Source organism: Rhineura floridana, chromosome 18 (genome assembly GCF_030035675.1).
Source record: "Rhineura floridana isolate rRhiFlo1 chromosome 18, rRhiFlo1.hap2, whole genome shotgun sequence".
Lineage (NCBI taxonomy): Eukaryota > Metazoa > Chordata > Lepidosauria > Squamata > Rhineuridae > Rhineura > Rhineura floridana.
The window spans coordinates 2,916,572-3,041,448 of record NC_084497.1 but is presented as its reverse complement, the minus strand read 5'-3'; the positions used below and the strand labels follow the sequence as shown (position 1 = coordinate 3,041,448).

Genomic DNA, 124,877 nt, shown 5'->3' with positions numbered 1-124,877 from the left:
GATGCCTTGATAACTGAGAAAGGCAGAGGCGAGGCAGAAGGGAGATCTGTGCGGGTACCGCAGTGGAGCCAATCCGGCATTCCCACCTCTGTGCCTACACGGCAGCGACCTCCACAATGGGAAGTTGACTGCTACTGTGTATCATAGAATCAGAATCATAGAATAGTAGAGTTGGAAGGGGCCTACAAGGCCATCGAGTCCAACCCCCTGCTCAGTCCCGGAATCCAAATCAAAGCATTCCCGACAGATGGCTGTCCAGCTGCCTTTTGAAGGCCTCCAGTGTCGGAGAGCTCACTACCTCTCTAGGTCATTGGTTCCATTGTCGTATGGCTCTAACAGGAAGTTTTTCCTGATGTCAAGTCGAAATCTGGCTTCCTGCAACTTGAGCCCATTATTCCGTGTCCTGCAGTCTGGGACGATCGAGAAGAGATCCCGGCCCTCCTCTATGTGACAAACTTTCAAGGACTTGAAGAGTGCTGTCATATCTCCCCTCAGTCTTCTCCAGGCTAAACATGCCCAGTTCTTTCAGTCTCTCATAGGGCTTGATTTCCAGTCCTGTTTCCAATCCTTCCAGTGCACCTTCCTCCATCCAGGGAAGAAACTCATTATTGCACCTTAAGGGCGCTGTCCAAGCAGGCACAATCCTTTGAAGAAGGGGGAGGTGGCAGGTCCAGTGGGGGGGGGTTCTGAGGGCCAGGTAGTGAGATGTGGAGGACCACATTTGGCCACCCGGCCGAGGTGCAAAAGGCTGAGCCAATCGACCTAAGGGTGAAGGCGAGGCAAAGCCTCTCAGCCCGTTCACTTTGCACACACATGGCTATTCTTCCATACGAAATAAAAACAAGAATATAATGTACACGGCTCATGCTATGCTGCACTACATTTGCCCTACCTTGGCAGGGGCTCAACAAAAGGGTGGAGAAAGAATGTTATTTTGGCATGACGGCCTCCAGCCTAAGAAGCAGCCGTTTGGCAAAAAACAAGCCTGTGCAGGACTCTCTGTGTGCTACGATGATGCCCTTGACTCAAATGATGAACCTTCGTTCAATCCGGCACGCCCTAAACAGGAGACGGGAGAATGAATATTCTCTTAAGCACCATGCTCTTTCTCTGGTATTTAACTTTGCCTTTTTGGAACGTAGCTCTTTCCCGTACTGGCTCAGGTAGGATTTTACATTTTTTTCTTCTTCTGTGACTTGATCTTTTGATTCCGTACCAGAAATCTGGAATTCAGCTCTTGATGGATAAAGCTAAGATCTTTCACGTTACTTCTGTAGACACCTCCCCCCCCAAAAAACATCCATTATGTTTACATAGCAACCACTATAGAGGTTTAGACAAATATTTCAGTGATTGCTGTTGGCTTGCTTGTTTTTAAAGGTATTTAAAAACGTCTGGAAGCTGTTAACAGGAGATGAGTTAGCAGGTAGAATATGAAAGTTTCTATCCAGAGGTTAATGTGAAAAATAAGTTTATTTGCAAAACAGATTCTGTTCTTCCCATTAAGCTTTTTACAATGCTCCCAACTACAAACGTGGTTGGGATGAGGTCAGTTTTCAAAGTGTGTAAACCACCGCATTAGGCAAGGTGTGAGTACAGAAAGAGGATGGGTGCACTTAACAAAACAAGCCACCCTGGGCTCCTACTGGGAGGAAGGGCAGGATATAAATCTAATAAGTAAATAATAAATAAACTATAGCCTGCCTATGAATCTCTTCTACTCATTGACCAAGCTGCTGGGACATCACGGAATGTGTGCAAACATTCTAGCTGCTCTGGGTAATGGTGTAAGTCAGAGATTCCTGACAAATGGGGTATCGTCTGTGAAGGAGAGGGAACGCTTTTTTTTTTCTGGGGCTGAAACTTCACATGGGAAAGGCGAGATCAGGAATGGGAAGTTGGGAAAGGGAGGAGGAGTGTTGGAGTTTGATGTATATGTCAGCAGCGTGCAAAAATAAGTCAGGTAAGAGTGCTGATTGAAAGAATAAAGAAACATGGTTTATTACTACTGGGAAATAAAGTCATTCTGGCTACAGACACGTATGTGGCCATTGTAGAGCCATGAGGTTCGCACGCAGGGACACTTATCTGTAAAAGGAAGGAACCAAAGCCTGAGCAAAAATGAACAAGTAGATACTAAAGAGCGAATCAGCGAGGGAAGAATAGAATACTCCTGACTAGGAGGAGGTGGGGAAAGATGGGATCCAAAGGTGTTGTGTTTGAGGATAGTGGGGCAGAGTAAGTAATGCTTTGAGCAGCAAGCAAAGGTTAACTGGGGCGCAGGGGCCTAGAGCAAAGGTGAGGTGCCTCAGGCCACACAACCCCAGGCCATAACCCTCACTAGCCTTGCTTCACTCCCTCCTAGAATGCTTTCGCCTGGCTGGAATGGTGTCCTTTAAATCCAACAATGCCTCTTGCATGCCGGGATAGAAGATAACAGAGGGGCATGTGTGAGTAGCACGTAGAAAGTGGCATAAAAGTTAAAATTTACATTCACTGCTCCACCCACTTTGGCCTCATCCACCGCTGGCATATGGCCCCCAGAAGGTTGCCCAGGAGGGAATGCGGCCCTTAAGGCTGCAAAAGGTTCTCTGTGTTGCAGAGTATCTTTCCACGAGGAAGACAGGCAACGGGCTATGTTCAAGGTGTTGGTGTTGGTGTATAAAGCCCTACAAACTTGGGATCAGGACCCCTAAAAGGTGGTCTTGCCTCTCTTATATACCCAGTCCATCACTGCGCACATCAAAAGGTCCACTCCGCACAGCATAGGAAGTGGACCTTTAGAATATAAACTGTAAACCGCCCAGAGAGCGGTATATAAATACATTAAATCAATCAATAAATGGTGGCTCCGACCCTTTGGAATCCCATCCCCTTAAATATTAGACAGGCGCAGTCTCTGTTATCTTTTTGGCGCCTACTGAAGACCTTCCTCTTTCAACAAGCCTTTTAAGTAGAGGCCTTATCCCAGTCTGCGTCTGTGTTGGAATTGTTTTTTTAAGATGTTTTAAAAGCCTTTTTTAAAAGGTTTTTGATTTTGTTTTAGAGATGTTTTGTTTTTAAGAAGTTTTATTATAGATGTTTTTAGCATTCTGTCATTTGTCTGGACTCCTTCTGGATGATAGGGTGGGATATAAATAAATTATAGGTTTAAAGAGGACCTTTACTTGGAATCATTAGCCGTTACTGGTCACAGCAGGAGGAAAGAGAAACTAAACTCACAACTCAGGAAGGCCGCTTAACTTCTTGAGCCTATGTATGTTAACCCAGAAGGAGCCCAGGGCGACAAACAAGTGGTAAAACTGGGCTCCTGCTGGAAGAAAGGGCAGGATATAAATCAAATAATAAATAAATAAAAAAACACTAAAAACATCTTAAAAACAAAACATCTTTAATAATATCTTAAAAACTGTTCTAACACTGATAGAGACTGGGAATTAAAGGTCTCTACTTAAAAGGCTTGTTGAAAAACTGCCTTAAATCGGCTGGCTAAATCTCAGCCTGCGGGTTGCTCCGTCCCAATAAACGCTTGCTCGCTCTACCTCTCCTTTTAAGCAAGGGAGGCAGAGCATCGGCGGGCCTTCGTAAAGTACCACGAGACACTTTCTTACGACCGAGGAGCTTTGGAGAAGATGTGTCGAGAGGCAAAGGAGAAGGGGGACAGAAGACTAATCCTGCTCGAGTTCAAAGCGTATTGGAGGTATGAAGACACCATCCGTTCGATAGCCTGCCTTTTGCATGGGCAGGAGGAGGGGCTGGCTGAGGGTGAAGCCTTCACTGGCACAGGGACACCACTCAGGGTAGGCAATATTTAACCAGATGGGCCAATGGCCTAACTCAGTATAAGGCACCGTCCTGTTTTTGTTTCAACCAGCCTTTTATTCACAACCATGCGGACTGGAGTCTTGCTTTATTTTTAAGGTAAGGACCACACCTCGGTGGCTGATCACTTGCCTTACATCCACAAGGTCCTAGGTTCAATCCTCGGCATCTCTAGGTAGGAATAGAACCCTATTTGAAATCCTAGAGAGCTGCTGCCAGTCAGTGCAGACAATACTGAGCTAAGCCAATGCTCTTGACTCAGTATAAGGTGGCTTCCAATGTTTGTATTGGAGAAAGCCATTTCTTGCTCTTTGCCCCACTCCATCTAGTATTCAGAGGTACACTGCGTTCGCAGATGGAGGATTTATTTATTTAGCTTGCATGGCTGATAACCATTGATAGAGGCCTATCCACTATATGCAATTTCTCTAATCCTTTAAAAGAAAAGTAAAAGCCGTCCATCCCGGTTGGTCCACATCACATCTTGTAGCTAGGGGTGGAGGAGAAATTTTATTTAATTCACGTTTAAAGCCGAACCTATCAAACTGGCACTTTCCGAAATAATATGAGGACCGAAAGCAGCCACCCTTTGAAATTCACCCTTATCTAAATTTTGCAGTGCAGTTTGCCAGCCAACCATTGTGTACAAAAATAAATATATTAGGGGAAAGTGTGAATAAACATGAATATATTAGTGACAATAACATATCCATAAAATGCATGATATTGGGAGAAATTGCTTACAAAAATGTATACATTTCTCAAAAAGGCATACAAAAATGTATTAGGAGAAATTCACACTAAAATGATGCTGAATTTCTATGAGCATTAAAATAACCCTTCAGCTTGCTGTAGAAATGAGAAACTGACAAACCCGAAATTGACATACGCTTCCATCTCCTTGTAAGAGCTAAACGCATGTCAAAACTGTGTTGCAGGGTGTTCAGGATGAGACTGAGCCGAGACAGGAGTGTTTTTGCGAGAGGCTTTGAGATCACAAGGAGAAAGGGCGACTCAGAGCCTGTGGATGTCTCTTTCATTTACTCTGGTGACCTGCAAGGTAAAAAAAAACATAGATAAAATAGGTCTTGAAAAGATGTCAGCTTCTGAAGAAGAAGAAGAAAAGAGGATATCACCCCAATAAATTCAACCTTTTGTTCTCCCCCTATCCTCTGTTTTTCTCCTATTCTCTGTGCCATGATGGTATATTTTATTGGGTGCAGACTTTTGCAAACTCAGCTTTCCTTTAAAACAGGAAAATATAAGCTTCTAGTCCTTAAGGCAGTGCAAGCATGCTTGAAAGTGTGTGGTTAGCGGCCAGTGAAATCTCAGAGGGCATGGTGCACACAGCACTTTGCCCTCCTTCTACAAATAACAGAAGCAGAAAAAATTATGCAAAATTATATGCAGATTTACATAGCTTGCCCTACTGCAGGACATGGGAGACTGTAGCCCTCCTAGCCTGATCTTGCTCGACTGCAGCTCCCATCGTACCCGAGTATTACCCATTCTGGCAGTGGCTGATGAGAGTCAGGAGTCCAGCAACATTGGACAACAGCCAATTGCCTATCTCTGCCCCCCGGGATCAGCTGTTTGCAGTGTTTAGCTCCCTTCATCACGTAATTTTGATGGATTGATTTTTAGCCCAGATTGTCCTAACGGCACTGCTGGTGCGGCCTTTAAACAGGAGAGCCAGGTTCATTGTGCCATGGGTCCATCATCAACGGCCTTTTCGAGGGGTTTATCCGGACATGGAACGGCACCTATTACATTGAATCGGCTGGGGAACCACTGGCCAACCAGACCTCTCCGGGCCATTCGCTCATCCACCACGAGAGGGACTTAGGTGAGTTCGCTCCAACCTCCCTTGCCAAGCTAATGCATCCAGTCATCACAAATAAAGGTTGCCCATCTCTGATTTACGGAGTTAGGCTGGTGCGAGAGCCTATCCCGTTTTTTTAAAAACCAACAGCCCCTCGAAGCTTTGCTCCGTTTACTGATTTCCTTATTTTGCCAACTTGATGCTGCAGTTGCACTGTGACAGCCTTCTCTTTCCCACTGTTAAGACTATCCACTTTGGGGAGACGCTGAATCCGTGTCTTTGGCTCGGAGAATGCACCAGCGCCTGCAAGATTCCCAGCGGGAGCTGACAGCAAAGGTGAGGAATAAAATTTGTGACGCTCTTTTTTCCTCTCATTTCTTCACGGTCCAACCTGGCCTACAGCTGATGTCATACAGCCTTATGTTGTCAATAAGGAAGTGGTGCCTCCAAGTTCAGAAGCAGTCTACCTTGGAAGAGAGGAAACATAGAGGAAGGGGTATCGCCTTTATGCCTTGCTTTGTGGGCTTCCCAGAGGCATCCGGGCGGCTGCTGTCAGAGACAGGATACTGGGCTAGGTCGATCTTAGCCTTGGTCTGCCTGGGGCCTTGCTCTGTTTTTTAGCTCTGCAGATGAGCATTCCTCTTCCCTGCCGTGCTTACTCCCTGTCTCCGCAACAGGCTCCCCAGCACTCGCTGCGGCAGAAGAGGAGCCTGGATTACTCTAAGACCTCTTGCCTGCTGCACGTTCAGGCTGATCACCTTTTCTACCGAAGGTTTGGCTCCATCGAAGCCGTGGTCGCCCAGGTGAGAGAATCTGCGCAGGTCATCTTGTTGACAGAGCAATAGCAACTAGTGCAGGCCATTCTGCCCTTCTCAGCTGAAAATGCAGGGGAGAAGGATCACATTTCGTAATGGTCTCCTGGATTTTTTGCTTCTTCAATTCCCTGAGCAGGTCACAAAGAGGACTTGCCGGGTATCTCCTTACCTGACATGCTTGCTTTCCAGCTGCAGGGATTTATTTGTCTTGTTTTCTTTTACACCAGGGGTGAGAGAACCCTTTTTTTCAGCCCAAGGGTAGCATCCCCTTGTGGGCACCCTTCCAGGAACCGGAGCGTGCGGTGCTTGGCTAGGGAACCTCAGGCCCAAGAGCCCAACGTGGCCCTGTAGGCTTTTCTATTTGGCCTTTAGGTCTCTTCACCAGGCCAATCCCCCTCTCCAGTCTTGCTTTGCAACTTCCTTTGAATCAGATGATGTTGTCTGTTGTTAGTGAGCTGCCAAAGCTTCCTGTGGCTACAAGGGGGTGGTGTTGTGTTGGCGATGCCTTACGCTTTTGTTTTTATATTGTTGCAAGTCGCTTGGAGACCTTCGGGCATCTAGCAAATAATAAATCTAATTTATTAATTAATTTATTATTTTGCTTGGCTGGGATTAAATTTTGATAACGCGTCTTGCTCGCCATTCGTTTCTCCGCCTACTTTTGCCTCTGGCTCCGCCCACCCCAGCAGGAGGCCCTAACAAACACATGGCAGCGCTCTGTTAACTGAAGCGCTGAAGACCCAGTGGTACAGTCTGGTAGATTTCAGGGGGTCTTTCCCAGCTGTTCCCGGGGATGCCATCTCTCTCTCTCTCTCTCCCCCTAGATTGCCAGCTATGTAAAAGCTGTGAATGCCATCTACGAAGGGGCAGAATTTGACGGAATCCAGAACATTGACTTCAAAGTTAAGGCCATCAACGTAAGCCGAATTACCTTATTCGTTGTCTTGTTGCTGTTATGTGCCTTCAAGTCGATTTTGATTTATGGCGACCCTGTGAATCAGCGACCTCCAATAGCATCTGTCTTTAGTCTTTAGTGTCAATCCCTTTCCTAATGCTTTCCCAGCATCAAGTTTGGCTCTAGCCCAGTGGCTGCGCATTGCGTCAGCTAGCAGTCAAGCGTCTTGTGCAGGGATGTTGAGATCTCTGACCCATAGGACAGATGCAGCCTTCGGAGGCTTCCAGTCTGGTCTGCAGGGCAGTGCCTTGACTTCCGTGCTGACTGGGGAGGAGGATATGGGACACACTTCTTCTTTTACTCTGTTTCAGTGGAGACTAGGGGCTCTGATGTCAGTGGAGTAGTGAATCTGCTCTGGCCTTTAGCCTGAACTTTCTAGGAGCTGTCTAAGGTGCTGAAGCCCTTGGACAGCTTGAAAGGCCAGGTTTTGGCACCATGGGACAGCTCCTTGAAAGTTCGGGTTAAAACCTGGAGCGGATTCACTGCCCCGCTGGTATTGGAGCCACCAGGCTCCACTTTTCTGTTTTCTCCAGACACATTACTGTGCAGTTAACTGGCCATCTTGGGATTTCCCTCTTTTGCAGATTATTGAAGAGGGCGACCGTTCGGAGTCACCTTTCATCAGCCCAGAGATGCTCCTTATGCTTCACTCCAAAGCCAACTGGAACAGTTACTGCTTAGCCTTTCTGCTGACTGACAGGGATTACAGTGGCGTTCTGGGCATTGCTTTTAATGGACAACCTGGTGAGGGGATTTTTTAGAGTCGTGGGGAGTGGCCTTATATTTTTTTTTATTTAACAACATTTATATACCGCTTGACTGTGGAAAAACCTCTAAGCGGTTTACAATTTCCCCCCTAAATTATCAGTAAAATAGTTAAAAACATTTTTTAAGACGATTAAAACAGGGACAGACTAAAAATATAATAGAACACATCAAAATCTACATGGTGTCTGGTCAGGCTTGCCTAAACAAAATCGTTTTAAGCAGTCGCCAAAAGAAACACAGCGAAGGTGCTGGCCTGATGTCAATAGGCAGAGAGTTCCAAAGAGTAGAATGATCTCCTGCAAGCGCAGAGCGAGCATTATGCAGCACCTGCAACAGGGCCAGTTCCACAGATTGAAGCGCTCCAGTGGGCACATATGGGGTAAGGGGGTCCCCTGAGCAAACTGGTCCCAAGCTGATAAAGAGCTTTATATGCTAGTAGCAACACCTTGAACTTGGCCCAGTAACAAATTGGCAACCAGTGCAGATCCCAGAGCGGAGGTGTTATATGCTGACAGGGCCTCATTCTAATTGCATAAGGCTACTTTCTCTGGGGGACGTTCCATAGTTCAGTGGCAGACCCTCCACTTTGCATGCCAAAGGTCCCAGATTCAATCCCCAATGGCATCTCCAGGACGCTGGGAGAGACTTCTGCATGAAACCCTGGAGAACCGCTGCCAGTCAGTGTAGTCAATACTGAGCCAAATGGACCAATGGCTTGGAATAAGGCATTGAGCAGGGGGTTGGACTTGATGACCTTACAGGCCCCTTCCAACTCGACTGTTCTATGATTCTATGAACGTCTCAATTTTTTTTTTAATTTAACCTTTTGCCTCCAAGGTGATTCTGGAGGGATTTGCTCTAAGCAGCGGTATTTCCAGGACAAGGAGGTATCCCTGAACACAGGGCTGATCACACTGCAGAAATACGGACAGCTTCTTGCTCCCCGGATGATCCACATCACGCTTGCACATGAGCTTGGCCACAGCCTGGGAGCCTATGTGAGTGTGTCACTCTTCCAGTGTAAAAAAACAAGCACCCCAGCTCCTTTTGTTTGTTACTGCGCAGTTGTTTGATGTGGTATAACAAGTATTTCATTTAATCCTGAGTCATTTGAAAGGGAGTAGTCAGTTGGGCCTTTCGCTGCCGATTCAGGCTCTGGACAGTTGTTGGTCATCCAACTGTTTAGGACTGGGGAGGGCAGCTATGAGAGAACTAGAAAAGGTCCTCAAATGCAAAGATGTATCACTGAACACCAAAGTCAGGATCATTCAGACCATGGTATTCCCGATCTCTATGTATGGATGTGAAAGTTGGACAGTGAAAAAGGCAGATAAGAGAAAAATCAACTCTTTGAAATGTGGTGTTGGAGGACAGCTTTGTGCATACCATGGACAGCGAAAAAGACAAATAATTGGGTGTTAGAACAAATCAAACCAGAACTATCACTAGAAGCTAAAATGATGAAACTGAGGTTATCATACTTTGGACACATAATGAGAAGACATGACTCACTAGAAAAGACAATAATGCTGGGAAAAACAGAAGGGAATAGAAAAAGAGGACGACCAAACAAGAAATGGATTGACTCCATCAAGGAAGCCACAGACCTGAACTTACAAGATCTGAACAGGGTGGTTCACAACGTATGCTCTTGGAGGTCACTGATTCATGGGGTCGCCATGAGTCGTAATCAACTTGAAGGCACATAACAACAACAACATACACACATACACCCTGGCTGCACTCTTAACATAAGAGCTCTGCTGGATGAGGCCGAAGTGGGCCCATCTAGTCCATCATCCTGTTCTCACAGTGGCCAACCAGATGCCTCTTCTGGGAAGCCCACAAGCAGGACCTGAGCACAAGAGCAACTCTCCCCTCCTGCGGAACCACGCCTACCTCTGACTGTGCAGGGAGAGCATAGCCATCAGGGCTAGTAGCCATTCATAGCCTTCACTTCCTCCATGAAGTTGTCTAATCCTCTTTTTAAAGCCACCCAAGTTGGCGGCTGTTGCTGCCTCTTGGGAGAGTAGAGGAAGGAGGGGATCTGGAGGCTATACTTAAAGGTCTAGCGCACCATTACTTCACTGCGATCCCTACTTTTGTTCATTATAAGTAAGAAAGGGGAGGGAGAAATTTGATTCAATTCACATTTCAAGCCAAATCTACTAAATTCGCACTTTCTGAAACGGTATGAGGAGTGAAACACAGCCATCCTTGGAAATTCACACTTTCCCAAATTAGGCCTTGCAGATCGCCATCCAAACCCCGTTTCTCCAAATCTGTGCGTTTTTGTAAAGTGCACATAAAAGCGAGCGCCCTAGTGAACATTACAAAAATGTGTTATATTAGGAGAAATTGCTTGCAAAGACGCGTACCTTGGTCCAAACTGCATACAAACGTGTTTACATAGAGAGAAATTCACACTAAAATCCACTCCCAATTCCCCTCCCAGAGCAACTATTCCCAGAATGGTTTAACAATCAATCCCTCTTCCCAAGGAACTCTGGGCATTGCAGCCCTGTGAGGGTAATAGGGATGTCTCCTAACAACTCTCAGCACCCTTCACAGACTACACTTCCCAAGATTCTTTGCAGGAAGCCATGACTGTTCAAATATGACTTTAAATGCATAGTGCAGATGGGACCCACGTCTCTTAGTACTCTTAGAGCGCTCTTTTGTAGTTTCCACCCTGCAGGAATACAATTTAAAGAGATCTATTTTTCAGCACGACGAGAGCAAAGAGTGTTCCCGTTTTGACATCGACACCACCCGTGGGAAGTACCTGATGTTCAGCTTCGCCACAGATGGGGGAGAATTCAACAATGACAAATTCTCCCCGTGTAGCATTGCCTACATTGCAAACATCCTCAGGGTGAAGAAGGACGTCTGCTTTGCAGGTGAGGGGGCGGGGCTCGCTGCCCTTCTCGTTTTAGGCAACCATCTTTGCACCCACTAAATCAGCAGAGCAACAAACTCTTTGGGAGTGCAAAACGTTGGGATCCAGCTGGTGTAAAATGCTGCAGCTAGACTGTTGATGGAGTCAGACTACCGTCAGATCACAACTCAGGGGTGTAAAAGCTTGCACTGGCTGCCCACACGCTACCAGGCCAGGTTCAAGGTTCTTGTATTCATTCACAAGGCCCTTAACAACTTGAGTCCAGGATACCTTAAGGGCCGCCTGATCCCTCCACTGCATACCTGCGCCATTTCCCTGCAAGCTCGTTGTCGGTCCTTTCTTCCAGAAACGGACCGTCCCATCTGTGGGAACCGGATTGTGGATCCAGGAGAGGAGTGCGACGTTGGCAATGAGGACGCAGATGCCTGCTGCTACGGCCCTGCAGAGCCAAGCGGGATCCGGTGTCGGCTGAAACCGGGAGCTCTGTGCAGGTAACTATGGCACACCTGCCCTACTTTATTTATTTATTTATTGTATTTAGATACCGCTCCACAGCCGAAGCTCTCTGGGCGGTTTACAGTACCTAAAAACATTAAAAACAAATATACAAATTTAAAACACATCTTTTAAAAACAATTTAAAACACAATTTAAACATTTAAAACAATTTAAAAACACATGCTAAAATGCCTGGGAGAAGAGGAAAGTCTTGACCTGGTGCCGAAAAGATAACAGTGATGGCGCCACGCACACCTCGTCAAAAACATCATTCCATAATTTGGGGGCCACCACTGAAAAGGCCCTCTCCCTACTTTGCCCTCTGGTGAACGCCACCTTAAGGACGGTAACGGGCATTGCACCAGATTCGCATTCAAGTCTTGGAACTCGGTTGAAGATTTTTCAGGGTATGTTTGAGGGCGCTGTATTTCACGCAGAGTTCTTGTGGTTGGTTGGTTTTCTCAGTCCTAGTCAGGGACTCTGCTGCAGCCACGAGTGCGTTCCTAAACCTCGAGGGGAACGATGCCAGGCGGAGACCGACTGCGCTTCAGAAAGCGTCTGCTCCGGGGAGGAAGCGAAATGCCCGGCGGCCCTTCCGAAAGCCAACTTCATTCTCTGTGCCATGCAGTCCCGGGTCTGCCTGAACGGGGTAAGTTCCACAGAGTTGGAGCCAATTGGCCATTGAGGGTGATGGCTGGATGGAGCCTCCAAGTTCAGGGGCAGTCTACCTCTGAACACCAGGTACCAAGGGCAAAACAATAAGGCAGAAGAGAGCTGGAATCATCCCTTCCTCTTCCCGCCAGCTTAGTAGAAGTCAGTTTATTATTTTAACTAGCCTAAGAGGCTAGTAGCCTGTGTTTCAGGGTTGACCATAGAGAAGGGGGCTTCCCTCCTCCACAGCCAGCATGGAAATGTTGCCTACTAGCCACTTAGCAGGCTAGTATTTTTTTTTTTTTTTAGGCTAGTCGCTTCTGTGGGCTTATTCACAAGGCCTGTGGTTGTGGAAGAGCATCTTTCTTGAATGCAGAAGATGGCAGATGCAATCCCTGATGGCACCTCCAGGCAGGGCTGGGAGAGACTCTGGGTTGAAATCCTGGAGAACTTGTGCCAGTCAATATGGACAAAACTGATCAAGGGTCTGACTCAGTCTAAGGCAGCTTTCTATTTAAACCAATCTTTTCGTTTAGATCAATGAGTCCTAGAATCTTACTTGACCCTAGTAAGAAAGCAAAGAGGGAGAGGTAAGGAAAAAGGGGTGGCCACCCACTTTTGCTTCTGGCCCCCACCAACCACTGGCTCCAGCTGCCCCCCCCACCAGCACATGGCCCCCAACAGATCATCCCTCAGGAAATATGGCCCCTGACATATTCCCAACCCTACCTGGAGGTGCCATTGGGGATTGAACCTGGGGTCTTCTGCGTCCAAAGCAGCAGCTCTAGTTTGCATCACATTGCGTTGTAGCTGCGTCCGTTCCGAACTCCAACATGTAAAGAACAGCGCACTCCCTTCCCTGTTTTCAAGACCTTTCCTCCTTGCATTCACTCCTCTCTCCAACTCTCACCCTTTCAAGCTCTGCATGGGTTCCCTCTGCATCCAGCACGGATTGGAACAGTGTGACTGCGTCTCCGTTTCCCTGAGAGAGAGATGCCAGCTCTGTTGCCAGCTGCCAGGTTTTGATTTATTTATTTTTTAGAAAATGTCTAATCCGCCCTTATATCCCACGTGGGGCTAAAGTGGTCTCTGTGAACCAGAGTGGGGCCAGAACATGCACCCACTGGCTTAATTTCACACAGGGGTCAGGGATGGAGAAAACTGGGGGAAAGGGGGTGTTGGGGAGAAAGAAAGAGAAGAGGGTGTCAGAGAGAGGACGTGAGAGAGAAGAGGGTGTCAGAGAGAGTGTGAGAGGTGTCAGAGAGAGGAGGGTGTCAGAGAGTGAGAAGGGGTGTCAGAGAGAGTGTGAGAGGTGTCAGAGAGAGGAGGGTGTCAGAGAGTGAGAAGGGGTGTCAGAGAGAGTGAGTGAGAGAGAAGGGTGTCAGAGAGTGAGAGAGAAGGGTGTCAGAGAGTGAGAGAGAAGGGGTGTCAGAGAGCGTGAGAGAGAAGAGGGTGTCAGAGAGAGAGAGTAAGAGAGAAGGGGGTATCAGAGAGAAGGTGGCAGAAAGAGAGAGGGAAAAGGGGGTGCCATGCCCACTTTTATGGCTAGCCCCTTCTGGTCACCAGCTCTGGCCTGGCCAACAACTAGCATATGGCCCTCAACATATTACCCCCAAGGGAATATGGCCCTCAGCAGAAAATAAGGTTCCCCATCCCTGATGTAGCAGGTAAATTTATATGAAGGACAAAACTCCGGGGTTTTCCCTCCTGATCCAGAATATTTTCAATGTGGCTTTTGATTCTATTCAGCTCTACACATATTTCTGCAACGTCTTCCAAGCTGCTGAACGTAATGCAAATAAAACTAAAACAGGCCCGTCCCTGAGCCTTGTCACCTTGGCTTCAGGCCTTGGCTAAATTTCCCTCTTACGGCTTCTCCAGAGCAGGCCGGCACTTGCGCCAGCACCACCTCCCCCACCTGGGGCCGTTTCTTCAATGGCTCAGAGGTCCCGCTGATTCCGGGTTCGCCGTGCGGAGAGAAGACTGGCTACTGCGACAGGTTCCACGTCTGCCGGTTCGTCGACGAGGATGGGCCTGTTGCCCGGGTGAAAAACTTCATCCTGGACTTCATTGAGATGGAAGATGTAGCCACATGGATGAAGGTAAGGCCTTTGCATCCCAAAGGTAAAACACTCAGAAGGCTGGGGTTCTGCCTCGGGGGGTGAGGGACTCTTGTTTGGTGGGAAGGCACGTGGTGAAGCATACAGGAAGATCCTGGGTTCAAAGTTCTGGTTTTGGTGCATAAAGTCTTCCACAGCTTGGGACCAGGACCCCCGAACCATTGTCTCGCCCCTTATAGTTCCAGCATTGCAGACAGGGCGGGGAGATGCATGGGCCCACCTTTATGCTGACAGAGCAAGGATTTGAACGCAGGCAGAGCAGATCCTCCGTGTTTGGGAGCAATCTACCTCGAAGTACCATGTGCTGGGTGGCGGAGAAGGGGTGGAGTCAGTAAAGCCTTGCCTCTTCCAGTCACCTGTTTCCAGTTGTGGATAGCTTGATGCGTCTGGGGGGAAAGGGCCACAAACATGTTCTCCCTCCTCTGTCGGAAGCAGTATGCTGGGGATCACAAGCAGTGACAGTTGCTGTTGCGCTCGGGTCATGCTTACGGGCTTCTTCCCTTTGCGGGCATCTGGTCAGCCACTGCAAGAACAGAATGCTGGACTAGATGGCCTCCCTTTCAGCCTCATCCCACAGAAGTCTTCCAATTGCTTCCTGTCTGGCTCTCTTTCTGTGGTTGCCCTGCAACTCATATCCCCAGGCACATTGCCTCCAATCCCGGTCATAGAGCACCTAGCCGTCGTGGCTAGTAGCCACCGATAGCCTTACCCTCCTCCATGAACTTGTCTGATCCCATTTTTAAAAGCTATCCGAGTTGGTGGCCTTGTGGTTGCGAATTCTGGACTTTTAACTGCGCGCCGTCTCTCTTTCCGCAGACACATTGGTGGGCCGTCCTTCTCGTCATTCTGACTTTGGCAGCTATGATGGCTGCCACTGTCTTCCTCTTTGGAAGGACAGTTGACACCGAAACAGGTACTTTAGGGGAAGGGCCTGTCTACTTCTGCTGTGTACAAACCAGTTTCAAACCTCTGTGTACTGTTTTGGCACCCACAAACTTTAAATATAGACAATACCAAGCGTTTGGAGATTTTATAGTTCTCAAAGGGGAGGTAGAGAAGTGTAGGGTCAACTGCATTGCAACATTAGAGACGTGCAAATTTCAAACAATAGCTGCGTTTTGGTTTCCTTTTTTGGGGGGGGAGATGTGTGAACGAAAACCAAATTCCTCCCAAGGCTGAAAGGCTAAGCATAAGATAGATCTGTAATGGTGAAGGCTGTACATTTTGACTGATGAGAAATTTGTAAAAGGAAAATGCCATCCTGCCCAACAGATTTAGAATATTAAGCCTGCCCGTGCTTATATGTTTTACATCATATTGAGGTTTGTGTGAATGGTACTTATTTGAACATCTGTTAACATAAGACCCAAAGTTGCATGGAGTTTTATTTGGACCCGTGTCCATTTTTATTGATGTTAACTTTATACAGATACGTAGCTCCCGTGTTAAAGTCTTGCTTCCTGATGGCCAGATATCTGGATACAAACAAATCTCAATGTGGAGGGCTAGAAATTTTGCAATGTCCACAAAGAGGAAGGGGTGAACAAATAACCTAAAGTCTCAAGTGACCAATTACTTTGATACAGTTGCTTTCGTTTTATGGAGATGCATTGGCTTAGTTTATGGAAAGCGAGCCACTCTGAAGCCCTGTTTGGAATCAAGTCAGTTGCAACCATCAATTTCATCAAGACATAAACACGACTTAGTGCTGTGTCCAGTGTTAGCCTTCCTCAGCATGGACACACTGAAATTAATTGGGATGACTTAGACCCATTAGTTTTGATGGGCCTACTCTGAGTAGAACCTAGATGCATGCAACCCTAACTTCCTTTGGAGCAGGACCGCTGCTTTCTAAAAGATCTAGGCAGGGTATACCTACGTATACTTACTTGAGAGAGGACAGATCCACCCCAACGCACATCTGAATCACACAACTTCTCTCAAAGAATCCTAGGAAATGGTTTTCCCCTCACTTTCCAGCTCTCTTAACAAACTACAGTTCCCATGATTCTTGGGGGGGGGGAGTCACGTGCTTTAAATGTGAGTCAGATGTGCTTTAAAGATATGAAGCTGACTGATGTTGTTTTTTTCATTTCCTGCAGATGAGAAAGCAAGGGTTAACAAGAAAAAGAACAGTCCCATTGAGCAGCGGCCAGAGAATCGACATTCGTTCTTCTACTGGGAGCACCAGGAAATATTCATCGAAGCCATCCGCCAGGAGTACGAGACCATTATCTAGACTAGAGCCCTGTTCCTCCGATAGGAGGGCAGTAGACTCAGGTTCAAATCTTCCAGGCTTGAGGTTCCTCCTTCCTCGTTGATCTCCTTCCTCCCAGGTCTGGTTTCTGAGATTTCACAAGCACCACTGGGCAGTTCCCCAAATTAAACTTTGCAGTGATAAGAGTTTTTTAAAAAAACCCACTTGGCCCTTTGTCGTACATGAAGCCCAATACTCTCTTGGTGCCTAAATTCTTGCACAATGTGACTGGGGCCACATAGCCTCCACAACTGTGCCCACAAGCCCAAACCGCTTACGTTTCACTTGTACGAGCAGAAAAATCACAAGTCATTTTGTGATTGTTTTTAAGGATGTAATTTAAATGGTTGTAATGTGCCCTGGGACCTCAGGGTGAAGGGAAGGCAATGAATACTACTAACACTAATAAATTATTATGATGGACAAAACAAGCAATATTTGTTTGCTTTCTCACACCCCTGGCTGGTGAATGCTTCAGCAAGACTGCCTACTTCCTTATCCACTGAACCCACAGCCTCCAAGCTGTTGGAATGCTTATGAGCATTCCGTAACACTGCTCAGCCAGAGGTTTCAGACACCCCAACCTCCGTCAGCTTTTCCTCTTGTGGGAATCTTGTCTGCAATCTTGTGATTAGTTTAATTTTGCGAGGCCAATCGGCAACAACCCTTCTTCTGGCCTTAACTTGATAATTTAGTTTGCTTCTCTGCCATCAGGTTAAGCACCCAAATGTCTGACCACAAGCAGGCTTTGACTTCACAAAGATATAGACACAGGTTGCATCCTAGAACTCCAAAAGGTATAACTAAACCTTAGTTCAGCAAGTGGCTAACACACATCAGGTTCAACGCTGGCCAGGAGTAATTCAAAGTCTTTATTGTAGCCCTTGCGTACCAGCTCCGTGCTCCGTGAGTAGGTGCTGGAAATTTCCCCGTTAGAGAGAAAGAAAGGAGGCCTCGTCGATAGGTTTTATTTGACAAGATCCTTCATGTACTTCCATCCGTGCTGAGTGTACTCGCAGGCCCTGGTAGGGGCCACAGAGAGAGCCCCTATCACCGTCCGCACCCCTGCAAAAAAGGGGAAAAAAGAGTGACAGCTGCAACGAAATATTGCAGCATGGAATGATCAGCCTTCAGAATTCCAGGTGCTTCACTCTCACTTTGCAGCCACTGAGCTGTTTTTGTGTCTTTCCGCCTTGGGGGCGGGTACTTCTGCAAACCTCAGGGTTCCCCTCAAAAGTTGAACTACTGTTAACCCCCCAGTCTGCTTATTAGACTGTGTCAAAAGTCAGCCCCCTCTGTTCATAAAAGATCCAGGTTTCTACGTGTTTTGACCAATGCAAGGCTGAGAAGTACACCTGAATCAACAAAGCAGGATATCATCCAGAAATATCTTGGAACGGCTGAGCTAGGTTGAACGGAGTTAATCCAGAAGAATTACATAAATGGAGCCAGTTAATACCTTGTGTTTTTTTTAAAAAAAAAAAAAGGAAGAGAGAATTAGATATTTCAAGTGTTGTTGCTCTCTGTACCTTTGTTATATATTGGGGGGGAAATAAGTTACAAATTTTTAACAAATCTAAAAACTAAAGAAACAAACAAGTTGATCTGCTTGCCTTCATGTTCAAAGTATTCCCCAATAAGTTTCCAGAAATAAGAGTTTGAAAACAGCCAAGATAAAGGGTGTGGGAGAGAGAGAGGGAGAGAGAAAGAATTAAAGGTCTTACCCGAGTTCCAGGAATTGCAGAGAGAGAATTCGCTTTTCGGAACTGCCGGAAGCTGGAAAAATTAAGAACACAAATATATAGATATATAAAAGAAGTGTTGTTAAAGGCTAATTATACTTTAGAAAATGCTTTGCATCTCCAGTAAGCAGGTAGGTGAGGAACCTGCGGCCCTAGAGACGATGCTGCCCTAGCAAACATAGCCAATGGTCAGGGATGATGCCAGTTGTAGTCAAGCAACATCTGGAAGGCCACATGTTCCCAATGCTGGAATTAAAGGGTTCAGGTGGCAGGTGATGAAAAGAATCCTTCCTCTGCCAGAGACCACAGGGAGTTGTTGCCAGTTGCAGTATTTTTATTTATTTAACAGGATTTATATGCCACTTAATCCTTAAAACGTCTAAACTGCTTACATAAAATGTACATTAAAGTTAACAGCAGCAAAACCAAGTTAAAAACAATTTCATCTATTTTTTTTTTCCAAACCAGTCTTCCATATCCCTATCGCAAAATACAGCTGGTATAGCACAGTGGGGAGAAGAGCCTGGCTGGGAGTCCCAAGTCTGTGAGTTCAAATCCCCGCTTGCATCTCCTGGGTGTCAAGGGCCAGCTAAAGATCACTCCACAGTGAGTGGCTCAGCGGTTATGTGCCTGGCCACCTGTGTAGCCGTGGGCAAGCTGCATAGTCCCAAGGAGCCCCCAGCTGGCAGTTGCGGACAACGAAGGGGGTGGCTTGTGCAGCCCTAGCCAGTTGGGGAGGACTAGCCTCAGAGGGAGGTGATGGGAAACCCCCTCTGAATACTGCTTACCATTAAATCCCTATTCACAGGGTTGCCATAAGTCGGGATTGACTGGAAGGCAATCCATTTCCATCGCAAAATTATACTGCAGCCCTTGGGTTGCTATGCCCATTCCAACCCCTCCTGTAAAGTTACCTGCCAGCCGAAATATTTCACCCATTCTTCCACGGCTGGTGGGAGAGCTTCTTCGGCTTTGTGGAGGGCTTTGGCCGCCTGTTCGCCCCCGCTCAGAAGTCCTTGGTCATAAACCACGTAAACAGCACCCCCTGCAAAGGCTCCTTTGATCAGGAATCTGAAAATCAAGAAAGACAAGAAGTCACGTTAAAGGCTTTGCCCAGGGATGTCTGCAACAGATTTTGCCACTGAATAGAGCAGCCTTTCCCAACCAATGTGCCTCCAGATGTTGTTGGACCACAACTCCCATCAGCCTCAGCCATTGGCAATGCTGGCTGAGCCTGAGGCTGATGGAAGTTGTGGTCCAACAACATCTGGGGGTTGGGAAAGGCTGGAATAGAGAGATACATTCTAGGACATGTTTGGAGGCAGTCTCTTTCACTCACTCACTCACTCAGGGTAGCAAACTGTAACATGACAAAATGCAAGATAAGAAATAGAAGCAATGGAAAATAGAACTGAAAATCACACCGCGCACAGCACAGAGCATTGAAATTGCAGATAAAAATGATTAAGTGCTCCACGAAGACCCTTGGCAATTTTCAAGTGGTCCATGGGTGCAAAAGTTTGGGAACAACTAACATAAAGGACCCAATTAAGATCAGGAACGACGGGAGAGAACTCTGGGTTTGAATTATAGAACCCCAGGAGGAACATGGTAAACTTAGCCATCTTTCATTGGAGGGAGGGGAATGAACTCTACATATGCTCAGAGGCACAAGTTTTGTTAAGACCTGGCAGCAAAGCCTGTAAGCAGTTTGGGTTGTCAAACTGAACCAGCCGCACAATAGGCAGAAATTCAATAGGAAACGCTTCCCCTCCCCCCCGCTTCTACAGATGTAATGACAGTGGCTGATTCCCCCCCCCCCAGGTTAACAGATAAAGGACGAGCCCCAAAGCACACACACCCACCCCTATTCAGCAACTAGAAAAAGTGGAAGCTGAATTAGTATCAACATTTGGTGATTTAACTGGGGCGGGGGGAGGAATTTTGAGCCAAGGGGAGATAGTGGAATGAGCTGAGAGTGACATTATTTTGCAAAATGTAGGTAAACCCCCTCCTGTTTTATTGCTAAGATTTTATTGGCTTTTAAAAAATAGAGCTTTTTGGGGGGGCGGTGGAGCTGAACACCAATATTTACCACCAGAAAAGGGGCGATTTTACGTTGTCTGTACGCCCACATATCCAAATGAGCAGGTGGTGCATTTTTTGAGGGGGGGAAAATGAGTTGTCTGCAATTAAATTCTGCTGAGTAAACCCACTGAGAACAACGGACTGAAGGTAGTCAGGCTCATGAATTTCAACGGGTCTCTTCTCAGCAGGGCTAACAATAGACACAACCCCATTATCATCATTCATTAGTATATTAAAGGAGCTCATTCCTGAGCAAAATATTCTGCAAAGTTATGAGGGAGGTTTAGAGGGAAGACAAGAAGTGGTTGTAAACAGCCTCTCTTCACTTTTTTTTGCTGCTGTTGCTGGAATCGCAAAGGACAACATGGCAAAAGCTCCAATTCTCTCCCCCCCCCGTTTTTAACTGAAACCAAAATTAAAAAATAATAATAATTAAAAGGCCGCCCGCCCGACTCACTTAACCAAAGGGAGGACTCGGGGCGCCATGACTGAGAGACGTCTCCCCGGGCAGAAGGGCAGGACGGCGCCTGGCCGCACCGCCTCCAGCCTCTCGCGAGACTTTCTTCTTCTTCTTCCAATGGAGTTTTATGGCGAGACTTTGCGGGAAGAAGATAATAATAATGGCGGCCTGCGTGGATGGGCCATGCAGCGCATGCGCAGATCAGATTTCCGGTCTTCTGGGGGTTTTTTCAGCGAAGCGAGGCCTAAAAAGCCCCTTTACCGCCACCTACTGACGACTTTAAAAAGCACACCCCACCATCTCATCACAATAGACCAACTAAAAGCTCGACGTGCAAAAAACGCCAAATGGTAGATAAAATTGGAGTCTGCAAACCGCGACCCCTAAGAAATTGGTTCATATTTTGGTACATATTTCCAGAAGAGTCAAATCTGAATTATAATTAACGTTCCGATCTGTGTATAAGTCCAAGAGGGGCAAATTAAGCTGCTTTACTTAAAAATGCAGCCTGAATGTAATTATCCTCCGTCCCTATCCCTGATCATTAAGCATGCTGCCTGAGGCTGATGGGAATCTGAGCGTGCAACAGTATCTGAAGGGCCACAGTTTCACTATCCCTGCTTACGGAATTAAGGTCATGCTTTAAGTTGGGATTCCTGCACTGAGCAGGGGTTGGACTGGATGGCCTTATGAGGACTCTTCCAATTCTACTGTTCCATGATTCTGGAAGAAGGGCTCCCAAGTCACCCACAGGGGCTCCTCTGTCAGCCAATAAAGAAATAAAAAAACTCCCTTTCATCTCTATATCATAAGCAGTCCCAAAGAATATGGTCTAACCCCACAAACATCACAAAGACCAAAACCCAATACTAACAAGATTATTGCACACTGCACAATGTCCTGTTAACACCCGCAGTAGTCAAACTTGTCACACTCGGCCACGCTGGTTAAAGATGCAAAAATCCCCCAAATCAGGGCAAAAGGAGAACTCTACGTGCCATACTATCAGCATCCCACAAGTGTTGCCATTCCTTAACGATTCCCCGTTGAAGACAGCATTTAACCTCTTCGTAATAAAGGTAAGGAGACATCAACATCTGGACGCCGCTAAGCATTCTTTGCAGTTAAACCAACCAGTTCGTTCCTCACTATCCTATAGGCAAGTATCCAACAAAACTCAAGCCAGATTCCCATGGCACAAACTTCTGTATTCAAAGTCCAAATTTCATTTATCACATTATACTTGCAGGCAAACCCACCAGACTGAATCCCGAAAGTGAATCTGACAAAAGCAGAACATTATCAGGTTTCACATCCTTAACGCGCTCAAGTGAACCTTTAGTGTAGTGGCACCAACCCTTTGAAATTCCCTCCCCTTAGACAGGCACCATCTCTGTTATCTTTTTGGTGCCTATTGAAGACCTTCGTCTTGGTCTTGGCTGCATATATTAGGGACTTCCAGTCCTCATGTTGCGCTTGACTCTTTTTGATGGCTATTAAGGACTTTAGTTTATCTAAAGGAGCGCGTTCAACGCCACCAATTATGCCGCTCGACACGATCAGCCACACAGGGCCTTCTCTCAATCCTGCCGACAAAAACAGCTAGATTGGCGGGAACTAGAGAGAGGGCATTCTCAGTGGCGGCCCCCACCTTTTGGAACTCCCTCCCACAAGATCTTCGGCACGCCTCTTCCCTAAATGTATTCCGTAAAGCCTTAAAGACCTGGCTCTTTCAACAGGCCTTTGGGATTTCCGGGGGAGGGTTAATTGCTATGATTGGAATGCCTCGTACCCTGTATTAGTATTGTTCTCGCTACTGCATTGTTTACGGTATTATTGTAATTTTGTATTGTGTTTTAATTGCCTACTTGTATGTCGCCTAGAGTGGCCATTGGCCAGATAGGCGACACATAAATTAAATTTATTATTATCATTATTATATTTCTTTTTGATGATATAGTACTCAGAAGGCAAAGTACTGGCATTATGCTGCCGATAATGTAAATAGATCTGTCTTAGTTGTCTCTTAGTAGACAGACAATCTTTGTCAAACCATCTAGGGAAGCCTACGGTTATATTTGTTCTTGGAGCAGTGACGTGGGAAACTAATAGGGAATTTAGAGTCACCGTCAGGGAATCATATACATTTAGGGCCGTTGGGAGGTTAGAAGTATTCCCTAGTTGTTCTTGGATGGCCAAGGCTGGAGAGGAGGAGATAAAGGCTGCTACCTTGGAAGCTGCTTGTGGTGACCAGATAGAGCTCCTGTGTGTAAAATACGCTGAGTTAGTTTCCGGATTGTACTCCATGTCTAATCGGCTCTTCTCTTCTAATTGAACTAAAAGGGATAAGGGGAGGTGGTCACTGTCTTGTCTCTCACCCACAGAGAAGTTGACTAATGAATTCAATAGCTGGTGGGAAGTTATCGCGTAATCGATTACGCTGCTTCCTCTGCTCAAGACGTAGGTGTATTCAGCACATGTATCCAAAGGATTTAGGCCATTAAGGATAGTAAAATTATGGCTACCAACTAGACAGGTTAGGCAGATCCCCGGGTAGTTAACCCTAAGGTCCTTAGAGGTCCTGTCAAAGGCTGGAACGTAGTTCATTATCCTCACCCTGCCACAGTTTAGATGCAAAGAGACAATCATTATTAGGGCCGATCCTAGCATTGAAGTCTCCCATGATAATTATTAAAGCATTAGGGAACCGGGCCTCCAACTCTATTATATAGTTGTCTAAATCGTCCCATAATTGATCGATATTTATCCTTGCCACTGCTGGAGGCATATAAACATTGATTAGAAGGAAGGATCTTGTGTGATACATCAACAAAACAGCCATAGCAAGATTATTACATGCATGCATATTTCTAGAGTGAGCAGTCAGTGCAGTGGAGATTAGTATTGCCATGCCTCCTTTGGCTCTGCCTTGGCATTTAGCCAGTGATGGAACTGCTGGTAGGTCAAAAGAGACAAAGCCATCCAATAATAAATTCTGAGTAGACCAAGTCTCCTGGAGGAAAATTATGCCGTGTTGGTTCAAATAGTTAATCAGTTCTAGATTGTTTTGCTTAGCGTTCCATCCTGCTATGTTCCATGATAGAAGATGTAAAGGAGGGTTGGTTAGCAATTTTTCCGGACAAGTGCAGGAGGATGCTGTTTGACCATGTGGTGGAATTATTATAGCAGAAGAATGTCAATGTGTTTCATCAATTCGGTTTAGAAAACCTGTGTCATCCAAAAAGATTCCACCAGATAACTTGAGGGGAACTGGATGGTTGGTCGACAATTGAGTTGGCCTAGAGGAGGGAAGGTCGAAGTCAGAAGAGAGTGGCAGGGAGATTTTTTCTGGGGGACTCGCGTCTGGTTCCATATGCTCTAAACGCTGAATTAGCTGGTATAATTTGTTAATAATCGTCGCTCGCTCAGTATCCGGTAGTTGAGAATAAAGTTCCGTGAGTTGGAGCTCCTTAGGCTCCAATTCAGACATTAGAGTTGCCAAAGTTGTAGTCCGATTAGGGAGAACAGCAGAGCAACTTGGTGCTGGGGGACCAAGCTGTGATGAAGACTGCGAAGGGTCATAGGTTGTTGACGTCCCTGTCTCATCGAGGGACAATCTAGAGCCGGGAGAGCCGAAGAGAGGCACGCTTTCTCCTTTCTCCTGTGGCAAAGACCAAAACATTGTCTTCCAACTCCAAAACAGCACTTGCTTGCAGCTGGGAAGGGGCCTATAAAGGAACATTGCCCGAGGAGAGTGTAAGTTAAGAGTTTTTATTTAATTACACTCTGTCTTGGATGAGATTATAAAACGCCACTGAGCGGCCTTGAATATAAGATTGCAGCTGGGGAGTGGCTGTTGGTCGTCTACAGCAGCTTAGAGCAGCTCAGAGCCGGGGTTGCTATTGAGAGCAACCAAAAACAACTCAGAAAGGAACATCATAGGAGTTAACCCACACTGTAACTAAATCACTGTGGAACTAAGAAGAAAAATACAAAAAGATATTTTAAGTTTATCATCTACTTTGACTGTTGAGCTGGTTCCACCCTGTTGGGTGAATACTGCTGATGAATGTTTGTGAGAGGCCTCTATAGGCCATGCTTTGTTATCTATGATTCAGCAGTCTTGAGTGGAGGAGGACGCTGCTTGAATATAGCCCAACAGGAGAGCTGATAGGCTGGTTAGGCTCTGGGCGTGGCTCGGGGCGGCTGGCGTGGAGTGGCGGTGGCGAGAGAGCGCCGCACGGAGCGGCTGAGTGTGGGGTGCTGCCGGAGACATCCTGGCCTGGCGGTGGTGAGAGCATCGCTGGAGGAGACCAGGCTGTCATTACGGCCCGGCTGGCGGCGATGGCGGCGGCAGGAGAACGTTGTGAAGGACAGCACCTCCTGCAGACGAGGCTTGCTATGGAGGAGGGTTTTTAATCCCTATTGAAAAGACTTATACTTTTCTGTTATCACCGCCATCTGGATCCTTCGGAGGTAGCGTTTTTCGTGAGAAGGAGAGAGATCCAGAGTTGGCGCCTACGCGCACAGAGTGCGGGACTATGTTTGTTATGTTGGTTTGATTTGGATGAGTGGGTGTGTGTATATCAGTTTTTGTATTTATATTTTTATTATTTTATTTTTATTTTTATTTACGTGCACAGAGTCTCGGACTGTGGTTGTTGTGTTGATTTAATTTGGATGAGTGGGTGTGTGTATGGTGTGTGAGATGTGTGTGACAAGAATTGTATGTGGGAATGTATGAAGGTGTCGTGGTTATAACTCTTATATTTTAGTAGTGTTGTTGCAGTTGGATGTACCCTCCCATTAATTGAGGGATTAGCTGATTGTTCTCAGCGTGTGTTACGGAGGTAGGCCTCCGGTTTGTATATTGTTTAGGGTGGGTGGCCTGTCCATTAAGCGGACAGGGTCGGGGGCATGTGTAGATCCGGGGGGGTTATGACAGAGAGGGAGGGGGGCCAAGCTATATCAAGATTGGGCGGCAGACGCTGGGTTGATGCTGGGGGCAGACCATGTCAGTCTAGAGGAACAAGAGATAGATGTATAATATCCATCCCTTGTTCCGGGTCTGCCCAAATCCAGAAGACAACTGGGAGACGCAGGATTCCTACCGACCTTCGACTGTTGTTGTGTAATGCCAGGTCTGTGTCACAAAAAACATCTATCATCCATGATATGATTTTGGATGAATGCGCAGACCTGGTGTGCGTTACGGAAACTTGGCTGGACGAGGCCTCAGCCCCCATTCTTGAGGCCATGTGTCCGCCGGGTTTCCGCTACGCCCAGCAGCCGAGGGTGGGAAGGCGGGGAGGGGGAGTGGCAATCATCTATCGGGAATCTTTGGTTTTTACCAGACCTCCCCTCCCGAGGACCAAGTTTGTTGATTGCATGTATTGGAGGTTGGGCCCGAAGGGCAGTTTAGGGATTCTGCTTGTGTACCGCCCGCCCCGCAACACAGCAGACTCCCTGGCCGAGGTGCTTGAGGTGATCTCGGATGTACGAGTGTTGTCCCCAGAGCTATTAATTCTCGGGGACTTCAACGTGCATGCTGAGACCACTCTCGTTGGAGCCCCTCGGGATTTCCTGGAAACCATGGCTTCCTGGGAACTGCACCTTAATAATACTGAGCCCACCCACGTAGCCGGTCATGCTCTCGACCTTGTATTTGTCCTGGGAGAGGAGGGAAGTGTTCTGAAAGTGGGGGCTATTTCTTATACCCCTGTGTCATGGTCAGATCACTATCTGGTGAATATAGATTTCTCGTTGCCACACGCCCTCGGCAGGGGCAAAGGACCTATTAGAATGGTCCACCCCAGGCGCTTGATGGATCCTGATGGATTCCTGACTGCGCTTGGGGAATTGGAACCTGCTGAAGGTCGCTCGGTCGAAACCCTGGTGATGGAGTGGAATGAGGGGATCACCAGGGCATTGGACCAAGTTGCCCTGAAACGTCCTCTCCCCCTGAACAGAACTCAGATAGCGCCATGGTATACACCACGGTTGCGCAATCTGAGGCGGGAGGTGAGACGACTAGAAAGCCGGTGGCGGAAATCTCGCTCCGAAGGTGCTCGGACACAGGTCAGAGCAGCAGTAGCTGCCTACCAGGTGGCAGTGAAGGTGGCAAAGAAGGATTTCTTTGCTGCCTCTATTGCACCCGCAGAGTGTTGTCCCAGGAGGTTGTTCCAGGTGGTCCGAAGCCTGGTCGGTCCAGTTGCTCAGGTACCCCTGGAACATTCTAAGACCTCCTGTGACAAATTGGCAAAACACTTTGCTGATAAAATCGAACACCTAAGGAGCTCGATTCCGTACACCGTGGATGCAGTGAATGAACCAGAGTTGACCATTTGCAATTCGGTCCAGTGGGATAGGTTTCGGCCTCTCCCTTCTGAGGAAGTGGACAAGGTGCTTTCATCTGTGAAGCCTACCACTTGTCTGATTGATCCATGCCCATCATGGCTCCTTGTGAATTGCAAGGAGAAACTGGGCGAAGAGATTAGGGCGGTGGTAAACGCATCCTTAGTGGAGGGTGTGATGCCACTGGCCCTCAAGGAGGCAATTATAAAACCTATCTTAAAGAAGTCCTCCTTGGATCCCCAAGTTCTGAACAACTTCCGCCCTGTTTCAAATTTACCATTTTTGGGCAAGATCATTGAGCAAGTGGTGGCTAACCAATTGTCAGCACACTTGGATGAAACGGATTATCTGGATCCATACCAATCGGGTTTCAGGACTGGACATGGAACTGAAACAGCCTTGGTCGCTCTGGTGGATGATATGAGGAGGGCATTAGATAGGGGAGAATTCACCTTTCTTGTCCTCCTAGATCTTTCAGCGGCTTTTGATACCGTTGACCACGGTATCCTGATGGATCGCCTGGAAGGACTGGGAATTGGAGGCACTGTTTTACAGTGGTTCCGTTCCTTTCTCTCTGACAGGCACCAACAGGTAGCATTGGGAGATGAGGTTTCAGACCCTTGGCCCCTCACTTGTGGAGTGCCACAGGGTTCTATCCTCTCTCCCATGCTATTTAACATCTACATGAAGCCGCTGGGATCTATCATCAGGAGATTTGGGCTGCGGTGTCACCAATATGCGGATGACACACAGCTCTATCTCTCGTTTAAGTCTTCACCAGAGTTGGCTGTGGAGACCATGTCCAAGTGCCTGGAATCCGTGAGTGGATGGATGGGAAGGAACAGGCTGAAGCTAAATCCTGACAATACCGAGGTACTGCTTGTGGGAGACAGGGGTAGGCTGGGTCCTGTTGACCTGAGGTTTAATGGGGTACAATTGCCCCTGAAGGACCAGGTCCGCAGCCTGGGGGTTGTTCTTGATTCCAGGCTGTCCATGGAGGCTCAGATTTCGGCAGTGAGCCGGCAGCCTGGTACCAACTACACCTCATACGCAGGCTGCAACCCTACCTCCCTGTTCATCAGCTCCCACTGGTAGTACATGCCCTGGTCACCTCTCGATTAGACTACTGCAATGCGCTCTACGTGGGGTTACCCTTGAAAACGGTCCAGAAACTTCAACTGGTACAGAATGCGGCGGCTCGTTTACTTACAAACAGCCGTCGCCGTGATCATATTACACCAGTATTATTTAATCTACACTGGCTTCCAGTAGTTTTCCGGGCCCAATTCAAGGTGTTGGTGTTAACCTTTAAATCCCTATACGGTTTCGGCCCGGTTTATCTGAAGGAGCACCTCCAGCGTCACCAACTATGCCGCCCGACAAGATCCGCCACGCAGGGCCTTCTCTCAATCCCACCAACAAAAGTAGCTAGGTTGGTGGGGACTAGAGAGAGGGCTTTTTCAGTGGCGGCCCCCACTCTCTGGAATTCCCTCCCGTTCGATCTTCGACATGCCCCTTCCCTGGATATCTTCCGCCGAGCATTAAAAACTTGGCTGTTTGGTCAGGCCTTTGAGACTATCGGGATGGGCTAATTATATACTCAATCCCCGCTGCTATGTATTACAATTGCTGCTATTCTGTCACTGATGATTATTTGTATTTTATTGTATTTACTGTATTTTGTATTTTATTTAATTTAATATGTACGCCGCCTAGAGTGGCTTCGGCCAGATAGGCGGCCTAAAAATTAAATTATTATTATTATTATTATTATTAGTGGCAGAGGAGAGGCGGAATTGATGTAGTATCGCTGTATTATTAGACCAGTGGTCAGGTTTTGTGGCAACGTTAACCATGGACTTAATGTAGTTCGTGCGGTACAGTGGCTGAAGAAATTAAGCAAAACAGTTGTCCAGGAATGGAATACTTGGGAATGGGGGCCAGCGGTCCGAGGCCCTTGGGTTATATGACACAGCCAGTTTTCCAGGTTGTAGTACAAGGTTCCAAGGACAGCGTTGGATGTTAAGAGAGGGGAAGCTTATATCCGATTGTGGTGCCAATAGGGCAGGACTTGCTTCCCAAACCTTATTTAGAGGTTCGTAAGTGGAGGATTTGCCCCGTTGTGTTGTAGAAAGGCCATTCTTTTGTAAGGAATTGTTAACTGATTTGTTCTAATTACCTGGATTGAAAGTGTCTCTCCATAAGAAGGCCGCGAAGCCACCTGCGATGGCAATCCCACATAGCAGTAGCCCCGCAGCTCTCATCGTCATCCTCCCTGTTGGAAAAGTCCGACAAGACAGATACGAGAATGGAACTGGAGTCGGTGAGGAGGGATCGCAGGTGTACAGGTGCAGATTGACCTTCGGCACCCTTTCTGGAGAAAAGATGGCAAAGTGTTTCAGAGAGATCAGAAGTCATAAGCAGCAGAGCATTGTGCATATATGATGAGTGTGTGGGGGCGGGGCATTGCCTTGGGTGCAAGCCGCAGCACTATTTTAGAACCTGATTGACAGGTTCCATTTTAGCATCACATGATGTTTTCCAGTTGCGAGCATCAAAGAGGTATCCCGCTTGGAGACCTCTGTTATCTATGAGAGAAGGAAGAGTTTGTTCTTACCGCAAACAGTATTTCTTCATGGATGCCAACCGGTCTCCAAGCCTCGCCCATACAGTAACTCGTGTGGTAGATGGGACTAAGTTTGTTAGATGCCATGACTCCTTTCTGGGAATTTATCGTTCAGGTCACTTGACCTTGATTTTTCTCTGTTTATGTTATGGTTGCATGTTCTCCCATTCTGAGTTGGTACTTGAGGCTGATATCTAGAGCTTTACAAGAAAAGACCTGAGCCTCAGCATGAGGGGAGGAGCAAAGGTTTGCTGAGGCATTTCGTGTCTCTGGGCTGTAGGCAGAGCTACAATACCTGCTTGGAGACCTCTTGTCATCCATGAAGAAATACCAATTATGGTAAGAACAAACTGTTTCTTCTAAGGCGTTGTTGTTGTTACGTGCCTTCAAGTTGATTACAACTTATGGCAACCCTATGAATCAGTGACCTCCAAGAGCATCTGTCATGAACCACCCTGTACAGATCTTGTAAGTTCAGGTCTGTGGCTTCCTTTATGAATCAATCCATCTCCTGTTTGGTCGTCCTCTTTTTCTACTCCCTTCTGTTTTTCCCAGCATTATGGTATTTTCTAGTGAATCGTGTCTTCTCATGATGTGTCCAGTATGATAACCTCAGTTTCATCATTTTAGCTTCTAGTGATAGTTCTGGTTTAATTTCTTCTAACACCCAATTATTTGTCTTTTTCGCTGTCCATGGTATGTGCAAAGCTCTCCTCCAATTCCGCATTCCAAATGAGTTGATTTTTCTCTTATCTGCCTTTTTCACTGTCCAACTTTCACATCCATTCATAGAGATCGGGAATACCATGGTATGAATGATCCTGACTTTGGTGTTCAGTGATACATCTTTGCATTTGAGGACCTTTTCTAGTTCTCTCATAGTTGCCCTCCCCAGCCTTACTATAAAAGGAGGAGGAGGCATCTACAACTTTCCTCAGATTATAGCAGCCTGGCTAATGTTGACAATGCTAGTACACCTCCTGGTCCTCAGATTCTCCCCAAAGATTTCTGAAATCTTTCCTTTAAGGCAGGGGTGTCTCCAGGAGCCAGATCTTCATCTGGCCCCATCCTGCGGGCCAACTTTGACCTTATAATGTCACATGATTGAAGTGGCATGATTCTGAATTTTGGGTGGGCTACAAATGGTATTTTTTTTTAAAAAAAAGTTGCAACTAGCAACATGCTTTTAAAAAAAACAACCCTGAAAGCCAAACTTCTTTTCGCAGGGAGAATTGCAGCCCCTTTCAGCACCACCTACTCTGCCACCAAGTTTGCCGTGGAGGGCTTCTTTGGCTCTCTGCGTAACGAGCTAATCATGCAAAAGAAAGAGGTGACTGTTACCCTCTGCTTCCTTGGCCTGATCGACATGGCGTCGGCTCTGAACACCAGGTGCGTGTGACTAATTCTGAGTCGTTGACACAGCTGCAGTGGGAACCAAAGCCTCGGCAAAAATGAGCTGGCCTTGCAGGAATTGGCGATTCTCAATATGGCGGCTGCAGTCTACACTACTGTTCAATGAAATTTGTTTAATTGCAGCTGTTAAATGAAATAAATGGCCTTGACTACTCTGAGTAGTGGCACCTCACTAACCCTACCTGGAGATGCCAAGGATTGGACTTGGGGTATGTAAAGCAGGTGCTCCAACCACTGCGCTACATATTACTGACTCTGTTGTTTACTATGCTTCAGTACGGCCACTGCAGCTGATGATTTCATACCTTGCGCAGGTGACTTGTATGTTGTAAACTCCCTGGGGCAGAGACTCCTATCTTTCGGTCCTTGCGCAAACCAAAATGCTGCATTGCCGCAAGAGTTCTGCACCGATAACAGCACTGATCATGATGCTTCTTCCTTCCAGGGACATCGTGACCCTGAAGGCTGCTTCTGCCTCTGGGGCAGCCTTGGCCATCGTGAAAGGTGGGGCCACCCAGGCCATGGATGTCTTCTACCCCTGGACGATGGAACTGGTGTGTCAAGTTCGAGATTGGTTCCCACGGCTAAGGGACTGGATTATGCGTGGCTTATATAATTATCCCAGTGCCTGAGTGTATTTGGCTCGGCTCTTGATTTGGAAAGGTCAACATGCTGCTGACCAGCAGGTGGTGACCTTTGTCAGACTCACAATACAGCTGATCTTGTTATACACCTTCAAGTCGATTATGACTTATGGCGATGCTATGAATCTTTTTTGCATATATATTGATAGGGATTTCATGGTAGGAGGTATTCAGAGGTGGTTCACCATTGCCTTCCTCTAAGCCGACGGCACCTGGGATTCCCAGGCAGTTTCCCATCCAAGTGCTAACCAGGCCTGACCCTGCTTAGCTTCCGAGATCAGGCGTGTTTAGGGTAGGATGGCTGTAGGCTTAATAGCTAATCTTAGTCTCACATTATTAAAATGGGATTGTTCATACACAAGCACGCATTCCTTCTTTCCTGCACATTTGTGTATACACTTTTAAATTCAGCCCTCCACATCTCTGCAGCAATTTGCAATTAAAAAAAAAAACTACATGAAAATCCTTCACCATTTCCGTGCAACTGAATCCTAATAAACACTTTTTTTCTGCGCAATTTTGACTTGTGTGTTTCTTGAACAACGTTATCTTAGAATTAAACCCAAAGGAGATCTGCACCCGTCACAAGGCCAAGGCATTTTTAAGTAATAATTGTGTGTCCAAATGGACACGGAATGGACAGGAAGGGACACATAAAAAACGTAATAAATGACCAAGGATATAAATTCACATTTGGAAGCCACTGAAACCCTGACTAGAGGTATGATTTTTAGTCAAATTGAATAAAAACAGTAGAGGCGCATTACACAATCATTCGAGTTATTGTAAAACCGACCCGTCTGTCTGCAAAACGTCTGAACAAAATCTCTCTCCCTGTGCACTACGATGTCTGGTTCTCCGTTAATCTTTTGTTCTTTCCCCCCTAAGAATCCTGCTACAGCAGGTTGTGGATCGTAAGCAGCCGTTTTTAATTTTAATTTGCTTTTTAATTCATGTATTTGCTGGTGGGCAGGCAGGCTAGTAAGGATTTTGCTAGGCTTGTGAACTTGTCTCAATGCATTTACAAGGCTGCATTCACTTGCTTTTTTAAAAAAAATAGTTTGAACCACTTTCGTTTCAATCCAAATGTCACGGCTTGCACACAGCAGAGAGGCTTTTGCGTGCAAGCCGCTGGAATGATAAAATGGTCACCCGGTAACAGTTCCTTAAAAAAATGCCCTGCACCAGGCTTAGGGCTGCAGCACCCCAAGTTCTACTCAGAGTAGACCCGTTGAAATGTACAGGCCTAAGTTAATCATGGCCTTTAGGAACACAGGATGCTGCCTTATCCCAAGTCAGACCATTGGCCCATCTAGCTTAGTATTGCTTACAGAGACTGGCAGCATCTCTCCAGGATTTCAGGCAAGGTTCTTTCTCAGCCCTACCTGGAGATGCCGTCGGGGCTCGTATCCGGGACCTTCTTCTTGCAAGACAGGTACTCAGCCACTGAACAATGGCTCTTCCCCATTTAATTTCAGTGGGCCTACTCTGAATGTGGCTAACAGTGGCTGCACGCCACACTTGCAGGGACGGTTTACCAACTTGGCTGGGCGGGTGTTTTTGTCACCTCAAGAAGAGAATATGAAGGCCTGGAAAAAATGGAGAGAAAAAACACATGTGGTTTGTTTTTCAATTTATTCCTAATTTTTCTGGGTTTTTATCCACTTGGACGTCACATCCTTAATCTCGAGCCACAGTTTTGCACACGACTCTGGTTGGTGGATTTGGGTTCTAATTTAAAAAAGCAAAAACAACACACCACCACCAAAGTGGATCCTATAAGCCTTGGAAATCTGTCTCCCCTAGTAAGTAGAACCTCTGTGTTCAGCGACAGTCTATCTGGGCATACCATGTGCTCGGGAGCAGCAACAGGAAAGAGCTGGCGCTAACTGATCCATTACGGCACCTCTTAAATGCTGTTTTTGAAACTCAGCTAAACAAAAAAACCCTCCCTCATCCAGGCAACCGGATCCTGCAAGGACGGTTGGTCAATTGATCAGATAAGGTTCTGCAGGCAGCGGAGAAATCTGCCTCTACTGGAGACTCGTTCCTAACCACTTAAGGTCAAGTGACTTCAAGCAAAGGGCTGATTGGCTCCTGCCTGGAGAGAAGAGGGCCGTGGTCATCAGCGCCCTCTCCTGAAAGTCTTAGGATCTCTTTGCTTTCTAGGTCTCTTTAAAGTGCTCCCTTCCTCAAGACCAGCCCTACTGTTAGGTAGAGCAAGGTGTCTGCCTTAGCCAGCTGCCAGGGTGCTTAAGTAATTTTAAACTCCGACATTGATGATCTCACATGCTCCCCCTTTCTCTTTAGGCCAGGGATCATTTTATTATTATTTATTAAATTTATATCCTGCCCTTCCTCCCAGGGGGGCAAAACAAAGCACTACAACGCTCTAAAGCATCTCAAAAACAAACTTTAAAATATATTAAAACAAAATATCTTTTAAAACATCTTAAAGCAAAAGGAGGGGACGAGGAATCTTGGGCCAAATCTGGCCCTCCAAGCCTTTCTGTTTGCCCCCCGGGACTCTCCCCAGGCAACTGGCTGGGGCATGCCCTTGAACTCCGATCCTATCTCCTGATCGCCTGGGTGAAGGACCCAAATGTGCGTATCTGTAGAAATCTCTAGCTTTTGCATGGCTGGAATGAAGAGGGGCACCCGTCATCCTGCTCACTCAGGCATCCCTCCCCACCCACCACTAACACGTGGCCCCCATAAGGTTGCCCGCAAAGGAATGCAGTCGGAAAAAAGCCTCTGCTCTTGATGGTAATGTTTCAATTCAATTCAGTTCCTCCAAAATGTGGTCAGCCGGCCCCTCTGCGCTTGGGCCCTGGATCTTTCTGCTGTGCGGCACTCCACTTGCCTACCCCAAAAGTCCTAGGGATGGATTTTGGTTTTTTTTTAATTATTATTTGATTTATATCCTGCCCTTTCTCCCAGCAGGAGCCCAGGGTGGCAATGAATATCTCCATATCAGATTCTCTCTAGCTTTCAATTTCCCAATATTGCATTCAGTTCTCTACACTTCCACATCAGTTTGCAATTTTTAAAAAAAAATCCTAATGAAAATTCATGAGCATTTTAGTGTGATTCCCCCCCACCACCAATAATATACACGTTTGCAAAGCTGTTTCCCCGAATAGCATGCGTTTTTGTAGGTTATTTTCAGCAAAGGGTGCATTTTTTATCCACACTTTCCCCAATTCAGTACCTTTCTGTACCTATTACCTTTTCTGGAGCACTGCATTGCAAGATTCAGAGTGCCCATTTTGATGGATGGCTGCGTTTCCATTTGCATCTTGTTTCAGAAATTGCAAATTAAGAAAGGTTGCCTTTCAACGCAAACAGAATCAACTTTATCTCCCATCTCCACTTTCAGTGTAGCTTAACTCTAATAAGGACAACCACAAAAAAAAAACTCTTAAGAGGAAAACTCTTCCAACTGAAACAACCAAGACTCCATTCCAGTCCATTCAAATAAATCCTTTTTTTTAATTCAAGAAAAATCATCAGATTCTTAAGACCACAGCAAGTAGCTGGACATCTGTTGGCATATTTCACCTGCAAACATTTGAAATTCTTGCAGCAATAATTGTGTCTGAAAAGGGTGGGGAGAGGTGGAACAGAAAGACCCCTCAATCCATGTAGTTAATTTCCTCTTCATCTCACTCAATATTTCAGAATGTCCTTTTCAGGTGGAAAGAGGGAAAATTGGTGTGTGTGCGGAAGAAGTTATAGGTATATCTATATATATAGATATATATATATTTCTTTTTCAAGTTCAACATTAAGGATCAGCCATCATGAAATCACTCCATAGCAGAAATAGAACGACAGTGTACAAATCACATACAGAATTGACAGTTTTAAGTATTAAAAAAAATATTTACAGCTGTAAACGTGGACTTCAGGAAAACAAAAACTCACAACTCATTCACACCATTTCACGCACCCTCCGTCTCTTTCCTGCCGTTCTGAGAGGCACACACGAAATATTAACACACACACACCCTCCCCAGCTCTGGAAAAGCGATAGACAATTATAATGGAGTTGGATTCAAACTGGGGGCCCCAGGGTAGGGAAATGCTGCCTCGATGAGATGTAGTAACTTGAGATTTCAACCCTGCCTGGAACTGTTCTGCAAGGTCTGAAATTGGATCCATGGCAGCTCTTCAGAAAACGGCATTGACCTTTAATCATGCAGAGATTTACTGAGTGCTCTTTTCTTTTCTTTTGCATCCAAAGCACCTCACACACATCACATCACCCTTAACAACAACCCTGTAATGTAGGTCAGTATTAATCAACACACTCACACATACACACACACACTGCCCATTGCAGGTTTTGGACAGCAGAGGGAATCCTGCTTTGTTAAGGCTACCTAGCGTGCAGGTGAGAGTGAGGTGCGACTGAGGAATCTTCTAGTGGTTCATGTGTTGGTGCCATCTTATACATGCCTACTCAGAAGCAAGTCGCACTGAGTTAGAGTTCAGTGCAATCCTACAGGCTACAAGGTCCACGGTCCTCTGTGAGACTTTCTTTGGAGTTAACATTGAAAGGACTGCGCAGAAGGTTGCTGTCCTAACATGTTTCCTGGGTGTAGGGTGGCCACGTGTCCTATTTACAGAGGACAGTTCTCTATTTTAAGGTGTTTATCTGAGGGCTGCCCAGCCCCAATCCGGCTTAAAGCTAAGGAACCCTACATTTATCCATTGACAGCAGCATCTAGCTAGGAGACCGGTGTCTTCTCCCCATTATGGCGAGAGGCATTTCTCTTTCGGTGACAGCAATTATTTCTAAATTTGCATCCGGGCATATAAAATACCATATGCAAAGTGGTGTGCTTCATTAGGGGGAGGAGGCATCGCTGGGCACCCGACCTTTGAGCAAGCCCCATTGAGTTCAACGGGGCTTACTTTCCCCGGTAAGAGTGTTCGGATCGCAGCCTTCGCCTCTGGGCTGTTCTGCTAGACCAGTGTGACAATTGCAGGCGGGACTGCGGAAAGTATTCTGGGGAGCCCCACCCTCAGCTCTGTGGCAGAGCACCTGTCTTGAATGCAGAAGGCCCCAGGTTCAGTCCTCTCCAGGGAGGGCTGGGAGAGACTGCCTGCCTGAAACCCTGGAGAGCCGCTGCCAGTCAGTGTAGACAATACTGAGCTAGATGGACCAATGGTCTGACTCAGTATACAAACAGCTTCCTATTTAAATGGGCGCTGTATTTGGAACTATGAGGACTAGTATCTTACTCTCTCTCTATTTGTTTTTTCAGAGGAGAGCTATAAGCTTGACAGCAGACCCCTGCTTTGCCTGCAGAAGGGGCCAGGTTCAATCCCTGGCCGCATCTCCAGGTAGGGCTAGGAGGAACTCCCTGTCTGCAATCCTGGAGAGCCACAGCCAATCAGCTCTGGCAGCGAAAGATGGCTCAAGATTTGGTGCTTGCCGCCCTGGGCTCCTGCTGGGAGGAAAGGCAGGATGTAAATCAAATAATAAATAAGTAAAAGCAACCCCACCCCACACCTGCTGAGCTGAGCAGCAAATTCCTTTTGGAACAAGCTGCTCTTTCGAAAGCTCTTTCTGATATCGGGTGGGATTTGTGTGTGTGTGTGTGGGGGGTGCAGTTCAAAGAAGCCAAGCGGAGAATCCCCACTGAGTCTGCCTAGATTGGCACTTTGGTTCCTTTTGGGAGAGATGGAGGCTCCATGGACAGAGCCCCTCTGACGCACCCCCTTGCCATGGGGAGTAGATTATCCCCGTTTTGCAGATGGAAAGGCTGAGGCTAGGAGATCAGGCCACGCCTACGGAGTTCACGACAAAGCCACAGCGAGAACCAAGGATGCTCCCACTCAGATGGAGCATAGGAGTTAGTTTTTAAGCAACAATAAGAGCCCTGAAATGAACAAGGCTGGGTGTAATATGTTCTAAAGCCTTTTCAAATTTTATCCCTAAGAGGAGCTGGAATCTGTGGGGTGCAGACCTGGGAGACACGGTGCCATAGGTTATTTTGCATAGGTCATTTTGCAGTTCTTCAAGCTCTTTTGCATGGTTTGCTCTGGGGGTTTTCCCCCTAACAATGGGAGGGACAAGGATATCAGAGCTGCCATCCTTACAGACACTTTCTTAGAAGTAAGCTGCACTGAAAGCAGCGGGTTTTACTTCCGAGAAAACACAATCGCCCTGCGAAGTGCCGTCTTCCTCTTCCTCTGCACCTTCCAAAACCACTGGAACTGGTTCCTGAGATTTCAGCAGGCCTCGCCCACATGCTTCCAAAAATACTTTGGTAACATTAGGGACTAGAAGCTTGCTCTGGTTTGTTTCTCCCTCCCTTCAAAAAAGAGAACTTAAGGTTCTCAGGAAGCTGAATCCTGTGGCCTGTCAGACATTCTGCATCCCCGCAGAATCACGCACACGAGCTGTGATCTTCTATTTTAAAAATCACTTAAAAAAAACTTTTAAATGCAATTGCAGTTTTTAATAAGGCTGCTAGAAACGAACCGAGGTTTCACTCTCCCAATTTACACACACCTCTCCCACTAACCATCTGTTCATTCATTTGGTGTCTGCATCTTAAATCCTTCTCTCTCTCTCTCTCTTTTTTTTGCGGTGATGGGTTTTGTTATTTTTTTTAAAAAAGCCAACTTGCTGAAATTTTGGAGGTCGCCTGGGGATTTCCCCCAAATTAATCTTATCCAGACTTTTTGTCTTTAAATGATCTTAAAAGGGATGGGGGGAGATTTGTGGCCCTCCTGATGTGGGACTCAGCCAGCATGGGCTGGTGCCAGGAATTATGGGGGCCGGAGTCCAGCAACGTTTGGAGGGCTGTAATTTCCTCTGTTCCTATGTTGCACCAAAAGTACAGTATTTGGGCTGCAGTCATGTACTCCCTATCACCTGGGCTGACAGGAGTTGTAGTCTAAAACATCTGGAGGGCGCCAGATTGGCAAAGGACAAGTTTTGAACGGAGGGCCCAGGCCAGTCTTTAGCACCCTGATGCCTGCTCTGAACCTTTAAAACCTGGTGTGGGGGAACCTTTGGCTCCTCCAGATCTTGCTGAACTCCCATCCTCTCTAGTCTTTGGCCATCTTTGCTGGGGCTGAAGTTCGGCAACATCTGGAGGGCCAGAACATCCCCACAGCTTGCCCAGTGCTGGGAGCTGTTACCATTTTCATTTTTCCTCCCTGCTCAAAGAATGTCGTATCATTCCAAGGCATTCTGGGAAATTTAAGCACGTCCGCCCCCAGTTGCGGGGGGAAGGTGTGAGAGCCGCTATTTTTGGTTTCTCACCATTTGCCACTGACATAATCACATCACTCCAGAGCAGTGTGGGAAATTTAAAAATGGCAGCCCTCCCCCTAAAGAAACACACACACACTGCTAAAGGGCTACCATTTAAATCCCCTACAGCGCCTAGGCACGGAAGGATCTGTCAATGGTAGTGTTCAGTTAAGTCCAACTCAGAGTAGACCTGGGATGGAAGGACCTGCCTGTTCTGGTTCTCTCACTTTCTCGTTTTCCCAGTCTTAAATTCAGTTCTCCACCTTTCTGCAACAATCTGCAATTAAAAAAAAACAACTCATGAAAATTCTCCAGCGTTTAAGTGCAAATTTCTCCCAGTGATCACATTTTTGCAGGCAGTTTTTGGCCCACGTTCACATAATTTCAAGCAATTTCCAGGCATATAATGATCTTTGTACGTTGCTTTCACTCATATATCCAATTTTTTTAATGCACACTCCCCACCCCCAACGTAAGCATTTATGCAAATATTGTTTGGTTGGCGAACCGCATTGCAAAATACAGAAAAGGGCAAATTTCGAAGGACAGCCATCTTTTGATTCTCATGTTGTTTTGGAAAGTGCGAATCTGATAGATTTTGGCTTGAAATGCAAACTGAATTGGATTTCTCGCCCACCTGTATCGCCTGCGCAGATGTTACATTAGGGCAGGGTGGTGGAGGAAATGGTTGGACTCAAATTCTCATCATCGCCTGCCCGCATGACTCGTGGTTACGGATGATGGGGGTTGTAGTCCAACATCTGGAGGGACTCCCTATTGCAGCCTTTCCCAACCAGTGTGCCTCCAGATGTTGTTGGACCACAACTCCCATCTTTCCTGACCATTGGCAATGCTGGCTGAGGCTGATGGGAGTTGTGGTCCAACAACATCTGGAGGCACACTGGTTGAAAAAGGCTGCCCTATTGGCTATCCCTGCATTGGGGGGGGACAGAGGCAGCCACCCTGCACAGTGATCAGGATGAAGTCACAAATGTAAGAGGGTGTTAAGTCGAGGGCCCCTTTGAATGGAGCTCTTAGCCTGGTTTGGATGCCTAAGATTCAAGGTCCAAGCCCTGTCACCTCTGTCAAACCCTTGGAAGGCCACTGTGAGTCAGAGGCAGCCAGCGTGGATGCCATCCAGATGTTTCTGGTCTGCAACTGCCACCATCCTTTGGAGTTCCCTCCCCTTAAAGATTAGACAGGCACCGTCTCTGTTGCCTTTTTGGAGCCTACTGAAGACCTTCCTCTTTCAACAAGCCTTTTAAGCAGAGACCTTTATCCCAGTCTGCTACTGAAGACCTTCCTCTTTCAACAAGCCTTTTAAGTAGAGACCTTATCCCAGTCTGCATCTGTTGTGGAATAGTTTTTTAGGATTTTTTTTAAAAAAGAAGACGTTTTGTTTGGATATTTTTTTTAAAAAAAGGTTTTTTTACGATGTTTTATAGATGTTTCATAGTTTTATCACCTGTTTGTTGCCCAGGGTTCCTCCTAAGAGGAAAGGCGGGAAAGAAATTTAATAAATGAATCACAATAAATAATAATCCTTGACCCCTGGCAATTCCAGCTGGGGCCAACGGGAGTTGTCGTCCAAAAATGTCCGGAAGGCAAACCTGTTGGCTATTCCTGATCTAAGCCATCTGGGCTGGAGGAACAAAGCCACTTTGCAAACCCTCTTTGCAGAAGCCTAGAATGGTTTTGATAGAAGCCTGGCTGCAGAGGGCCGGCTGGCTTGCCGTGAGATGGTGTCAAATCCACGGCAGTTGGTCGGTACAGATCCCACTGCTAATGCAAGATTGCCACCACTCCGAATGCTGCTTTAGTCCAGCCATGGGGAACTTGTGGTCTTTCAGACGTCACTAGACTCCAACTCTCAGCAGCCAGCATAGCCAGTGGCCAGGGATCATGGGAGTTGTAGTCCAGCGACAGCCGGAGACCCATAGATTTCCCACACATGCTTTGAGACACACACATTCTCTCTCTCTCTCTCTCTCTCTCACACACACACACACACAAACAGGAATGTTTTAAGTATATATTAAGATCCTGGCATATTTCAGACTAGCCCCACAGATCATGTGTTAGCAATATTTATCTATCTTATCTCTCTCTATATATATCTATATTTAAAAAGATACTTTTTTTGGTCAACTGGCTACCCTTGGCACGTTGGATCTCCTGGAGCAGAAACTAAGCTGTGTGTGTATTTTAAATGTGCTTTAAATCTGATATAGGTAGGGCTGCAAAAAAGGGTGGGTGTGATTGTATGGGGAGGGGGTGCAAGGGGGTATGGGAAATGGGGTGGCTGAAATCAGGGGAAATGGGTGGGAATCTAGGGAATGAGGGGCAGAGAAATAGAATTTGGACAATTGGGTGGGGTGAGATGTTTCTGGTCAACAAGCCCCATCATGCTGGAGATTATTATTATTATTATTGATTAAATTTATATCCTGCCCTTCCTCCAATCCAGGCATTTGACACTTGGGAGATATTTTAGGGCCCTCTGTAGTTGTGAATGTAATTTGTTTTAAACTGTTTTTAATTTGCAAAGCCCTGAACAACTTAGGTCCAGGATGCCTTGGGGACCCCCTGAACCCTCATATCCCAGCTCGATCACTGAGATCATGTGCAGGAACATCACAGGGCATCCCAATGTGGCTGATTTGACAACAAGAAATTGAGCCTTTGGTGTCCTCTGCCCAGCCCTGTGGAATGCACCTGCTGTCCTGACTTTTAAGTGCCTGCTGAAAACTTTTCTACATTGCCGGGCTTACACAGGTCATTGAGAAGATATCTTTCCTCAGTCATTAGTTAGCTATTTCTGATTCTAAATTTTTCTATGGCTTTATCGTGTATTGATATTATGTTGCAAACCACTTGGATAACTTTTATGAGTAGCTGTACCTGAATATTTTTTATAAATAAAGTAGATAAAAATAATGTATTTTACATTGTTATGACCTGCCCTGGGATGCACTGGTGAAGGACAGGTAGTAACAGTAGTAATAGTAATAATAGTAATAATAATACCTAAGCACTGGGGCTGATGGGAGCGAAGACTGCTGGCTTCTATATGTGGGGTAGTGAATCCACTCTGGATTTTAGACCAGACTTAAGGTCCTGTCCAAGGTGCTGAACCTACAAGAGAAATAGGTTTCAGAACCGTAGACAGCTCCTTGAAAGTTCAGACTAAATCCTGGAGCAGATTCCACAGACATCAGAGCCACTTGTCTTCACTTGGAGTCCAACTGCATCAGGAAGGCAACAGATTCCCTGTGACTCCTGGGCAGGAATGGGAATGGGTGAAGGCTACACACAGACACCCAGGAAAGGACTGGCTGACAGGATGCTTACGACAGGCAGAAGGGTGGCAAAGTTCAGGCTGTGTTGTCCATCCTGCTTTGCTTCACAGCACTACAGCTGGCTGGCCACTAAGGGCTGCAGGTCCAGCAAGGCAGCGCATCTCATCTTGCAAAGCTGTTGTGAAGCAGTTAGGACTGCTAGCTCCGCTGGCTTTAAATAAACAATTGGACAGATTTGTTTTTTTAAAGGACGAGACAAATTCATGGGGGAAAGGTGCATCAACGAAGGTGCACCAGCTAAACAGAACCTCCATGGAAGCTTGGACCTTCAAAGCCCTATATGGATCCGGACCACAATACTTCAAGGACCCCCTCTCCCTGTATGAAGTAGCCCGGCCACTGTGGACTCCATCAGAAACCCTTCTCCATGTGTCCCACCCGAGGGAGGCATGGTCGTTTAGGTGGTGGCTCCCTTGTCTGTAGAAATACTCTTCCCAAGGAGATGTGCCTGAAGCCATGTGTGTCAGTTTATCCATTCTTTGGGGAAAATTAATGTTGCCTCCTATGGTGATGCTCTTTTAGTGGGGAGGACGTTTATGTAGTTTGTAAAAGATTTGTTCGGTTTTACATTGTTTTCATGAGTTGCATTTTGTTTAGAAAGATCATGTTGAGACTTTTTTTTAACGCATAAGGCTACTTAGCAATGATTAATGATTAATACTGGCAGTTCATCTCTGAGTAGCCAGGGGAGGGAGGAAGGAGGTGTGCTCTTCAATGCCCTGCTATTCGTGAGTGCTCATAGGCTGGCCACTGTCAGAAACAGACCCCTGGGCTTAAATGGGATTTTGATCTGATCTGGCAATGCAGTTCTTATGACTACTGGGAGAGTTAATATTTTTGCTACTTATTCTATTTATTAGTCGCTTGTTACCTGAGGGTCTCCAAGCCACTTCCAACAATGTTAAAAACAAAACAAATTATGTCATGCTGTCAAAACAAAACAATGAAACAACACACACACCCCGTGTATCCACAGGAAGCATTGTCAGCATAGTAAGAAAAGGCAGCAGCATCTCAGTCTACCTGGGGGAAATGGTATGTCTTTACCTGGCGCCGAAAAGAAGTCAATGAAGGCACCAGGAGGACCTCACTGGGGAGTGCATTTTGCAGACGGGGAGTCATCACCAAAAAGGCCCTCTCCCTGGTCGCCACCCTCCGAGCCTCCCTCAGAGGGGGGACCTGAAGAAGGACCTCAGAAGAAAATCTAAGGATCTGGAGAAGTTCATATCAGGAGAGGCATTCCAGAAGATCTTGGGGTCCTCAGCCATAAAGAGCTTTATAGGTCAAAACCAGCACTTTGAATTGGGCGCGGAAGCGTACAGGCAGTCAGCATAACTGGGACAGGACTGGGGTTATATGCTCTGTTTGCAGAGTGGGGGAAGGGGTCTGTGTGCTCCTAAGGAGGTAAAATAACAGGAGGTAGGATTGGAATGGGAGGGTTGAGGGAGGATGCACGGGGAGTGGAATATTGGGGAGCGGGGCCAGATTCCCACATGAGGAAGGCAGCGTGCTATTTGCTAGGGAGAGGCCTGAAAACTTTGGACCACCAGTTTCAAAATAAGCAGCTGGACCTTTAGGCTGTGCAAAGTCTAAGCTGTGTATATATGTATCCAACACACACACACACACATAAATATCTGTTGCATACTAGTCGATTTGTCCGCTGAAGAGAGAACTCTTCTGGAATAATATTTTGCTTGCATCCTTCTTGGGTTAGCAAGTTCACGCACACACACACGCACAAAACATCAGATATCTGTAGAACAGTCAAAAAAAAAGAATTCAAGTCTTTGTGTTGCTGGAGAGGCAGTGTTGTAACCCTTATTGATCAGTTTCTTTTCTTGTAGGCTGAAAGTTTTTGTTTTTCTTAACAGTTAGCCCTCCATTTGATCAGGAATATTTGGCTGTTGAGAAGAAGAGGCCTTTCCCCCACACTCCTTTTTTCTTGTTTTCTTCTCCTTCCGATTCGGCATAGCCGCGATGCTGCTGCTGGCACGAAGGCACTTCATGTACCTGTCCCTATCTGCGAGCTGTCGAAACCAGGCCTGGGGTCTTAACAGTTTATCCTTCCACACCTGGAGAATGAGGCCTGGGTTTGGCTGCACTCCTGTCCCCCCCTGTGACGGGAGCACCGCAAAAAAAAAACACCCTTCCTCTTTCCAACCAAAACACTCGTGGAAAACCAGGCCCTTCCCAACGTCATTCAAGAATCAGGCACTATCTGTTGTCTGCTCACCCTCGGCTGCCCGCCGAAGAACGGTTTGGTCCTGCGATTTTTCACCCCCTCTTCTTCTTCTTCAAAACGTTTTAAAAAAAATAGAGTTGCTGTAATATATATATTTATATATATCTGTCTCTCTTTCTATTTACATACGCACGATTTAAATTAGAAAAGCCGGCCTTTGCATTGACAGGGGAGTCGTAGGAATGGTGCACACACTCTCCGTTACAAACTGGGAAGGAGCTCTCTGTGGTGCTGAACGGCCCCTGTCTTTTTGCACCCTCTGAATCCTTTCCGGTGGACCGAGCGAAAAGGGGATGTGGTCGTAATAGCGACAGACGTCAGTTGGTGTTGCTGTTATGAAGTTTTTCCTACTCCACCCATGGAAGGTGCGGAATTGTTCTGGAAATCTTTTATTTAAACCAAAAGAAAGAAATCAACGGGATGAGGGTTGTTTCTCTTCACCTAGAGGATGCAAAGGGAGGGAGGAGAGATTAGACATTTCAGCTGCTACTGTCTCCACATCAGATACGTCATACCAATGCGGCAATGAAAAACCATCTTCAAAATAAATAAGGAATAAATCAAGACTGAACGCTTATGCGTAGCAGAGAAGTGGCTACGTGTCACATGATCGCTATGGGCAGCCTCTGGAATACCAACGTGAATGGCTTTAAAAGGGGGATTAGACAAACTCGTAGGAGTGGAGAAAGCTATCACTGGCCACTTCCAGGATCAGAGGCAGTTTTCCTCACTGAATGCCACTCAGTGGGGTTCACAGGCAGGTAAGAATCTGTCCTCTCCATTCCTCATTTTTCCCCATCTTTGATTCAGTTCTCCACATTTCTGCAGCAATTTCCTTTTTTTAAAAAAATCCTCATGGAAATTCTTCAGCATTTTAATGCAAGCTTCTCCTAATAAACATGTTTGTAATGCATCTCTAAGGCACACATTGCTTCTTTTTTTTTTTTTTGCAAGCAAGCTCGGCTAACGGAATGCATCCTTGCATGTTATTTTCACGAATAAATTCATTGTTATGCACGCTTTCCCCTCATATAAGCATCTTTGTAAACTTTGGTTGGAGAACTGCTTTGCAAAATCTGGAGAAATTTTGAAGGGTGGCTCTGTTTTAGAAAGTACGAATTTGATAGATTTGGCTTTGAATAAGAACTGAATCAAATTTCTCCTCTAACCCTGCAGACAGGGAAGAGCTACGGCGCTCACGTCCTGCATACATGCTAACCAGAGGCGTCTGGTTAGCCACTGACAGAAGCAAGATGCTGAACTAGACGGGCCTTTGCTTTGATCCATCAGGGCTCTTCTGAGCTATGCCCCTTCCCCAAATACCTTGACCTGGTAGATGGCAACACAGAACCACAGAATCGTAGAGCTGGAAGGGGCCTATAAGGCCATCGAGTCTAATCCCCTGCTCAAGGCAGGAATCCAGGTTAAAGCATCCCCAACAGGGGGCTGTCCAGCTGCCTCTTGAATGCCTCCAGGGTTGGAGAGCCCATCACCTCCCTAGGTTATCAGCTCCACTGTTGTACCGCTCTAACAGTTAGGAAGTTCTTCCTGATGTTCAGCTGAAATCTGGCTTCCCGCAACTTGAGCCCATTGTTCTGTGTCCTGCACTCTGGGACGATCGAGAAGCAATCCTGGCCCTCCTCTGTGTGGCAACCTTTCAAGGACTTGAAGAGTGCTATCCTATCTCCCCTCAGTCTCCTCTTCTCCAGGCTAAACATGCCCAGTTCTTTCAGTCTCTCGTCATACTTTGTTTCTAGTCCCCTGATCATCCTTGTTGGTCTCCTCTGAACCCATTCCAGTTTGTCTACATCCTTCTTAAAGTGCGGTATCCAGAACTAGATGCAGTACTCGAGATGAGGCCTAACCAGTGCTGAATAGAGGGAACATGCTGATCTCCTCACCCATTTTTCTTGTGGTTTGCTACCTGGTGAAGGTGGCCACCAGCCCAGAGAGAACCGTTTTTCACCCTTGCTTCATGTGCCCCACCTGATAGCAGAGGGATGGGAGAAGGGAACATTTGGAAGGATCTGCAAGGGAAGTGGATGCGCCGGGCTTACCTATCAGACCATCAGTTCCATGAGAAATACACACATTTCAGTATGGGTGGCTGGCATCCTTGGGTCGTTTCAATTGCACCTTCAACCTTTTCATGCCAATCTGGAATCCATTCATAGCCTGGATGGCTGTGTGGGCACTGGAAGGGTTGTCGAAACTCACAAAACCTGAAAGAGAGAGAGAGAGAGAGAGACCAGTTCAACAACCGCCTGCGTTTGTTTGCTAACTTGTTTCTGTGACAGTGAATCCTCAGCAGGGATAGGCCTGCGTGTTTTGGATCAGGAGGGCTCAGCAAGCGCCTGACAGGATGGAAGCACTTTGTGAATGGATCCCACAACCACCGGTGAAAGAACACTAACCCTCCCACCCTCCCAAAGTCATGCTGGATGTCTTTGAGAATCCCCTCTGGATCCTACAATCTGCTCCGGAGTTTACTGGGAGTGAATTCCATAATTCAGCTCTGCACTGTGTGAAGATGGGCTTTCTTTTATCTGTCCTGTCCCCCAGGACTTCACTTAGGAAGCCGATTCACAGGCAGCGTAGCGACTCTTCAAGGTTTCGGGGGGGGACATTCCCAGCCCGCCTGGAGATGCCGGAGAGTGACCCTGGGACCATCTGCATGCAAAGCAAACACTCCCATTTAAGCTACACAATACATCCCCTTTCTAAAAAATGAAAAACACTAAGTAAGCTTCTAGTCCCCATGGCTCTGAATAAAGGGCTGCTTTAAGGATTTTGCATATTAAGTGGTATATTGTTGTTATATGCCTTCAAGTTGATTACGACTTATGGCGACCTTATGAGTCTTTTTTGGATATATATTCATAGGGTTTTCATGGTAAGAAGTATTCAGAGGTGGTTTACCATTGTCTTCCTCTAAGCCTATGGCACCCGGGATTCCCATCCAAGCACTAACCAGGCCTGACCCTGCTTAGCTTCCGAGATCAGATGAGATCGAGGGTTTCAGGGTAGTATGGCCGTAGGCTAAGTGGTGCATAAATATTATTAATGTAATAATGAATTTAAACAGAACACAGGACCATTGGTCTATCAAGCTCAGTGTTGGCTACGCTGCTTGGCAACGGCTGTCCAGGATTTCACACAGGGGGTCTCTCCCAGTCCCTCCTGGAGATGCCATTGGAGATTGAACCTGGGACCTTTTGCATGTGAAGCAGATGCTCTAACCAGTGAGCAACTGTTCTTCCCTCCCTCGTTCACTCACCGAAACATTTGCTCTGGTTCGTGGCCCGGTCCATGAAGACTTTGGAGGAGATGATATTCCCAAAGGGGAGGAACATTTGCATGAGCTCATTGTCGCCAAACTCCTGAGGGAGGTGGTAGATAAAGAGATTGCATCCTTCCGGGCCTGTAGTTAGAGAGGCAGCGTGGTGTAGTGGTGAGAGTGTCAGACTAGGAGCAGAGAGACTGTGGGTTCAGATTAGGGATGGGATCCCTTGGCCGGTGCTGGTTCAAAACTTTCCAGCAACCTAACAGGCTGGCATCAATTCAAGTTTATTGATCCGCGTGGTTTTTTCGCTCGGAAAAAATATCAATATTAGTATCAATATTTTTAAAGGAAATACTATTTGGAAGGAAAAATTGATGTTTCCTTTTAAAATATCAATATTTTAAAAGGAAATATCGATAAATTATCATTGTTACAATCGATGTTTTAGAGGTGGATTTTTTAATATATATATCTATACGTTAAAATCCAATCCTTGGCAACTGAGAATAAGCAGATGAATGGAAAAGTCAGTACCAAATCCGCATTGGGTGGAATTCTAGCACATCCCTAGTGCAAATCCTCTGCTCAGCAGTGAAGCCCCCTGGGTGACCTTGAGCCAGTTACATTCTCTTGGGCCGTATTCAACTCAGTCCTACTCAGAGGAGACCCCACTGAAATTCATGAACATGCACTAGGCATGTCCATTGGCTTCAGAGGGTCTCCTCTGTGTAGGACTAGCGTCAGACGCAACCCTAAGTCACTAGACCCGCTGAGATCAATAGGCATGGCTAAATGAAGCACACTGATTTCAGAGGGTCTCTGAACTTCTGGGCATCTCCCTGGAAGGACCCCGCCTGGCTTCTCTTCTTACCCAGTCCTCCCCTCCTCATTCCAGCAGGCTTGTCACAGTGGGAAAGACAAAAAACAAGACTCATTCCATCAGCTCTGCTGAAAGTCCACCTCTTCCTGCCCTTGAACTTTTCCCCATTCTAGATGGCCATTATAAGGACGGCGATTGAACTTAAAGGATCAGCCCCCGAGTTTGGTTTCTTTCCCTTCTTCCCTCCCTGTGCCCTTTTCCTTTTAGGTCATGTCTTTTCCATTGTAATCCTACAGTGTAGTGGCAAATTCAGAAGTGCAGGGTCCCTTCATGATAGTCACAGCTACACACACCCTTTCTGGTTACTAAATTGAGAATGAGATCCTTGTTAACGCCTTCTCCCACAAGAGCAGGCATTCCTAGGAGCCAACTGGCATGAAAGAGGAGAGTGTTATCTATTGAGAAGAGTCTTCTCAGTGGCAGACTCACCTCCTTTCACTCTGATCGGCTCCAATCAGCAGGAGAGGACAAGGAAGCATATTAGAAGACTCTTCTCAGTGATTAACACACTCCCCTTTCATGCTGTTTGGCTTTAGGATGCTGGAAACATAGGGACCTTGCTTCCCAAAAAGGAAGGGGTCTGACCCCCCAAGACCCTGGACGAATACACCCGTTTCTAAGATTATATGACCTTCTCTTCTCTTATCACTGTCACAGTCAGAGATATTGCTTCAATTCTTGGATTCACTGTCTACACATTTATCTCCTGCTGTTACCAAACTGCTTGATGATGTAGATCAGGATTCCCTGACTCTTCTGCAATTACAGAATTATTCTCCACAACTTGGCTTTTTGAAGTAGGAATGAACAGGAACTCCTTTCACTCTAGTTGGCTCAAACCAGCAGGAATGGACAAGGAAGCAGGTTAGAAGACTCTTCTCAGTGGCTAACACACTCCCCTTTTCATGCTGAATGGCTCACGGGAAGCTGGAAACATAGGGACTCCAGCTAGGACCTGGATCCCAAAAACGTAAAGGGTCTAAGACCCCCTGAAACCGTGGATGACTACATTCCTGGCAGGGGCTGCCTTGTTTTAGCTGATTGCATGCAAGCGGCTCTGGGAGCCCAGGCAAGTAATTCGGACCCAGAAGACGACTTACCCTCTCGCTGCTGTTGCTGAATGATCGGAAGCGCCTGCGGAAGTGGTTGAGCTACCGGAGTGATCGTGGTGGTGGCCGGGTAGACAGCTGAGCAGAAGGAGAGAGGAGAGGCAGAAGTGGCTAGTCTCTCTTTATTTTTTGGTTATTTATTTCAGTATTTTCAAACGGGCCTTCCTCCTTGCTGTCATGCCTAGCCGTGACCTGGTCCCAGGCACGGAGGCCCCCGGAGGGCGAACTGGGCTAAGATTTGAACGCGAAACCCGTCTAATTCGCATTTTCCAAACCATTAGCCAAATAAGTGCTATTTCAGCAAAAGGTACCTGCATACTGCTGGACTCCAGCGAAGGCTGGGTGGAGACTCTCTGCTACCGATGGGTTCTGGGCTAAAGCAGGAGAAATTTATTATTATTGGGAAGAAATGAAGTTATGAAGGAAGAGGAAAATCCTACAACTTAAATAGGCTAAAACAAACAAACAAACTGGAACCAGTGAGGTAGAAACTGGAGTTGTAACAACATTTTGCGTAGTTGTTTGAACAAAGGCATTGGAACCAAGCCTCTGTTTACATTCCTGACGCTAGCTTGCGGGAAGGCCGTAGCTCAGTGGGAGAGCGCCTGCGTTGCGTGCAGAAGGTCCCAGGTTTGATCCCCACCAGCATCTCCAGGTGGGGCCTGTCTGAAACCCTGGAGCTCTGCCAAGTTAGATAGATCGATGGGTCTGACTTGGCAGAAGGCAGCTGCCTGTATTCCCATTTGAATTGGCCTTATTCAGAACCTTGAGGAGTAGAGTCTTACTTTTACATTGGTTTAACAGTCAATCCTTCTTCCCAGAAAACTCTGGGGACTGTAGCTCTGTGAAGATAGAACAGGGGGGGTCTCCTAACAACTCCCTGCACCCTGAACAAACTACAGTTCCCAGGATTCTTTGGGCGAAAGCTATGGCTGCTTCAAGTGGTATGACTGCTGCTTTAAATATATAGTGTGGATGGGGGCCTTAAATAGACAGATTTACCCATCCCTGCTAGCCAGTGGCCATGCTGGCTGATGTGAATTTGAGGCCAGGAATATCTGGGAGGTTCTCATGGCCTCCTCTGTGTGTTCCCCTTCTCCGTCTGCTTCCTTTCATACCTGTGCAGGGCACAAGCCCATTGGCGTAAACCGCCTCCAGGGTGGGATGGCTGTTGGAGATAGGGACCACTCCGGCGAAGCTGTTGGCAATGGGCGTGACCAGCCCTGGGACAGTGGCTGGGCCCAAGAGAGGAGGAGAGTGCAGCCCTGTGGATCAGAGACAGGAAATAGGAAATGGAATGGAGACTGGGGACTCTGACGGCACTGAATCCAGGTTTTAGTCTGAACTTCCTAGGAGCTGTCCAAGGTGCTGAAACGCTCGGACAGGACACCTTGCACAGCTCACCGAAAGTTCGGACTAAAACCCGAAGCAGATTGAAACCACTGGCTGGGAGAGACTCCTGCCTGAGACCAAGGACAGGGGCTGCCAGTCAGAGCAGACAGTATCAGCCGAGATGGACCAAAGGTCTGACTTGGCGTTCAGCAGTCGGTCATGTTCCTTGGGGAGGAACCCCTGGCATGTGGTTGCCCAAAAGGAAATGCAGCCCCTGGGCTGACAAGGCTTCCCCATCCCGATATAGACAGGTACACACCTGAGGTTTGTGCAATAGGAGTGGCTGGCAAGCCATTTAAGCTGACGGTCCCGATTTGCTGGATATGGCACGGAGAAAAGGTGAGAGCTGGGCTCACAAAGCCTCCGTGAGACGCCGAGAGGACGGTTTGCTGCTGCATCAGCTGCAAAATTTAATAATAACAACAATAAATTCCTAAGCATTAATAGCAAACTCATTAGAGTGCTATTCCTTATTGCAGCTTGGCATCTTATCTTTTCAATGTCATCCAGGCAACTGCCCTGGTTTCCTTATACGAGGAAGGGTGGGACAGAAGTTTTAATAATAACTGGGGAAGAATCTTTCTTGCCAAAAATACTCTTCTCTGTGTTTGGAGCATGATCCACCATGAGGTCTAGGAACTTGCACTTTCATTTGGAGACACAAGCTGGGGTTCTGAGCAGTGTTCCCAAAACAAGTTCTAATTTAAGTTCAAAATGTCCAAAAGGGAACTAATTCTGCTGTGGATTCTTGTCATCATTAACAATTGATTAGCTTAGGCAAATATATCCCGCATTGCTGTTAAGATATTTTCTAAGTTAGGTTAAGGTTGCTGTGATTTCAAATATCTTTGTTTTATTTTCTATCCGTTCATTGTCTCTTAATACCATGTAATCTTTGCACATCAATATGATGTTTTAAAGTGTTTTTAGCGCTTCTGTTTGCCACCCTGGGCTCCTGCTGGGAGGAAGGGCGGGATACAAATAAAATAATAAATAAACAAATAAAGCTCCCTGGGCTTGCCACTAAGCAAATTGAGCCGGGATTGAAGGATCCAATGAAGGCTGATGCATAGGCCAGAATTTGGTGTGGCGTGCATGAGCCCAGATTGGATCTCCTGATTACGAGGACCTTCAGATGCCTTCCGCCCGTGCCCTGGGAACTTCAAAGGGGTGCTTGTGGGACCACCAAGGCTGCCTACCATCCAGGCTGAAATGCCCACATCACGATGATAAACACAGACACCCCTGCACCCAGTATTCATCAGCACCCATAGCAATGTCTGCCCAGAGTCAGGTGGCCCTCACCCTGACGATACTTACAGCCTGAGCGTATGCACTGTACGGGCTGAACGGCAACGCGAACGACGGCGTGAGTATCCCCAGCTGACCCACCATCTGTTGCATCCGGCGCAGCGTCCGTTCCTTGTCTGTGTCCGCGAATTTCACCACGAGGCTGGAGGAGGCACCCTAGAGAGGGGAGGGGAGGGGGAAATAGGAGCAAGATTGGAAAGGCTGTGGGGGGTGAAACTTGTCTCGAGAGATGTACAGAATCGGCGTTGGGGTTTTGCATAGCCAGGCACACCTAGCAAAAGCCCCCCAGCTGAGAACCTCCCAATTACCCAACGCTGGTACGACTGGGAGAGACGAGGGATGTAGTCTCATGGGGTCTTAAACCCCTTACATTTGGGGGAGCAGGGTCTCAACTGGGTCCCTATGTCTCCAGCGTCCTACAAACCACTCGTCACGAAAGGGGAGCATGTTAGCCACTGAGAAGTATTTTCTAATCTGCTTCCTTGTCCTTTCCTGCTCATTGGAGCCAATCAGAGTGAAAGGAGTTGAGTCAGCCACTGAGAAGACTCTTCTCAGTAGCTAACACATTCCCTGTCATGACGACGGGCTCTTAGAGACATCTGTTGTTGTGGGAGAAGGCACGCACAGGGAGGACTGAGGAGTGAGAAGATGAGGACAGGGAGCAAGCAAGGGAGTGAGTGGCGTGGCTGTGTGGGGCATGGTGTGATTATCAACCACGGGACCCTGCACTTCTGAATTTGTCACTACACTACTGGAGGGAAAGACCCATGCCTGAAACCCTAGAGCATCACTGCCAGTCAGTATTGACAACACTGAGCAACATGGACCAATTGACTCTGCATAAGGCAGCTTCTTATATAAACCAGGCCTTGATTTGGAACCATGAGGACTGGAATCTTGCTTTAGTGTTGTTTTTTTAAAAAAGAAAGGGACTGTAGCTCAGTGGTAGAGCACCTGCTTTGCATGCCAGAGGTTCCAGGTTCAATCCCCGGCATACTGTGGCTGTTTGCCTCTGGCTGATTTCAACTCACCTTGGGTGAGCAGCCAGTTGCAATGCCTCATCAAACACTGAAGAACCCAATCCCATTCCCCCAGTTTTGACAATACCTCGGGTTCTTACTCACAGGCATAGTTTGGCTGCCGTGGAGGGCGTGGATCGCTGCTTGGGCCTCCATGTGAGAGGAGAATTTAACAAATGCACAGCCTGGAGGGCACCAGAGCAAAAAGAGAGAGAGAGAGAGAGAGAGAGAGAAAGGAAAAGGAAGGGCAGAAAGAAAAGCTCCAAGTGAGAACAAAGCTGGAAAAAAGTACAGTTTAAGGACCACTGCCCTGTTCAAACTGGAGAGAAAAATCCCTTGGCCCCTCTTTGTGCGAACTTCCCATGGCCCCCACCCTACTTAATTTCCCATGCCCCCCACCCAGTTTGTACACACTCTGTGCATAGGGATGCCATGGAGAGACAGCAGAGGGATCAGTTGCAATTAATCTCAGAGGCACCTCTGTCTTTCAGCAAGCTTACCGATTCTACATTATAAGCAAAGTTCAAGGCGAGCAGGTTATATAACACCAGTACTTTTTCAATCACACTGGCTGCCTGTACACTTCTGAGCCCAATTCAAAGTGCTAGTTTTGACCTATAAAGCTCGTTACATCTCAGGACCCCAATATCTTCTGGAACACCTCTCCCGATATGAACCTCCCCAGACCCTTAGATTGTCTTCTGAGGCCCTTCTCCAGGTCCCCCGTCTGAGGGTGGCAACAAGGGAGAGCGGCCTTTTCAGTGGTGGCTCCCTATCTGTGGAATGTGCTCCCCAGCAAGGTCCACCTGGCACCTTCACCGGCATCAGGTAAAGACTGAACTTTTCCCCCAGGCTTTGGATAGGCTAAGCTGATATTGTGTTACTCGTGGGCTGCCAAAGCATCCTGTGGCTATATGAGTGGCTATATGTTCTTGTTTTGATTGGATGGTATTTTGGGCTTTTGTTTTTAAGAATGTTGTAAGTCCCTTGGAGACCTTCAGGTAACAACTAAAACATCTAAATAATAATAATACACCAGGGGTGGAGAAAGCCGGACAGTGAAAAAAGCGGGTAAGAGAAAAATCAACTCATTTGAAATGTGGTGTTGGAGGAGAGCTTTGCACATACCATGGACCGCGAAAAAGACAAATTATTGGGTGTGAGAACAAATTAAACCAGAACGATCACTAGAAGCTAAAATGATGAAACTGAGGTTATCATACTTTGGACACATCATGAGAAGACAAGATTCACTAGAAAAGACAATAATGCTGGGGAAAACAGAAGGGAGTAGAAAAAGAGGAAGGCCAAAGAAGAGATGGATTGATTCTGTAAAGGAAGCCATGGGGTGGTTCACGACAGATGTTATTGGAGGCCGCTGATTCACAGGGACACCATAAGTTGTAACTGACTAGAAGGCACATAACACACACACAGAGGGCAATATAAGAATGAACAAATGATTGGGGAAGAGCCTAACAAAGGATTCTCAGCTACAATTTCCAGAGTACTTTGGTGGTGGCGATGCTTTGAGAGTGAAATCAGTTTGAAAACAGATTGAATTTGCAAGGGACGCAGGTCCTTCAAGAACAGAGCAAGTTGTTCCCCGCCCTAGATGGAGGTGAAAGATGCAGGACTGACCTTTGCTGTTTCCGTCTGGTCCTCTGAGCACAGTGCATTCGTCGATGACCCCAAACGGTTCAAAGAGGTGGAGAATGTCTTCTTCCGATTGCTGCTTGTTCAACATTCCCACAAAGAGCTTCCTGTCCCCTAGAGTGGGAAAACACAAAACCTCAATTGAAGGGGAGCTGGCATCATTTCAAGGCTCCTGCAAGACCAAAACACTCTTGCCGCCACTCTGTACGAGTCTCTGCTCTGAGCTTGCCTCCTTCCAGTCAGCATTCTCTGAGGATGTAGGCATGGTAGATGGGCCAATGGGTCTGACGCCGTAAGAAGACAGCTTCCTATACTCCCAATGACAGACGGCCTGATAAGAGAGGCCCAGAGAGATGCATTCAAACCTTGGGCCTAAGGCTCCCCTCCCAAGAAGTAGACCTACACAAATACAACAGCGCTTAAGGGTGAATACATGCCATACATTTGTTGCACATTTAAAACACGTGACTTTCCTCCAAAAATAAAAATTCTGGGAACTGCAGTTAGTTAAGGGGGCTGGATTTCATAGCTCCGTTGGGGGTCAACAGTTCCCAGGATTCTTTTTTGGGGGGGGAGCCATGTGCTTTCAATGTATGGTGCGTACATAACCACAGACTCACATTTCCAGCATTAATTATCTGTGTCTATAATGCAGCTTTCCCAAGAATTATGTCCCAGCTGAAACTCAGTGTTTTGAAAGAAGCAAAGGCCTACTGCTGAAAGCCCCATCCCACCCTTGAGATTTTAAATCCGCAACCAATACATTGGGCCGAGTCTCCGTGCCGCTCCACATCCTCTCTCTGGCTTGCCGTGACAGTTCATAGCCTGCAGGGAAGACGCAGAGCAGAGAGGTGCAGAGATGCCTCCCAGATGGTTGAGTCACCCAAAACACAACAGGCAAAGGCTCTCCCTGGCTTTGGGGATTGCACTTCTGTTTCTGACACAGGTGGCCCCGAGCGGAATGCCTGCCAGAACTGATTAGCATGGCTGGGGTTTGACGGCCAGCCCTGCTCGCAGCAAGAGCTGTCGTGGCAATCCACTCATCCACAAAGCACATTTGCAGAGCAGGAAAAGGAGTGTGTGTCTGTGGGAGGGGGAAAAGGTCCTGCTGCTCTGCTGTCCTCTCCCAACCTCACCTCCCCCAATCCCTTTATTTATCTCTAGCAAAGCACCCATAATTGTGGCTGAAAAATGTGCGGGTATCGGTAACATTTATTCGAAGCAAGGATCTTGGGGGGGAGTTGCAACACATCTCTACACACGAAAGACAATTGCTTCCTCTGCAGGGTCCCTCAGAATGGGGGAGGCACAACCCACACCCCCAGTGTGAGGGGCGTAGAGAAAGATTAATCTCCTCATGTGGATGGGGTGCATTAAACGGGTTGATTGCTCTTGGTGATTCCAACCACGGAGAAGGAAGCCCACTGCCATCTGCATAGCTCCACTCAAGGTTCTTTCCCATGGTCACATTCGAGGGTGACAGCTTAGGGAACATAGAACACTGCCGTATACAAAGTCAGACCACTGGTCAGTAATGTTTACTGACGGGCAGTGGCTCTGCAGTGTCTGAGGCAAGGGGCACTCCCAGCCCTACCTGGAGATGCCACTGGGGCTTGAACCTAGGACTTTCTGCATGCAAAGCAGGTTCTCTGCCCCTCAGCTACAGCCCTTCCCCTAAACGTGGGTACAGAACATCGGGGAGACTCTGTTTTATTACATTTGTAGATGACAGACTACTTCCGTAGACTACTATCAGGGCTAGGGCCCAGTTTTCCAGCATCTTATTCGATTCACCCTACGAGTTTCAGTGGATTGGATTTATTCAACATACGTGCAAGTGTCTGCATATATAACAAGACAATTGCTCTAAAGAAAGAAAGCACTCTTTGCTTTTGGATGACACGTGTGTGAGTGTGTGTGTGTAGTTCAGCAGGCGCTATTTTAGAAGAGGCATTCACCATGCTGTCTCTCACGCGGGATGGACCCTTCTGAGAAGGCGCCATATTTTAATTGCCATTTGCCTGCGGCCTATGAGACTGATGTATACTGCTCCTACCTGAGGAGGCTCTGCCTTCAAGCCATGAATGTTCACAGCCTCAGATAGGCTCAGGCCATCCCTCTCTGCGCTGTCCAGAAATATCATCTTTCTCTCTCTCTGATTGTTGGAGTACTGTTTCTATGGAAACCCATCATTTCCTAGAGGCTGTTGCAACTCACAGCCAGATGGGCATTTTAGATGTGAAAAGGAGGGAGGGGAAATGGGGAATAACAAGGGATGATAAAGAACCTTTTTTTTGTTGTTGTTGCAAAAAGAGGTGGGCAGAGGAAGAAATGGCAGCATTTGTTAAATAAATTAGGTCAGGCAGATAATCAGCTGCCATGGCTTATCCATCAGCTTATGGGTTCTGTTAAGTCCTACTCAGAGTAGACCTGTGATGGAAGGATCTGTCTCCACTTTCTAGTTTTCCCAGTCTTAAATTCAGTTCTCCACATTTCTGCAGGAATTTGCAGTTAGTTTGTTTTTAAAAGATCCTCATGAAAATTCTCAATTTTCGTGTAAATTTCTCCCGGATTATACATTTTTTTTCTGCTGTTTTCACTAATGCTTACATACTGGCAATCAATTTCTCCTAATAGGATGCATTTTTTGCATGACACTTGCACGAATCTATTCATTTTTCGCGCCCCCTTTCCCCAAATGGATGCACTTTTGTAAACATTATTTGGTTGGAGAACGGCATCGCAAAATTTGGAGGTGCGAATCTCAAAATATGCCTGTGCTTCATATTGTTTCAGAAAGTACACATTTGAAAAAGCCGGCTTTAAATGCAAGAGGAATTGACTATCTCCCCCATGAAGTTTATCCTGCCTGTTAACTCCAGTTACTCTACTCTGAGTAGGGCTAGCACTGAATAATACCCAGTGTGTGGAGAAAAAAGCTGCATAATGCTGTGTTGGACTATCTGCCCATCTAGGAGAGCCTTCGCCAATCTGGTGTCCTCCAGCTGACTTGGACTACAACACTCCCAGCTAGCTTACAGGTTGGTGAAGGCTGGGCTCATCTCTCTTCTCTGCTCTGACTGGCAGCAACTTTCCAGAAAGGCTTTTCCCAGCACTTGCTATCTGACTCTTCTTAAGTGCAGATGTCAGGGGTTGAACCCAGGGCCTTTTGCATGCAAAGCAAGCGCTCTGCCACTGGGCAGTTTGTCCTTTCCTTGAAACAGCATTCTTCAGCATTCAGCATTCAAAGATTCTAGTTCTCAGTGTTCTGAATAAAGGGCTGATTTAAAGAGGAATCCAGGAAGCTGCCTGACAACAGGTCAGGCCATATAACTCAGTATTGTCAGCTCTGACTGGTAGCAGCTCTCTGGCACTAAACTGGAGTTCCTCCCCAAATCTCTCATGTTAGTCCTACTCAGAGAGGACGTGCTGAAATGCAAAGGCATGGCTAGCTCTGCTCCACTGACTGCAATAGGTCCATTTTGAGTAGAGCCTCCATCCCTCAAAATGCTGTCGCTTGAACCCCAGCAATAGCAGTTGTCCGTCAGGAACCTTCAATGGCAGCTGGTGGCTCTATGAGGCTGAACTGTCAAGGAACTGTCCAAGGTGCTTCAGCACTTTGAAAGTTTGGATTAAAAGCTAGAGTGGGTTCCACTGACCCACTGACATGTAGCCACCTGCCACCACTGGTAATCCTAAAACAGGACATGGAAGCACAGCCATGTGCAAGTGGTGTAAAAATTTGTGCGATTTGTGGCCCACGAGATATGGTGATGCCTAAGGCTTGGATGCCTTTTTAAAGGATCCAGTAAGCTAATGGATGGGCGATGCGGCATTACTAGAGCATAATGGCTAACAAGTGGAACTTCCATGGACAGAGGTAGTCTACATCTGGATTCCAGATGCTCAGTCTTGTTCAGCTATATCTGTTAGCTTTGTCAAGTCCCGAGAGCTGGCTTAGATTCTATTCTTATCCACGACAACTAAGATATTTACAAGTGGACCTACTTTCGATTGACAAAATTTGGGCCTCTTGGCTATGGGGAGCAGAGCCTCTGAGTCACCTGGTAGGGCAAGAGGGTGTGTGTGTGTGTGTGTGTGTGTGTGTGTGACAGAGAGAGAGAGAGAGAGAGAGAGAGAAAACAACAAGGAGAGATGACAACTACCTCCACGACTTTCGCTGTCTGCGGGCTTCACCTGGATCGGACGGGCCATCTGGGGAAAGAGAGAGAGAAACAGAGAGCATGCAATGCTGAATGTTAGCAAATCTGGGCTCTGAATACTCTGGAGTGAGACAGATTTAAAAGAAAAATCTGAATGTTCATGCCGACCAAATAAGTGGAGCCTGCAACAAAGTTTTGCAGCGTGGAGTTCTCCCATTCTGGGCTTTAGGACACAGATGCACAGTTTTCCACCCTCCCCACAACGGTGAATCAGTAGTCTGTATCGGCTAACTTAGTATTGTCTGCAGTTCTCCAGGGTTTCAGACATGGGGTCCAGTTGTGTAGTGGCAAATCCAGAAGTGCAGGGCCCCTTCACATTAGTCACAGCTGCACCCCCTCCCACTTTTTATTTGTTTATTTATTTTGCTGTGGGGTTGAGAACGAGATCCTTGTGAATTCCTTCTCCCACAACAACAGGCATCCCTGGGAGCCAATAAGAATGAGAGAGGAGAGTGTTAGGTACTGAGAAGAGTCTTGTCAGTGGCTCACTCACCGCTTTTCACTCTGACTGGCTCCAATCAGCAGGAAAGGGCAAGGCAGCATGTGAGAAGACTCTTCTCAGTGGCTAACACACACACCTTTCATGCTGATTGGCTCATAGGACGCTGGAAACACGGGGGCCCAGCTCCCAAACAAGTAAGGGGTCTAAGACCCCCTGAGACCCTGGACGACTACACTCCTGATGGACTCTCTGTCATGTCTGTCCTACCTGAGATGCCATTGGGGGATTGAACCTGGGAGCTCCTGCATTCAAAGCAGGCACTCTACTGCTGACCTACGGCCCTTCCTAAAATAAAGATTCTAGTCACAGAATCATAGAACAGCAGAGATGGAAGGGGCCTATAAGGCCATCAAGTCCAACCCCCTGCTCAATGCAGGAAGTGCTTGTGGTTCCGAATTAGGGGCTGATTTAGATGGAACCACTGGGAGGTACCTTATATCAAATCAGACCAGTGGTCGAGCTAGCTCCCAGCCTTGTCTACACTGACAGGCAGTGGATCTACAGGGTTTCAAGCAGGGGTCTCTCCCAACCTTACTGCGGAATGCCAGGATTTGAACCTGGGGCCTTCTGTATTGAAAGCGGGGATGTCCTATTTAGGGAACAGCTGGTATAGCACAGCGGGGAGGACAGCCTGGCTGGGAGTCCAGAGTCTGTGAGTTCAAATCCCTGCTCGTGGCTCCTGGGCATCAAGGGCCAGCTAAAGATCACCTCCACAGGGAGTGGCTCAGGGGTTACGTGCCCTGCCACCTGTGCAGCCGTGGGCAAGCTGCAGAGTCCCAAGGAGCCCAGTTGCCCCCCAGCTGGCAGTTGCAGACAAGGAAGGGACTGGCTTGTGCAGCAGTGGCAAGCTGAGCAAGCCCTAGCCAGCTGGGGAGGGCTATCCGCAGAGGGAGGCGATGGGAAACCCCCTCTGAATACTGCTTACCATGAAAACCCTATTCATAGGGTAGCCATAAGTCTGGATCGACTTGAAGGCAGTTCATTTCCATTTCACCTTTTCCTAAGACTGAAATCCTGTCGAATCTGAAGGAGGGCCTTGAAGACCAGAAGGATTCTGCATCGACACTTGCAAGCACACTTCCAGACGTGTCAGGAAAAAAGACATTGTTGGCCACATTGCTGGGACCCACACCAGAAACCAGGGAACTGTTCCCATCCAACGGGGACAATCGGAGATGATGCAACCGGTTTCAGCTTTCCTCGCCACCTAAGTGTGGCGAACCCTGAATGAAACTGAGCCCTATCACACACACATACAGGTCCCCCACTCTCTCATCTCCCAGAAGTCCTGTCACTCTGCTTGCTTTTTTTTAAAGGGGGGGAAGAGAATATTCATTGCCATGGCAACAGCCATGGGCCACATGGAACCTGACATTTGTGGTTGCCGTAGAAACAGGCTCTTCTTGAGGAGGGGTGGCGGCCTTCCTCTGTTTTGGGAAAAGGCAGCGGGAATTGAGGGTGCGTGTGTGAAGCTATTTAATCGTCGCACACATGGGGCACTGAGGGAATGGAGAGGAGGGGAGCCAACCTGGGGGGCAGAGGGGATCCATCTGGTTGTTTACAATTTTGTTTTCAGGCCTCATACAAAAGATTGTCCTGGTGCTTGGTGTTTTTAGGGATGAGATAGCAATGGCCTGCACTTCAGATGTGTCTGGAGTCCAGCAGTCAATGGCCAAAGATGGAGCTGATGTGCAGCCACATCTGGAGAGCCAAAGATTCCCTGGCCCCCGCCTCAGGTGAACAGAGGCCACATCTGTACCATTCATTTGAAGCACTATGATACCGGTTTAAACAGTCGTGGCTTTCCCCAAAGCATCCTGGGAACTGTAGTTTGCTCAGAGTGCCAAGAGTTGTGAGAAGATCCCCCTATACCTCTTGCAGAGCTGCAATTCTCCGAGTTCCCTGGGAAGAGGGACTGATTGTTAAACTGCTCTAGGGACTGCAGCTCTGCGAGGGGAATAGTCTCCCCACAACTCTCCGCACCCTTCACAAATGACAGTGCACAGGATGCTTTGGGGGAAGCCATGGGAAGCACCCTACTGAAACGAATGGACCCACATCAGTCTTGTCCATTAATTTCAATGGGTGCCACAGCCAGATTTTGGGGGGAGGGCAAAGCAAGGGTATCCAGCTGGTCCTTCTGGCTGTTGTGACAGATTGTAAATTTGGAATGGACATGTAGTGACTGCCTGGCCTGGGTGGGTGGGAGGTTCAGTAGCGGGGACCCTTACGGGCCTTGACATGCACCCGACCGTGCCAATCCAAGACGCCAGCGTTGGACTGCCTTCACACATAGGCCTGACTGCATCAGTTTAATGGGTTAAAAAGGTAGAGCTTGTTTCCTGATTTCTAGTACCTGTTGTATTAAGGAACAGCAGCTTTTTCATCCAATATACCTGCATTTCGCGCAAATGTTTTTCACACGGCTGCAATGCACAATGTCTTGTTTTCAACCCTCACCCATTATACACATGCACACTGTTCTCCACTGTGTAGGAGGCTGAGATCTAATCCTGTCGCCATGCAAGCCCTCCCCGCTTTAGGATCTGACTTTTAAAATTATTTTAGTTGTATCAGCACAGGGGTGGGGAGGTAGGGAAATGCTGTTGCTATCTGCACCTATACCAGAATGCCAATACAATTTTCATTAGGTAAAACAAAACAAAAACAACCCTGTGCGACGAAAGGGCAGGAACACACTGCATTCTGGGATGCCTGTCACATGAGCGGCTGCAGCTAGTGCAAAACTCCTGCAATCTTCCAGGTTCCCAGCCTTGCAAACGGATTATTTCTGGTATTATTTATCACAAAAATTTGCGCTAAACTTGTGCTATAGAATTCCAGAACTAGCTTGTACATTGTGTGAAAGGTCAAATATAATGTGCAAAGTACCAGGTGAGAAATTGTCCAAATAAAGTGCAGTGTGAAACAGGGTTGCCAGGTCAGAAGCATCCCAAACCCTGAGATTTCAGGGGTGGGCTCTAGTGATGTCATGGGGGCGTGCCCTAGTGATGTCATTAAGCATGATACATGAAACATCAACCGCAGCTGCTTGGAGCATACCACTCAAACAAAAACATTTCTCTTACTGGAAATTAAGACAGAAATCTTAGCCAAATGAGGGTGCTTCCAGGTCCAGCTGAAATGACGGGATCATGCTTTCTCACCTGCGTAGGGAGCCTGGGTACGGAACATTTAATCCAGCCTACTTGCTTCTGGCAAGAAGGATTTAAGTGCCCTCAGGCCAAGCCGGTCACCAGAAAGCCATTGTAGAACAAAAGGAGCCTAGTGTTGTGGAGATGTTAGATGGGAGCACTCAGGAGTAAAGATGGATGCCCCTGAAGGCTGCAATTCTAAACACACTTACTAAGGGACTAAGCCCCATAGAACACAATAGGACTTACTTCTGAGTGGATATTGTTAGGATTGAGCGGTTGGTAAGGCTTGACTAGGGATCCTCTGCAATGATATCCATATCAAAGCAGGGTTGGCAACCCCCTGCCTGATAGCCCGGTTTGTGTTACCTTCATGCGCTACTGTGGCACATGCGTGGGCCCTACGCTATAAAGCACAGACCCCCCATGTGCTTCCTTTGAGCACAACCAGTACTATCACAGCAACTTCATACATGCTGCAACTGCAAACCATGTTCCCTTAGCACACAAAATAGCACCACCACAGCATGTGCACACACGCTATACTTCAAAGTGGAGCTGTCAGCCCATGCGTTGCTTTAATGCGCAAGCCAGCACTATGACAGAGCATACAGATGATCTGCAGCTACAAAATGCAGTCACCATCCTGTGTGTATGACAGCATATACACAATACAAAGCCGCTCATGTGCTGCACACACACACACACACACACACACACGCACACTCTACAACCACAAAATGCAGTCTGCCTCCCAAAAATGCCTTCTTAAATACACACTCCAGGACTATGACATCACAGGTATGCATATTACACTTGCAAAACGCAGCCCGTCTTTGTGCACCAACCAGCTATGGCAGAAAATGTGTGTACACTCCAATGGTAAAACAGCCATCACCTGATGCCCTGCCTTAATGCAGAAACCAGCACTATGACTGCATGCATTTACACTGCAAACTTCAACCACTCGTGTCCCGCCTTAATCCAAAAACCAGCACTAGAACAGCACACATCTACACAGATGTGCTCTACAACCACAAAACACAGCCAGCCCCCTCAAGTGCTTCCTTACGTGCACACGCCAGCACTATGACAGCACGCACAGTCCTCCACAAAGAAAGCAAGCCACCACCCCTGCTCTATGGTGCTGACTTTGGGCAAGGCGGGTACTGAGTGCAAGTGAACAGGGACGTTCTGTGTTCATCCTCTGTGTTCCAAAAAGGCCCTTGCAAACACATGCGCCCTACATCGCACAGTCGAGTGAATCTCACTCTCTCTCCTGCCCCCCCCCTTTGCCCTGTACGTTTGCGGAGTTCCAGAAGCGAAGCTTTGCCAGCTCCGGCTTGAGAGAAGAATCAAACGGCAGCCCGGAGATGTTGCCATGGGAACTGTGGAGTTAATTAAGGCCCACGTACTGCCAAGGAGGGCAGGGTGGAAAGGGCCCTTCTCGCTCCCGCTAAAGCACCAGCCTCCCATTCCTTGACAACAAAAGAACATTCAATTAGCAGAGAGACCCACAATCATCACCAAATGACTGTAATTAAGTGCCACTGGTGGGGGTCTTCTTCGCCAGCTCCCCTGTCTCGACGGGGACCTGGGTGTTGCATCCCAGCCAGGCGTCCGAAAGAACTAGGGTCTGCGCTCCCCTGCACAGCTAACGTACAATGTTAGGCCCTCCTGGGAACACATCTATGTCACAATGGGAGATCAATTTGGTTCAACCTATTCCCCCAATTTGGGCAACCTTACCTAAGTGGCACTCCCCAAAATGCAGCCATCCTTCGAAAACTGCAGATCTCTGAATTGCCACAGCACAATTTGCATGTACCAGGATAAAGTGTGCAATTATTATTATTATTATTATCATCATCATCATTATTAATAATAATAATAATTTGTTGTTGTTTTGTGCCTTCAAGCCGATTTTGACTTATGGCGACCCTATGAATCAGCGACCTCCACGAGCATCTATCATGAACCACCCTGTTCAGATCTTGTAAGTTCAGGTCTGTGGCTTCCTTTGTGGAGTCAATCCATCTCTTGTTTGGTCTTCTTCTTTTTGTACTCCCTTCTGTTTTTCCCAGCATTATGGTCTTTTCTAGTGAGTCATGTCTTCTCATGATGTGTCCAAAGTATGATAACCTCAGTTTCATCATATTAGCTTCTAGTGACAGTTCTGGTTCAGTGTGTTCTAACACCCAATTATTTGATGATTATGATTATGATAATAATTTATTACCAGCCCTTCACCAACAGATCCCAGGGTGGGTTGCAACAGTTTAAAATTCAGTATTTAAAAGAGTTCAAACAAATTGTAATCACAGGGGTAGAGGCCCCCCTGTAAACATACTGAAACCATATCAGCAACAAGAATGTACACATACTCATTCTATGAGGGGAAACAGGTAACCCAAATGTGTATAATTCAGAGAAATTCACACTAAACAGCTGATGAATTTCCATGATAGCTTTTGGGCCTACTCAGAGCAGAGCCGCTGAAGGGAATGGACTTCAGTCAGTTACAGTAGTGTAGTGGCAAATTTAGAACTGCAGGGTGCTGAGTTGAGAATGAGATCTTCTTCCCCCAAACAACAAATGCTTCAGGAGCCAGTAAGCATGAAATGGAAGAGTATTAGCTACTGAGAAGAGTCTTCTCGGTAGCTGACTTACCTCCTTTCACTCCGATTGGCTCCAATCAGCAGAAAAGGACAAGGAACCATGTTAGAAGACTCTTCTCAGTGGCTAAGCACTCTTCTTTCATGCTGATTGGCTTGTAGGATGCTAGTGACATAGGGACCCTGCTGGGACCCTGCTGTCAAAAAACTAAGGGGTCTAAGACCCCCTGAGACCCTGGACGGCTACACCCCGGTCAGTCATTTCTCTTAATTTCAATGGGTCTTCTCTGAGCAGGATGAGGACTGAGTACCACCCTTTTATTTATTTATTTTAAAGCAAACTGATGTGGAAATGCGAAGAACTGAATTTTAAGACTGAAAAACCAAAATAGCGATGACAGACAAATTTGTCCATCCGTAGTCACCATACATTCCCTTTGATTAAATACATAACAGCTCGGATGGCTGGTGGCTCCATGTCAGTGGGCAATAGAATCCACTCCAAGTTTTAGTCTGAACTTTCAAGGGGGCTGTCCAAGGTGCTGAACCTGCTCCATGTCAGTGGGGCAGTGGAATCCGCTCCAGATTTTAGTCTGAGCTTTCAAGGGGCTGTCCAAGGGGCTGAACCTGCTCCATGTCAGTGGGGCAGTGGAATCCGCTCCAGATTTTAGTCTGAACTTTCAAGGGGGCTGTCCAAAGTGCTGATTCAGCACCTTGTACATCTCTTGAAAATTCAGACTAAACCACAGTGCAGATTCCACTGCCCCACTGACATGGAGCCTCTTACTAGAGGGGGGGGGACTACCCTCTTATTTATTTATTTATTTATTGGATTTATTAGACATCCATCTGGCAGGTTGCCCGCCACTCTGGGCGACGTACAGTAAAAATATATAATACACTCAATATAAAAACATATGCACAGAAATTAAAATCACAACCAATGTACATGATACCACAGTGGACAAGATAGCACCCTTCAAAACCCTGATGGGTTGTCCCAGAGAAGTAGGCAAAGCCTTGTCATCTGCTGCCCCAGAGGCGGAAAGGGCTAGATCTAACAGGCTTAAGCCAATGGAGGGTAGATTTCACTCAAGCCTTAGGAGAAAGAAAAGTCTTGACAGTAAGAACAGTTTGACAGTGGAATCAATGGCCTATAAGGGGGAAGGGGGAACCTCAAACAGAAACGGAACATCGATCTTTTGTGGATGTTCTATCTCTGGATCTCCTACATCAAACAAGGGTTAGATTGGATGACCTACAAGAACCCCTCCAGTTTATTAGGAATGTAAGAACCAAGGCAAGGGGTTAGATTGGATGACCTACAAGAACCCCTCCAGTTTATTAGGAATGTAGGAACCAAGGCAAGGGGTTAGATTGGATGACCTACAAGAACCCCTCCAGTTTATTAGGAATGTAGGAACCAAGGCAAGGGGTTAGATTGGATGACCTACAAGAACCCCTCCCGTTTATTAGGAATGTAGGAACCAAGGCAAGGGGTTAGATTGGATGACCTACAAGAACCCCTCCAGTTTATTAGGAATGTAGGAAGCTGTCTTATAGATGGACCCTTGATCCATCTAGCTCAGTGCTGTCTACACTGACTGGCAGGTAGCAATCTGGGATTTCAGGCAGGGGACATTCCCAGCCCTACGTAGAGATGCCAAGGACTAAACCTGGGACCTTCCTCATGCAAAGCAGGTGCTCAGACTGAGTGGGAAGCCACAGTGCAAATCTCCCGCTCTGCCACAGACATCCCCGGGTGCCCTTTGGGTCAATCACTCTCGCTGAGCCCAACCTACCTCACAAGGTTGTTGAGAAGATAAAATGGGAAAGGGGTGGGAGCATTGTGCACTGCCACAGTCTCTTTAGAGCAAGAGAGGGAATGGCAAAGAAAAAGCAAATTAATTATGCAAATCAGCATTCTGCAATTCAAACTGCGTAAATGGTAGATTGCTCCAGGGAACTTCAACATTTGTGTATGTGTGTGTGTGTGCTGGAGAAAAGATGATCGCTTACTCATGTGCATGCACAGATTAAACTTTTAAAGCCCCAGGGAATGGGGTTATGAAACCCACTTGCTGTTTCAGATCCCTGCCCCCCTCTCATCTCGTTAGCTGAGCTCCACGGTGTCAAAGTTAACCTTTCGACTGCTAAGGAGGAAGGCGAGCCAGCAATAGAATATTAACGAACAGTGCAACTTTCCGGGTGGAAGGAAAGGATGGTTGAACTACAAATCTGTCAACTTTATCAATGCACAATATTAGCGTTTTTTTTTTTTTTAAGGCAAAATAGGGATGGTATATGAGAGATAAATAGCAAAAAGTCAAGGTTAGTGTGTATGCCAGCTGGGAGAGTTCCCAACCTCCACATAACTCTCCTCTTACTGCATTTATCTCTAGCAGAGCTGTAGCAATGACATCTCTCAGCACCTTCTGCCTTTGATAAGCAATTGTTAAAGATGGTTATTAACAACCTGCCATAATCATGCACAGGATAAGTTAAAACGTCTCTCTAAGTGAAATTCAAGAGTGGAGGGAGGCGGGTTTGTGGGTGGGGGTGGGAAGCAGGCCGTTTTTCAATATTTCAGAGTGCGTTGCTGTGCATGCCACTTCCCATTTGCGCTGAAGCTGTTGCAAATCACGCAAAATTGCTGTAGAAAAGGGCAAATGAAGGGAGAGAAGCGGGCAGAGAGATGTATTGTTGAGCCTTTTGCAGAGTTACATGCCAGTTTTGCAATCCCCACCTCCTCCACCCCAATGCAGATTTCAATTAATTAATTAATCGGTTGAGTAATGAAGTTTAACCGCAGCGGAATAGAAATTCAGGAATGTAAATTTCCAATTCTTCATTGTGTTCCGAGAAAAGAATATCCTCCAGCATGTTTTTGAGAAAAATAAGAACAGCAGCGAGAAGGGATCAGTCCAAGGGCCGCATTCCCATCTGGGCGACCTCCTGAGGGCCACAGGCCAGCGGTGAGCAGGGCCAGAGGCAAAAGAGGGTGGAGCAATGAATGTACATTCTACCTTTGCACAATAGGCTAGTTTCTATGTACACACACACTCTCTCTCTTCTCTGTCCTCCATCCAGGACAGCGAAAGGCGTGATCAAAGTTCAAGCACACAGCCAAAAAACAAAGCCAGGCAAACACATGCAAAGAGGCTGTAAGCAGGGCCAGTGAAAGGTGTTCTGAGGGCCGGAGAGGCCAGGAGGGCCGCATTTTGCTTTTGGGTCTGAACTTCCCTGTCATTGTAGCACCTTCATCTTCACACTAACTGCAAGCGGTGTTTTTTTTTTAAAAAAAGCAGATCTTCCAAGTGCACATTTCCCATCTGCCACCTCACATTGCGGGTGGAGCCAGACAGAGTGTGCTTTGCTCCTTGCTTTACATTCAGTCGCAGTATCATACAAGCGAAGATTCATTTATGTATCTGCTTTAGTTCAGTAACTGACAGGTGCAAATCGGAGTTCTTTAAGAGTTTTTGCAAGGATGCGACAAAGTATTGCCGGCCTGAAGACGAAGATGCAGAAGAAGAGGTTCTGGCCAAAAAGGAGATGTTTTGTATTCGATTTAGGCAGTTTGTTTTAAGTACGGAAACAGAGTGCATTCTATCCTTACGTATTTGTGTCCCTGTCACTTACATGCTTCATAAACTCATACACCAAACATGTCTGATTCCCTCCTCATTTTTCAAACAACACATCATCAGTTTTCCAACTGCACATTTTTGCCAACTCCCAATGATTAGGTTGTCCCACTAGGGATGGAAGAAAAACTGGATTCACATTCGTATTTAAAGCCAAATGTCTCAAAGCTCACATTTTGTGAAGCAAGATGAGAATCGAAATGCAGCCATCTTTTGGGATATGCGCTTATTTGAATGTTGTGATGCAGTTTTCCAACCAAGCAGTGTTTACAAAAATGCATATATTAGGGGGCCGTGTGCAAAGAAATGAACATATTTGTGAAAATAACAAACATCCAGGCAGCCATATTCTGCACCAGTTCAAACTTCTGAGCCACCCTTAGAGGCATTCCTGCACAGTAGTCCAGGCTGCTTCGAGACGGTCACTATTTTTGGGTGGGATTAAATCACGTAGCAGTCAATTCAGACTGTGCAACTGATACTGATTAAGAGCTCTTGTGCAACAAAGAACTTCCCCAACATGCAAATAAAAACCAGACTTTCTGCAGTAAGGAAACGGTGGAATAAACCTTGCTGGATGCAACAGCGTCTAGTCTCCCAGCAAACAAATCATCATGAATGATCAGTAAACAGGCCATCTGAAAGCAACCCTAATCTGGATATCACCAGGGCATGTTAAATCCATCCATACATACATATAGAGATTAGGAAGAAGTTCGATTCAATTCGCATTTAAAACCGAACCTATCAAATTCACACTTTCAAAAACAACATGAGGACAGAAAAATAGCCATCCTTCGGAATTTGCACATCTAAAAATGTGGTGATGTGGATCTCCAATCAAACAGTGTTTACGAAACTACATGTCTTATAGGCAAGTGTGAATATAAGTAAATATATTAGTGAAAAGATCATACAAAAACACATTCTGTTAGGAGAAACGGCTTACAAAAAAAAAAATTGTGTCCGTCAGTCAAAACTGCGTACAATGATGTGTTTATCAGGAGAAATTCATGCTAAAATGCTGGAGAATTTTCAGGAGGGTTTAAAACCGGAAATGGCCACAGAAATGTTGAGAACCAAATTGCACAGAACTTTCCGTCCCTACTGAGCGAGTCATAAAGTGGTAATCAATGTCTGTTGGGAAAGCAAGGGAGAGGGAGAACGGAATGGCGTATCCTGGAAAAGGGCACGGCTGGTGGGCTAGAGCCCTGAACGGGGGCCCTCCATGCTGCAACATTTTGTCGTGGGTCCCATTTGTTGCCCAGTAATGCTGCTCTACAGGCACGTTTAAGACCAGGGGCGTAGAATTTGTGGCTGTTTGGTGCTCTTACACTCCAACTCCTTATCAGTTCCTGCCTGCATAGCCAATGATTAGGGATTACGGGAGTTTGACTGCAACAGTATCTGGTTGGAGGACTAGAGATCTTGCCCCCACCCCGCCTTAAGAATTCACACCTTAAAGTGGAAGAGCATCCCACACTGGGCCTCACTCTTTCTCGCCCAGCACCTCCGTCCAAGGTGCAAAAGGCCCTTCCGCAAGAGAAAAATGCCTCTGAGAAGGAGAAAAATCCCTCCTGCGAGTGGAAAAGAGCCCTTGGATCTGGCCCAAGGTGACGCCAAGCTGCCGAAAGACTTACCCCAGGGAGAGTCTTCTGTTCATGCAGTGCTGTCTGAGCTTTGATGGCAGAATCTCGGGCGCAGTAGGTTAGGAAAGCACACCCTGAAATGGAGACAGAACGCACAAAATCAGATGCGTGCGCAGAATATATGCAAAGAAGTTATGTGTGCCCCGAATGACGCACACACAAATGCATGAATACACAGAATGGCAGCCAGTGTCAGACTGGGACTTGGGAAACCAGGGCTCAAATCCCCACTCAGGTCACAAAGCTTACTGGGCGACCGAGGGCCCGTCACTGGGCAGATCCCCACCATACCATTAAAGCACATCCAACGCAATGGACCTCCTCCAAAGAATCCTGGGAACGGTGGCTTCCCATTCAGAGAGCGACAAATTCCCTGCACCCTTGGCAAACAACATTTCCCATGATTCTGTGGGGCAAGCCATGGGCTTTACATGTGGCTGGAGGTACTTCACATGTATGGTGCAGATCCGCCCACTGGCTCTCAGCCAAACCTACCTCACAGGGTTGTTGCTCTGAGGAAGAGGATAAACCATGCATGCAAACCCCCTTGAGCACCTTGAAGGTCAGTGGCTTCATTATTATTATTATTATTACTATTGGGAATGGCAGAGAAGAGGATTTTGGATGAACATTAGGGAAAACTTCCTCAAGGTTGGGTTCTCCCCAACGGAGATATTTAAGCAGAGGCTACGCAGGGAGGCATCAATCAGGGACGCTGCAGGAGCCTGATTCCTGTGTTGAGCAGGGGACCGGGACTGGCTAGATGGGCTCCAAAGATCCCTTCTATAACCTCTCTGATCCAATCCAGGGGTTCCCACACTGTGGCCCGTGGACCACCAGGGGTCTACAAGCTTCATTTGCGTGGACTGCGGCATCATGCAATATTCATGGTGCTTTTTAACTGCAATCTCAGAGCTTTTATTTCTTATATTGCACTTCATTGTAACTTGAATTCTATGGAACACAAATTGTAGTACCATAAAATACAATGTAAGAAATGAAACCCCCTCCAGGACGCACACCTTAATGTGGTGAGGGGGGATTGAGAGTGTCGACGAAACTGAGAGCAATGCCGCCAGGAGTCTCGAGCAAGAGGCTAGACTCCTCGCAGGGGCACCCAAGGCAGACTGGTCAAAGCTGAGACACCAGACTAAGATGCATCCAGACTCAGAGGAAGGCAGTGGTAAACCACCTCTGAATACCTCTTACCACAAAACCCCCACTAGGGTCTCCATAAATCAGAATCGACTTGAAGGCACATAACACGATGAAAAGAGCAAGAAAAGCGCAATTAAAAAACATACAGCATCTAGCACTGTGTATTACAGTGCCTGCAACAGGCAGAGTAAATCATTAAGTGGCCCTCCAAGGCTATCACCAGTTTCCACGTGGTCCAAATAGCTGGGAAGCCACCAATCTAATCCAACCTCTTCTCTCAAAAGGCAAAGACGTCCAAAGAGACAGAAAAAAGCAAACAGCAACATAAAAGGGGGAGAGAAAAATATGCGGTTCCTTGTTATTTGCCTCCACTGTCTGGTAGATCAGAGATACACTGCTGAACAGGGAGGCTCTATTCTCCCCTCGCCCAGCTAACGCCGCACTTCAGCTCGGGCTTTGCCAACAGCAGCAGCAGGCCCGCTCAGGCTGGCTCACACCGCCTTCCGCACAGACCAACCGTTTAACCTTTTGTACCACCGGGGCGCCAACGGCACTGTGGTCTCAATTTTTAATTCTAATTGATAGGTCCCCTGAGCCACTGCGCATCGAGCAAACCAGCTGATCGTTTGTTTTCTTTCGCCGTAAGTGCTATTTGTTTGCGTTTGCAACCACATGGGGCGTGGAGAGAGAATCAACATACACCACCTCACTCCTGGGGTTATTTTTAGCGTTCTGTCAAAGGCTCGTGTGTGTGTGTGTGTGTGTGTAATCTACAGAACATATCTCTGCATGCGTGGAGAATCAGCCACTTCTTCCCCAGGACGAAGGAAAGGACGAGACAGAGAGGGCCCTATCTGGAAGGCGAGTGGATCCTCAAGACGGGGAAATGAGACCCCAGGCAGGGAGGATCTTTGCCAAGTATCGAACACAGCATTTTATTCCATCGAATTTCTAGCCTGTTAGAACATCAGGAGAGCCTGCTTGCTCCATCTAAGCCAGCATCCTGTTCACACAACCCAGATGCCCAAATGAGAAGCCCTCCAGCAGGACCTGAGTGCCAGAGCAGTTATATAGTTTTTCCATCTGGGAAGCTGCCTTATACTGAGTCAGACCATTGGTCCATCTAGCTCAGTATTGTCTGCACTGACCGGCAGCAGCTCTCCAGGGTTTCACGTAGGGAGTCTCTCCCAGCCCAACCTGGAGATGTCACTGGGGATTGAAGTTGGGACCTTCTGCATGCAAGGCAGGTTATCTGCTGCTGGGCTACAGCCTCTTCCCCTCCTCAGATAACATAATGATGATGATAATCCACACCTCTAATTCCTCTTTGTTTATTTATCATTACATTCCTATCCCGCCCTTCCTCCCAGAAGGAGCCCAGGGTTGCAAACAAAAACAATGAAATCACTCCGAAACATCTTAAAAGCAAAAGACTTCAAAAAGCATCAAAACATCTTTGAAAACACCTTAAAACAAAACATCTTATAAACATCTTTTTTAAAATATTTGAAAACATCTTAAAATGCACTTCTAGCACAGATGCAGGCTGGGATGAGGTCTCTGCTTAATTCCAAAAGGTCGGTGCCACCACAATAAGATCTGCTTCCTATGTTGTGTGGAACAGACCTCCTGATAAGATGATATCTGCAGGAGGCCCTTGCCTGCAGAGCGCAGTGACCGACTGGGTATATAAGGGGTTAGACAATCATTCAGGTATTCATTTTCCTCACATGTCCTCCCCCCCAAAAAGATCAGCATTTTCTGAACAAGAAAAATTTGCGGACATGATCCCTGAAATAGGTTTTCTTCTCACACAAACACACACACTTCCCTGGTTCCCTGTGATTGGCACCATCTGGGGTGCCTGCAGCCCACTCACCAGCTGGAACAGGAGAGAGAGACAGAGGCTTCAAACAACCCCTAGACAGAAAGCAGAAGGAGAAACAACGAATGGACGTGTGTACGTGTGTAAATCCAGGCTATTCTGCCAACCTCACCCTGGGTGGGCAGCCTAGGAGAGCCTTGCATAGAATAGAGCAAGGGTGCGGGTGCGGGAGGGGAGCATCTGCAGCCCTCCAGATGTCTTTGGACCCCACCTTCCTTCCATCCAGCAGCCAGTATGACCAATGGTCAGAGAGAGGGATGGAAACGATTCTGTCCATTTTAGCCCTCTCCGTCACTCTTTCCCCACCACCAGACTGAAATTCACTTCTGCACATTTCTGCAGTTTGCGATCCCCCCCCCTCTAGAAACCCTCATGGAAATTCTTCAACATTTCGGTGCAGATTTCCCCCATTCAATGCAGTTTTTGACAAACATGCACATTTTTGCAATCAATCTCTCGCCACGTGATGCACCTTTGTATGCTAGCTGCTCAAATACATTCCTCTTTAGGCACGCATTTACATCTGGAGAGCCACAGGTTCCCCCATTTCTGTCTCAAAGTTGAAGCCAGAAGCAGATTCAGGCAGCAAATACATGGCAGGGGTGTGGAACCAACCACTGAACCGCCCAGAAGTTACGGGGCTCCGTCTTACATCAGCCTTAGGCAGCGTGGCCAATGGTCAGGGACAATGGTGCCCAAGAACATCTGAACTGCTGCAGGCACCACATCCCTTATTTGGGGGGAAGGAAAAGAATTTCCCCCTTTCTTTTTCAACAGGATCAATCTTAGGGTCCCCAGTGAGGTCCCAGAACCATCCAGCTGGAAGGGGGTCCTGTTAGGCATTTAGCCTGCTCGATGCAAAACATTAAATTAAAATTTAAAAAAATCCAGAGCTTCAGCATGCCAAACAGGTGGCTGTCCACAGCCTCCGCTCAAAGACCTCCAGTGAGGGAGACCCTCTCCCACCCCAGAGGTCACTGGTTCCATTGTCAAACAGTTCTTGCAATCCAAGCAGCAGTGGCTCCATGTCAGCGGGGCAGTGGAATCCGCTCCGGATTTTAGTCTGAACTTTCAAGGAGCTCTCCAAGTGCCAAAACCTAGTTTCAACCCACTGACCCGTTCTTTCATCCTTTCCTTGTAGAACTTCCCCCCTCAATACCTCTTGACCATCTTCATGCCCTCCTCTGAACCCGATCTAGTTTGTCTGGGTCCCCTCTAAAGCACAGCAGACTGACTGGCCCTCAACCACTGGTAATTGCTACGAGGGAGACTGGCCACAAAATGTTGCTACTCAGCTACACATGGAGAGCTACCGGTTCACCATCTTGGCCAGACCCCAGACCAACAGGCTCTCAACCACCGGTGAATGCTGTGAGAAGGAACGAGGGGAAGTGTGCAACAAAATGTTGCTGCTTTTGTACAGTCACACAGCAGCCATAGGCCTGTGACTGTATCGTCAACAGGAAGCCTCATTTAATCCCCGTACCATGGAGATCTGTATTTTTTTTAAAAAAGCACAAGTTCTGTTCACATATATATCACACAGTCAAAGACTGCACAGAGATATATCTCAGCATTGCATGGAATGTTAAACAGGCAGTGCGCCTGTTGCCCCTTGCAAGATGCACCCAAGACCTCTCTCTCTGGAAGTGAACCCCCCCCCCCGGAGCAATTGCATGCAGCTTTTAGATCTAATCTAGGAAACTGGAGGAAAGGAAATGCAATTGCACTCAAATGGATTTAAAGCTGGGGGGGCACTGTTTCCCTGTCAAAAGCTTTTTTTTAAAAAATAAAAAATTAAGAGTGGGAAGGAAAGAGACAGGGGAAAGGATCTCTGCAGGCCTTAAACACATAATAAAGGATGTGAGAAGGCTGTAAGAGCAGGGTGGCAGAGGGGAAGGATGAGATTATGACCAGGGGGGGTTGGAAAAAGAGGAAAAGGGAGGGAATGGGAAGAGAAAATGGAATGAATATTGGCTCAAAGGTCCCCAAGTGAAAGTCTCTCCCCACCCCCAGTTTAACCTACAAGGAGGTGGGACACGCAAGCAGAAAGGTTTGGCTCACACCACTTCAAATCCTCTCAGATGCCCAGGTTAGGCATAGGGATGGAAGGATCTGTCAATTTCAGTTCTCTCCAGCTCTCCTTTGTCAAAACTTAAATTTGGTTCCCCATGTTTCTGCAGTGATTTGTGTTTTTGGTTTTTTTTAAAATCCTCATGAGAATTCTCCAGCATTTTAAGTGAAAATTTCTCCTACTAAACCCATTTTTTTGTCTGCAGTTTCGACAAACATACGCTTTTTTTTTGCAAGAAGTTTCTCCTTAACGTAATACATTTTTTGCAAGTTGTTTTCACAGATATATTACATTTTGCTTTCCTCTAGTAGCTGCATTTTTGCAAACGTTGCTGAGTTGGGGAATCGCACCACAAAGTGCGAATTTCGAAGGAGGGCTGTGTTCTGGGTCTCGTGTTGTTTCAGATAGTGCAGATTAGAGAAATTCGGCTTTAAATGTGAACTGAATCTTAATTTCCTGCCCACCCCTAGCTAGAATGGCAGCACTGGGCTGGTCCTGATGCTGGGGTTTGTGGGCCTGGGAGAAGGGTCAGAAGCCCTTCAAGCCTGACCTGGTGATGGGTTAAGGGAAGGGGCTGTGGGCAGAGGGAGGAGAGAGGAAGAGGCAAAGCACATTGCAAGGATGGAAGGGGCAGAGGGGTTCATAGGGCAGAATGGCAAGAGAGCGCACACAAGGGGCTACAGAGCAGATGAAACATAACAAAGATATGAAAGGTTAATTGAGCCAATGCAATGAAATAAATATATTGAGCAAGTGAAATAAAAGACAAATGTGTTGAGAAGTGAAAGAGCAGATGACATAAAACATAAATATATTGATGGGTTAAACAGCAGAAAAAAAATGGGGGGGGAGGAAATAGGCTGGGTGTGAGGAGCTAAGAGAGGGAGGGTGACATATCTCGAGGGGTTAAAAAGACCTGATGAAATGAAACATAAATATAGCGAGGGGTTAAAAAGGCGATGACATAAAGCATAAATGTATTAAGGGTTTAAAAAAGCAAATGACATAAACCATAAAGGCTGAAAAAGAAGATGACATAAAAAATATATTGATACAGAAATTATATATATGTATAATATATATATAAATGTGTTGATTAGGAGAAATTCTAATAAAGAGCAGCAAAAATGGGGGGGGGGAGAAATAAGCTGGATGTGGAAAGATGAGGGGGGGAGGAGTAAAAAGTCCCCCTTCTCCCCCTCCCCAAAAACAGAGTGAAGTTTTTTTTTAAAGGGTGGGGAATGGACAAAAGGAGGGTGGAAAATAACGCAGGAAGAAAGAAGGATGGATTAAAAATAATAGGGAAGGTAGAAATGATGGGGAAAGGGGGGTGCAGGAAAAACAGGGAAGAAAAGACTCAGAAGGATGGCGAGACGAGGCGGGGAAAGGGAGCAAGAGGCGCACGAGCGGTGAACACGAGGCGGCAGAGAGAGCAAAGGGTGGCGGGGAGGAAGACAAATAAAAGGACCCTAACCCTTGTGCATGCCGGTGTACCGGTCCTTGAGCACTGTCAGCTCGTAGATCTGCCCAAACTGCTCAAAGAGAGGCTTCAGGTCCTTCTCCTCCAGGTTCCGGGGGATCTGACCCACAAAGAGCTTGATAGCATCCAAGTCCTTCAGGCCCTCGGAGTCAGAGACGCCGCCACCTCCGCCGCCGCCGCAGCTCATAGGGGAGGCACGGGGCGGCTGCTGGGTCTGCGCAGGCCGCCTGGGCTCGCTCGCCGGCAGTCTGGCCATCCCCCGAGCCCCCAGCACGGGCTGCGCAGGGGAGGATGCTGCGGGGAGGATGCAGGAAGAAAGGATGCTCCTGGCCACCGCGCAGCATCAGGACCAGAAAAAGGTGGCTGCTCGGCAGCGACACTGCCTGGCCATGGCTGGGAACTGCAGGGGGGTTGGGGAGCAAGATTGAGAGTAAAAGGAGTGGGGATGGTTGGGGGGGAGGGGGATAGGCAGGACTGGAGCTTGGAGGTAGGGAGGGGAGGAGAAGAGGGGGGGCATGTCCCAAACTACACAGCAAGCTATTTCTTACCGAGTCAGACCGTTGGGTCCATCTAGCTCAATAGTGTCTGCACTGATTGGCAATGGCGGTCCAGGGTTCCCTCCCTGGAGATGCTGTGGGGGAGGATAATAATTTAAAAATTAAAGATTAATGATTAATACATTTATATCCTGCCCTTCTTCCCAGAAGGAGCTCAGGGCAGCTAGCAAAGACACTAAAAACACTCTAAAATATCATAAAAAAACAGACAAACTATATTAAAACATTAAAAAAGGCTTTAAAAACATCTTTAAGAGCAATTCCGACACAGACACAGACCAGGATCAGGTCTCTACTTAAAAGGCTTGTTGGAAGCGGAAGGATTGAACCCGGAGCCTTCTGCATGCCAGGCAGATGCTCTGCCGCTGAGATACGGGCTTCCGCCTGAGGATGTGGAGGCATATTATTAACCCAGTGAACAGGGAAAGGGGTTGGCGCAGCAGAGAGAAAGTTTTGGAATGTTAAGGAGAGCCTTGCAGAAGCAAACCAAGGATCCCCTCAAATCAGCAGCCTGCCCCTCACAGAAGCTGCCTTAGGGTTAAGTCAGACCATTGGTCCCTCTAGCTCAATAGTGTCCACACTGACTGCCAGCAGCTCTCCAGGGTTTCAGGGAGGGAGTTTCTCCTAGCCGCACCTGGAGATGCCTTTGGGGACTGGACCTGGGACCATGCTCTACCAATGAGCTACGGCCTGTCCCTCAAGAAGCCAGCTCCGGGAAGCCCGCAAAGACCCTCCAGAGCTCTCGTTTGGTCTCAGTATCGGGTGCCAAGATATACTGCTGCTACTGGGGGAGGTTCTAGTTGAAAAATTGTGTGCATGTGTTTTAAACCTTTTTAAATAGGTCATCTTATTTCATTCCAAATTGTACCGGTTTAATATTTTTTGCCGTTTGGCTCCCCCTGGGTTCCTTTGAGGAGGAAGGGCAGGAGAGAAATTCAATAACTAAATTATGAAATATTTTGCAGGCTCCCTCCCCGCAACAAAGCAAGGAAGAGGCAGGGTCATCCCAAGTCATAGCATGGATCAGGAGTTGAAATGTGCGAGTGTTTGTCTTCCCACCCACCTGCCAATATAATCATGCCATTGTCTAAATCTATGGTGCTTAGGGCTGTAGTCGTCCAGGCTATCAGAGGGTCTTAGACCATTCACATTTTTAGGAGCAGGGTCACAATGTCTCCAGAATCCTGTGAGCCAATCAGCATGAAAGGGAAGTGTGTTAGCCACTCAGAAGAGTCTTCTAACATGCTTCGTTGACCTTTCCTGCTGATTGGAGTCAATCAGAGTGAAAGGAAGAGAGCCAGCCACACTCCTCTTTCATATTTTTGGCTTCTAGGGGTGTCTATTGTAGGAGAAGGCATGAACAAGGATCTCATTCTCAACCCCACTGCAAAAAAGGGGGAGGGGCATGGCTATGAGTAACATGAAGAGACCCTCCCTGCCCTTCTGAATTTGCCACAATACCGCTGATGGTGCAACCGCACTCGGAAAACTGCGTAATGTTCTGGCCGCCTCACTTCAAAAAGGATATTGCGGCTCTGGAAAAGGTTCAGAAAAGGGCAACCAAGATGATCAAGGGGATGGAGCAACTTCCCTCTGAGGAAAGGTTGCAGCATTTGGAGCTTTCTACGTTTAGAGAAAAGGAGAGCAAGAGGTGGCATGACAGAAGTGTGTTAAATTATGCAAGGTGCACAGCAAGTGGATATCCAGTGCAGCCAGACGTCAGAAAATTCAGGACAGACAAAAGAAAAGACAATAATGCTGGTAAAAACAGAAGGGAGGAGAAAAAGAGGAAGGCCAAGCAAGAGATGGATTGACTCCATCAAGGAAGCCACAGACCTGAACTTACAAGAACTGACTGAACAGGGTGGTTTATAACCAATGCTATTGGAGGTCGCTGATTCATGGGGTCACCATAAGTCGTAATCGCCTTGAAGGCACGTAAGAACAAAGACAAATTCAGGGCAGAGGAGAAGGCTATCGATGGCTACTAGCCAAAATGGTAGTGTGCCTCTGAATGCACGCTGCTGGGAACCACAAGTGAGGGGAGTGCTCTTGCACTCTGGTCCTCCTTGCAGGCTTCCCCTTGTGGGGTTTCCGGCTGGGCCCTGTGATGATGAACTCGATGGGCCATTTGCCTGATGCAGCAGGCTCTTCTGATGTTCTTACCCCTTGGGTAGAAAGGCAAGCAGACACAGAACAGGCTGTGGAACAAAGCCTAGGACTGAAAGAGATGCTTACAACCATCCAGTTCTTTATAGCAGAGACAGGGAAATCAGTGGCCTTGCTGGACTACAACTCCCATCATGCCTGACCATTGGACATGCTGGCTGCTGGGAGTTTGCATCCCACAACATGGGAGGGGGGGCACAGGCTCCCTATAAAAAGGGTGGGGTAGAAGTGGTGAAGTTAATACTAGGCCATTAATATTGGTTCCAAGACACAATTTGGCCAACGTCCATTTGCATCTTTTAAACAGTCCCATCACAGCTATTTTCTGGAATTTGTTTTCAAAAACCACAAAAAACAAACAAACCCAGAAGCATTTACATTTATTACCTAACATAACAACAAAGTATTGTCCCCCCCTCCCCCCCCAAAAAAACCACACAAATCTCTTTAACGTGTTTTTAAGTAGGTTGTTATCTTAGAATTTCTTGACGGCTGCATCAATTTCCGGAATAATTTCCTTCAAGTTGATCCATTGTTCAGCAGAGAGGGAAATCCCTGGATACAGGGGAGAAATTTTTTTTTGATTACAGGCACACCCCGCTTAACGTCGCTTCACTTAACGCCGCCTCACTATAATGGACATGCTCCATAGGCCACCATACCCCACTTTAATGTACGCGCTTCGCAATTAGGGACACTTAATGGCATGACGCCGCTGCCATCTAGTGGCGATTGCAGTGCAGTACATGCATAGATAATTGCTTCACTTTAAGTACATTTTCACTTTACATACACGCTCCGGTCCCATTGCGTATGTTAAAGCGGGGTATGCCTGTATTAAGTTTGTTGGAGAGACTCACCAAGGGCGAGTTAAGAATTTCCTCCAGGCAACCACAGAGATTGTCTTAATTCCTTTTTAAAGCTTCAAATGGCTTATATACATTTAAGCAGGTTGGGGACTAAAAGGAATTGTGGACTAGTAACATTTGGGGGCCTTATTTTTAAGGCTTAAAGGACAGGCAAAGGATTTTAGAAGAGTTTTTTGTGGGGGCACATTGACTCATGGCACCCTGGCACCATCTAGTGGCCATGACCCCTTTTACCTTTCCTCCCAGGTTTCATATCACCAGCCTTATCGATAAAGAATTCTCGGAGATCTACCAGGACCTTCCCCTTAAAAAGGGACACATGGACATAACGCAGCTTTCCTATCTAGAGAGAGAGGGAGAAAGAGACAAGGGTTAAAAAAATACACAAAAAATACACTGTCCTTCAGTGACATGTCGCCATAGCTCAGTGACAGAGTACTTGCTTGGCATGCAGAATGCCCCAAGTTCAATCCCCAGTGGCATCTCCAAGTAGCGCTGGGAAAGATCCTTGTCTGAAACCCTGGAGAGCTGCTACCAGTCCGTGTAGGCAATACTGAGCTACATGGACTATCGGCCTGACTCAATCAACCTTTCAGTCAGAACAATGAGGACTAGAATCTTACTTTATTTTCAGAGGAAGCAGGTAGAGCACCTGCTTGGCATGCAGAAGGCCCCCGGTTTAATCCCCGGTATTCCCAAATCTGAATGCAACTGAATCCTCCCCAAGTTCAATTTGTTGGCACTCGGCACCTGAACTTGCTGTTGCGGGGAGTGGGCAATGCTATATTAACACCCACCCACCTTTGCAGTATGCAAAACACTCATAGCATTTTCTTGCTTTAGGATCTCTGCCGTTTTACATCTGGCCTTGCTTCACATAGAAATACCTGAAACATGCCTTCCTCTGGGCTCTCCGGGTTAGGATTCTTAGCTGCTGGTCTTGATTGCAACTTGGGCTCCATTTTCGCTCTCTTTGCTGGGTTCGAATGTACCAGCTTCTTCTTCTGTATATAAGGAGGGGGAAAAAACTGTCTCACTCACTAGGAAAGAGCTGCATAGAAGCAGGAAAAATGCGATTCGGTTCGTGTTTAAAGCCAAATCTCTCAAATCCGCACTGTCCAAATCAAGATGTCAACTGAAATGCAGCCATCCTTGAAAATTCACTCTTCTCTGAATTTTGCGGCGCAGTTCTCCAGCCGAGTCGTGTTGTACACCGCCCTGAGAGCTTTCTGCTATAGGGCGGTCTAGAAATGTAATTAAATAAATAAATAAAAATAAATAAATAAAATGCACATACTGCACTAGTGTGAAGCGTGCATATATAGAATGCACTCGCTAGTGAAAAACAGCATCACAAACGCAGCATGTTAGGGGAAATTGCTTGCAAAAAATGTGTTCACTTGTCAAGACTGCAAACAAAAATGCATTGATTAGCAGAAAGCCACACTAAAATGCTGATGAGTTTTCATGAGGGTTTAAATTTTTTTTTTTTGCAAATTGCTAAATGAGGAGAACCAAATTTCTGATTCCACCCACCCCACCCAGTCAATAAAATCCCTTTCGATTACTGGTCCCCTCCACCTCTGAATACCACTTACCATGAAAACCCTATTCATAGGGTAGCCATAAGTCGGGATTGACTTGAAGGCAGCCCATTTCCATTTCTATTATTTGCTTGTTTATTATGAGATTTATATCTCACCCAGGGTGGCAAATAAAAACACCGAAAACATTCCAAAACATCTTAGAAACTAAAGTCTTTAAAATATATTAAAATACAAAATATCTTTATTTATTTAGACCATTTGTATACCGCTTGTACATTTAAATAAAACTCTAAGTGGTGTACATGTCAAAACATCTGAAAAGAGCAGACACAAAAAAAACCCACCATCGCTAAAATACAATTACCTGAACAAAACATCCTCTTTAGTATCAAGATATGGTATAAAAACTGCATATAAAATTAAGTAAAAGAAATACAAGCAGACTAAACAAAATATCCCCTAGGCTTCAAAAAAATAATAATAAAGTTAAAAAAAACAAACTTATTTTTAAACATAGTAGACCAAACAAAAACAGCTCATTTCTTCATCCCAATGTAAGAAAAAGCAAAATAATTTAAAAGACATATTAAAACAAAACACCTTTAGGGGAAAAAAGCTTTAAAAACATCTGAAAAAGGGACACAAAATTAAGCGAGTCAATAGGGTGTTGCTTGTAGTTATTTGCAGTGGCAACTGGGGCCCAGGGAGGGCGAATGGCAGAAGAAGCTAGAGCCATTAAGAGGCAGAGCTAGTGCATTCTGGGTTATGTGCCTGCTGATGAGTTCTGCAAGGGGCAAAACCGAGAAGAAGGAGGGGGAAGGAGATGGGCAGGGCCGCCCCCTGGACGGGCTACGAGAAAGGAGGCAGGGCAAGTGAGGGCAGGCTGACGGCAGAGTGAGGTTGGTGGGGCAGTGTTCCATTCGCTCCAAGTGGGCCAGCCTCCGCTGGTTATTCAATCACTGAAAAACCCTCTAAAAAAAAGGTCAAACCAACAGCAGAACAAAACAGGGACCTCATCTCTGGACTTGAGCTGGGGTCTCATCTGATCAAATGCTCCAGCATAATTCCCCCACCCTCAAAAAGGCCCTTGTTAGGGAGGATGGTTCTGGCAAACCTTTTACTCCAAAATGTATAAGCAGGGAAAAGTTTTAGCGCACATTTAGTGAGGTAAGGGTAACATTTATATTCGCTGCTTCACCCGCTTTTGCCTCCAGCCCTGTTTGTCGCCAGCAAGCAGCCCTCAGAAGGTTGTTTAGAAGGAAATGCAGCCCTTCGGCTAAAAAAGGTTCCCCAGCTTTGATTTACATGCTCCTTGAAGCTTGTCTTGGTGCTGTCCTTAGGAGCTATTTACTCTTTAGGAGCCTACCTACATGCATTAACAGCCATCCTTGCGACACCCTTGCAAGGCAGACCAATATCGTTCTCTCTGTTTGGCAGATAAGAGGCATTTGTTGTGACTCACCCTGTCATTCTCAGCCTCCTCCTCAGATCCGCTATCTGTAGAGGTCATTTCTACACGACCCTTTGCTTTTGGCATCCTGAAGAACAGGTAAAAAAAAATTCTCTACAAGCGGAGAGGGAAATGGGCTACGCAGTAAATCGAGAATATTCCAGGTTTTTGACATTCTAGCTCCCTTGCCCTTTTTGGCATTTTATACACCTTTCTCCAATACAGCTATTTCTGCTTCCCCGATCCCTCTGTGATGTCACAGCAGCTTAGCCAATGGCAGGGTGGCGGCTCACACAGCACTGAAAGCTGACAGCATTTGACATCCACAGGCCTTGCAGCTGTCAGAGACCTATCACCTCACTTGGACCTGCCTTGCCGTTTCACCCCTGCCATCAGCACCCACGTGGGCAGGCAAAAATCCAACTGCGGCAGCTTTTGCGATTCCTGCTGAAGGCAAGTTCCGTCCTCTGACCTAGAGGAATCCTTACCTCCACCCACAAAGTGTATCAATGGAGAGCCTGGAGTTACTCAAGATAAAAACAGCACTCCACACAGGCCCAGAGACTATAACCATACATTCCAGGGTTAGGAACGTGGGAAGGTGTAGCAGGGTGCCAAGGGCCAGAGAGAGTGCATGCCCTGGAAGGCTGCATTTGGCTTCTGGGCCTGAGATTCACCATCCCTGGGTTGAAAGGAAAATACAGCCCTCTCCACCCCCAGTTCCAGATAACAGATTATCGCCCACCCACCCTTTGTGTCGCACCCAACATGAGTGAAACTTTCAGGGGTATAGTCATCCAGGCTCTCAGGAGGTCTTAGGACCCTTACTTTTTTGGCAGCAGGGTCCCAATGTCTCCAGTGTCCTATGAGAATCAGCATGAAAGGGGAGTGTGTTAGCCACTGAGAAGAGTCTTCTCGCATGCTTCCTTGTCCTTTCCTACTGATTGGAGCCAGTCAGAGGGAAAGGAGGGGAGCCAGCCACTGAGAAGACTCTTTCATGCTTATTGGCTGCTACAGACGCCTGGTGATGTGGGAGAAGACATTAACAAGGACTTCATTCTCAACCCAGAAGCAAAAGAATGGGGGAGGGGGCATAGCTGTGCCTAACATGAAGGTACCCTGCACTTCTGAATTTGCCACTACACTACTGTTCATAGTAGACCCAAAGGGTGGTATTCAATGTTAACCCTACTCAGAGCAGGCCCACTGACTAACTTCAGCCCATTAATTCCAACAGGCCTGCTCTGAGTAGGATTTAGTAGAATACAGTCCACTGAAGTTACTGGGTATAGCTAACTCAGGTGCATTAATTTCAGCAGGTCTACTCTGTGTAGAAGTTGACCCTCCATGGCGCAGAGTGGTAAGCGGCGGTAACGCAGCTGAAGCTCTGCTCACGGCCGGAGTTCGATTCCAACGGAAGGAGGAAGTCGAATCTCTGGTAAAAGGGGTCAAGGTCCACTGTGCCTTCCATCCATCTGTGGTCGGTAAAATGAGTACCCGGCATACGCTGGGGGGTAAAAAAGGAAGGCTGGGGAAGGAACTGGCAATCCCACCCCATATATACAGTCTGCCTAGTAAAAGTCGCAAGATGTCACCCTAAGAGTCAGAAACGACTCGCACTACAAGTGCGGGGACACCTTTACCTTACTCTGTGTAGAAGTTGGCTGGACTCTTCAGCCCATTTTCTTACTAGCCATTTGGAAGCCTGATCATTTTAACAATAGCTTTCATTGCCATTATGGATTCTTACAGCTTATTTTTTAAAAAGCAGATCTTTGAAGCTTGCTCCAGAAACAACACAAAACAGAGAAAGGTATGACACAACCCCACCCCAAAACATCACTCAGAAACCCTACCTGAGAGTATCACAGCAACAACCACCTGCTTCCTTCCTTCGCCCTCTTATATTTCTCAAACTCACCCCACCCTTCCTGAATCCTCCTAACTCTCCACCAATCGCCACCCTGCAGGGAGATTTCTCTCAGGTGATCAGACCTGTGAGTCCCAGCCAGATCATTTAAAGGTGCCAGCCTTTAAAGCTCCAAACTGGCTTGGCACCTAGATCTTCTCTTCCTTCATATCAACCTGCCTGGGTCTGCTTGGTGCGCTAGCATCTGGTCTCAGGGCATGCAAAAGCAAGTGTGCTGATTGCGCAGAGTATAGTCCTTCACTCCTAATCTCCACTATTATTATTATTATTATTATTATTATTTATACTCCACCCTGAAAGTGCCCAGTGTGGCAAACATACCAAAACAATTTATCAGCAACAAAAACAAAAGCATTCTAAAAAGTTTGAAAACACTCTAAAACTGTTACAGTTTAAAGACGTTTTAAAACACAGTTACAGTTGAAGACATTCTGCTGTTTCTAACTGCAACATTTACGGGCTGCTTACTATGAAAGTGAAACTGGTCTGCAGACCAGTTTGGTAATCCCTGATCTAAACAATCTATGTTTATGTGTATGTTATGTCCATACATATTGTTGCAGCAAGCATTTTCATGTTGCAATGAGTGCTACAGGCTGGATGCCAGCTTTCTAAAATCACTCCTAGGTGACCTGTTTGCTGAGCATTCGTCCTGATTTGTTTGCAGGGAAGATTAGATGGCGTTGCATCCAACATATTTTCTATCATAAAAAGTCTGGGTGTCGGGGGGGGGCAGATTTCCAGTACAAGAGGTCCAAATCAGTTTTAACTGCACCACTTGCATGTGATTGAATCTCACCTGAAAATAACAACAGTTTGGAAGTGCGTTAAGCAAGTCCTGCAAGGTGCAACGTTTAAACTGGCAGGACGTGTAGAAGAAATAATAGTAACTACCGTCTGCTAATTGCACATGCCAATGCTTCCAAACATAAATCAAATATCAATGGAGAACGAGAGCAGCCCTGTCTTGTACCTCTCTCCCAAACAAATGGATCTGAAATGATTCCATTTGTTTGTGTTTTTTGCCCAATGCTCTGAAAAGGTTTCCTATTGATATGTATTAAATGCACAAGAGCAGACTAGGCTCCCTCCATTTCTGGTTACTTGGCAACCTGAAGTGTTGTGGAAAGGTCCATCCTGCACAGCCTGGACCTCTACATCTGGGATGGGAAACCTAAGTGGCCCTCTAGCTGTTCCTGGATTCCAATTCCCATCCGCTTCAGCAACCCGCACCACCAGTGGTCAGGAACGATGGGCGATGGAGTCCAGCAACATCTGGAGGGCTACAGGTTAGCTATTCTTGCTTACTCTGAAATAAGTCCAACAGGAAGGGCTCCCAGAAAGTCTGCATAGAACAGGGATTGAGGGCCTTTTGCAGCTGGGAGCCACCTTCCAGGGGCTGCGTGTCATTGGTGGGTGGGGCCGTCAGCAGAAGTGGGTGGAGCAACAGATGTGACTCTTGCCTTTGCATAATAGACTGTCAGTTACCCAGGCAGGTGATGTCATCACTCTATTAAAAAACGAAAGTCCAGGAACTGCATCCTCTTGTGCCATCAGCAGGACAGCCTTGGCTGTCCTAGCGACTCGTACCTTTTAAAATCCTTTCCTACCCATAAACAAACCCGATGTAAAACACAACCGGCTATGTAAGGGGCAGACTTTTTTGTGCCCATTTGCAGATGGGCAGGGGATTTGCAACAGGCCGTGTCCTCAACATGGGTTGCTAGCCTTCTTTCTGAGACTTCGTCTGGTTAGGACAGGCCTTTGCGCACAAAAGCTTTTGTAAGTAGGCATGAACACGGCAGGCCTTTTATGGATGTCATGTGGATACAGGAGACATTGAGGGCAAATTTCTCTATTTCTGCATTTCTTTGGGAAGGGGGAAATCACAAGTTTATAGCATCGATACAGAAGCTCTTACCTCTTTTTCCCAGGAATCAGCAGGAATGATGGCAATTGTAGCTCCGTGGCATCTGGAAGGGCAAAGGTTGCCCAGCCCTGGGTTAAAGGCATGGCCTGTCCCCTGACAAGACTGTAAAAGTCAGAGAGGCAGCTGCAACAAGGGTGCAGAAGGGTGGGATTCTCCAGCTGCTGCTACCTGATAACTCCCGTTTCCTTGACAAGTGGCCACGTTGGCTGGGGTTGATGGGACTTGGTGAGTTCAGCAACATCGGGAGGGCCTCAAGTTCCCTGGCCCTGAACTACAAAGCTCAACCACTCTGCTCTCCACAGGCAAACAGGAGCAGGCCCATTTGCAGGTTGCAAAAATGGAAGGGGGAGTTTTTGTGTTGTGTGCAAAAAGTTGGAAGAAACGGAAGGCCCATCCCAGGGCTTTTTGCTCAACTCTCAAGGCTTCACAAGGCCTACGCTTTCTCTAAGTGCAGCCTTCCCCTGCAACCACGCTGGCTGGGGCTGGTGGGAGTTGTAGTGTCTCTCCTGTGAGGAAGGGTTAGGGATTCTTAGTTTAGAGAAAAGGAGAGCAAGGTGCATTAAACGATGCATGGTACGGAGAACGTGGATAGAGAAAAGTTTTTCCAGTGTCTCTCTTTAACGCTAGAACTCGTGGACACCCAACGAAGATGAATGTTGGAAGATTCAGGACAAGACTTCTTGACACAGCACAGAGTTAAAACTCTGGAACCCGCTCCCCACAAGAGGCAGCAATGGCCACCAACTTGGATGGCTTTGAAAGAGGATTAGACACATTCATGGAAGAAGAGGCTATCAGTGGCTCCTAGCTACGATGGCTCTGAGTCAGTATGTTTCTGAATAGGAACTACAGGAGGGGAGAGTTGCTGTTGCGCTCGGATCCTGCTTGCAGGCTTCCCTTGGGGGCATCTGGCTGGCCACTGAGAGACCGGGAAGCTGGACTAGATGGGCTGCTGGCCTGATCAGCAGCCAGGCTCTTCTGATGTTCTTAGTCCAAAGCATCTGGAAGGAACAGAGCTGGGGGAAATGAGGCTACAAAAACCTACCAAAGTCCCCTAAGCAAGTCCTAGGCAGAGCTAACTAAATAGTAAACACACACAGACACACCTTGCCTTTCTGCATTTTTCCTTCCATCAAAAAACAGGTTATGAACCACCCTTCCTGCACGCAGCTGCTGCGTCTTATAGGGCAAATCCCGTTTTTTAAAAAAAATTCTAGCCGTTATTCACGTGTCAAAGGCTGTGAAGAATGATCAGGAAGAAATGTCTCAAGTTGTTTTCTTTTAATTTACATGTGCACATTTTTTTTTAAAAAAAACACCACAAACCAACCCCAAAGCACCCCTTCAAGTTCTCCTTCTGACAGGCAGGCCCCCATCTCACCCCACCAGGTTTCTCCCCCAACGCTCAGATCTATGGCACGTGCGTCGCTTCCCGTACAGCAGCTCCGCATTTATGGAAATGTCTTTTTGTTCGGAGGAAGATTCCCCGGGAGACTGCCGGTGGTGGGCAGTTGAAGGAAAGGAACGAAACAGCCACTCGTTTGTTCGACCAGTCTGGAACTAGTTGGTGTACATCTGGGGCTCTGTCCCAAGAAAGGGGAGGGGGGACAGCAGCAAAGGGAGGAGGGAAATGCAGGTTTGCAAAAATGCAAGGGAGTCGCAGAGCGTTTTCATCTCAGCCTTTGGCTCCTACTCCAGTGTCGCAAAAGGGAACGAGCTGCTGCAGCGTCCGACACAGCCATGGTCCTCAGGGGCTCCCTTGCGACAGCAGAGCTTTTATTTGGCCCTTTCATTGCTGTTTGGATTTCAGGGATAGCCTCTGCACCAGCTTGTAAAGGAGACCGAAGTGCTAAAACACACACACACGCAGAGACACAGTGAGAGGCAGCTTGGGGTCTTCTAGATTAATGCCAAAACAGGCATGGGGGGAGGGGAAACAGCGGAAGAGTTTCGATGCTGACAGGTGTGCAGAGAAAGCAATGCGTCCCACAGTTACAGCAGCAGAACAGCCCTCCCCCCAAGCATAATCCTGTGGCACCTTAAAAAGTATAATACATTTATCGTAGGCAGAGAAGTTTGGGCCCCATCAAAGCATCTTAAAGCAGCATAAGGCTGGCTTAATTCCTACAAGCCACCCTGTGACACACACCCATTTCAAGTTAGGAAGGCTACTGGATCGAGCGGTTTTAGAATCATAGAATAGTAGAGTTGGAAGGGGCCTATAAGGCCATCTAGTCCAACCCCCTGCGCAATGCAGGAATCCAAATCAAAGCATTCCCGACTGATGGCTGTCCAGCTGCCTCTTGAAGGCCTCCAGTGTCGGAGAGCCCACTACCTCTCCAGGTCATTGGTTCCATTGTCATATGGCTAGAAGATGGAGGAAGGGCCATCACTCTGCGACAAAGCAGCTGCCTTGCCTGCAGGAGGCCCCAGGTTCAATCGCCGATGGTGGCATCCCCAGGTAGGGGCTTGGAGAGACTCCCTGCCTGAAAGCCTGGAGCGCCACTGCCAGTCAGTGTGGACAATACTGAGCTATATGGACCCAACAATGGAACCTAAAAGGATTCAACTTGAACTGGATCACACCCCTCGTCTCAAAGAAGAACAACAATGAAAACAGTAATAACAACAGTTTTCAGCCAGCATCTGGAGAACTATGAAACAGGTTCCCCGAGTCCAACGGGAGTTAGATTTATACTTCTCCTCAAACAGGACTCCTCACACGTTGTATGGCAAATCACTTTTAAGAACATGAAGGGGAGTTTCAAGAGCAATTTGCCATCACAAAGGGCTGGGAGGGTTAAGAGGAAATCAGCTGATCAGCATTTTAAAATTCTGTTGCATATTAGCCAGAGGCTGCAATCCTCTTCACACTGACCTGGCAGTAAGTCCCACTGAACTCAATCGGACTTGCCTTTGAGTAGGTTTGCATACAATCATAGGCAATGTTCGGTTTTGCATGCTGCCTACCGACTAGAAATTTTTAGCAAAGAAGTTTTAAAGCAAACTAAGCTTTAGATTTGAAAAAAATAAAGTCTCAATTCCACTTTCCATTGGCCTAGACATGAAGAAGCTTCCAATAGGTTTCCGTGAAGGACCTGTGATAGCATCAACTCCCACAAACAGATTCTGACTCAGTTCACGAGTTCATCAAACTGTGACTTAGTGCAAATGCGTGAGGGTGAGGGATGCTGGACAGGAGATCGCCATTGCTTTGCTCCTTCACTGCCATAAGCTAAACCATGGTTTAGTGTAGTCTGAACATGGGCTCATGGTTTGTCTCCTCCAAGCAAACCACAAGCAGTAAGCTCAAGAACAAATCTTGGTTACAATGTCATCATTTGTCTGGAGCAAGACAAGCCATGAGCATGCGTTTGGACGACACGCTAAACCAAACCATGGTTTAGCTCATAGAAGCAGAACTGGAGGAGGGTGACACCTGCTAGGCCCCTAGGCAAAATTATCTTTCTCCCTCTATATGTAGCATGAGAAACTTCTTAACAGACTTTGCTGAAACTCAACTAGCACAGTGGAGAGAGAAAGCCACTGCTGGCTCCTCCTGAGATTCATCAGAGATGCTGTAGCAGGGCCACCGCTCTCTGTTGTTGCACTCACTTGGACAGCAATGTAGGCCACTCCAAGGTAGGCGGCTATGCAGAGAGCCAGGAGGAGGTCGAAGATGGCAGGCTTGACCCTGGAAAACATAAGCAGAGTTCACACATAGGCAATATCCCTAGAAACAGGGGTGGGGAAACCTTTGTTTGGCTCTGATCTTCACCTGGCCCCACCCCACAGGCCAACTTGGACAAGTGGGAGGGGCAACCCACCTGCCAATCACAAGTCGTCATGCGTGATGTTTGAGAAATGGCAAAATCTGGGATTTACCCCTTATACTCTTCTCGCTCTTGGATATGCTAAAGCAAAAACTACTATCCAACAACGAATTTGGGATACAGAACTACAAAATCACTCGCGTCTTGCTGGCAGGCTTCCTGAGTGCCTATGCATTATTTAACAAACTTGAATAACCCTAAATATAGAAGAGCTTTTACAGCTGTCAGGTCCAAAGTACTTCCATCCACCCTCCTGGAGGGAAGATATAAGAGGGTACCTTATCACAAAAGGCTTTGTCCATGTGGAATGGAGGAAGTGGAAACTGTAGGTCGATTGACTGATTTTTATTTACGGTCATAGACCAATCTGAACATATACAAATACACAAATGCACAATCAATCATGTAGCTTATGTTTTCTTGTATTGCACCTTTCATAGGGATCTCCGTTACTCTTTTATTACCCCAATTTTACAAAGCATTCCGGACTTACCCAGTGAGTTTTACTTAACGTATTTATTTGGCAGACAGGAATCCACAGGTTACAGTAAGAGTGGCCACTTCCTGTGCTGCTACTATTGCATGTCGGAAAGCAACGATTATGACCTTATATAGGAAATTTATACTGATTGTAATTTTGTCCTTTTTATTCACTCATGATTTCATGTATTTTATATGATTTTCGTTACTCATGTCTCTATGTACTGATCTTTGATCAAAATAATTTTATTCATTCATTCATGTCAGGTGCTGGACAGGTGGGCCTGTGTGGCTTTTCATAAACAGCCTCATGAGCCAAACGGAGAGGCTTGGTGGCCCAAGCTTGGCTTCCGAGCCAGAGGTTCTCCACCCCGCCCTTAAAGCCTGACATGCACACACTTAATAAACTCCTGTAGCGCTTCCACCAAAAAGGATTGCAAAGCAAATGAGGAACAAGTGCACATAATTGCCCTCTAAAGAAGGGATGTCCCCCTGCCTCTTGAGTCGTTTCATTCACAGGGATGCTACTTGCAAAATTCCATTCCAGATCCTCTCCCCCGCCTCACCAACTTAGAGATGTGAAAACCCAGGGGTGGGGGGAAACCCTGTGTTTCCCCCCAAAATTTCTATTTTTTCTCCAGGGCCTTCACATCTCTACTGCTGCTCTGTCATAGAGGAGGACTCTTTCTCCTCTAGAAAGAAGAGTATCTAATTCTCAGCAACTACTCCCAAGATTTTGCCCAACAAATGAGTTCAGGATCAGGTGTACCTGTCCGAGAAGGTCTGCTTCAGTCCTTCTACAAGGTAGGCAATATATGGTTTGCGCAGAAAGGGAGAACCAGCACATTTGGCTGAATTTAACCCTCTATTTGATGGGCGATACAGGGTGAGTTAGTGAGCGGGAGGGAGAGACCAAGCCCGGGGTCACAACTGGACAGGAGGAATCTCCCCAATGGTTCTTCCTTGGCTGGCAAAAACTTGGCACCCCTCTACTCAAAGGAGGGCAACTCCAGCTTTGCAAGATGGGAGAAAAACATGACTGCGTCCAGTTTGCACGAAACATTCCCTAACTCTTTTCCGTGACCAACGGGATGAGATTAATAGCGCCTCCCCACACCCTCAAAGCCTTGAAACGCAAGCCTCTGAACCAGTCAGCACCACTGAGATCTATTCAACTAAGTCTTAACCAGAGTAGGAATTAGTGAAGCTAAGTTAGTCACATCTCTTAGTTTCAAATGGGTCCACTCCGAGTAGGACTGGCACGGAAACCACCCGTTGAGATCCATAAGCCCGACTTAGATCCATTATCTTCAATGGGTCTGAGCAGTTGGATACAAGTCAACATTTCATTGGCCAGGAGAGAAAGGTCGCTTGCACTTACCTGTATGCGTTCATTATTTGCTTCAACTGGTCATAGAAAACGAACTCAGGATCCCTGTGTGTTTTAAAAGGAGGAGGCAGGGAAGAGGAGGAAGAAATTGAAAAAATACCTTATTGTCTGCTTTGAAGCCGCTTTACTGGCCCACCTCTCCGCACCACCTACCTCTAACTGGGACAACACCAAGGGGCGTGTGAGGGAGAGAATATTGTGCTATCACACAGAAAAGAGCGCCAAAATGGCACTGCTGGGAGTAAAACTACAAGAAGTTAGCTGAACCAGTGTGTGTAAGCGGATTCCTTCACTAGGAACAACTTGTTTTTCTCAGGCTTCACTTCCTTCCTCTCCTAATGAGAAAAAGGGTGTGTGCGTGCGAGAGCACTAGCCTCATGGCTCTACAATGGCCACATGCATGCTTGCAGTCAGAATGGGCTTATTTCCCAGGAGCAACAACCCTGTAGCCTCTTTGATCTTTCAACTACTGTACCCATCTGACCGGACTCCTCATTTCTGCACTCGGTTGCAGTATCTACCAAACTCCAACATGAAAAGAGCAAAGAGCGCCCGCCCTTACCGCTTGTCTGCCTTCACGTGATGCTGCTTGACATCTTTGAGGTAGCGGCTCATCGAGTATTCTAGACTGTTGATAAACGTGCTGTCTTTGTCGAGCAGCTGGGCGGCCCTCGGCTGGCTGGCGAGCCAGTCCATCACCGACTCCATCTGTTCCTGTTGGATCTGCTGCAGAACGAAGAAGAGAGTCACAAAGGAAAGGGTAAGTCTGTCAGGCAGGGTTAAAACCCACACACCCCTTATCTCCCCTCCTTGCCCCATGGAAAGAAGACCCACACACACACACACAAGCTACGTGTGCTCACCATCTGCTCTGTGAAGATCTGGAGGTCAGCAGGCACTCCCTAGTGTGCAAAAAGGAGAAAGAGAGAGCAGAGAATCAAAGGCAAAGGACGAGGATTATTTTTTCATTTGTAAAGCACCTGAAGCATTCTATACAAAACTTTACAAAGATTTTTTTTTATGTAAGACAGCTCCTGCTCACAATTTTACACCTGAACAGATACAACTCAAAAGGAAAAAAGGATGGTGAGGGAAGAGGAAAACAAGAACACTCAAGCACCAATTCTTAAGTTACACAATTGTTCTTACAAGCAGTGAGGTGGGGTGGAAATTTTCCAGGGCTTTATTTTTCCGTAGAAGTTTCAGTTTCATAGAATCACAGAATAGTAGAAGAGGCCTGACAGGCCATTGGGTCCAGCCCCCTGTTCTATGCAGGAATTGAACTTAAAGCATAGGCTTCATATGTTTATTAGTTACAATGAATGGATGCCAACTGGAAATACATTGAATGGCCAAGCCTGTTAAATGTCACAAGTTTCTAGCTTTGTTTACTGAACACAAAAAAATAAACATGCTGAATTAGATCTCTCTGGAGGGCAACAGAAAATTTCCCAACGCAAACTGAACATTTCTTGATGTGAATTCCCCCAAATTCACATAGGAAAACTTCGCAGTTCAAAATTTGCTGGGGAAAACATATCACTGCTTGTCAGTGAGGCCTACAAGAAGACCACGTGTAGTGCTTCTGTCCAGGGTTCAAGCCAGCCGGCGATGCCCTTCCAGAACAGCCCATTCCATTTACCCTCTCAGCCCTCAACAGTAATTCCACCTTCTGGGCCCACTAACTCCACAATGTGCTGTCCTGGGCTAATGAGCTAATGGGCTGGGCTTTGCAAAGCTACTTCCTCTGCTATGGCCAGTGGGAGCAGCTATTGGAGACCAGATGCCGAGAAAAGACCCTCACCTTTTCTGTTAGGTTGTAGATAACCCGTGTCAATGCCTCCACAATGATGTGGGTGTTGCGGGTGAGAATTTTGGGGTCAACCCGTGTCCTGCAAGGGTAAAGGCAACAGCAGTGTCAAGAACATCTTGTCTTTGGAGGGAGGGGAGGTACAGTAGGCATTTGATGGTGCAGTACTGTATGAATGGCTAGCTCCAAGTAGCTAACTCAGCTCCTGTGCCAAGTCTTCTGTCAAGCAGTCCCAAGGAGAGCTTAAAAAAAAAAAGAGGACAACAAGCCTATAGTTCTCCTAAACATGGGGAGCAGACAAGTCACTATCTTCCCTCAGAAAGGGAGCAAGGACCACGCCACGCAGATCCAGCGGCTGAGCATCCCACCCCCTGCCTTCCAAACCTGGACCTGAACAACAAGCCTGTCTAAGGATTATGCAGGATGAAGTGGCAGAGTTTTGGCTGGGGCTACTTCCAAACTGCAGTCGTAACATTCAAGAAGTGATGGCTGACTGCGTGTCTGTTCCTCTTCCCTTCTCTATCCCTTTTGGCAATAACCACTCCAGATTTTTTTGGGAGGGGTGGTGTGGTGAGAGAAAACACACATCACCTTTTTGAGTGCTCCTCCACGAAAGAAAGAAAGAAAGAAAGAAAGAAAGAAAGAAAGAAAGAAAGAAAGAAAGAAAGAAAGAAAGAAAGAAAGAAAGAAAGAAAGAAAGAAAGAAAGAAAGAAAGAAAGAAAGAAAGAAAGAAAGGTTGTCAACGAGGTGCTGGTAACAACTTCCCTGGTGCCTTCCCACTCCACCAGTGGGCTGTCTGGAGGGCCCAGAAGGAGGCAGACGGAGGGTGGACCAGATGAACCTTTCAAGTCTCATTTATATATTTATGTACTTGTTTATTAAATTTCTACCCCGCCCTTCCTTCCAGAGGAGCCCAGGGTAGCAAACGAAAACACTAAAAGCACTTTAAAACACGTCAAGAACAAAGCATTTTAAAACATATTACAGCAAAACATCATCCAGCAAGGCAGCTCTTGCCTGCTTGCTAAAGAAGTGAACCAATTCCCAGGGGGCCAGCCTCTCCAGGGAGGGGGGCAATTAAGCACAACGGCTGATCAGATCAGATCCTCCATGGACAGAAGAGGTCTACCTCCCTGAGGAACTGGCTCAAGAACAGTATTAGGCAGGCGCCATCTCTGCTATCTTTTCAGCGCCTTTTGAAGACTTTCCTCTTTCAACAAGCCTTTTAGGTTGAGACCTATCCCAGTCTGCATTTGTGTTAGAATTGCGTAATATGTTTTTGAATAACGTTTTTAACCCTTTTTTCAAAGTTTTTTAAAAATGTTTTTAATGCTGTTTTGTTTTAATTTTAAGACCTGTTTTTATTATTTTAAAGTGTTTTAAACACTTTATTTGCCACCTTGGGCTCCTGCTGGGAGGAAGGGCTGGATACAAATTAAATAAATAATAACAACAACAAGGGAGGGCTTCTCTCCTTCAAACCCTGCTTGCGAACTTGCCGAAGGGATTCTGGCCAGCCAATGCTACGAGCAGATTCTGGATGAGACGGGGCTTTGATGTGATCTGGCAAGGCTACTGTTCTACATACCTATAGCATCTCTCTCCCACACTCATGGCCCAGCCATGGGGACGTGTACGGAGTCTGTTTGGGGAAGAGCCATGGCTCAGTGGTTAGAGAACCTGCTTTATATGCAGAAGGTCCCAGGCTCAAATCACGGGATCTCCAGGCAGGGCTGGTAGAGACCTCTTGTCTGAAACTGCTGCCAGTCTGACTAGATGGACACAAGGGGCGGACTTGGTAAATTGGCGGCTTCCTACAAAACTGACGAGCAGCCCAAGAGGTTAATGCTCATTTTCTGATGCTCTGCAGGAGCAAGAAGAGCATTTCTCAGCTAGTCCGAGACCAGAGCAAAACTCCCACGACCAGCTCAGCCTCTGCTGCAGCCTCCTCACCCAGCAGCTGACCTCACGTCCATGATGCTCTTGCGCAGGCCATCTCGGTGGCTCTCGAGGTGGGAGACGGTGAAGGCTGGGAGGCGGCGGATGGCAAAGCGCTCGTGCTCCCAGGCCAGCATGTCTTCTGCCAGGTTGATTTTCTTGTGCACCATGGAGAACCTCACCTCTGGGAACTGGCTGGCAACCACCTGCGGGGCACATCACCAGGACAAGAGAGAGTTGAGACGCTAAGCAGCTCGCCCCCAGAGCACAGTGAGCAAATCCCTCCCCTCCTCTTCTTAAAACAGGGGCTGCATTTGGCACTCCCCCCCTCTTCAAGTAAGGAGAGGGACCAGAGCTCAGGGGCAGAGCAACTGCTTTGCAGAAGGTCCCAGGCTGACTCCCTAGCCTCTCCAGGTAGAGCTGTGGCATTTGCCGTCTGCTGTTTTAAGGAGCGCGCTGGTTACACCTGCCTTTATTCCCCCAAGAAAAAAAAGGGGGAAAGACGAGTCCCCAGAGGACAGAGTGGGAAGCTACACCAGCTAGGCAAGCTTCTTTATCGGCACCTGAGAGGTCAGCCACTGCTACTGCCCACCTTCTGAAATGTAAGCCGCCCCACTCCCCTCATTTACCAGTTCCAGCTCCTTCAGAAAAGCGTGCTGAAGGGTCCCTTCCTTTGGAGGCTTTGAGACATGCAAGTGAAGGCTGTTCCCTCTCCCCAGAGTGTCCAGGCAGAGGACAAAGGCCACGTTGTCTTGCAGCAAACTGGAATCTGAAATAAGAGACAGCGAGGGGTGTGAATATGCTATCGCCCTATAGAGTTATTTTGGCAGCGGGGGGAGGCTGGGGACAGAAGCGTCCTTTGCGCGCTCTTGCTTATGCAACATGAAAAACCTCTCGTTAACAAACAGGACCAGGGCTAGAGACAAGCTCATCGACTAGCAATTAACTGAGGGCTGCACAGTCCCGTATCTAAAAGCAAGCAAACAAGTCTCACTCCCTTTCAGCGCAGCTTCCCAGCCAGCCAGCCACCAAATGCCTCCTCTTCTCACGCTCTCGAGATGCACACGAGATCGAACCCTAAGCCCACCACACCTGTGTGATCCAAGTTGTCTTCCAGCCACCGCTTCGTCCCTTGATAGTTGAACTTGCCACCTCCGGATGCAAAGAAGAGCAGGTTGTACCTGGGTTATTTGAACACAGGGGACAGAAAGGAGAGTCTAACTCACATTTTGTGCAGTGCACACACACACCATTTTGGGGAGAAAGGCCCCCAGGAAGAGAAACTTGCTTACCCAGCGTGGGTCCGTTTGTAGGTGTAGAGGCGGGAGAAGAGTCTGGCCAATTCCAAGAGCACAGCGACCCCGCTACCATTGGAGTCGGCGCCATGGGAGAGCCACTGGGGAGAGAGGAAAGTAAGTCCAGCGTGAAGGGCAATGGGGCTGGGTTTGGGAACCCAATGGAAGCAAGGAGGGCGACGGGAAGTAGAGCAAGGCAGATCGTTGCACAGCAAGCCAGGCGTCATCGCCATATGTCAAAGGAGCAGCCAGCAGGCAGTCGGGATCTTGGCCACATTAATGGCGCAACAGCCGCTAACATCTGCGGCTTTTATTTTCTTTTGGTTTTTTTAAAGAAAGGGCATCCGTCAGCCACAAAAGGGAAGGACAGAATTAGAACGGCAGGTGCCGAGGGCTGATGGAATGGGAAGGCATTTCGCCTTCAGGCCCAGCTCGTGGGCTTTTACCCAACAAGCTGGCAGAATGTTCTGGCTCAGGGACAGTCCACGCGATGCCCTTCAGACACTCCCCCCAGTCCAACTCTCATCACCACCACTGACCGCTGGCCATGTTGGCTACTGGGGCTGAAGGGGTGTGTGGAGCCCAACAATTGTGTTGGTCACCCTGGCTGTAGCTGGAAGGGGGAACCTTTGGGGTTTTTTTTTCAATGGAGGACCACATTCGCTTAGGGAGAATCTCTTGGGGGCCACATGCCGATAGCAGGCAAGGCCACAGGCAAAATGGGACAGGGACACTCCTTTCTCCCCTCTCCATGTCAGCCACCCCCTTCTCTCTCTTTCCTCCCTGCTCAGCAGACCGTCAGGAGAGGGATAGAGTGCTCTTGCCAGAGGGCCAGCCCAAACACATGCAGAGGGCTTCCCCGCCACTCCTCATTCCGTTGCTTTAACTGTTCTGCACACACCCTTTTTTCCGCCTCCACCCACCCACGTGAAATTGGGCAGAAGGTTGTTCGGCTCTGAGATGGACCGGAGGTGTTCTGACCCTGTGTGTAGGGGTGAGGAATGCTTCTCAGCCCAAGGGCCACATTCCTTGCTCGGTCCATGTCAGTGGTGGGAGGGGCCTGAGGAAACGATGTGAAATTTCCCTTTGTACAGCGGGTGAGTTTCTACACAACACTCACTCGGTCCTCTCTCTGTCTTTCATTCAGAGAAGCGAGAGGCACGATCAGCAGCGTTCAAGGACACACATTCCAGCCATTCAAAAACATTCCAAGGAGTGAATAAAAAAAGGCTAGTGAGGAGTGTGGCCTGGGGAAAGGGCGTGTGGCTAGAGATGAGGTATAGCCAGGGGAGAGTTCCAAGGGCCAGACAGACAGGCCTGGAGGACCACGTTTGGTCCTCAGGCCTGAAGTTCTTCACCCCTGCTATATATTCACTGAGATGGAAAAGACCACAGGCTGATAGGTTGGGAAATACGGCTGGATGGTGCTGATAGGTTGGGACATTGAACAAGACAGGGTCCCAGTCTACAGTGGCCACGCCAGTGGGACCACCAGATTTCCTCTGTTGCTTTGCATGGGTGGGGTTTGCCTCTCAAGGCTGAAAAAGACTTAAGACTGTCAACTCAGGTGATTCCCTTATCCGTAAGGACAGAGCCCCCTTATCTCTGGATTAAACTATACGAATCAGGCCTCGGGAAACAAAGTAAGCCGCACACAAAATGTGCAATCCTGCCCAAATTTAAGACAAATTTAGCATACAACAACGTAGGCGGCTCATGTAAGGAAGCCAAGCGGCTTCATACAGAAAGATGCTGAAATTATGGGGCAACTGCCAACGGTAACTTACCGGGGCAACTCCAAAAGAGTCGTAGTGAGCTACTACGGCAATAGTAGGCAGGTCCTCTCCTCCCAGACCAGTCAGCCGACCCTAGCAAGGGGAGTAAGGGAAAGAGAAATGTAAAACCAAGGGTATTTATGTTGCTGCATTGCCATAACAAGCCAAATCAATGCCAGAGGCCACACATCATCCCTGCCCCCTCATTAAAATGTATTTTTGCTGTTGCAAAAATCACCTTTGAGGAATATGTAATTTTTCTAAATCCCTAGAAATTAAGGTGCTGGGAGTCATTAGAAGGCTCCTAATTCCCCTCACAGACCCAGAGTGGTTTCACAATCAATCACTCTTCCCGGGAAATTCTGTGAGCGGAACATGGTGACATCCTAACAAATCTCAGCTCCCTTCACAAACCACAGTTCCCAGGATTCTTTGCGGGGGGAAGAAGCCATGACTGTTTAAAGTGGCATCATAGTACTTTAAATGTATAGTGCAGATGCGGGTTCAGTCTTAGTAAATGAACGGGCCTTAGTCACGTTCATTCATTTCAATGGGTCTGCTCATTGCGTGGGTGTGGCCTGCGTTGGATACAACCGTAGGAAGTTGCAAGCGCCTCCTTGGCCCTGGCTGACAGGGTGCAACTCCTCCTGGATTTGCAATGCTGCGTTTGTGCCTTGGAGGGCCCCTGTGCCCAGAAGTGCTCCCAGACTCACCTCCACGCTGGTGATGAGCCAGTCGCTGACTGCTTTGCTTTGAGCCCCACTGGTCACCATCTGGAAGCCGTTGGCAGTTGCCGTGTGTAAAAGCACTAGAAAGAGTACAGGGATATTAAAAGGGGAGGGAAGGCGCTTAGCACTTTCAGCCCTGTCTGCGAACGTACGAGCTTTAATCGCTTGAAAGGGACTGAAACAGCAAATAAGATCGCTGAAGACTTCTCTGGTTCCTTAATTTTAACAATTTGCCTGTTGAACTCCGGCAGAAACTTATGAATGATTAGAGACATGAGACAGCGAATCAGTTTTTAAAAAAAATGATTTACTTACTTAACAGGATTCATGTACCCACGCGATAATCGCAAGCCTCTAAGCTCTACTGCTGGAATAGTTTGGTGATTAGGACAGACTGTGTCGGGTTGTATCCAATATTAGTCAAACACAGAGCGGGCCCACTGACATTAATGACTATGGCTCAGTTAGGCACCTAAATTTCAATGGGTCTACTCTGAGCAAAACTTAGCTGGATATAACCTGTTGTCTCCTCTGACTGTCAGCGGCTTCTCAGGATCTAACAGTGCAATCCTGCGCCTGTCTACTCATATTCAAGTCCCGCCGAGTCCAGGGGGCTGAATCCTAGGTAAGCAGGTATAGGCATAGCCCTTGGTCTTTTCCCTCCACTTGCCACCTGGTTCTTCCATGCCCCCTCCCTGATACCAGCAACAAATAAAGCGAAGTAGGACACTGCCTTATCCTAAGTTAGACTCCTCATCCATGTAGCTCAGTATTGTGTATGCCACGTGTGGGGAACCTTTGGTCCTCCAAAATGTCGCTGGACGACGACGATGGCCATTGGCAGTGCCTACTGGGGCTGATGGTGGGAGCTGTCGCTCAGCATCATCTGGAAGGGCCCAAGGTTCCCCACACCTGCTCGACTCTGACTGGCAGTGGCTCTCTGGAGTTTCAGCAGGAAACAATCCCCAGCCCTACCCAGAGATGCCAGGGGTCGAAACTGGGACCTTCTGCATACAAGGCAGCCGTTCCCCTGTGAAGGTGCCTGTTGGTTCTGTTTGGAGAGGGCGTTGCACAGAGGAGGCGGCCCCTGGGAGATTGTCTTAAGAGGTCAGGGTGGCCCGTGCGGGAGGAAGCCACCCTTGTAAATACCCCCCAGGTTTAAGTAAAAGGCCTACCTTCGGCAGCTGAGGCGGAGCCTTGCGATGCAGAAGCCGCCTGCGTTTGCTCGTAGATTGAGAGGAGCTCCTCGTCTTCCACGGCAAAATAGACCGGCACAATGGTCTCCATAGCCAGCATTTCTGGCTCGATTTCCATGAATTGCTGAGCAAGAGGAGGGCAGAGACAAGCCTCAGTGTTTTGCAAAGGAGGACACCGCTTGCAGGTACTTTGCGAGTGGTCACACATACCTTTGCAGAATAGCTGCAGTTTTACCCCCATACTGAGCGTCAGGAATGAAATGCTTTGCTAATGCTTGCAGCACCTGCTTCAGTATTACTTGGAACACCCATAGCAGCCGTCCATCCAGTCAGACCACTTAGGTCTGTAGTTCAGCGGAAGGGCATCTGTTTTGCAGGTAGAAGGCCGCAGTTTCAATCCCCAGGACCTCCAGTTAGGGTTGGGAATGTGGCCCTGGAGAGCTGCTGCCAGTCAGGGTAGACAATACTGAACTAGATAGGCCAACGGTCTGGTTAGATATAAGGCAGCTTGCTACGTCCACCTAATCCCAATACTGTTCCACTGCTTTTCATGAGCCCCTTTGAGCCCAAATTCCTGTGAAGAGCAGCTCACAAATTTAACATGCTGCTGACCAGGTGGCAGACAGAGAAGTGTTGGAAGTGGGGCAAGAGCAACTCCTGTTTTGTTCTTTTGTTTATGTCCATCCTCCAGATGGATAGGCTTGACTACCTTTATACCTGTGATGCTCTGATTGACTTCCTTCCGTTGCAGACTGATATGCTTAGGGAAGCTTATCTGCCCCTCCTCCTTCCGCCCTTCCCTTCTTCTCGTCTTCGACTGTCCAAGAGAGAGGAGACACCTTTGTCTTTGCTCTCTCCCTCCTGAGCCATGAGGGCAACTCCCAAACCTGGGCCTCCAACTTAGTTAGTTAGTTAGAACTAGGTATGCCTTTCTACCTACTATGTATTTCTATAAATAAAGTAGCTTTTCTTATTTTACTGAGTCTTAAGTCTCAGTGATCTCGATGCAGGATAAAAGCCTGCTTTCTTCGGTAAACGCACGCACTGGCACACACGCATCTCAGACAGTTGACAATCTCTGCTAGTATCTATACAAATTTACACAAGAAGAAGAAGCCTTCCTCAGCTCTATCGATCACTCTTCCCACATACACATGCCATATACTGGCATTTACATCTGCATGTAAATAATCTGTTTTTATGCTGTGAACCGCCCAGAGAGCTTCGGCTATTGGGCGGTATAGAAATATAATAAATAAATAAATAAATAAATAAATAAATAATAAATCTTGAGCTTTCCGGCAGGAGTAGCTGTCCAGATGTAACTGGACTCCACCTCCCACTCTGCAGCATACTTGCTAAGAGTGTGAGCTTAGCCATAAGTAAACTCATACTCGTAGTTAGCAGCCCGTTAGCCTTGCCTCCACCAAACACAGCAACAGCTGTAGGGAACCTGCAATATGGGGAGCCATAACATTGGCCAACTTACAGGTAACGCAACGATTCCCTGAAATGAACCACAGGAAGTTGTTTCAACACACTGAAGCGCAATCCGAATTATGAGATTGGGGTGCGGGGGAGAGAGCAATAAAAGAAGCTACAAACATCAATATTAAGGCGATGGACCTGCCACCTCCCACCTTCAACCACAAATCCACAGACACTGCTGTGGACCACCTGAATGAAGCTCACGGACCACTTGCTGTCCGTGGACCAATGCTTGGGAACCTCTGTTGTAGAACAACAACAGTAAGCTGCTCTTTGGCTCTCCTGCGCTACCGCTGGCCATGTACCAATAATCATTGGGACCGCGACCACAAGCGTACCGAGCACTGGCTTCTACATCAGCGGTGTCCAAACGTTATACCCTCAGAAAACATTTTATGCCTCAACTTGTGTTTATGTTTTGGTAAGATTTAATCATGTGGGAATTCAATTATGGTTATGTGGCTCACGTGTCTTGTAGAAGTTGCAGAATCGTGCTTCCACAGAACCTGCAGGATTTGGCTTCCTAGGCAGCAGAATTCTGGGCTTCTTGTTTTGACGTGTGGGACACCAAAGCCCTGCCTTGAACCCCTGCAGGAGCAGACCCTTCGAGTCTCAAAGGGATGCTTACCCGGATGACATCCTGAGGCACCGAAGACATGCTCTGCGGCAGGATGATCACCACGGCGCCGGCTGACTGCCGAAGCGCCTTCTGGTACTGTTCATAGGAGAAGTCCATTAGCCGCATCATCACGCAGCGGCGGCTCAGGACATCCGCCTCCACTGTGCGCGCCTCCGTGTTTAGCACGGCATTCCGGGTGCCTGTCAAAAAAGCAGAGGAAAGCACCTAGTACGCAGCCCTATTGACGGTCTAGATAGATCCACAGATGTGGGGCCTCTCTCTACAGAAGAGCTTGAATCCTTGGGGAACCTTAATGGCTGCTTAAATGGCAATTTCCTCCTCCCTGCTAATCCATTTCCCTTTTGTGTCACGACAGATTGGATCTTTTTTTCGTAGGGTGAGGGTGTCCTTACCATGGGAGGAATTCCAGACATTTCTAGTCAGTCGGGCAGGAACTGAAGTCACCAGGGCAAGCAGAGGGGGGAGACCTCTTAGTTGCTGCCCTACTGTGCCCAAAGATGTCTATAAACCCACAGAATGGAAATCTGGAAGCTTGGAAGAGTTTGGAGGGAACAAGGCAAGTCACACTGCTCCTGGACCAAGGAATGCATGGGAATAACAGAAGGCGTCCCCACACACAGCTGGGAGTGTGGCAGAAAAGTGTCTATAAAATCCCAGCACTAGAGTTCCCTTCAGCCCCAGTCAACATAGACGATGGGTCCAGGATGATGGGAGTTGTAATTCGACAACATCTGGAGGGCCACAGGTTCCCCACACCTGTGCTACAAGGTCGTCCCCCCACCTCTTGATTAGCTAGGCAGACTGATTTTTTTATATATTAAACATTATTTCTTATTTACGTGCTTACAAAAATTGCATGCAGCTCACACCATCGTTAAAAACTGCATTTTGCCATGTCTTTTACTCTCATGCATGCAGAGAACAAACTGCCTTTTTGAAGATGGCATCTGCTACAACATATGCATGTTATCAGCAAGAAACCACAGGAAAGACTCTCGCTTTTCCTCCAGAATGATTCATTCCTACCATAATTTTCAATGCAATCCTAACGATGATTACACAGAAGTCCCACTGAGACCAATGGGCCTTAAACCTTTGCAACAGCGGCTCTGGATTGCAGTGTTAGGCAGTTAATCATTTAAAACTCACATGACTAATCACCTAAGGCTGAAGTCCTATCCAGACTTATCTGTATGTAAGCCACGCTGAACAGAGCGGGTTTACTTCTGAATAAACACACAGAGAATCAGGCTGCCACTTTCCTTAAACAGTGGGAATAGCCCTAATGTATAGCTGCGATAACAAACACTATAGTCCACTAGAATAAGGTGAATACATATTTCAACAAATGAATAAATATTTATCCACTGTCTTGTAGGTTTCACCCCCTTGCTGGGGGAAGCAAAGTGTGGGAAATTGACAGGAGTGCTTCATATGGGCTTCCCTGGGCTCCTGCTGAGAGGAAGGGCGGGAAATAAAACAATAAATAAAAATAAAATAAAAATGATACATATAAGAATGTGGAATACGCAACACAGTAAGCTATTTCAGTACAGTGTTACATACATATCTATGAATGAGACTTGACAGGAACAATCTTCCACGTATTGTAGCATTATATTAATGTTTTACCATCCTTCTTTCCAAACACGCCCAGGATTCATTCAACAAAGACACACTGCAATACATCTTTAGAGATGAATTCCACTTTGCATGCAGAAGGCCCTAGGTTTAATTCTCTGGGAACAACTCCTGCCTGAAACTCTGGAGAACTGCTGCCTGTCAGTGTAGACAATACTGAGCTAGATGGACCAACAGTCTGACTCGGTTTAAGACTGCTTCCTAGGTTCCCAATAAATGGTAGCATTACATATCCTTAAAAATATGAAGTATTCCTTCCAGCTTTCTACGTAGCACTCTTTCTAATAGACTGCAACCAAAGTGTGGCCCCAGGAAAGAAAAGGGGGGAAGATGTCAGCATGCCCCAGGAAATAAGTTTCTCCAAAGCTCAAAAGAAGTTTAGGAGGGAAAAGGGGGGCAGACCTAAAGCACCTAACGATGAGGGAAGATGCTTAGCCAGCACTCCTCTGAGTAGGGCTTAGCTGGGCCTCCTCTGAGTAGGAATGCAGCCCAATGGGCCTCCTCTGAGTAGGGCTTAGTTGGGCCTCCTCTGAGTAGGAATGCAGCCCAATGGGCCTCCTCTGAGTAGGGCTTAGCTGGGCCTCCTCTGAGTAGGAATGCAGCCCAATGGGCCTCCTCTGAGTAGGGCTTAGCTGGGCCTCCTCTGAGTAGGAATGCAGCCCAATGGGCCTCCTCTGAGTAGGGCTTAGCTGGGCCTCCTCTGAGTAGGAATGCAGCCCAATGGGCCTCCTCTGAGTAGGGCTTAGTTGGGCCTCCTCTGAGTAGGAATGCAGCCCAATGGACCTCCTCTGAGTAGGGCTTAGTTGGGCCTCCTCTGAGTAGGAATGCAGCCCAATGGGCCTCCTCTGAGTAGGGCTTAGTTGGGCCTCCTCTGAGTAGGAATGCAGCCCAATGGGCCTCCTCTGAGTAGGGCTTAGTTGGGCCTCCTCTGAGTAGGAATGCAGCCCAATGGGCCTCCTCTGAGTAGGGCTTAGCTGGGCCTCCTCTGAGTAGGAACGCAGCCCAATGGGCCTCCTCTGAGTAGGGCTTAGCTGGGCCTCCTCTGAGTAGGAACGCAGCCCAATGGGCCTCCTCTGAGTAGGGCTTAGCTGGGCCTCCTCTGAGTAGGAACGCAGCCCAATGGGCCTCCTCTGAGTAGGGCCTCGCTCGTTCGTCTGGCTGCTCCTTTCTCCCCTCCCCGCCGCCTCCCGCTCGGCCGACTGACCGTAGGGCTGCCCGGCCAGCTCGTACTGCTGCATGCGGTAGACGGTGAACTCGTGGGCGGCGTCGGCGGGCGGCGGGCCCAGCAGCAGCAGCAGCACGGCGGGCAGCACCAGCAGGAAGCTCAGCGGCAGGCAGGAGGCCTTCAGCAGCACCGAGCCCAGCACCTCCTCGCCGGCCTCCTCCAGCATGGCGACGCGCGGCGAGCGGGGCGGCGGCGCTTCGAGGGCTCCTTCTTCGCCTCAGCCAGGCGCGGCGCGCAAGGCACGACGGGAAACGGAGTCTTCCCCTCAGGGGAGAGCCTTCCCGCATCCACTCACGGGGCTCGCTCGCCGCAACGCACGACGGCAAATGGAGCCCTCTCTGGAGGGGAGGGGCAGAGGACGTGTTCCTTTGCTCAGCGGTCACGCGGCTCTTGCTGCCGTGCCGCAAGGCGCGCTGGGAAATGGAGTCCGCAAACCTCTTTCATCTGGAGTTGCGCGCACGGCACGCCGGGGGATGGAGTCAATTGGACTGGCTTATATAGACAGAGGTGTCACTAGAAGCTAAAATGATGAAACTGAGGTTATCATACTTTGGACACATAATGAGAAGACACTATTCACTAGAAAATACGATAATGCTAGGAAAAACAGAAGGGGGTAGAAAAAGAGGAAGGCCAAACAAATGATGGATTGATTCCATAAAGGAAGGCACAGACCTGAACTTACAAGATCTGAGCAGGGTGGTTCATGACAGATGCTCTTGGAGGTCACTGATACATAAAAATGTAAATGTACTGCCCTCAAGTCGATTCTGACTTATGGCGACCCTATGAATAGGGTTTTCATGAGGCTGAGGGGCAATGACTGGCCCAAGGTCACCCAGTGAGCTTCATGGCTATGTGGGGATTAGAACCCTGGTCTCCCAGGTCATAGTCCAACACCTTAACCATAAGTTGAAATCAACTTGAAGGCGCATAACAACATATATATGGGGGGGGAAAGAATTTGGAGGAGGGGAGTTTGGAAACCTGTCTTGGGGTGGGGTGGGGAGGAAGAGTTTGGAGGTGTGGTGTGGTGGGTTTGGAGTCCTCCTTCTGCTGGAACTCTGCATGAAAAATGGGTGCTTCTCCAGTGAGCTATGACAGCCCGTCTAACAGTGAATGTGCAACAAAATTTAGAACCCCGACGATAGTTTAACCTTTCACACAGGTAGACGAATTGCAGTTTTAAAGCTGCTTTTGTTTCTCATCTGCTCAGCACTCCCATTTTTAGGGTGCCTGTGTTTGGAAAATATTGGCGGAAACTATGATTGATCAAGCTAGACATCCTGATAAACCATAATTAACAAATTGTTAGGAACCTCCATTTTCCAATGCAGAGTATCTAGGGTTTCTTGCTCCCTGCAGAACAGAGAGCTATCCGCTGCGTTGGGCCTGAATACACATCCGCCACAGAAGCCTTTGTGCGAAATGGCTCAACTGGTCTGAACTGGCCAATCCTTTTGGAATTGTAAGTTCAGAGTCGTTAGGGAACTGGAGCCAGCCTCTTAATAATTTTCTGGTTGGACGCCAAGACCACTGCCATCCATGATGGAGCAAATTTCACAATCGGGCCAAACAATCTGTCGCAGAAACTCCCCCATCCCATGTGCTAAGACTGTGCGGCTAAACTCTATTCTCATGTTCTCACCATAATTCACAGCAGTCTGCAAGACTGGCTGTTTGGGGCTTTTGAGAATCTAACCTGTACACTACACTCAACATCGAAGGCCCTCCTCCGGGTGCCTACTCAGAGAGAAGCCCGGAAGACGATGACAAGAAAAAGGGCCTTCTCAGTGGTGGCCCCCAAATTATGGAATACTCTTCCTAATGAGATACGCCTGGCGCCAACATTACTATCTTTCCGGCGTCAGGTAAAAACCTTCCTCTTCTCCCAGGCTTTTTAGCATTTTAGCTTTTAGCATTTTTAGCTTTTAGCATTTAGCATTCTAACATTCCTGCATTTTACTATTTAATATGCATTCAACATGTGTTTAATTTTGTCTTAACTTTTGTATAATTAATTTATTTTAATTGATGATATGTGGTTTTTAATTGTATGTTACTGGTTTTGTTTGTTGTGAACCGCCCAGAGAGCTTCGGCTATGGGGCAGTATATAAATTTAATAAATAAAAATAAATATAAATAAACAAGTTTGAAGGATCGCCCTTTTCCAGGGCTTAGATTGGAGGGAGGGGTTCTGGAGACATGGACTCAAACTCCTGTATGACAGCTGGACCATCTACTAGAGTGGGGTTCATCCTGCCTCATGGTAGCCTACTGTAGTGATTGTTTGTGGTGTTTGTGGGAGGGGGGGCTCCCAGGGAGAAAAAGGGTGTTGACTAGCCAGGAAAAGCTCCCCTCCCACGCCGATCCATCGCATATAACTCCCCCTTCAAATTACAAGGTTGTAGGTGACGAAATGCAACTTGGAAATGGATAGAACTAAGTAAGCCGCATCATTTAATTTTTAATGCATCTCCTCTGAGACTACAGCTGGTATAACACAATGGGGAGGAGAGCCTGGCTGGGAGTCCAGAGTCTGTGAGTTCAAATCCCCGCTCGTGTCTCCTGGGTGTCAAGGGCCAGCTAAAGATCACCCCCACAGCGAGTGGCTCAGGGGTGACGTGCCCTGCCACCTGTGCAGCCGTGGGCAAGCTGCATAGTCCCCAGGAGCCCAGTTGCCCCCCAGCTGGCAGTTGCGGACAGGAAGGGGCTGGCTTGTGCAGAGGTGGCAAGCTGAGGAGGCCCTAGCCAGCTGGGGAGGACTAGCTGCAAAGCGAGGCAATGGGAAACCCCCTCTGAATACCGCTTACCATGAAATCCCTATTCAGAGGGTCACCCTAAGTTAGGATTGACTTGAAAGCATTCCATTGACTAACATCGGAGGCAATCCACTGGTTCTGATCATTGATATCAGAGGTTGCATTGGGCCAGAGGTGGCTGGTGCCCATTTGGGACTGGTGCGGCGGAAAGCAGGGAGCCCAATAGTAAGCGGAGACATATCCAATGACAAGTGGAGCCAACTCCATTCTTGTTTCCCCCCCCCCCCTGTTGAGTTCTACAAGGGTAACACTGAGACGGAGTTGGGAGGAAAGTGCTTTTTCCAACTCTTGGACTTCGTTGAAAGTAAACAAGCAGGCAGGCAGATGGGGGCTGGCTGCGGGCACACTGAGGTTGGCAAGGTGCTGCCCTGTTGGACAAGCATCCATTGCATTGACCCATACATAGCTAAGCTTCCTTAGCTATGGTTCAGCAGAAAAATCAGAATTAAAGAAGGATATTTTTCTTGTTCAGATTTGTATATATATATATATGTGTGTGTGTGTGTGTGTGTGCATTTTTTTTAAAAAAAAATCAATGTGAAAAAACACCCATGCATGGAACACCAGAACAAGAACACTGTTGCCTTGGTTGAGTTTTCTGGTCTTCCTCTGAACATCTGAAGCAATAGAACGTTTTTTAGGCTAGTTTTGAGGATTCTCATGCCCAGAAGATACAGGCTTCTAGTCTAGAGTATGGTGCAGAAGAAGAGTCAAAATTCTAGTCCACAATGTGTTGCTGAAGAAGAGTCCGGTTTCTAGTCCAGAGTGTGTTGCAGGAGAAGAGTCCCAATTCCAGTCCAGCATACAGTGTGGGAGAAGTGTCTGGTTTCTAGTCCAGAGTGTGTTGCAGTCCCGAAGTGTCATTACTCATCATGCTTGAATTGCTGGAGAGGGGCTCTCTGAGTCTCCTGTTGAGGACCATTGAACTACGGAAGCTCTCTCGCATCTTCAAGGAGCTCTGTGTTCCCGTGGAAGAGCCCAAATGGACATCGCTGGCAATGAGGCAATTGCGGGGGCCGGGCAACCCAGCCCAGATACAGCAGCAGCAGAGAAGCTCCACGACAGCTCTCCTCACCTCCTTGCTCCCTAAAGAGTAGATGATGGGGTTCAGGAGGGAGTTGGTTACGGCCAAGGTGAGGATCCAGCCAAAGGCTTTATGGAGCGCCCAGGTCTTGTTCACCCAAAAGATGTCTATCAGGAGGAAGACAAAGAGCGGGATCCAGCATATGAGGAAAGTGAAAAGGATCAACAGCACCGTCTTCAGCAACCGCATCGATCTCTTGCGTCCGCACCTGGAAACGGCTTGCTTGGCGCTTTTCTGGACCCAGCAGTAGATGGAGGCGTAGAGGCCCACAACGCCCACTAAGATGATGCTGAACATGACCACGCAGAAGAGGATGTAGTTCTTGGCGTAGAGGGGCAAGAGTGTGGAGCAAGTGGGCACCTTGCAAATGCAGTTCCAGCCCAGTAAGGGCAGAAGGCCGATAAGGATGGCCAGGCCCCAGCAGAAGAGTATCAGACCCCTCAAGCGAATCGTCTTGCTGGTCTCGTTCTCGGCGATGGGCCTCACCATGGCGCTGTAGCGCTCGATGGCCGTCACCAGCAGGCTGAAGGTGGAGGCTGCCAAGACCACAAAGAGGACCCCCTCGCGAAGGAACCACATCTTGGGCGACAGCTGGAAGGTTCTGCTCCCAGACAAGCAGAGATTGGTCAGATAGGCCACTCCGGCCAGCAGGTCGCTGAGGGTGATGCTTGCCAGGCATGAGTAGACCCACCGGTGGGCGCGCACCTTCCGGATGATGGCCACCAGCACCACCAGGTTCTCTAAAACAATGAGGCAGCTGGCAGCAATGATTACCATCTTGAGAACGGTCATCTTGTCTTCCTGGGGACGGCGGTTCTGCATCCTCCCTGTGAAGTTGTAATGGAACAAGATGATGTTGATGTGATTTGTGCCTGACGGTATGGGATAGCAGAGCTCCTCGCCGTGGACTGAGGCAAGCCGGGGCTCCGGTATGGAAGTGGAAAACGCTGTAGAAGGAGACAAAGAGGAGGTGGAGGAGGAAAATGCAGAACGTTCAGCCATCTTCCAGAGAGGGCTAAATTGCTTTAAAGGATCAGTACAGAAACAGAATTGGGCCCTCTTATTGGGAATACATGCTTGAGACAGAACAGGAGGAGCGCTCCCAGCCTTTGAAGGAAGGAAAGATCTGCCCACAGCTTAGTAGACGATCACAGAGCCAGTCAAGTCAACGGGGGTTGAGCAGAGCCTCAAATATGAGAAGAGGATGTAAGAACCAGGGCCTCGTTCAATTGCTGCATCCACTCAGCAGACAGGCGATAGCCACGGCTACCTATTTTCACCAGAGCCCTGCCAGTGGGCCACAGCAAGAAGAGGGGGCTCCAGAGTCCTATCTTGGCAGGATTTCTGCAAAATCGAGAGAAGACAAGTCAGTAAGGAGAGATTGTCAAGACGGAACAGGGGGCATTGAAGGGCACCGTTTCCTGTTGTTCAAGGGTGTGTTTCCTTTCTTCCTTGCGTTGCCCTGCTATTGCGTATTATTTCTGAGGGTGGGGGTGGAGAAGAGAGAGATTGGTGTGGCAGCATCATTTCAGAGCAGAGCGCAAGCAGTTTTCCACTCTTGTTCAATCAGTGCATGACGCTGGACGGACACGGATGAGGCTTGGGGGAACCACAGGTTCCTTCGCCCTTGTTACACAAGTGGCGTGGGAGAGAGGATATTGCTGTGCTTTTAGAGTAAGAAAGCCCAGCAATCGCTCAGGAGGAAGCATCCCGTCCACCTGATCTTTTACCTCCCCCCCCATACAATTCTGAGATGTTAATTGGTTTATTTAGCAGGATTTATATACCGCTTAATAATATGGCTGGTGTTCCGTGCTAGTCCTACTCAGAGTAGACCCAATGAGGCTAATAGACATGACTAACTTAGGGTCATTCATTTCACTGGGTTTACTCTGAGTAGGACTGAGTTGACCACAACTCTATATCTCTAAGCAGTTTAAATAAAATGGTATAAAATATTCATTGTATGCTCTTTTACCTCAGCAGCGGACTCTGCTGCTTCAGGCATGTTCAATCAATCAATCAATCAATCAATCAATAATTTATTTCAGTCATCGACCAGATACATGAGAAAACAAAACAGTTAAGCAAGAACATTTAAAACTAATATTAACAGTTAAGAGTTCACAAACATTTAACCTGAGCTTTCCTAGAAGAAATGGAAGCCGTAAAATATTTAGGCATGTTCATCCATTGGAGAACGGAGATCACTGGATTTAGCAGCTTAAATAATCTGCTTCCCTTGGACAAGATTGTATACAGAGAATGAAGCTGGTCCACTTAAAGCACATTTGAATGCAAATCTGTCCGGATAAAGACATTTTTGCTTGCAGTTTTGGTTTAACGCAGACGTTTTTGCGAGCAGTTTCTCCTCACAACATGCATGTTTGTAACTTTTACTAATGTATTCATTTTCGTGCGCACTTTTCACTAATAGATGCATTTTTAAAAAATAATAATTTATAAACATTGGTTGGGGAACTGCTTCGCAAGATTTGGATAAGTGCAAATTTCAAAGGGTGGCTGTGGTTTGGCTCTTGTGGTGTTTCAGAAAGTGCAATGGTTGCACTCCACACATTTTGTTACAAGTCCCACTTCTTTTAAGAAAAAAGAGAGGGAGAAATGGCTACTAGCTTACCCCTTACCCACCCTACACTACCCAGCACCCTTAACAAACTACAGTTCCCAGGATTCTTTGGGGGAAAGCCATGGGCTTAAAATGTATGCTGTGGATGTGACAACAGTCATTTCCTCCACCAGCCCCCTTTTTGGAGTTCTGTTTCCAATGTTCAGGTTGTGCGTGCCAAATGTTTATGGATCCAAAAGCTGCCACCCACACACATGAGCGAGGACTTATGAGATTTGAGGGGGGGGAGACCCAAAGGTTTCCAGAAGTAGAAAAAACAAAGCACAAATGGGGGAGGGGGATCCCCCAAAACAGCCCAATGAAGATTGAACAGTGCTCAGTAGCCACAGAATGATGGATGTTGGCAGCGGAGACAGGGATGGGAAATTAGGAGGTCAGGGGAATGGGTGGAAGGAGAATCATAGAATCCTGAATGGGGGCTGTGTGCAGAGCAGAGACAGAAAGACCCACCAGTTTTGGTTCTCTCAGTTTCTCATTTTCAAATTCAGTTCGCATCGCGGCAACAATTTGTGCTCATGATAGTGTGTATTTCCCCAGCGAAACACTTTTGTCCAGTTTTGACTAATGTAGACGCTTCTGCAACCAACTGCTCCTCATACATAAAGCATTTCTGTACTTTTTGCTAGTTATATTCATTCTTACGCCCATTTTCTGCGCATTTTTGTAAAAGTTTGGTTGGAGAACTGCATTGCAAAATTTGAAAAAGTGAGGATTTTGAAGGAGGGCTGTGGCTTCCCTTCTCATTGTTTTGGAAAGTGAGAAGCTGATAAATTCTGCTTTAAATGCGAACGGAATTGACGTATCCCCCTAGTGCAGAGTGACACGCACACAGGCTGGCACCTTCCACCAAATGACTGATTTTTTATTTATGGCCATAGACTGAATTCCACCAAATTATAGGACCAGCACTCATTGAGAGAGAAGAATTATCAGGGGTTCCTCAATGAGATCAATAGTGATGCGCTATCGCACAGCCCAGAATCTTTTGCAAGGCAGTGGGTTTCTGTAACATGAGGACCAAGAGCCTGTCGCCCTCCAGATGTTGCTGGACTCAAACTATCATCATTAGCCCTGACCATTGGCCATGCTGGCTGCTGGGAGTTTTTCAACAAACCTCCAGACTTTCTCTGCAGACAAGGTGAAGGGCGGGGGGAGAGTAGACAGAGCACTGGATAAGCTGAATCCCTTGCTAAGCCCTGACAGAGCTTACTAGGTGACCGTGGGCCAGTCACTTTCTCAGCCTGGCCTACAGCACAGGGCTGTTGTGAAGGCACAATGGAGGAGGGGAAACCTGCGTCCTGTACACACACACCCCGGCCAGAAGCTCCTTGGAGAAACTGTGGGACATTCAAAAACAAAAAAAGCAATGCCTTCAATATTTGTACAGCCTAACATCCCAATTTTGTTTGCGTTTTGCATGTTAAACCTTTTACAAGTTGTGCTTATAACACTACATGTGGGGGCACAGGGCGGAGAGAGAACCTTGCATCATCTAAGGGTCTTGAATCAGAGAAGGCATCAAAACGTGACGTCACAGATAGATGTGGGAAGTCTGAAAACCACTGTCCTACAGAGAGAAAGGGAAAGGGGGGGGAGGCATGCAGAACTGAAGTTGAGCTACACAGGATTAAACTTGGATCCAAAAGGGTTGGAGATGAACGCAAGGGAGGAACATTGGGATCCGACTTATCCTGAGTCAGATCACTGGCACATCAGGCTCAGTATTGACTTGCAGCAGCTCTCTCTGGGGTTTCAGGCAAGGAGCCTCTCCCTGGAGATGCCGTCGGGGATTGATCTGGTGACCTTCTGCATGCAAGGCAGAGGCTCTGCCGCGGAGCTATGGCTCCTTCCCCAAGCTCAGTCGCAGACCACACGCACAGCGGCAGAGGGCCTCCTTTGTGCTCAGACGGTCCCAGGTTCAACACCAGACACCTCCCACGATCAAAGAATCAGCAGGTGACGAGATGCGTCTCTGCCCGGAACCGCTGCAGGTCAGCTGACAGTGCTCCCTGTGTTTAAATTTTAAATTGGTCCATTTTTCCAACCCGTGAGGGCTGGGATCTTATTTTTTCAGGGGAAAGGACAAGTAGCTCAGTGACACCTGCTTTGCAGGCATAAAGCCCTACGTTCAGTCCACTTAATATTTTATTATTATTATTTATTATTATTTCTTACATTTATACCCCACCTGGGTTAGAGTGTTGGACTGCGACCTGGGAGACCTGGGTTCAAATCCCCACACAGCCACGAAGCTCCCTGGGTGACCTTGGGCCAGTCGCTGCCTCTCAGCTTTAGAGGAAGGCAATGGGAAACCACCTCTGAATACCGCTTACTATGAAAACCCTATTCATAGGGCTGCCCATAAGTCGGAACTGACTTGAAGGCAGCCCATTTCCATTTTCTTTCATCGTAGAAACCCAAGTCTGCATACAGTATGTGCGATTCCCTGCGGTCTCCCACCCAGGCACTGACCAGCCCCAGACCTGCTTAGCTTCAGTACAGTGGTGACCTCGTGTGTCTTCAGGCCCTAGCCTGGGACACTTAGAAGACTAAAGCTGCCTTCGATGAGAAGGATCCATCTCTGCCTGAGGCCCCCAGAAAGCCGCTGCCCATCAGAGTCAGCAATATTGGGCTACACGGAGAAACAGCCTGACCTGATGGCAGTCTCTGACGTTTCCCGGCGCTGTAGGCATAGCAGATGAGGGAGAGACCGGGGGAAGGAGATTGGTGGGAGGACATTGGGTAGGCGGATTAACAGAGAGAATTACGAATGGAAAGGAGAACCACTCCATACCTGCTGGCATTCCTTCCCGCTCGCCTCTTCCAGGCTCAAATGCTGAAGCGGATTCGGCCCCCAAAGCTCCGAACTGCTCCTTGCATGTACCTCTCCAGGCACGAGCGACAGAACCAATTCGTTCTGCGGGCACGTTGTCGGGTGTGTGTTTTCTCTGAGAACACTGGTGTTTGCCCTACCTAGCACAAGCAAGAGGAAGGAGATGTTGTGACACACCCAGATCTGAAAAACCACAGTTTTCCTTCTGCAGGATGGACCCACCCAAGTGAGAGAGCGGGTGGTGGTTGCCAGAACGGTTGTAAAAACAGCCGCTGTCACCTTCGAGTCGGATCGGCCTCACCGCCACAGCCCCGTTGCTCAAAAACATGAAACACTTGGGAATTAAGTTGGATTGGGGATGGATAAGCAGTTGGCCTGTGCTTTAAAAGTTTTTCTGAAGAGAAACCCCCCCCCCAAAAGATTGGCGCCTCATAGGTAAACCTTGCACCATACACTGTAAGCCCCTCGGGGCAGGGAACTCTCCACTTGTCTGCTCTGTATTTTGGAAAGCGGCTTGTCTGTTGGCTCTGCATTTGGACGGACACACACACACACACACACAGGTTTGACATGTGTCGGCTCCAGAGATCGAGGAGGAAGTTTTCACCTGCGTTTGGATACCACTGGCTGCCATTTTCAATCAAGGTGGCAGGCTGTGCCTTTCAGAACAGCACTGATCTGAACCACAGATTTCAAAAGTGCATTGATTCCCCCCCCCGCTTAGAATTTCCCAGGGAATGGCAGGTACGAGGCCACGGAAAGCAGATTCGGCTCCTAGCTTGGCAGTAGGCTGCATTTCAACAAATGCAAAAATTTCTAGGTGCACACCTCCAACAAGACAAGCAGGAGCAGGGACGTAGTGGCAAATTCAGAAGTGCAGGATCCCTTCATGTTAGTCACAGCCATGCCCCATTCCCCCTTTTTTGCTGTCTGGTTGAGAATGAGATCTTTGTGCATGCCTTTTCCTACAACAACAGACACTTCTAGGCACCAATAAGCAGGAAAGAGGAGAGTGTTAGCCACTGAGAAGAGTCTTCTCAGTAGCTGACTCACCTCCTTTCACTCTGATTGGCTCCAATCCGCAGGAGAAAATAAGGAAGCCTGTTAGAAGACTCTTCTCAGTGGCTAACACACTCCCCTTTCGTGCTAATTGGCTCATAGCTTACTGGTGATATAGAGACCCTGTTGGGACCCTGGTCCTAAAACACTAAGAGTCTAAGACCCCCTGAGCCCCCAGACGACTACACACCTGAGCAAGAAGCATTATCGCAGTTCAACAGCGCACACCCCAGCCAGGCAAAAATACTCACAAATTGGGGCACTGAGGGGCTGCACTTGGGGAGAGTCCCAAGGGCCAGGCAAAGAGGTCTGGAGGGCTATATTTGGCCTCCATTCCTGAGATCCCTTGCTTTCCTCAGAGACCCTTCATTCCCTGGAGGTGTGACGATGATGTCACAAACCAGGCAGCTGAGAAAGGGCCAGCTGGCTCCAGCCCCACACCTCTGGGTCTTCCTGCACAAAGGCACATTGCTGCCCCCCCTCTGCCTTGGCCGACCTCAGAAACCTGGGAGGGGCATTTATTTCTTGCTGGAGAGATCTCAGACTCTGCAGGGTGAGTAGCTTTTCCAAATAGGACAGAGGAGCAGTTCATATTTCCTCTGCCCATCTTATCCCTCTCTGCCACACCACCACCAAAGTTCTCTCTCCCGGTGTCTTCTCCACTTGGATTAGTCCTTTGGCTATGCTCTGTTGGAGGCAGCATGCCCCGAATGCCAGTTGCTGGAGATCACAAGTGGGGAGAGTTGTCGTCATGCTTAGATCCTGCTGGTGGGCCTCCCATGGGCGCACCTGGTTGGCCATCGTGAGAGTGAGATGCTGGACTATTTGCTTGTTTGTTACATTTATACCCTACCTTTCTTTCACCATAGAACCTAAGGCGGCATACATGTGATTCCCCAGCGGTCTCCCATCCAGGCACTTGTTGTCCTGTGAAATGTAGCGCGCCCAGCACCCGGTTGTACCCAGTACCGACCTGTCCCAGACCTCCTTAGCTTCAGCAAGGGGGTGGCCTCACGTGCCTTCAGACCATAGCCTGGGACTAGATGGGCCCATGGCCTGATCCAGCCGGGTTCTTCTTAAATTTGTGGAGGAAGTTATCACAATGCCTAGTAGCCATGATGGCTATTCTCCCTCCTGTCAGAGACAGTAGTTTGCTCAGCCACCATGTTGTTGGTTTGTTTCTTTTCTAGCACAGATATGTGACATCCCCAGTTGCCTGTTCCATCGCCATTCCACTTTCCGCAGGACGCTTGAGTTTCCCGCTGTTCCGAAAAGAGTCTTTAATCCACTGGTTGCCTTTTTGAGGTGGGCAGGAATCCTAACATGGACCAGGGGCATCCTCCACCACCCTATCCGAGCCCGGCTCCCCCATACCCCCAGCACCCAACTGGACAACCCGGTCCTCAGCCGTATCCCGGCTACCCACCAGGACCCTATCCCACCGGCTATCCTGCCCACCAAGGCTACCCACCACCCTACGGCTACCAAGGCTACCTACCGTGTCTTCCTCCTCTGCCTCCGGGACTAGCCTACACAGCTGGGCCTGGACACGCCGTGTACATTGTGGAAGAACGGAAGAAGGACGAATCAGCCTTGGCCACCTGTTTGGCTGCTTGCTGGGCCACGCTTTGCTGCTGCTGCCTTTGGGACATGATGACCTGTGGCTGAGTACCCCAAAAAGCCACACAACATCTCGGCTACGGAGCACCACTTATTTTCCTCCTCTTCCTCCTTAGCAGCATTGTGCACAGTAATAAATGATCTGCTTTGCATAGTGATGCGAGTCTGTTGTAGCAATGGCACCATGATAACATGCGTTGTGGGCTCTTGTGGTCTGTTTCCATGCCGGGCGCTCGCTTTTACAGGGCGTCTGCATGATGGGTGTCCACAGCATCCCATATTTTCGCTCTTCACTTTCTGTTGTTTTTTCAGAGCTCAGGGAACTTGGTTTATTTATTTCAAAACTCAACGGAACAGTTCCTTCACATGCAGATTTGGGAGGGCGAGAAATTCCATTCAGCTTGCATTTAAAGCCAAATCTGTCTGCACCTGCCAAAAATGATACGAGAACTGAACCACAGCCATGCTTCAAAATTCACCCTTATCTAAATTTTGTAATGCACTTCTCCAGCCCAACAGTGTTTTTCAAAAATGTGTACATTAGGAGAGAGTGCATGCAAAACTGAACATACGAGTGAAAATATACAGAAATGCATTATATTAGGAGAAATTGCTTAGGAGAAATTGCTTGCAAACATGAATACCTGCATACAAAAATGTGTGTGTAAGGAGACATTTGCCCTAAAATCCTCGAATCCTAGAATAGAAGAGGTGGGCATGTTTAGCCTTGAAAAGAGAAGGCTGAGGGGAGGTATGATCGCACTCTTCAAGTACCTGACACAGAGGAGGGACAGGATCTCTTCTCAGTCGTCCTAGAGTGCAGGACACAGAACAATGGGCTTAAGTTGCAGGAAGCCAGATTTCGGATGAACATCAGGAAAAACTACTTAACTGTTAGAGCGGTGTGACAATGGAACCAATGACCTAGGGAGGTGGAGGGCTCTTCAACACTGGAGACATTCAAGAGGCAGCTGGACAGCCCCCTGTTGGGGATGCTTTAACCTGGATTCCCACATTGAGCAGGGGGGGTGGACTCGGTGGCCTTAGAGGCCCCTTCCAAGTGTACTAGTTTATGACTGTGGAATGGGAAGTTGGGGTTACTGGGGATGAGGAGGAGGTGATGGAAATATTTCTTCTCTTTAAGCCGCATAAGTTCAAGTCCTATTTTTTTTGTAAGTCGTGTCCAATCCCCAACTCTGCCCCTAGCAGCTCTCTATACCTAATCACACATTGATCAGGAGGACCCACACCCCACCCCTTTTGGGATGTAGAAATAGGGGGTGCTAGGGAGATGGGGAGGGTATAAAGAACTTTTCTTGTGTAACTCCTGTGAGTTAGCTTATCTTAATGCACAAGGCTATGAAGTTTCTGGCCATTTTCCAAAGAGCAAGATTCCCCCTTTTTTTTTTACTATTTATCTCAGTTAGGAGGAGAATTCAATTTAGTTTGTATTTAAAGGTGGAATTACTGAATTCTCGCTTTCCGAAACAATATTAAACTGAAACACAGACGTCCTTCAAAATTTTGCACATCTCCAGATTGTGCAGCGCAGTTGTCCAGCCACAAAACTCCACGCACTGGGGTAAAATGTGCGTATAAGTGTGTATCGTCGTGATTCAAAAATGCATTCCGTTTGAGGGAAATTGCTTTGCAAAAATACATATATTGACAAAAAATTGCACATCAAGATGTATATAGCAGGAAATATTTTATACAAAAATGCAGGCGAATTGTCACAATATAGAAACATGGAGAAGAGAACTGTACTGTGTGACCACTGGTCATGACCATAACAAGGAATAATGGACAGGCCAAATATATCCATGTTGGGTTTTCCCCCTTTCGCTTCCTCCCCCATCTCCTTAGAAACAGAAATTGACATTTTTGTTCACCCCCAATTCCTTGTTAGGGCTTCAATACTGTAAATGTTTAGGGATATATATATGGTGTGTTTGTGGCACTTCTTATCAAATTGGATATTTCTGTTGAAGGGCAGAAAAAGATGTTGTTTTGCTAAGTCATCAGTGGTAACGACACCTGCATGACTTAACAAAAAAACCTAACACCCAGAATCATACACCCTCATGACTCATTAGGACACAGGAAGGAAATTTGTTGGTTTACAGTTAGCCAGTTGAGCTGGGTTTCGAGAATATACATACTATTTTCTTCCAATAAAAAAGTTTCCAGTATATAGAGTCATAGAATAGTAGAGTTGGAAGGGGCCTATAAGGCCATCAAGTCCAACCCCCTGCGCAATGCAGGAATCCAAATCAAAGCATCACCTAGGCCCCATCTGCACTATACATCATTTTTTTTTAAGAGTCAACTGACCCCACATACATAAATGCAATGTATAATAAAAATGCACATTAATGCATAAACATATGAATCAGTTCATATAATCAGGCAATCATGTGTGGTCTGGTCAAAATAGCCAGCTTCAGAAATGTTGCCACTTGTTCAGTAACGGATTTATTTGAGCCCTCAGGTAAAATAATCATAAGAGACTCTTGGCCACAGAGAAGGAAGTGGTTAGAGCACAATCTAGGCAAGCCATTAACTGGCTGGAATAGTTGTGCAATGGGTCAGGCATATGTGAAGAAACTGTGTGCCTGGTTCACAAAGTCCCCTCTGAAACCATAGAGCAAGTACGAGGATCCTTTTTTCCAGGCTGAGGGCCGCATTCTCTAGGGGCCACATGCCAGTGAGTGGGCAAGGGCCAGAGGCAAAAATGGGCAAAGCAATTGGTGCCAATTTTACCTTATCCAGTAGGCGAGTTTCTACACACCGTCACACACCCCTCTCTAAGAGGCATGATCACAGCTCAGGGAAGGTGGGCTAGTGAAGGGTATGTCCTGGGAAGAATCCCGAGGGGCGGATTTGCCTCCCTCGGCGTGAGGTTCCCCACCCCGTACTAAAAAAAAAAAAAAACCAGTTTATCTGAGATCTGAAAAACAACCAAAACAGGGAAGATGCAGGAGGAAGCTCTTTTGAGCCCACATCATGCAGATACCCCATAAAAGGTGAGGGAATAAAGCTTGGCTGTTCAACAGGTAAGCGCCCACTCTGGAAGCAGCCCACAAGAGTGCTTTATGGACGTTATGCCTCAGTTGGAGAGATGAGAAGTGGGGCAAATCCAAACGGCTTACCGGAAGACCAGCTCCACCAGGCAACTCCTACCCTGTGACAACTGATCATTATAAGAATGACTGTTTAAGAATTGGTCACTGCTTTTTTCCTCCACCCTCCCTGTCCTTCTTTCCTTGCATGTTGCTTTAAAAAAAAATAGATTGTAAGGCAGGGATTGTCATGATTGTGCATAAGCCACCCTGGGAGCCTCTTTTGGCTGAAAAAGAGCAGGGCGCAAATGGTCAAAAGAAAGAAATAAACCATGGCACCTTCTCTCTGGCAGACTTGGGTTGCTGTTGCCTGAGCAAAGGACATCGTTTATTATGATGCTCAAAAGCTGTTGAAGAAGAGGAGGAAGAGGAAGAGATTGGGCTCCAGGAGGGGAATTTGTCCAGGGAAGAGGTATTGACAGGGTCTTCGGGGTGCTCAGTTGCAGTCACAGTCATATGTCATCATGTCCCAGAGGCAGCAGCAACAAAGGGCAGCCGCGCAGGCCTTCAGACAAGTGGACAAGGTTGAGTCATCCCTCCTTTGTTCTACCATAGGGTAACCTGGATAACTGGGGCCGGCTGCGTAGGAGACAGAATGTGGTGGGTACCCTTGGTATCCATACGGTTGGTAGCCTTGGTACCCTGGATAACCAGTTGGATATGGTCCCAAAGAGTAGCCAGGGTAGGCTTGTCCACCTGGTTGCTGAGGGTACGGGGCGCTCGGAGGCGGTCCTGGGTAAGGCGGCGGAGGATGTCCGTGGTCCATATTGTGAGTCCTGCTTGCCTCAGAAAGGCTACCAGCAGATTGACGGTCTTAATTTTTTTCTGGAATGGAGGGAAACTCACAACGTGCTGTGGGAAGTTGAGCCGTGATGGAACAAGCAGTTGCGGACATCACATATCTGTGCTAGAAAAAAGACAAAGAATGTGGTGGCTGAGCAAACTAGCAGACAACCTACCCGAAGATATTGCAGTGGAGTGTTGGAACAACTGGTGTGTTCAGACAACCTTCCCAAAGACACTGGTCTGTGTTACTGCTTTGGAGATTTTTTTTTTTTAATTATTTGATTTATATCCCGCCCTTCCTCCCAGAAGGAGCCCAGGGCGGCAAACAAAAGCACTAAAAACACTTTAAAACATCATAAAAGCAGACTTTAATACACATTAAAACAAAACATCTTTAAAAACATTTTTAAAAAGCTTTCAAAACATCTTTTTTAAAAAAAATTAAAAACATTTTTTTTAAAGAAACAGGTTTAAAAACGTATTAAAAAGCAATTCCAACACAGACGCAGACTGTGAGATACAATTTGAAATCACATCGCGTTGCAATGGCTACAGCAAGTAGGAAATTCATGAAGTGGTGTGCCAAGATCCTCAGCGATTTTCAAGTGGTCTATGACGGGGCGGGGGGTGAGCTTAGGAACCTAAATTAATGAAGCTACACCCAATGAATCCCAGCGACACTTTTCTTAAAAAGTCTTCATGAAAATCCTTCAGCATTTTAGTGTGAATTTTTCCAATGCTGGAGACGTTCAAAGGCAGCTGGACAGCCACCTGTCTTTCGGGGATGCTTTAACCTGGATTCCTGCATCGAGCAGGGGGTTGGACTCAATGGCCTTATAGGCCCCTTCCAACTCTACTATTCCAAGTTAGCGGTGTCCATTGCCTTGAATGGGCCTACTCTATGTAGGACTAGCATTGCTTCCCACACCCTATTGCATGGTTCTACTAAACACATTTTTATATGCAGATTTGATTAACATACCCATTTTTGCATTTTGGGGGGAGTTATTGTCACTAATATATTCATTTTTATGCACATTTCTCCCTATGCATTTTTGTAAATATTCTCTCCTTGGAGAACGCCATCGCAAAATTCAGTGAAATGCAAATTTTGAAGGATGCCTGGGTTTCAGTTCTCATACTGTCTTGGAAAGGGTGAA

At 47.3% G+C, this 124,877-nt stretch overlaps 8 protein-coding genes and 1 pseudogene across 18 annotated transcripts; 3 read left to right on the top strand and 6 right to left on the bottom strand.

Moving 5' to 3' along the window:
* The first annotated feature begins 1,064 nt into the window (after positions 1-1,064).
* On the top strand, positions 1,065-16,588 carry LOC133372763 (disintegrin and metalloproteinase domain-containing protein 10-like). Its single transcript, XM_061601827.1, has 16 exons — positions 1,065-1,163; positions 3,556-3,700; positions 4,761-4,882; positions 5,510-5,668; positions 5,889-5,980; positions 6,322-6,447; positions 7,284-7,376; positions 7,999-8,158; positions 9,020-9,180; positions 10,911-11,082; positions 11,428-11,572; positions 12,044-12,227; positions 13,149-13,248; positions 14,111-14,331; positions 15,166-15,262; positions 16,452-16,588. The coding sequence occupies exons 1-16, from the start codon at positions 1,079-1,081 to the stop codon at positions 16,586-16,588; spliced, it is 2,199 nt and encodes a 732-aa protein (XP_061457811.1). The 5' UTR covers positions 1,065-1,078.
* An 871-nt stretch (positions 16,589-17,459) lies between these two features.
* Positions 17,460-21,033, bottom strand: MICOS13 (mitochondrial contact site and cristae organizing system subunit 13). The gene is made up of 4 exons (XM_061600776.1): positions 20,894-21,033; positions 19,263-19,419; positions 18,331-18,382; positions 17,460-17,671 (listed from the first exon to the last, which is right to left on the bottom strand). The coding sequence occupies exons 1-4, from the start codon at positions 20,920-20,922 to the stop codon at positions 17,574-17,576; spliced, it is 336 nt and encodes a 111-aa protein (XP_061456760.1). The 5' UTR covers positions 20,923-21,033; the 3' UTR covers positions 17,460-17,573.
* Positions 21,034-25,088: 4,055 nt separating this feature from the next.
* Positions 25,089-32,450, top strand: HSD11B1L (hydroxysteroid 11-beta dehydrogenase 1 like). Of its 6 annotated transcripts, none has more exons than XM_061601504.1 (4): positions 25,090-25,372; positions 29,442-29,573; positions 31,103-31,265; positions 31,735-32,450. In XM_061601504.1, exons 2-4 carry the CDS (start codon positions 29,477-29,479, stop codon positions 31,919-31,921), a joined length of 447 nt encoding a protein of 148 aa, XP_061457488.1. In that variant the 5' UTR covers positions 25,090-25,372; positions 29,442-29,476; the 3' UTR covers positions 31,922-32,450. The 6 variants fall into 6 exon arrangements, 2 of the variants coding, with proteins under 2 accessions (XP_061457488.1, XP_061457489.1); XM_061601505.1 differs by having other exon boundaries at positions 25,091-25,372; positions 29,442-29,598; XR_009759518.1 differs by lacking the exon at positions 29,442-29,573 and having other exon boundaries at positions 25,089-25,427.
* Positions 32,451-38,913: 6,463 nt separating this feature from the next.
* CELF5 (CUGBP Elav-like family member 5) lies at positions 38,914-78,590 on the bottom strand. 3 transcript variants are annotated; one of them, XM_061600650.1, is made up of 13 exons: positions 78,400-78,590; positions 71,246-71,328; positions 59,627-59,678; positions 55,449-55,577; positions 53,913-53,992; positions 52,798-52,944; positions 51,737-51,878; positions 51,204-51,350; positions 50,397-50,459; positions 50,077-50,163; positions 48,091-48,234; positions 46,871-47,035; positions 38,914-39,486 (listed from the first exon to the last, which is right to left on the bottom strand). In XM_061600650.1, exons 3-12 carry the CDS (start codon positions 59,676-59,678, stop codon positions 46,908-46,910), a joined length of 1,119 nt encoding a protein of 372 aa, XP_061456634.1. In that variant the 5' UTR covers positions 71,246-71,328; positions 78,400-78,590; the 3' UTR covers positions 38,914-39,486; positions 46,871-46,907. The 3 variants fall into 3 exon arrangements, with proteins under 3 accessions (XP_061456634.1, XP_061456631.1, XP_061456635.1); XM_061600647.1 differs by lacking the exon at positions 38,914-39,486 and adding an exon at positions 43,497-45,254; XM_061600651.1 differs by lacking the exon at positions 38,914-39,486 and adding an exon at positions 43,497-45,254 and having other exon boundaries at positions 59,630-59,678.
* On the bottom strand, positions 47,748-47,853 carry LOC133372982 (5S ribosomal RNA; annotated as a pseudogene).
* A 2,393-nt stretch (positions 78,591-80,983) lies between the features above and the next one.
* LOC133372402 (activated RNA polymerase II transcriptional coactivator p15-like) lies at positions 80,984-86,388 on the bottom strand. The gene is made up of 5 exons (XM_061600952.1): positions 86,300-86,388; positions 84,456-84,531; positions 82,334-82,450; positions 81,681-81,789; positions 80,984-81,132 (listed from the first exon to the last, which is right to left on the bottom strand). Exons 2-5 carry the CDS (start codon positions 84,528-84,530, stop codon positions 81,053-81,055), a joined length of 381 nt encoding a protein of 126 aa, XP_061456936.1. The 5' UTR covers position 84,531; positions 86,300-86,388; the 3' UTR covers positions 80,984-81,052.
* A 3,181-nt stretch (positions 86,389-89,569) lies between these two features.
* Positions 89,570-108,108, bottom strand: NCLN (nicalin). 4 transcript variants are annotated; one of them, XM_061601215.1, is made up of 15 exons: positions 107,723-108,108; positions 104,866-105,056; positions 102,729-102,873; positions 101,539-101,633; positions 100,838-100,918; positions 99,048-99,151; positions 98,848-98,936; positions 98,385-98,524; positions 97,771-97,961; positions 95,811-95,898; positions 94,870-94,908; positions 94,569-94,729; positions 93,998-94,051; positions 91,919-91,997; positions 89,570-90,152 (listed from the first exon to the last, which is right to left on the bottom strand). In XM_061601215.1, the coding sequence occupies exons 1-15, from the start codon at positions 107,907-107,909 to the stop codon at positions 90,093-90,095; spliced, it is 1,704 nt and encodes a 567-aa protein (XP_061457199.1). In that variant the 5' UTR covers positions 107,910-108,108; the 3' UTR covers positions 89,570-90,092. The 4 variants fall into 4 exon arrangements, with proteins under 4 accessions (XP_061457199.1, XP_061457201.1, XP_061457198.1 ...); XM_061601217.1 differs by having other exon boundaries at positions 97,783-97,961; XM_061601214.1 differs by having other exon boundaries at positions 94,569-94,732; positions 107,723-108,107.
* A 2,095-nt stretch (positions 108,109-110,203) lies between these two features.
* On the bottom strand, positions 110,204-117,217 carry S1PR4 (sphingosine-1-phosphate receptor 4). The gene is made up of 2 exons (XM_061601087.1): positions 117,092-117,217; positions 110,204-112,994 (listed from the first exon to the last, which is right to left on the bottom strand). The coding sequence occupies exon 2, from the start codon at positions 112,650-112,652 to the stop codon at positions 111,396-111,398; it is 1,257 nt and encodes a 418-aa protein (XP_061457071.1). The 5' UTR covers positions 112,653-112,994; positions 117,092-117,217; the 3' UTR covers positions 110,204-111,395.
* Positions 117,218-119,512: 2,295 nt separating this feature from the next.
* On the top strand, positions 119,513-119,857 carry LOC133372762 (cysteine-rich and transmembrane domain-containing protein 1-like). Its single transcript, XM_061601826.1, has one exon. It carries the CDS (start codon positions 119,513-119,515, stop codon positions 119,855-119,857), a length of 345 nt encoding a protein of 114 aa, XP_061457810.1.
* Positions 119,858-124,877: the final 5,020 nt, after the last annotated feature.

What these genes read in the sequence shown, in the direction of transcription:
- MICOS13 (XM_061600776.1), bottom strand. Translation starts at nt 20,922, where the DNA reads ATGGCGCCCCGAGTCCTCCCTTTGGTTAA. An exon ending in CGAGTCCTCCCTTTGGTTAA is followed by an intron (nt 19,420 to 20,893) that starts GTGAGTCGGGCG and finishes CTTGATTTTCAG; the next exon opens with ATTCCTGATCAAAGGAGCCT. An exon ending in TGAAATATTTCGGCTGGCAG is followed by an intron (nt 18,383 to 19,262) that starts GTAACTTTACAG and finishes TAATTTTTCCAG; the next exon opens with CTTCCGGCAGTTCCGAAAAG.
- LOC133372402 (XM_061600952.1), bottom strand. Translation starts at nt 84,530, where the DNA reads ATGCCAAAAGCAAAGGGTCGTGTAGAAATGACCTCTACAGATAGCGGA. An exon ending in AGGAGGCTGAGAATGACAGG is followed by an intron (nt 82,451 to 84,455) that starts GTGAGTCACAAC and finishes CCTTATATACAG; the next exon opens with AAGAAGAAGCTGGTACATTC. An exon ending in CAGAGGAAGGCATGTTTCAG is followed by an intron (nt 81,790 to 82,333) that starts GTATTTCTATGT and finishes CTCTCTCTCTAG; the next exon opens with ATAGGAAAGCTGCGTTATGT.
- HSD11B1L (XM_061601504.1), top strand. Translation starts at nt 29,477, where the DNA reads ATGGCAATCCCACATAGCAGTAGCCCCGCAGCTCTCATCGTCATCCTC. An exon ending in CGAGAATGGAACTGGAGTCG is followed by an intron (nt 29,574 to 31,102) that starts GTGAGGAGGGAT and finishes TTCTTTTCGCAG; the next exon opens with GGAGAATTGCAGCCCCTTTC. An exon ending in GCGTCGGCTCTGAACACCAG is followed by an intron (nt 31,266 to 31,734) that starts GTGCGTGTGACT and finishes TCTTCCTTCCAG; the next exon opens with GGACATCGTGACCCTGAAGG.
- LOC133372763 (XM_061601827.1), top strand. Translation starts at nt 1,079, where the DNA reads ATGAATATTCTCTTAAGCACCATGCTCTTTCTCTGGTATTTAACTTTG. An exon ending in AGCGGGAGCTGACAGCAAAG is followed by an intron (nt 5,981 to 6,321) that starts GTGAGGAATAAA and finishes TCTCCGCAACAG; the next exon opens with GCTCCCCAGCACTCGCTGCG. An exon ending in AAACCGGGAGCTCTGTGCAG is followed by an intron (nt 11,573 to 12,043) that starts GTAACTATGGCA and finishes TGGTTTTCTCAG; the next exon opens with TCCTAGTCAGGGACTCTGCT.
- NCLN (XM_061601214.1), bottom strand. Translation starts at nt 107,909, where the DNA reads ATGCTGGAGGAGGCCGGCGAGGAGGTGCTGGGCTCGGTGCTGCTGAAG. An exon ending in CTCCGCCTCAGCTGCCGAAG is followed by an intron (nt 101,634 to 102,728) that starts GTAGGCCTTTTA and finishes TACTCTTTCTAG; the next exon opens with TGCTTTTACACACGGCAACT. An exon ending in AGACAACTTGGATCACACAG is followed by an intron (nt 98,525 to 98,847) that starts GTGTGGTGGGCT and finishes CTCTTATTTCAG; the next exon opens with ATTCCAGTTTGCTGCAAGAC.
- S1PR4 (XM_061601087.1), bottom strand. Translation starts at nt 112,652, where the DNA reads ATGGCTGAACGTTCTGCATTTTCCTCCTCCACCTCCTCTTTGTCTCCT.
- LOC133372762 (XM_061601826.1), top strand. Translation starts at nt 119,513, where the DNA reads ATGGACCAGGGGCATCCTCCACCACCCTATCCGAGCCCGGCTCCCCCA.
- CELF5 (XM_061600650.1), bottom strand. Translation starts at nt 59,678, where the DNA reads ATGGCCCGTCCGATCCAGGTGAAGCCCGCAGACAGCGAAAGTCGTGGA. An exon ending in ACAGTGCATACGCTCAGGCT is followed by an intron (nt 51,879 to 52,797) that starts GTAAGTATCGTC and finishes TAAATTTTGCAG; the next exon opens with CTGATGCAGCAGCAAACCGT. An exon ending in TGGGCTTGTGCCCTGCACAG is followed by an intron (nt 50,460 to 51,203) that starts GTATGAAAGGAA and finishes CTCCTGCTTTAG; the next exon opens with CCCAGAACCCATCGGTAGCA.